The 144,179-nt window shown below is 41.5% G+C and overlaps 2 protein-coding genes and 1 non-coding gene across 3 annotated transcripts; 2 read left to right on the top strand and 1 right to left on the bottom strand.

The window, feature by feature from the left end:
• Window positions 1-3,377: 3,377 nt before the first annotated feature.
• On the top strand, window positions 3,378-4,187 carry LOC145412187 (uncharacterized). The gene has a single exon (XM_080282115.1). It carries the CDS (start codon window positions 3,378-3,380, stop codon window positions 4,185-4,187), a length of 810 nt encoding a protein of 269 aa, XP_080138241.1.
• Window positions 4,188-47,048: 42,861 nt separating this feature from the next.
• Window positions 47,049-47,167, top strand: LOC145412315 (5S ribosomal RNA). The gene has a single exon (XR_013899574.1). It is a non-coding gene; the product is annotated as a 5S ribosomal RNA (ribosomal RNA).
• A 2,132-nt stretch (window positions 47,168-49,299) lies between these two features.
• LOC145412186 (glutamate carboxypeptidase 2-like) lies at window positions 49,300-112,358 on the bottom strand. Its single transcript, XM_080282114.1, has 16 exons — window positions 112,230-112,358; window positions 111,126-111,256; window positions 103,537-103,693; window positions 89,982-90,104; window positions 87,819-87,988; window positions 83,542-83,684; window positions 83,188-83,368; window positions 79,906-80,111; window positions 78,699-78,913; window positions 65,701-65,874; window positions 63,413-63,415; window positions 62,419-62,568; window positions 57,659-57,764; window positions 55,922-56,003; window positions 51,903-51,995; window positions 49,300-49,498 (listed from the first exon to the last, which is right to left on the bottom strand). Exons 1-16 carry the CDS (start codon window positions 112,356-112,358, stop codon window positions 49,300-49,302), a joined length of 2,262 nt encoding a protein of 753 aa, XP_080138240.1.
• Between the last annotated feature and the right edge of the window lie 31,821 nt (window positions 112,359-144,179).

The raw sequence follows: 144,179 nt of genomic DNA, 5'->3' as shown, positions 1-144,179 counted from the left end.
TCTCCATGGTTGTTCAATCTGTACATGGATGGGGTAATAAAAGAGGTACAAGGTAGGGTAGTGGATGTTGGAGTGGCCATGGTGAGAGAGGATAGTGTTTGGAAACTCCCTGTACTGTTGTTTGCAGATGATACTATGTTGTTGAGTGAAGACGAAGGGGAGCTGCAAGGCGTGGTGGATGAGTTTGAGAGAGTGTGTAAGAAATGGAATCTAAAGGTGAATGTAGGGAAGGGTAAAGTGATGGTCTTTGAGAGAGGTGAAGTTAGTGAATGTACAGGGAGGTTGGATGGTGAGGAATTGGAAAATGTGAGTACGTTTAAGTACTTGGGTAGTGTGATGAGTAAGGATGGAGGTTTGGAGGGTGAAGTGCTTGAAAGGGTACAGCAGGGAAGAAAGGTTGCTGGTTCTTTGAAAGCAGTGATAAGAAACAGGGAAGTGAGCAAGAAAGTGAAAAAATTACTACATGACAGTATTGTGATACCAACTCTAACGTACGGAAGTGAAGCTTGGACATTGTTGGAAGGACACAAGTCAAGAGTGAGAGCAGTGGAAATGAGTTATTGAAGAGGAGCCTGTGGAGTCACGTGGAGAGACAGGCTGACGAATGAGGATATAAAGGAGCGTTATGGTGTGGATGTGGATGTGATAGGAAGCATTATGAGGAACACACTGAGGTGGTTTGGCCATGTGGAGAGGATGGAGGGTGAAAGACTGACGAAGAGAGTGTATGTGAGTGAGGTGGAGGGGGGAAGAGGGAGGGGGAGGCCGAGGATGAGATGGAGGGATGGGGTGGAGAGGTATATGAGAGAGGGGGGTGTGAGTTGGGAGCAGGGCAGTGAAATGGCGAGGGACAGGGCGACTTGGAGGCGATTTGTTTGTGGCCACCCCAAACGGGATTGAGGCATCTGGCAATAGATAGATAGATAGAAAACAATTAACTCTAAGCCCTTGGCTACCTCATTTGGGATACATGGCGTCTGGCAATGAATGAATGAATATTTGTCATCTTGGTTCCAGGAATGATTCCAGTATACTTTTGGCTTACTGTCAAACTGTGCCACCATTGATGTTATCCATGTCTCTAATGCACTATAATGAGGTGGCAAGGAATTCAGAGTACATTCCAAAAGTGACATAGTAGTTACTAGATGATTACTTATGGATGGAATGTCACATTTTAAGGGTTAAAGATGTATTGATTATGAATAACACAGTAAAGTGATATTAAATATCAAATATATTTTATTTTTTGTTCATAACATTTCATGTTTTATGCAGAGATTTGCAAACCAGTCCTTAATAAGACAAAGACACCATTTTTTCTTCAGCTTTTTTTTTTTTTTTTTTTTTTTTTTTTTTATTGCTGTGCAAATTGAATAACTATAAATGTGATTCTGATTATTTATTTATTTTTTTTATTTTTTTTTTTTTTTTCCCCGCACTGTAAATGAGCTCCATGCAAACTTAGAGTTCACTGGAGAGTGTTATTAAGTTGATGGAGATGCTGGTCTAATGGCAGCTGTTGTTCCAGGTTCATAGGTGGAGTCAGAGCAGTAAGGCAGTTGTAAACAATGTCATCATCAGGGTGCTGCCTGAGTAATGGATAATAAGTATAAAACAGGACTATAGGCACATCTTACGTTGTTAGCACATCCAACAAGGGGTACCTCAGCCAACAACTTATGGGTTATTATCCATGTAGTGTCCAGTGGAAGATTTGTTTTTTCCCACATAGAAGATGATACTGGATGATATACCTGGTGTGATATCCTTTGCAGTATCTGTTGCCACAGAGACAATAGGTAACAGCTGTTGAAATAAGGAAGATGGTGGTAATATCAGCTGAATTGACAGCTTGACTCAGTAGTGATGGCCTGTATGTTTAAAGTTACAGTTCAGAAGCATTTGCATGTGTTACCAATATTTAATCCTCTAGCTGTGTTAGGCGACTGTGGGTGCCCTACTAATTATTCTTTGTGACGCGTCAAGCAACCACAGTCCACAGCCGAAAAAAACACATTTCCTTCCACACATCTGTTATTTTTGTATAAATACAGTAACTTTTTATTTTGTTTATGTGCCAACAAACAGTGTACATGTGTCTAGTGTATATATACAAGTGAAAACCTTGCTTGAAGTAAATAATCTTGTCATTATAGCAAAATTAGAGAATAGCACAAATTATTTTTGCATTTTTTCTCAGAAAACTATGGTTTTCTTGTACAAATATGGTAAATCTTTATTTCTCTAATGTGCCAACAAACTGTACATGTGTCTAGTGTAGATAGACAAGTGAAAAACCTTGCTTGACGTAAATAGTCTCATCATTATTGCAAAATTACATGATTACAAAAATTAATTCATTGATTGCCAGACGCCACCTATCCCAAACGGGGTGGCCAACAAAAATTAATAATTTTCTTAATTTATTTCTCAGAGAATCACAATTTTCTCGTAGAGAAAGGTGCATTTTTGACCTTTGTCACACATAAAAAATGGAAATTTCATGGTCATTTCCTATTGGAAAAATAACAACAAATATTATAATTAGCACATTCATTTCTTAGGAATTTAGGCTGTGTAATTGTAGGTCGCAGCCAAAGGGTTAAAGGAATAATAGTCTTTGTTGAAATTTTATCCTTTTTATGTACTTACAATTAATATCCAGTAATAGTGATGAATTTTTGACAGTTATTGTTCAAAAGTAATGGGAGCATCTTATGACTGAGCATTGGTACAGTGAATGTAAGTCATCCTGTTGGTGGTAGACAGTAAGATTAACACCAAGGTAGAGTATCTGAAGTATAGTGGAAGTCGAGAGCAGTGGAAGGAATGATATAATGGAGGTGGTAAAGAAAGAACCAAATGTAAATTTTGAGTGTGAGGTGGGTGACAAAATACTGGAGGTGGTAAAGGAAGAACCAGATGTACAGGCAGAGTGTGAGATGGGTAACAGAATAATGGAAGTGGTAAAGGAAGAACCAGACATACAGTCAGAGTGTGAGGTGGATGACAGAATAATGGAGGTGGTAAAGGAAGAACCAGATGTACAGTCAGAGTGTGAGGTGGATGACAAAATAATGGAGGTGGTAAAGGAAGAACCAGATGTACAGTCAGAGTGTGAGATGGGTGACAAAATAATGGAGGTGGGAAATGAAGAACCAGATGTACAGTCAGAGTGTGAGGTGAGTGACAAAATGTTCCTCAGTGACAGTGAGACTGTCCTGGACACAGTGTCCTCAGCTGAAGTTAAGCAGTTCAGATGTTTAGAGTGTGGTAAAGCATTTTCTTGTGAGAAAAGTCTACTCCGACATGCACTTGTTCATTCGAGAGTGAAGAATTTCAAGTGTGATGAATGTGGTAAACGATTTGCACGTATGAGTCATCTCAATCAGCACCATTTGATTCATTCAGGAGTGAAGAATTTCAAGTGTGATGAATGTGGTAAACAATTTGCACAGAAGCATAATCTCACCAAACACATATTAACTCATTCAGGAGTGAAGAATTTCAAGTGTGATGAATGTGGTAAACAGTTTGCACAGAAGCATGGTCTCACCCAACACTCATTAATTCATTCAGAAGTGAAGAATTTCATGTGTGATGAATGTGGAAAACAATTTACAAGGAAAAGTGATCTCACCCAACACCTGTTTATTCATTCAGAAGTGAAGAATTTCAAGTGTGATGAATGTGGTAAACGATTTGCACAGAAGCATAATCTCACTCATCACCTAGTGATTCATTCAGAAGTGAAGAATTTCAAGTGTGATGTATGTGGTAAACAATTTGCACTGAAGCGGAAGCTCACCAGACACCTATTAAATCATTCAGGAGTGAAGAATTTCGAGTGTGATGAATGTGGTAAACGATTTGCACGGAAGAATGAACTCTCTGATCACTTATTAATTCATTTAGGAGTGAAGAATTTCAAGTGTGATGAATGTGGTAAACGATTTGCACGGAAGAATACACTCACCAATCACTTATTAATTCATTCAGGAGTGAAGAATTTCAAGTGTGATGAATGTGGTAAACAATTTGCACGGAAGGTGAATCTCACCAGACACATATTATCTCATTCAGGAGTGAAGAATTTCAAGTGTGATAACTGTGGTAAGTGGTTTGGTGTGAAAAGTCATCTCATCAGACACATATTAAATTACTGTAGAGGGAAGAGTTTCTAGTGTGCGGAATGTGGTAAATGGTTAACTTAGTCGATGTCATGCAACACTGTTGAATTCATTATGGAGTGAAGAAAGTTGTGATGAATTGGGTAAATGATTTTTTTAAAAGTCCTCTCCTGTATCAGTTGAAGAGTGAACAAATTTCAAATGTAATGACTGGAAAACTGTGTAGAAAAAATTCTTATTCACTTGCCAGCTGACAGTTCATTCAGGTGTGAAAACAATTAGCCTATATATTTATGATAAATGTGGCAAAGCTTGAAGAAGAAGCTAGGCTTTAAGCAGGCATGGTGCCATTCACTAATAAGTGAGGGAGAAGATATGTTTTATCTCTTATGCTGGATTGCCAAAGTAATGTAAAATTTGTAAAAAGTGGGTTGTAGAAATAAAAAAAAAAAAAAAAAAATGAGTTTTTTGGTCTGTAGTGTCCCTTTAGCCACTATTGGTACTTGGGGCAGGCCACCCCTCATACAGCGTGTCATATGATCTATTGAGCCAAAACTTTATTAACCATGGGTGATAAAATAGTGTGAAACTCTATATACACTAAACCCTCGATATACTGAACCCTCTTATAATGAATTTCAGTTTAAACAACCAGTTTGAGTTGACCGAACATTATGTTCAAATAACAAATTTTGTTCAGTAATAGAATGGACACACAGAAACACCCATCAGCGTGGTAATGTACATGCAGCTGTAATGTACTGTTTGCATTGATATCTGCTAATATGTTGCACAGTATTTACTGTAATGTAACAGTTAATGTACAGCGAGTTTACCCACACTTTCCCCGTAAATACCAAACAACAAAATGTGCAGTAGTGTATAGGCAGTAAATAGTTTAGTGCAGGATTATGGTGGTTATCAATGCCTATCTGTGCCAGTGGTGGAATGCATTTTTTTTTCTCTCTCTCTTTTTTAAATGTACATGCAGGTGTTCTGTACTGTTTGCTTTGCTGTTCTCTAATGTGTAGTATTTACTGTAATGTAACAGGCAATGTACAGTGTCAGTTTCCTTTACCCACTTTCTATAGCCGCTGTTGTAGACGGCCATCGTTCTTCTCCTAGATCTATCAACAGTGGTGTTCCTCAGGGCTCTGTCCTATCACCAACTCTCTTCATCTTATTCATCAATGACCTTCTAAGCTGTACAACTAACCCTATCCACTCATACGCTGATGACTCCATCCTTCATCTTTCCATTCGGTTCTCTCAACGCCCATCTCAGCAGTTACAACAAACAAGGGATGAGGCTATGGCACACCTAATGTCTGACTTAGCTCGTATCTATGACTGGGATAAAAATAATCTGGTTGTTTTTAATGCATCAAAGACTCAGTTTTTACACCTATCAACCCAGCAAAATCTTCCACAGGTATACCCACTAATGTTTAATAATATTCAGCTTAATCCTGCATCATCCTTGAACATGCTTGGGGTTTCATTTACTCAGGACTTATCTTGGAAAGATCATATTATATGTCTTGTAAAATCTGCTTCTAAGAGATTAGGTGTGCCAAGCCAACTCCGTTCTTCTTTACCCCTGCACAATTGTTGACTTTATACAGGGAGTACAACTCTTATGTGTGGGGAGGCTCTCCACATACAGCGCTTCTCAGTAGGGTGGAGTCAAAGGCTTCTCGTCTCATTAGCTCTCCTCCTCGTACTGACTCCCTTCAACCTCTGTCTCTTTGTCGCAGTGTTGCATCTTTATCTCTTTTCTATCGCTACTTCAATGGTCACTGCTCTTCTGAACTGTCTGCATGCATTCCTCCACCTCTATGACAGGCGCGTAGCACCCGTCTAGCAGCAAACTCTCATCTCTTTTCTGTCCAACTCTCTAATGCAAGAGTTAACTGTTACTCCCAGTCCTTCATTTATGCAACAGGTCAACTCTGGAACTGTCTCCCTCTGTCTGTGTTTCCTGCTTCCTATGATCTCCAGTCTTTCAAATGCAGTGTGTCCAGGCATCTCAAAATGATTGGATCTTGAATTTAGCTCTCATGTATTTTTTTTTTTTTTTTTTTCTTGGAAGGAACAATAATTGCAGGCTCGCAGCCTTTGGTTCCTTCTTTGCATAAAAAAAAAAAATTGAATGTCAAATGTATGTAGATTTATCTAAAGCCTACTTGCAGTCTTTATTCGCAGTGCAATTACTCCTAGAAAGGTAAGAATAACATACAGCATAATTTATCTAAAGTGTATTTACAGTCTTTTATTGTTGCTCTTTATTGGCAGCGACTTACCTTATTGTACGACATTTTATTATGGGATGATGATGTCTAAGCACATGGCAAGTGCTCCACCTTGTAGTGAGAGTAATCTTTGTTTTCACTTTACTGGGACAGGTCTAATGGAACACAATTTTTACAGTACTTTTGCCTCAAGTTTTATTTTTGTCATGGGGGGGGGTACTTTAATTGCAAGGTAGAGCACTAGCTGGATGCTTAGATCACTAATGTCAAGTATGCCATGAAAAATATAAGTAAAAAAATGGAGTAAGAGATGTCACCCTTAATAGCATTAGTACATTATTATGTTTACAATGCACGTTTCACTGGGCAAGGTGTATTTTTTCACTCAAATTACTGTGCACTAGGAGATGTGCAGTATAATACAAACAGCTTACATCGAAATAAATGCATCATATGAAGGCAAATAACCAGAGGGTATGATGGAACTTGGAAGGGCAAGATATGATAAAGTTTTAGTGGCTGTGAAAGAAAAAGAGCCGGGAATCTGTTGAAAGTATAACCCTGTTGTATTTGAGGTAGGATGTGATCATTTATGATGGTATGATGCCACCAATAGGTTTTCAGAGTGTGGTCTACTATGACACACAATGTGCTGTGCTCATATCATGGTGGGACAGTCATTCACAGTAGGATGGCATCACAAACAAGGATTCATTTGTGATTATAACCCGTTGATTGCGAGCCACAGCTCGGGCTGGGAAACATTGCATTGCAAGCCACAGCTTAGGCTGTGCTAACCTTCCAGTGGCCATGCATCACTGCAAACTACTCCACCTCTGTGCAAACTTACACATGGCACTACGCAAAGACAGAGAGAGAGAGACTTTTTTTTTTCACCAGATGATGTCCTGGATGTTTATCTTCAAGTTTATAATAAACAAAAACCATTTTTTTTTTTTATCACCCTTATGCAAACTTATGCATGGTGCTATGCAAAGATGGAGTGTTTTTTTTTTTTTTTTTTTCCCCCCACCAGATGATGCCCTGGATGTTTATCTTCAAGTTTATAATAAACAAAAACTAAAAAAAAAAAAAAAATCATTTTTTGCGCACCACGGGGTGAGATAAAAAAGGGTGATTGTGCAATCCATAGGATAAAGACAGTGCTTATACTGAGATAGGACAGTCCTTCACAATGGCTTGGAGTCAGCTAATTATGCCCAGTCAAGAGGGTACATGCAGGGGTGGATTAATCACTAGGCTGAATACCTCACAGCCAAAGCCCCCACCATTGATGGGGCCCACATTTATGAAAATAAATAAATTGACAAGTGGTGAATATTACAGTGACTGCCATCACACAAGACCTCATGATAGGGGCCCCGTCCCTGGGTAGGAGCCCCAGTATCTGGTTTAGCCTACAGCTGATGGTCTCGCTACAGCCCCCCAAAAAATTAGTTTGTCTTTTATTACTTGGGCTTCATCCAAGGAGAGGATGTCAGTCCTCAGGACTGGGATGATAATCCCAGGATGGGATGGGATGGATTGACCATCTGTGTCCTGGGATGGTACCAATATGTCTGCCCTCAACAGGGTAATAGAAATCCTGGTAAAAGGATGGGCTACTAATTTGAAGACTGGGATTGGTGGCAGAAGGTTAGGGTTGACCCAACAAAGGTGGGAAGGGTCACTGCTGTAAAGATATGTGAGGGATGTCAAAAGCTGTTAGCCAGTCACAGGGCTGAAGCAGTGTTCCTGCATCTATACCTGCCCAAGGACATCCCTGAGGTGTTCACAGACAAGGAGATGAAGGGAAGCCTAGAAAACCATTGGAGGGTAGCAGTGGCCAAGGATGGCAAAAATGAGATGGTGCCATATACCCTGTGGTTAACTTTCTATGCACCAGAGGTTTTCCGACTTTGCCCACTTCTCACTACAGGGGATTTCTGTAATTTTGGAAAAAATACCCCTATTTATACCCTAACATCTGCCATACTAAAATAGCTGGAGAAAAAATTAACAATACTTAAGAGTATCTTAATTTATGGACACGAGTCTTGGTACAGCACAGTGACTATGGAAAATAAATTCTTGGTGTTTGAAAATAAAGCACTTAGAAGAATATTAGGAGTTAAGTGGTGGGAAAGGATACCAAATAGTAGAATTAGAGAAATAACGGGAGTGCAGCCGATCGATGAATATGTTAAATTCTCACGATGGAAGTGGCTAGGACATGTGTTTAGGAGACAGGGAATAGTACGAGGTACACCAGGGTGGGTGGCACTTGGTAGGAGAGGTAGAGGAAGGCCAAAAGAGACGTGGGTGAGGACAATGAGACGGGAAGCTGGAGATGAGTGTTGGGGAGATCTTGAGGAGTTAGCACAAGATAGGATGTGGTGGTGTGAGTTCATCGAGGCCCTATGCATCCCCGAGGGTGCCACAGGAAATGATTGATTGATTGATTGAAGACTCATCAATGCTTCCTCTTTGAAATGAAAGTATCCCCAGGTCTCCAGGTGGTCCTGTTGATAAGGATAAGTTAAAGATGACTGGTTTTCTGTGTTTCCGAGTGCGCGCCACTGGCTGTGATCTTGGACTCGCTGGCCAGTGTTGGCAGCATTGACTGGAGTGGTGATTGTAACACTGCCTGGCCTTCCTTCAAGAAAACCTGGAATTTTCCACTCAGTCTTTGACATCTTGCCATCGTAAGGATGAGTCATTACCTTGTCCATGTGGCTCCCCAAAGGGTTTTCTGCCTGTTTCATAGTGCCACGATGCCCAATAGATGTGTGGGAAAAGAATAGCTCATTATTTTCTGTACTCACTTTTTGCATCAATTATAATAATTTCCTTCTACTATGACATATTTGCACTTGAAATCACGATTACGGGTAATTGCACTTTGAGAAATACTGTGGCTGTTTCACACAGTATGGTTGAGTATGAGGTAATTACTTGGACTAAAATTCAGACTGATTTGTATTAAACAGTGGCATCGTGAAAATATTCCTAATGTAATACTCAACTTACATTTTTTGTACTTCACATCACAAATACATTTATTCTCACGTATTCACCATTACTTTCTGAGTAACGAGAGAAAAAATTTACAGCCAACCAGGTCATTCTCTTTCTTGCCTGCTGACTCCTGGTTTTCTTTCATGTAGCAGATAGGGTTACTCAAGATATTTTCAATCATTGTTTCACAAATAACCATAAACAGTAACACTTATTGCATTGCACTTGTAAAACTTACTATAAAACACTTATGGCACTTACTAGATATAACTTACAATATCTAACATTTCACTTATGTATAAGAAACAACACACTTGTGTGTACCTGTATACTATTTACATTTTCCCTCACACCTTCTCATTACTTACGCTCAAAGTGATACTCGCTAAAACATTTAGGGCATAGAGGAACCTTGCACTCTGCACATTGGTAGGCTCTCTTTTCATGCTGGGAGATGACATTTGGTGGTGTTACATACGTGGCACCACCTGTACACCTGACGACCTGCTGTGGTGCAGCCAGTGTCTACCAGCCTGTGCAACTGGAAATATTCAGCACAGCTTAGCCTGTCAGGTTTAGGTGTTGTCTGCATTCCCCGCCTCGCACCTGGCACCTGTGTGGTTGAATATTGTTCATGGAGTTCACCTGCAAACTCTCTCTCAAACTCCTGTAGAGAGAGAAGTTTCTTGACGACCTCGTTGAACAGTGTGAAACTGTTCAGGACAGCGACATCAAGAAGGTGTAAAAATGCCATCTTGTACCACCGGCAGGACTTACGTAGGCAGTCAACCTCACCAATCTGCATGTCTGATTTATCAACAAGTCGCATGCTGATATTATAATCGTTGACAGCATCAGGCTTCAACAAGGGTTCCCTGGTCTTGTAGTCTGTCATTCCTGTTTCCTCAGACATACCCTTATGTACTGTTGACAATGTGTTAACCCTGCTCTTGTCATGCCAGAGAAGGGCTAACATGTTGTAACATTTCTTGGTAAGAAGGGCACCTTTCTCAGTATTTGCTGGGAATACAGGGAAGGTTCTTCTGTTTGCCCAGACAGTTCCACAGGTCCGAGTACCAAGTTCAAGCAAATACTTGGTCCATGCTGGGGCTGTGTAACAGTTATCCTTGTACAGAATGTGGTGCTTGTTGAAGTACCATTCCATCAGCACTTTCAGTGATACCAAGAAACTAAGCATGAGGTTCGTCACTAGTTATCAACATCCATAGCCAAATAAACTATCACATTAACCACGTATCCAGTTTTCAAGTAGCAAAGGACAAAGAACTTTAGTCCAAAGCAGTGACACTGGGATGACACATACTGATTAAATGCCAACCTGCCCCAGAATAACACCAGCGACTCGTCAGTTACCATTTTCTGAAACTGATGGAAAACCCTGGGAAAAGACTCCTTGAGGATGGTCAGGATAGGTCTGATTTTCCACAACCTGTCGTTCGATGTGGGCCCATAATTTCTGTTGAAATGAAGGACCTGTAAGATTGCCAGGTACCTGTCACGGGCCATATACTTACTGAAGACAGGTGTGCCCACGAGTTCATCAGCCGAGCAATAGTCATAGAGCACATGTTTTCTTAAGTGCACCATCAACATGGTCAGGGCAAGCCACATAAACATCTCCACCTCCACAGGTGTGCTTACTTTGGCTGGCAGCCATGTCCAGCCACTGCACACTCATAGCCTGGTGCAAGTTAATTTTCTCCAGCAGGTATTGCATGATGGCAGTGGTAAAAATAGACCTAAAATTACTGCTTATAGTCCAGGGCCTGGGGAGAAGCTGTTCCTTCTGAACACCTGCCCCTTCCTCATCAAAGAGAGGGCAGAGGGCACAAATCCTGCTCCTTCTTCCCACACAAAGGTATCAACTCTGCCGACACCTGATAGAACTGGCCGTTTTTCATGGCCAGCACATCTTTTCTGAGTGCATGAACCACGACATGCATGCCCACGTGCACCCTCATGGGCAGGGGGTGACGGGGAAGGAGAGAGAGAGGTGTGGAAGGTGGGGGAGTATGAAGGTGATGACTCACATGATGCAGGGCTTCACTGGGGAGATGCTACCTGCTGAATCATACCACGTGGTGCTCATGTGGAAAATTTCACTCCTGAAAGGCCCGGTTGTGGTGATCTGGCCCTTGAAGTAGTAGGCAAAGGTGACACTGGACATTCGAGGGCAAGACGGTGGCGAACTGGCTGCGAGAGTGGTGGTGAGGTGGCTCAACGGCGTTTATGTACGAGATGACCGCCAACTCCACGTTCACCTGCCTGGTATGCTGGGTCATGTACCTCTTCAACAGTGAAATTGTCACTGTTGAAGGCCCTGCCCTTCTCCTGCAGCAGTTTGAGAGCCTTTTCAGGCATCTCAGAGCAGGAAGGAGTTGGAGGGTGAGAGAGTTCAGTTTTAACATGATTACTTCTCTCTTCAGAAGAAGTACTTTCATTGGAAGCGCGTGAGAACACTCTCATCCAAGGCATGATTGATGGCACTGTCACTGAGCGCCAGAGAACTTAATTTGGATAGCCAGAAACCATGAGGCTGTGGATATGACTCAGTAAAACCAAACAGCTTGATCTGTTGTCTTGTTTCTTGTATTATTGACAAGTAGGATACCACAGTGGGGAAGTCTGTGTCTGTGAGTGAGCAGCAGGCTGGGATGTAAGCAAAAGCCGGTCAAAACAATATCGGTATTCCATGCATTTCTATTATTTCCAAATTTCGTCCATAATAATATCGTTAAATTATTACGTGATGATTCAGCACAATATTGAGCATTACAATTTGTGTCATGAATAGAACATTAGCAAATTAGCACATTTGACTCTAATTAATGCCTCTTCTGTTTGTATTCATTGATATAATTAAGGCCCCTTCAGTTTGTACTCAGTGATAGATCATAGGACATTTGACTAATTAAGGCCTCTTCTGTTTGTACTCACTGATAGATCATGGGGCATTAAAGTTTGTACTGATTGATAGATCATGGGGCATTTGACTCTAATTAAGGCCTCTTCTGTTTGTACTCATTGATAGGTCATGGGGCATTTGACTCTAATTAAGGCCTCTTCTGTTTGTACTTACTGATGGATCATGGGGCAGATCCTTATCTGGTTCGGATTTGAATCCAAGTTTTTCTCCTCTAGTCTGTGATAAAAGAACAATAGCTGGTTGTAAGGCTGATTTAACCTGTGATTGTTTTCCATAGCTCTGCATTGCCCTGCTTGCCATGGATAATGATGATGATGATGATGATGAATTAAACTGTATGATTAATATTTTTGCTGTGTATAATTTTATGGCAGTTATGAGGTAAATGCCATATATAGTATGTATGTCTTTGTGGAAGCTCAGAGGGGTAATCATCAAGGAGACACAAAATCACCTTAGTTTGCCCCCCACCCCTTCTGTCTATTATGTTGATTTTTTTTTTTTTTTTTCCTGAGTGCGATTTTAAGTTTCAACGGACGCCATCTTGTGCCTGAGACACATGGACACCATCTTGGAATACGACTTTTTCACAAATTTTCCCTTATCAGTAGCGATTTGTCCAAACCCAGGCCAGTGATTGTAACATAACCTCGTTAATTCTAGCCTGCCTATACCCTACCTAACCCAAATTTCTGTAACCTAACCTAAATTATCCAAACCTAACCTATTTTAACCTAACCTTCACCATACCTAACCAAATATTGTCAATCCTACCTAACCTAACCTATTTGAACCTAACCTTAACTGAACCTTACAACATTTATCCTAATCTAATAATTTCCCTTAATCTAACCTAAATAATCCTAACATGATGGTTTTGGCATGTATAAAATTGACACCATTGTAATGCAGCACAGGAAGCTGGTCCATTTATCCCCCTGTTGTGTCAGTGGGATTAGCTTAGTGGTTTATATATGCAGATGTGAGGAACCCTCTAGAAATCAAGCATTATTCTGTAGGATTAAATTGATGATTTATATCTGGAGATGAGGAACATTCTAGAAATGAAGTTTTATGCCATAGGAGTAAGTTAATGGTTTAAATCTGGAGACGAGGAACATTCTAGAAACCGTGTGTTGTGCCTTGGGATTAGTTGAATGGTTTATGTGTGGAGCTGTGAGGAACATTCTATAAATTGTTATGCCATGGGATTAGGTTAATGGTTTAAATCTGCAGGCGAGGAACATTCTGTAAATTGTTATTATACCATAGGATTAGGTTAATATCTTATATGTGGAGTTGTGAGGAACATTGTAGAAATGAAGTGTTATGCCATAGGATTAGGCTAATGTTTTATGTATGGTGATATGAAGAACATTCTAGAAACATGGACATTTCTTACCTTGGGAATTTGTTCTTGTCGTTATTTTTATTTGCGTACTGTTGATCTGAGTGCATTATTACATGGGAATATGTGAGTTCACTTCCAGGCTGTAGAATATCCTGTGTTGTTCTGGATATGGAGTCAGCTGGGAAGGGGGGGAGGGAAGGGGTAAAGGGACCATTGCACCTCCGACTTTAGTGTGTGCATGGCAGCAAACAGACAGCAGTACAGAGTGGAGAGTAGTCAGTCAGACAATGAGTGTTATTCAGTGAAAGACTGAGTAGTCAGTCAGTTAACGGACAATGAATGAGTATTACAGGCCCTCTGTTTTATGTAGGTAGATTGGGTGGGACCGCCTGAGACCTCACACCACTAGCTCGGTTGCCACATCAACACCGCCATACATGTGTAATTACTCCTGCTCACCTCTCTCTCTCTCTCTCTCTCTCTCCTTTTTTAAGCTGTAGATGTCATCATCATCCAGACCTCGTTTCCCACCCAAGGGCAGGGTGAGGAGTAGCAATGTCCAGACAGCACAAACTTGCCCAATCCAAATAGGCCACACTTCCATTCACTCAGTTTCAGAGTTGTAGGTGTAATTCAATAAAAAAAATAGCTATAGTATAGTATAAATTTCATAAGACTTGTTAGCGTTGCTTTTGTGACGTTGTCAAGTGGAGTGACTCAAGGGATAGGCTTCCGTTTGCTGGTCATAGTCAGTCTCCCGCCATGGAAGCTTGCCCATCAACCTGCTCTCGCATTCTCCACAGCCAAGCCAAGGAAATTATTTGCAATTAGAAGTAGCTAATATAAATATGAGAGAGAGAGGAGCATGTGTGTGGTGGCAATGTGGCAACTGAGCTAGCGGTGTGAGGTCTCAGGCAGCCCCACCCAAACTGCCTTCATAAAACAGCAGGCCTATTAGGAGTGATGATGAAGGTAATGTGAGAGAGAAAAGTCACCGAGTTTTGCAAGTGTACCTCAGCTGTGCCTGGAAGGAATAAAACCCTGAAATCTTCAGCGGCCCCTGATTAATGTCCTGGCTTGTGTGGTCATTGTTCTCAACGTATCAACAAACTCTGCAGTGCAATAAATTGGTGTTGGGAGTGGGGTACGTTTTGAGAGAGAGACATGGACAGGTTACCAAGCCAACGGACGTATCTCTGGTAGATATACTGTACTTGCAGTGTTAGGAGCAAAGCAAGAAGAGCATAAGAAAGATATACTTGCAGTGTTAGGAGCACAGCAAGAAGAACAAAAGAAAGATATACCTGCAGTGTTGAAAGAACATCATGAAGAACAAAGACCTTTGACCCTGTTACTTCTTGACTTTATCCTCCACTATACAGGAAACCTCTTCCCTCACCTCTCTTACCTGGTCACTTATTCTCTCTACCTTACTGTTTGCCACCTCTCGTTGCTTCAGTTTCCTCATCTCACACAGCTGGTGAAGGTCCTGTCTGCCCACTCATCTCCTATCACAGCTGGCAAAGGTCCTATCTGCCCACTCATCTCCTCACACAGCTGGTGAAGGTCCTGTCTGCCCAGTCATCTCCTCACACAGCTGGCAAGGGTCCTGTCTGCTCACTCATCTCCTCACACAGCTGGTGAAGGTCATGTCTGCCCACTCATCTCCTTACACAGCTGGCAAAGGTCCTGTCTGCCCACTCATCTCCTCACACAGCTGGTGAAGGTCCTGTCTGCCCACTCTTCTCCTAACACAGCTGGTGAAGGTGTTGTCTGCAGACTCACCGGTTCCTCTAGTTTTGCATAGTGGTGTGTTTGAGCTTCTTTTTGTTCTTGATAGTTCTTTTGTTCTTGATAATTTTCTTTGTTCTAGATATTTACTGTATTCTTCTTGCTGTGCTTTTAGATATTTATTTTGGTCTTAATTTCCTTTTTTTTTTCTTTTTGCTGTGCTTCTTGATATTTTTATTCTTATTTTTTTCCGTTCTTCATAATATTTCTTGGTGGTAGGTGGTGGTAACCATCATCCACTCACTTGATGTAGTGCTGCCTACTTCTTCCTTCACCTTTTTCATTCTTTTTCTGTGTCTGTCGTCCTCTCTTCCTATTTCTCCCATCTTTCCTGCCACTTTGTATTATTCTTTTGTCCTTTACAGGTGGCTTTACATTGAATGAGAAGCCTAATGGTTTCCTGCAAGCCAGGAAACGATTTACAACACTGAGTGGTCACTGTATGACCAATCCATATGTGCTCCCTACGTGTCAACAAGTGGGTTGGTGGAAGGTTAATGCCCCGTCCCTTAAAACAATAAAAGACAAATGGCCAACCCTTGCAGGATCATTGCATCTGGGTATAGATTGTTTTCTTTCATTTATAAAGGCTCCAACATACTTGCATGCTACTTGGTCATCTGATGGCGGCTGTCCTGCTTCTCAACAGGGTTGGCAGAAACCAGTTGTTAAAAAAAAAAAAGGAAAAAAAAAAACTTTCACTTTTATTTTTTGTTTCAGTTATATTTAATGTTACTATTTTTTATTCCAGCAATTCTACCCCTATGTATAGCAGCTTGACATGCAATTACTCATAGATATATTATAAAGAAGGATTTAGGAAGCTTTTATTTAATTTCCATACATTAAAAATGAAAATACTGTAGCTGATTTACAAAGCCAGCTTTTATCAGCCAGGTACACTTGTCTCACAGGCATTCTAATCACTAAGTTAAAGTGCAGCAAAACATGGAACACCTCTTTTACTTTTGCAGTGGAAAGTTTAAACATTTTTGTTGTAGGAGCTTCCCTGGCTACTTCCTGTATATTCTAAGTGATTGTTCTCAGTAAATATTTTGCATTCCATTATAATATATACCGGTATTTTTGTCTGTTAACAATGCTAGAAAAGAATAATTTAAAAATAGCTATAGTTTACTGAAAGGATTAATAAATTTGTCCATTTACATACTCCGATGTACAGTCGGCCACAGGAAAAAGTATACGCCTCTGGTCCCTTCTTGGAGGATTTTAATAAGTAACACTGCCCTGACCAGCATCAACAACTGGACGGAAAACGGATCATCCTGAACTGTTTCCCTTCATATCTGATATAAAAACATCAGCCGAGAAAATGCTATACTTTTTGTGCTTATATTTCTCCCTTTGTATACTTTTTCCTGTGGCCGACCGTACCATAAATATGTTTTTGGTTAGAACATTTCATTAACATTTTCAGTTCACCTTACTGTTTTTAATCCTGATATTAGGAATACAACTGTGCACAAAATCACAAGATTTGATAAAGATTACAAAAAATGCCGGTATATACAAACCAAGAAGAATTAAGTGGTTTATAAAAAACAAAACTTTTTTGCTTGGTTTAAACCATGGTTTAAAGCTTTTGGTTTAAAGTGGCCAACCATGCTGCTAGATCTCTGGCAGTCTTTCCATTCAGTCTCTTATCACTGAGGTCACACTTATGACATCGAAGGTGTTTTTTTGGTCTACTTTTCGCAACCTTATCCCCAATATTAACAGTTCTCACTTTCTGCATCCCATCCTCTACATATGCCCAACTATCTCAATCTACCTCTCCTCATTGCAACACCAATACACTCCAATCCCATTGTACATCCATTGAATCATTGCCATTTCTGGACATTTGGGCCTGCGAATATCCTCTTCCTTTACAGCTCAGGTCTCAGTACCATACAGCATTACATTCCTAACACATGCCACACACAAAGATCCCTTAGCACAGAGGGAGAGCCCTTTCAATGTCAGGAGAGGCAATAACTCTGATTTTCTTCCAACCACTCCTCCCTCAGGTTGCAGAGCTAGCTCCAGTCCCACCTCCAGCACATAACATGTGTCCCAAATAACATAACTCTTTCGTACACTCAAGAGACACCAACAGTCCTTTCACACCTGACAATCTGCATCTGCACCTCCTGACACACCAGACATACAAAATCGTTATTATTTCGCGGTCTTCCTCTGATACCACTACATCCCTTATGCACCCCTGATCACAAACACTGCACAAGATGGAATTACTTCCTACACCATTTTATCAAACCACACATGGCCACACTCCCTCTTCTTTGACAGTACCACCACCAACCCTAGATACCATCACTTTTGTTTTATCTGCATTTACTCTTAAGCCCTTGTGCCTCGTACCATCTCTCCACTTCCTAAATCTTTCCTCCGCCTCCCTTTCATTCTCCACCCTCAACACCAAATCATCAGCATACAGTATCTCCCACGGGAGTCCATTTCTGAAGTCACGTGAGAGGGCTTCATTTACCGTGATATACAACATGGGATTCAAACTGACCCCTGATGCACACCAACGTTCACGGAAAACTCATCACTTAAATCTCCATTCACTCTTACTTGGGTGTGAGCACCCACATACACAGCCATGACCACCCTAACCAGCCACTCTTCCAAGCCAAGCTTTCTCATTGCCCACTTCACCACCTCTCTAGGGACTCTGTCAAAGGCCTTTTCCAAATCAACAAAAACAAAATACAGATCCCTTTTCTTCCCAGTATATTTACCTGAAGCTGTCGAACAATGAATATGGCATCAGTGGTCCCCCTACCTGGCATAAACCCAAACTGCATTTCATCAATATTCACTATAATCATACCTTCTAAAACTCTCTCCAGTACCTTCATTATCTGATCTAAAAGCTTTATACCTCTATAATTTCCTCTTTCCAGGGCATCACCCTTCCCTTTATACACATTTACAATTACACTCTTCAGCCAATCGTCTGAGACAACACACTCATAAATAATCATATTTATCAGGTCAGTGACTAACCTCACCCCTATATCTCCTGAGGCCTTCAACATTTCGGCAGTCAACCCAGACACACCTGCGCCTTCCCCACCTTCCTCCTGCCTGTTGCCTCACTCACAGTAGCAGCATCAATCATGGGCCAAGGGCCAAACACTGGATCTGCTGGCTCCAAACCTTCCTTGTCCCAGTCAACTCCTCATTCAACAACCGGTTATAATGCTCTCTCCATGCATCTTTAATATCCTCACTGTTCACCACTACCCTTCCTTCATCATTCTTCACACACTGCTCACCTATAATATCCCGTTTATCCCTCTTCATCTGATTTGCCACCTTAAATATCATATTTTTCCTTTCCCTATGATTTAACTTATTAAGTAAAAGTCTCTGTGACTCAGACTTCACCCTGTATACCTCTCTTTTAACACTACACTTGGCAGCCAAGTATCCCTCCTTGCTACCACCCTTCTTCCATTCCTGGAAAAGCCTTCTTTTCTCCTTAACTGCAGCTTCTACACCCTCATCGCACCATCAAGTTACTTTATGTCTTGGTGGGCTTCTTGTCCAACCGCATGTTACATCAGTAACTCTCAAGAGATTGTTCTTGAGGGCTCTGTACTGTTCATTAACGTCTCTGTCTACGGCTCCATGTTCAGCCACCACTCTCCTCATCTCGCTATAGAAGGCATCCCTTACTGCTTGGTATTTCAGCTTCCGCAATTTCCTCCTAGGTATATAAGTCCTCTTTTTCATCTCTCGTCCTTTAAGCACCATGTCACAGATCAGTAGTTTGTGCTGCTGCACACACTCCTCACTTCTTAAAACTTTAACATCCCTCACTAACCTCCTATCAGCCCTCCTAACCAGAAAATAATCTATCTGACTGCTATTTCCCCCAGACTCATTATTATTATTATAATGGTTCCTTGAAAGCAGTGATAAGAAACAGGGAAGTGAGCATGGAAGTGAAAAAGTTACTACATGACAGTATTGTGATACCAACTCTAACGTACGGAAGTGAAGCTTGGATATTGTTGGAAGGACACAAGTCAAGAGTGAGAGCAGTGGAAATGAGTTATTTAAGAGGAGCCTGTGGAGTCACGTGGAGAGACAGGCTGACGAATGAGGATATAAAGGAGCGTTGTGGTGTGGATGTGGATGTGATAGGAAGCGTTATGAGGAACACACTGAGGTGGTTTGGCCATGTGGAGAGGATGGAGGGTGAAAGACTGACGAAGAGAGTGTATATGAGTGAGGTGGAGGGGGGAAGAGGGAGGGGGAGGCCGAGGATGAGATGGAGGGATGGGGTGGAGAGGTATATGAGAGAGGGGGGTTTGAGTTGGGAGCAGGGCAGTGAAATGGCGGGGGACAGGGCGACTTGGAGGCGATTTGTTTGTGGCCACCCCAAACGGGATTGAGGCGTCTGGCAATAGATAGATAGATAATCATTATTATTATTATTATTTTATTATTATTACTACTACTACTACTACTGCTACTACTACTACTACTGTAATGCTGGGTAGAATTAGGCTCGACTTCTCGTGTCTATTTCACCCAACGGGAAGCGGGGTCCTCTTTCGAGACCGGAGCTAGTGCAATAAAGAGAGGTAGGACATAAAAACCTTCGGCAACACCATACACGTATATTAACACAGTCAGACACAAGACACTTCAGCAGACATTACATCACAATATAGAGCAATACAAAAACCTTATCTAAAATATTGTGTATCTCGCAGGATACTAGCTTTCTAGATACTAATGACAAATACAACAAATCTTAGTGCTAGGAGTGCAGTAAACACAAGCGCACGTGAAGCGCGTAAAAAGGGGGGGTTGGTGATCCGTTAGGAAGAGGTAGGGGAGACACGGAGAGTGACTTGAGACGGCGAGGGGGTAGTTATGGTAGTATTGGAGAATGCCTGATGTTAGCAAGGGAGTTTAGGTGTTTTCTGTTGGTGAAGATTCTTTGACAAATAACTCTGATTCTTACTTTGACTCTAAGGGCAGGAGCGAGGAGTGGAAAGGGTTTTTAGAGGTAGCGGGCGGAGGAGGAATACTGTTAATACTCGCCTCCCTTGATATTTACTCAGAAGTACTATTTCACCATATGACTTAAAGACTAGCCAATAGAACTCCAGTAATATTTTAGTCTTTTCTCCAGTACCTGGAGATATGTCTTTCGTAGGATTCAGGGCGTCACTCGCACGTACTTTCACTTTAGGTCTTAACCCACATTCTCGTCCTTCACTGGATATTGTGTTTTGATTTACCCCAATGGAAATTACACAAAGTTACTGCACAATACTTATCCTAAGAGACAGGGAGTCACACTTAACCTATTTCACGGGCTCGACATGCGGCCCGTGGGACTGGGGCCGAAGAGGTCCAGATACCTCTGGGTCAGGTCCCGGCGTCGCAGGGGCGTGGTGAGGTCTCGCCCGGGTGTTCTAGGGCGGGCCGGAAGAGGCGACAGGCTGCGGTCTCCCACGACCACGGGCGCCGTCAGGGACGGGCTGCGGCAGCGGCTGTCACCGGGGCCCGACAGGTGCGTCTGTTCGAAGGCCACGCGTAGGGAACAGAGGCCGGGGGAAACAGGGAGGTCTCGCCGAGGTACTCGGGAGCAAGACCCCTGGAGTTCAACCTCCGGTAGTGGAGACGTCTCCCTATTCACTATGTCCGGGGAGCGACCGTCGATCGTCTCCACCGGAGTGCTGAGGGAGCGACCGTTGATCGTCTCTACCTGAGCTTTAGGAGAGCGACCATTGATCGTCTCTACCTGATTTTTATGGGAGCGACCATTGATCGTCTCTACCTGTGTTTTAGGGGAGCGACCATTGATCGTCTCTACCGGAGGGCCAAGGGAGCGACCGTAGATCGTCTCTACCTGGGCTTTAGGGGAGCGACCGTTGATCGTCTCTACCTGGATTTTTGGGGAGCGACCATTGATCGTCTCTACCGGAGGGCCAAGGGAGCGACCATTGATCGTCTCTACCGGAGGGCCAAGGGAGCGACCATTGATCGTCTCTACCTGGGCTTTGGGGGAGCGACCGTTGATCGTCTCTACCTGGGCTTTGGGGGAGCGACCATTGATCGTCTCTACCTGAGGGCCAAGGGAGCGACCATTGATCGTCTCTACCTGGGCTTTGGGGGAGCGACCATTGATCGTCTCTACCTGAGGGCCAAGGGAGCGACCATTGATCGTCTCTACTTGGGTTTTATGGGAGCGACCATAGATCGTCTCTACTTGGGTTTTATGGGAGCGACCATAGATCGTCTCTACCGGTGTTTTATGGGAGCGACCATAGATCGTCTCTACCGTTTCACTAAGGGAGTGACCATGGATCGTCTTTACCTGTTCACTTTGAGAGCGACCATAGATCGTCTCTACCTGAGGGGCGCTGTCTGGAGTGCTATTTCTGACTCCAGCCCTAGCTAACTCGGTGATTCCGCCACGCGAAGGTAGTGTCTTTCGCCTACGGTGGCGGCGGCGTTGTGGTTGAATGTCACAGGGGCGCACGGCCCGGGCTGACATGCGTCGTTGTTGCCCGGAATGGTGGTGGCTAGTGGCGGCTACCCCATGGAGTCCGAGTGGGGGTGTCGGCATTCTCGTGGGCGAACTCCGTTGTTTCTGGTTCGCCTCGTTGTCGGGGATACTATGGTATTCTCCGGAATATTCCGGAGTACTGTATGAGTGTCTGTTTAAGCCACGCATTTCACCACCGTGTTCTTGATAAAAGTCACGTCCCTGTGGCTGGAGGTGGAATGCTAGGGTTTGGGAGGTGGTGTAAACGGGCTGGAGGTGTCGGAGTGTGTTCTGCCAGGCGACAGTTTAAGAATTTTCCTCCTGTGCTTGGTCATAGGTGAGGAAGAGGGCGGAGAGGGTGGTGGTGTGCTGGAGGATATTTAACAGGTGGTGTGGCCCGCGGAGCCGGTGGTTCTTGGTAAAGGAAGGGGCCCATACGGCCCGCTTAATCCTCATGTTGCTTGGTGTGGCTGTCGGTGTGGTTGGAGGCCGAATGCTGGACAGTGTGGGTGAAGGCCGGGTCTTGTGTTGTGGTAATGCGGCGTTGAGCCTCTGGGGAGTAGAGGTAGAGGGGATTTGGGCCTGATGTAGCTTGACGGTGTGTGTGTATCGGGTGGGTGGGCATAAGAGTCGGCCGGAGGGGGTGGTGGTGGTGGTTCTGAGGGTGGGTGTGGGTGGGGAAGCAGGCATGGCGGGTGAGATGTCAGGTGTGGTGGAGGGGGTGGTGGAGGCTGAGGTGGTAGGGGAGGTGGAGGGGGATGGAGAGGAGGAACCATCACACTCGTATGTGGAAGTGTCAGGCGGTGCTGGAGCAGGGGGGAGTTGGGGTTGTGAGGTCGGTAGTGGCGGTGAGGTGGCAGGAGAGTTGGCTTGGAGGGTAGGTGGCGAGGGGGGAGTGCGATCTTGTGGTGCCATCCCGGTGTTTGGTGGTGGAGTGGTCTGGGCGGTAGCAGGGCTCTGTGCTAGTGGTGTGGGGTGGGCGGTGGGTATGAAACTAGGGGATGGTGCGGGTGTGGGGGCGATGGCGGACGGTGTGCGGCGCTGAACCCGTGGTGGCCTGGCAGGGGCTGTGGAGTGGGATGTGGCAGGTGGTGTGTGCCGTCGGGGCCGAGGAAAGGTGCGGTTTCGCGGGGTTGTTTGAATGCTTGGGGATGAGGAGGAGGGTGTGACAGGGAAGGTGAATGAGTTAACCTTGTGGGCGGGGAAAGCGAACGGTGGTGAAGTGATGGCGGTGGGTGGCGCGGGGTGGGAGGTGGAAGGCAGTAGACGGGGGGAGGTGGTTTTAGGAAGTAGGTCAGGGGAAGATGTGGAGAGGGTCCTAGGAGGCCTGTGAAGAGGGAGGCCGGTTTTGTGTTGCGGGAGTATAGTGGTGTATGGGGTGGGAAGGTTAGAACTAGGGGCAGGAATAGGGGAGGGTAGAACAGAAGAGATAGTGAGAGGGGGGGAAAAGGAAAGATAACGTTCTCCCCTGTCGTAGACTGGGGGAGAGGTGAGGTGGCCCCCGCCATTACGGTGGAATGCGGGGGCAGGGGGGCGCTTTTTGTTTTTCTCTTTTTGTTTTTTCTTCCCCTGGGGCTTAGGGGAATTTGCGTATGGTGGGGGGGTTTGTAAGTGCCCTCGTGTCATTTGGCTGCACTGGGCAGCTTCTAGCTGCTCACGGATGTCGTGGATCGGACATCCGTGGTAGCACGGAGAAAATTCCCACGGGTTGATGGTGATGAGGTCAACGGGGAATTGATTTATTTCGCCGATGCATTGAGGGGTGGCATGGACGGCTAAAAGGCGCCTCATTAAACTGATATCTCTATCCATGTCTCCTGTTGGATCATGGATAGTGAAGTGTTGTCTTACAACACTTGGGAGTACTCTGAGCAGAGTATTAAATGTATGTTGATCCCGGGTTTCTTCATCTGCCTCTGGGTAGGCATCAGTAACCAGGCGTCTTGCCTGTAACAGGATATTATCTAAATCCCCGTCATAAGTAAAACTATCCAATTTGGATAGAGCCACCACTTTCCCTAGTGATGGGGTGATGGCTTGGACAGCGAACTTGGTAAAGTTCTGCCAGGTGAGTTCTGGGACAATTTTCGGCGCAATATTCGCTGCGGCTTTACCCAGTAGTGGTAGTGTGACTGCAATTTTTTGTTGGTCATTTTCGACGCCAATATCTAGTAAGGGTTTAACTATTGCAAGATATGTGTGTATGTCATACTGGTCAGGGTCAAACTTGGGTAACTGAACGTGCGGTTTAGTTGCCATTTTTCCGAATATTTCCTGTTTACCTCTCTTCTACGCTCGGATCTAGAACCACCGCTGGCCACCAGTGTAATGCTGGGTAGAATTAGGCTTGACTTCTCGTGTCTATTTCACCCAACGGGAAGCGGGGTCCTCTTCCGAGACCGGAGCTAGTGCAATAAAGAGAGGTAGGACATAAAAACCTTCGGCAACACCATACACGTATATTAACACAGTCAGACACAAGACACTTCAGCAGACATTACATCACAATATAGAGCAATACAAAAACCTTATCTAAAATATTGTGTATCTCGCAGGATACTAGCTTTCTAGATACTAATGACAAATACAACAAATCTTAGTGCTAGGAGTGCAGTAAACACAAGCGCACGTGAAGCGCGTAAAAAGGGGGGGTTGGTGATCCGTTAGGAAGAGGTAGGGGAGACACAGAGAGTGACTTGAGACGGCGAGGGGGTAATTATGGTAGTATTGGAGAATGCCTGATGTTAGCAAGGGAGTTTAGGTGTTTTCTGTTGGTGAAGATTCTTTGACAAATAACTCTGATTCTTACTTTGACTCTAAGGGCAGGAGCGAGGAGTGGAAAGGGTTTTTAGAGGTAGCGGGCGGAGGAGGAATACTGTTAATACTCGCCTCCCTTGATATTTACTCAGAAGTACTATTTCACCATATGACTTAAAGACTAGCCAATAGAACTCCAGTAATATTTTAGTCTTTTCTCCAGTACCTGGAGATATGTCTTTCGTAGGATTCAGGGCGTCACTCGCACGTACTTTCACTATAGGTCTTAACCCACATTCTCGTCCTTCACTGGATATTGTGTTTTGATTTACCCCAATGGAAATTACACAAAGTTACTGCACAATACTTATCCTAAGAGACAGGGAGTCACACTTAACCTATTTCACGGGCTCGACATGCGGCCCGTGGGACTGGGGCCGAAGAGGTCCAGATACCTCTGGGTCAGGTCCCGGCGTCGCGGGGGCGTGGTGAGGTCTCGCCCGGGTGTTCTAGGGCGGGCCGGAAGAGGCGACAGGCTGCGGTCTCCCACGACCAGGGGCGCCGTCAGGGGAGGACTGCGGCAGCGGCTGTCACGGGGGCCCGACAGGTGGGTCTTCTCAAAGGCCACGCGTAGGGAACAGAGGCCGGGGGAAACAGGGAGGTCTCGCCGAGGTACTCGGGAGCGAGACCCCTGGAGTTCAACCTCCGGTAGTGGAGACGTCTCCCTATTCACTATGTCCGGGGAGCGACCGTCGATCGTCTCCACCGGAGTGCTGAGGGAGCGACCGTTGATCGTCTCTACCTGAGCTTTAGAAGAGCGACCATTGATCGTCTCTACCTGATTTTTATGGGAGCGACCATTGATCGTCTCTACCTGTGTTTTAGGGGAGCGACCATTGATCGTCTCTACCGGAGGGCCAAGGGAGCAACCGTAGATCGTCTCTACCTGGGCTTTAGGGGAGCGACCGTTGATCGTCTCTACCTGGATTTTTGGGGAGCGACCATTGATCGTCTCTACCGGAGGGCCAAGGGAGCGACCATTGATCGTCTCTACCTGGGCTTTGGGGGAGCGACCGTTGATCGTCTCTACCTGGGCTTTGGGGGAGCGACCATTGATCGTCTCTACCTGGATTTTTGGGGAGCGACCATTGATCGTTTCTACCGGAGGGCCAAGGGAGCGACCATTGATCGTCTCTACCTGGGCTTTGGGGGAGCGACCGTTGATCGTCTCTACCTGGGCTTTGGGGGAGCGACCATTGATCGTCCCTACCTGAGGGCCAAGGGAGCGACCATTGATCGTCTCTACCTGGGCTTTGGGGGAGCGACCATTGATCGTCTCTACCTGAGGGCCAAGGGAGCGACCATTGATCGTCTCTACTTGGGTTTTATGGGAGCGACCATAGATCGTCTCTACCGGTGTTTTATGGGAGCGACCATAGATCGTCTCTACCGGTGTTTTATGGGAGCGACCATAGATCGTCTCTACCGTTTCACTAAGGGAGCGACCATGGATCGTCTCTACCTGTTCACTTTGAGAGCGACCATAGATCGTCTCTACCTGAGGGGCGCTGTCTGGAGTGCTATTTCTGACTCCAGCCCTAGCTAACTCGGTGATTCCGCCACGCGAAGGTAGTGTCTTTCGCCTACGGTGGCGGCGGCGTGGTGGTTGAATGTCACAGGGGCGCACGGCCCGGGCTGACATGCGTCGTTGTTGCCCGGAATGGTGGTGGCTAGTGGCGGCTACCCCATGGGGTCCGAGTGGGGGTGTCGGCATTCTCGTGGGCGAACTCCGTTGTTTCTGGTTCGCCTCGTTGTCGGGGATACTATGGTATTCTCCGGAATATTCCGGAGTACCGTATGAGTGTCTGTTAAAGCCACGCATTTCAACTGCTACTACTGCTACTACTACTACTACTACTACTACTACTACTACTACTATTGCTACTACTGCTACTGCTACTACTGCTACTACTACTACTGCTACTACTACTACTACTACTACCATTATTACTATTATTATTATTTGCTGTTGTTGATGTTGTCGGTGTTGTTGGTGGTGGTGATGGCGTTGTGTCATCTTAGCATTTACACCTGTAATTTTACATTTTTTTACCTGTATATTTCATGTCTTTTAATGTACACTCGTGATCACTGATCTCTGACCAGAGAGTTAGCCAAAGTCGTGGCCAGGTGTATGCTATGCAGTCAGACACACTCCACCATCGTTTCAGAAAGGTTTAGTGCTTCAATGAACAATTTTCTAAGCATCACTGAAGCACTTTTGTTTCATATATTATATTACTTTCTCAAGTAATATATGTATGGTAAGAAATAGACAGATATGGCCACAGCTGTTATTTTTAGTCTATAATGAGTGTGATATCTGAATTTCATACACTGTTTTATTAATCTGTTTGTTATTTCACTGACCTATTTCTTAAGGCGAGCCGTTAACCGAGCTGTTGGCAGGTGATATCCACGACTGCAACAGCAACCGGTGTCATATGCACGGAGTGACTTTATGCTGGAAATTACCATCCCCTTTTCTATTAAGCCTATATTAACCTAACCTAACCAAACCAAACCTAACCTAACCTTAACCTAACCTTATCCTAGATCAGCCTAACCTAGATAAACCTAAACTGTACTAATCTTAATTCACGAAATGGCTAATTGCACAATCTGCTTGTAACATACATATATATCTTTATTTATATATATCCATATATCGACCTATAGTTACCTACAGGTCGATAAGACATCCAACTATCTTCCGGACACATGCATTACATACAATGTTGTTGATAAATGGCACAAAATTTGTGATAACGTGTGGATACTTTCAAAATTGAAGCTAAACGGCCACTCGGCGCATGCGCACTGAGCGAAACAGTAACTTCCAGCATAAGTCACTCCGTGCATACGACACCAGCATTCATGCGACATATTCCAAGTACGAATGCTTTATAATACTTATATCATTGGCAGAAATTTACTATTACTACTACTTTGGACTGAATGTTTTTTTCTAGTGATAACAGGCCCCGTTGCCCATAGATATAAATAAGCCTAGATGCCACATGACACTACTTTAGACGCGTCTGCGCGGCCGCCATCTTGGAACGGTAGAGGCAGACGATGTCGTGTTCCTGACGATAGTCAGAACTGACCACTATTTACCTAGAAATGCAACAGCACTGTGCTGCTTTTCGGTGTAGAAAGCGTCGGAATATATCTATGGTGACACCGATAGCATTAGCGACTCAACTGTCTGGTTATGCAAACGTCCCTCAGTTGCTTCTCTATCCTCCAAAAGGAGGATGGTGGGTTGCAGAAGGGAAATTTAAGCCTGCTGTCCACCGAGTTCACGTTTCAGATGACCCAGGAACCACAACCACTACCGCCACAACAACAACCACCACCACAACCACCATCACCACTACAACAACAGCAACAACAACAACAACCACTACCACCAGCACCACATTCACCACCACAACCACCACCACAACCACCACCACAACCACCACCAGCACACAACAGCAACAACATCCATATCCACCACCACAACAACAATCTCCACCACAACAACAACCACCACCATCACAAAAACAACCACCACCATCACCACAACCACCAGCACATAACCACCACCATCACAACAATAACTACCACCGCAACAACAACCACAAAAACCACCACTACAACAACAACCACCATCACTACAACAACCACCGCCACAACAACCACCATCACAGCAACAACAGTCACCACCACCACAATAACCACAACAATAACCACCACCACAACAACCACAACAATAACCACCACCACAACAACCACAAAAACAACCACCACCATCGCAGCAACCACCATCACTACAACACCCACCACCACAACAACCACCATCACAACAACAACCACAGCAAGTCACAACAATAACCACCACAGCAACAACCACAACAGTAACCACCACCACAACAGTAACCTCCACCACAACAGTAACCTCCACCACAACAGTAACCTCCACCACAACAGTAACCTCCACCACAACAACAACAACCATCACAACAACCACCACCACAATAACCACAACAATGACCACAACAACAATCACCACAACAATAACCATCATAACAACAACAACAACCAACAAAACAACCACCACCACCACAAGAACCACCACCACCACCACCACCACAACAGGAACAACGACAACAACCATAAGAAACATCACCACAACAATCACCACCACCACCACAACCATCACCACCACAACAACAGCAGCAACAACTATAACCACCATCACAAAATGACCACCACAACAACCACCACCACCACAACCACCACCACCACAATCACCACCACAACAGCCACCATTAAAACCACCATCACAACCACCACCACCACAACAACAACCACTAACACAACAACAACCACAATTAACACAACAACCACTACCACCACCAACACAATAACCACCACCACAATAACAACAAAAACCACCATCACCACCAACACAACAACAACAACAACAAAAACCACCATCACCACCAACACAACAACAACAACAACAAAAACCACCATCACCACCACCACCACAGCAACACCCACCACTACCACTACAATAACCACCATCACCACCACCAGAACAATAACCACCATCACCACCACCAGAACAATAACCACCATCACCACCACCAGAACAATAACAACCATCACCACCACCAGAACAATAACAACCATCACCACCACCAGAACAATAACCACCATCACCACCACCAGAACAATAACCACCATCACCACCACCAGAACAATAACAACCATCACCATCACCAGAACAATAACCACCATCACCACCACCAGAACAATAACAACCATCACCATCACCAGAACAATAACCACCATCACCACCACCAGAACAATAACCACCATCACCACCACCAGAACAATAACCACCATCACCACCACCAGAACAATAACAACCATCACCATCACCAGAACAATAACCACCATCACCACCACCACCACCACCAGAACAATAACCACCATCACCACCACCAGAACAATAACAACCATCACCACCACCAGAACAATAACAACCATCACCACCACCAGAACAATAACAACCATCACCAGAACAATAACCACCATCACCACCACCAGAACAATAACCACCATCACCACCACCAGAACAATAACCACCATCACCACCACCACCACCAGAACAATAACAACCATCACCACCACCACCACAACAACATTCATTTTCATAGTCTGAATTCGCTGTAAAAACAGCCCCACTATTACATGCATGACCTCTCCAAGATGGCGGCCGCACAGACGCATAGCCGCTGTACTGAAGAATGGGCGATGCGGCATCTAGTCTTATTTATATCTATGGCGTTGCCATCCAGTGGGAATGGTTGCCCTATTCCTAAGCGACGTCATAGCTGCATGCCCTTCTGGTCAAAATGTGTGCCAGTTAATGCCGTTAATTCAAAAATAATTATTTCGGTATATATGATGCCAGTACCCACAAATAGTGACACATGTTTTTTTTACTTCTTGGAAACTTCATTGTAGACTAATTGAAGAAATGTCGGCCCCTGTCAATAAACACAGATTATTGCATTATGGAGGAGAAACCACAAGAATATGGTAATATCAATGATACGAGAAGTAGTACGCTTCAGATCACTTGGTTACAGTTCTTTGCCCCGCCCACTAGTGCGAAGGCTGTATTCGAATGTGTGGCTCGTGTGTGGTCATAACACTGCCCGCCACGCGTCCCTGGTCAGAGATTATACCTCATACCAATTAATCTGGCCAGGCATGTATGGCAACACTGTTCCCGCCGAGATTCTGATTGGCTGGAGGTGTTTGTTCGATTTCGTTGTTGCTTTAAACCGATACTCTTTTTATTATCAGATGTGATGCTGAGTTTGTCGACAGTGCAGTCGTCAAAAGCAATAAGAAATCCGTTATATACTTAACAACAATGAAATTTTCGTAGGAAGATAGAGATATGAGCCAACAATGTATTACAACAGTCCAAGTCAAAGTCAGCATTCGAACAGTTCCTTTATATCTCCAACACTCCGTAATATAACAGAAAATTAAGGAAACCTGCGGTGGGTTAACACACATTTAATTTATAAGATCAGTCCGCACCCTTAAATCGAGCCACAACTCTGAATAATTAAAAATTCTAATGAAAAGATGACTTCTGTGGGGAGGGAGGATTGAAAAAATCGCGTAAATCAAAGTAGGCTAAAGGAAAACTATTTCATTATATCTCCTTTATTATCACAGCACGGACTGATCCTAAAATTTCAATGTGTTATACCAATGCTTAGATTATGCAGGTTTCCCTGATTTTCTGTTAAATTATGAAGTGTGGGAGATATAAAGGAATTGTTCGAATGCTGACCTTGACTTGGACGGTTATAATACTTTGTTGGCTCCTATCTCTATCTTCCTGTGAAAATTTCATTGTTGTTAAGTATATAACGGATTTCTTATTGCTTTTGACGATTGTACTGTCGACAAACTCAGCATCATATCTGATAATAAAGGGAGTATCGGTTTAAGCAACAACAAAATCGAACAAACACCTCCAGCCAATCAAAATCTCGGTGGGAACAGTGTTGCCATACATGCCTGGCCAGATTAATTGGTATGAGGTATAGTAATCATGAGTGTACATGTCATCTTGTTACATTTATATCTCATCATTACCTTTAATATAGCAAACTCCTTTATCGAAGAGTTATATTCTATTCACTTTAACAAGGCCTAAAATTGCTATCTTCCTCTTATGAATATTGAATTATGAAAGGAAATTCACTCAGTAATATTATGCTAGTCACGAAGAAGCGCTACTGAAAGGATATAGATCAGTGGCAACATCTTTTGTGCCACTGAGCTACATGAAATACCGCAAAAAGACGTAAATCTGAGCCAGGTAAAAAGGAATGAAGCATAGTGTCAGTTTGTGCTAATTTGTCAGAACTGGACCTTTTTAAATTCAGTGCTAAGTTGTGGTTCCATGGAATATGATAAGTCTTACTAATGACGTGGAAATGTGTGTTTGGTCATTAATCAAATAAGTACTACAATTCAATACATAGCCGTCAACTGAACTTAAAGGGTTTAGAAATATTTGTCAGGTATTAACAATGACGTAGTCTTCACTCGTATTTATAACTAACAAACTAGGGCAAATAAGGTCTATTAATATAAAATGGTCTCAGGTGGCCAGTAGTTCATACATGCTACAAAAAAAGTTTCATTTTGAGAAACTCAGGGATAAGGAGTATATTTACGAGTAGGCAGTAGTAGTCTAAAATCGGTTTGAAAGTGCTCAGTACTGTCGAGAACCCTGTTGAATGATGGCATACCTTTAAACGTGCTACCTTGGCAGTAGCTGATGAGTGCACTGGAGAGCACCTGAAACTGAGGAGAGGTTTTGTTTCGACTGGAACATTGGTCACGTTGAGGGGATTCGTGCAGCTAGACTGGATGGGGATCAGGAGCAGTACAGACTTCCGTCTCAGTGGGCACGGGCTTTGCAGAGAAGGAATAGAGTGGTGACTAGGAAACTGCTATGGAGATGGAAGGCCGTTTTCATACGAATGACTTTCGACCTGCCTACCGAGCCCTGATGAAACTCCACTCCAGACCCTTCTCTCAGGTTAACAATTTCTAGAGAGCAGATGGACGGGTCATATCGGGGGTGAGGAATATAGGACATACTGAGCTGAACACTTTGAGCAGCTGTATGTGGCTAAAACTCAGTGGAGAGCTTCCTTTGGCGGGTGTACAACCATGGACTGCTTTCCCAGAAATCAGTGATACAGTGTCTTATCTACAGGAAATCAAGAACTCAGTAAATGGTTGAAAAGTGGTAGAGCCGGTGTTTGTGGCATCTTGGCATATCTTATCAGAGCTGGGGATGAGATCATGATCAGGGGATTGCATGGAAACATAGATGCTATTTCGAAGACTGGTATCATTCCTCCCAACAGGACAAGGAGACTGGTTACCCCAGTCTAGAAAGGTAAAAAGACCAACTTGACTAGTAACTACCGTGGTATTTCAGTGCTCAGTATACCAGGCAAAGTTCTTGCCCACGTTCTCCTGATGCGCATCTGGCACCATTTGCGAATGTTTAAGAGGCTTTGGCTATCCGGATTCACACCCAGAAAGTCTACAATTGACTGCATCTCAACTCTTCGAGTTCTCATGGGACGCTGCCCTGAGTATCAATAAGGTCTGGTTCCTGCTTGTGTGGATCTTAAGAATGCGTTTGCCAGAGTGAATCGGGAAGTATGATGAAAACTCCTGCATCTTTGTGGGATCCCTGCAGGGATAATCCAACTGATTGCTGACCTGCATTCAAACACAGAAACTGCTGTCAAGGTGGAGAAGGAACATCTGACTTCTTCCCAGTAAGTACTGGAGTAAGACAGGGATGTGTCCTTGCTCCTACACTTTTCAACATATGCATGGGTTGGGTACATGGCCAGACTGTCAGTCGAAGTCCCTGTGAAGTATCAAATGGGTTATCTGGATTACTGACCTTGACTTTGCCGATAATGCAGTTGTCCTAGCAGAGTTGATGAAGATGCACTGACTGCCCTAGAGGATTTTCACGAGAATGTGAAGCCACTGGGATTGAAGGTCTCTTGGTACAAGACCAAGGTCCACACATATGGTGGTTTGTTGGATGAAGCAGTTCAATCACTCCAAGCATGTGTTGAAATTGTGGTAGTCTTTGCAAGATTTATTTACCTTGGTAATATGGTAAATAACAACGGTAAGATGATGAGATTTCACATCACATCAGTCTGGCCTACAGGGTTCTGAATTTACTCATTTCAGGTATTTGGCATTGCCGTTGTTTGTGTAGGAGGACAAAAATACAAATCTTTAAGGCGCTGGTGCTTAAATACTTACTCTATGGCTGTAAGACATAGATACTCAACAGTGATCTGAAGTGGTGAATTGACTGCATTGTTACTAAGCGTCTTCGCAGGATCACGGGAAGTTGCTGGACGACTGGGTACATGACGAGCGACCACTTTGTGAGACTTAATGGAGGCCTGTTACCCACATAATACATCAGCACCAGCTCCAATTGTATGGGCAAGTGGCCCGCCATCTTAAGGCTGACCCTTTCCAAATGGTGATCTCTAAGACAGTTAACCCAGAGTAGAGAAGTCCATGGGGTAAGCCATGGAACTTATGGCTGGAACAAGATGATTGCTGATGTTGAGAGATATTTGGAAGAGACGCTGCCTGGTGGGTTGCACAAAGGGACACCCTCGTGGGTACAGTCGCAGGGATAATGAGGCTATGCACTCCATGGCATTTGCCTCCCATGATTATGATGTGAGTAGTGTTGCTCTCTACCCATATGACAGCATTCCATAACTGATAGGAGCACAGTTATTATCCATTCTGGTGTATTTGATAGGAGACCATCAATACCAGTCCAGCACGATAGTACGTACCTACGTGAGTGGAATATTATGCCTACACGCAAGTTACTACAGTACACAACAGTACACATCATTAAGCTTCACCATGTATATAGTGGAGCTTATTGTTTTGATAATTTAATAGCTTTTCGTTGTACCCCCCCCCCTCTCTTTTTTTTAGATCTCGATGATATTGTACAGGAAGGTACCCTAGGGCAACCCAAGTACTTGTGCCAAAATTAATATAAATGATCTTGACCTATTTTTTTTAGGCTTCCTAATTGTGGCCACAGAATAAGTAAATACGAAACTAATTATTATTATTATTATTATTATTATTATTACTGTTGTTGTTCATGTTGCTGTTGTTATTGATATTACTATTATTACTGTCATTATCGTCATCATTATCCGGCCCTCTTTTCCACCCTACGGCAGGGTGAGGAGTAGCAATGTCCAGACAGCCCAAATTTGCCCAGTCCAATGAGCCACATTTCCATTCACTCATCATTCAAGCCCCAGGAATCCTGGCTCTACAGGATATGCCAAAAATATTCTTGCTACCTGCTGACAACATTATTTCAGTTTGAGGAAAAATCTCTCATAGCAAAGAGGTAAATGAAGGTATTATTACTATCATTACGAGTATTAGTATTATCGTTAAAACTACCCACATTCCAGTATGAGTAGGGCATTTTATTATTGTTGTCAGTACTATTATTTTTCTTACTTATATAAAAACTGCGATATTTCAAAGGCTACTTGACCTAGAACCTTCAATCTGGTCAACTTAGTTGGATAGCTGTACGCTTCTTTTGGCCAAATATGGTGGCAATCCGTCAACTGGATCACTGGCTATTATCCAAAACACAGAAAAGTGAGTCAGCCAGGTTATCTCAAGACTTGCTTAAGCTAGGAAGCTGAAATTTTGCCTCAGTATGGCCTTGAAGTGGACACAGTGGGGAAAGGAGTATGATTCCAATCGGTTGATTTTTCTCTTGGAGCGCCTGGGGTGGTATTTGGGACTTTTCCGGATATTTCGGATGTCACCTAATTTTCCATGAATGATTAAAGCTAGAACCATCAAACTTGGTAGACATATAGAGTGTGATGACCTAAAGTGAAATGCACCAGATTAGTGACCTTGACCTCAAGGCCCCTTTATAGCTTGGCCGTAGTAGGCAATGAACGTGGGAAATTTTTCTTAATCAAAATTGTCCTTGGTCAGTTTGACGGTGTTTTTGTTGTTGTTATTATTATTATTATTATAATTATCAATCCGGTAAAGTAGGAGGGTATCGTTTTTGGCAATGCGCAATATACCGATGTCCTGCATTCAGCCTGTGTGTGTGTGTGTGTGTGTGTGTGTGTGTATTCTTACCTAATTGTTCTTACCTAATTGTATCTTTACAGGAATGAGTCAAGCTCGTACTGTCCCGTGTCTTAAACCATATTTATCGTACATATCCTTAAATTTGTGAATTGTTTTGGCACACACTATTTCATTCGGTAGTGCATTCCATTGATCAATTGCTCTGTTTGGGAAACTGAATTTCCTTACGTCTTTATCACCTCTCTTCTTATGCAGTTTTTTTGCAGTGTCCTCTTGCTGATGCTTCTCCATATGTGAAGTAATCATTTATGTCTATTTTCTCCTTCCCTGATATGCACTTATATAGCATTATCATGTCACCTCTTTTCCTTCTCTCCTGTAGTGTTGGTAGATTCAGTTTATTTAGTCTTTCTTCGTAGCTTAGGTCCCTTAAGCTTGGTATCCATCTTGTAGCGGCCCTTTGAGCTTTTTCAATCTTGTCTATGTGTTTTTTGAGATGAGGACTCCAGACTACTGATGCATATTCCATGGTTGGTCTAATGAATGATGTTATTATCCTTCTTAGCATGTCTTCATTTATGTATGTGAATGCTATTCTCATATTTGCAAGCAGTGTATACATGTTCCGTACCTTCTCGCTGATGTGGTCAGCAGGATATAGTCTGTTATTGATAATCACACCTAGGTCCTTCTCTCTTTCTGATGTGTATAGGGTTTTATTTCCTAACTTATAATCCCAATCATGTCTTTTTCTACTTTTACCAAACTTGGTTACATGACACTTGTCCACATTGAATTCCTTTTCCCATGTATTACTCCATTCTTGAAGTTTATTTAATTCTTCTTGTAGCTCTTTACAAGAGTCTGTGTTAGTAATTCTCCTTTGTATTTTTGCATGATCTGCAAACATATTCAGATAGCTCTCATTTCCAGTGTTACTGTTTATATCATTTATATACACTAAAAACATGATTGGTGCCAGCACTGAACCCTGTTGTACTCCACTAGTCACTTCTTTCCATGAGTAGTAGTTTCCTCTTAGTACTGTTCTCATTTCTCTTTTTATGAGAAAATCTTGCATCCAACAAAACAGTCTGCCTCGAATTCTTCCTTGATGGTACAGTTTCCATAAAAGTCTTTGGTGTGGTACTGTGTCAAAAGCTTTCTTGAAATCTAAATAGATACTGTCCACCCATCCTTCTCTTTCCTGTATTGTGTTTGTTACTCTGTCATACTAGCTCAACAGATTAGTAACACATGATTTTCCTTTTCTGAAACCAAACTGTCTTTCTGTTATCATACTGTGTTCTTCTAGATGATTTACCCAAGCTTTTCTTATACCTTGCTTACAACACTGGTCAGTGATACTGGTCGGTAGTTGAGTGGATTTTGTCTATTTCCTTTCTTGAATAAGGGGACAATATTTGCTTTTTTCCAAATATCAGGTAGTTTACCTTGGCTCAAGGGTTTCTTGAAAATTAAAAATGATGGTTTACTTAACTCCTTTGCACATTCTCGTAGTACCCAACATGAAATTTCATCAGGACCACTTGCTTTTCCTCTGTCTAATTTACTTAACTCCTCCTGTATTACTTTTTCTGCTATTTGTATATCTGGTAGTATGTGTGGACATGCATGTTCCACATAGTCCCTCTCAAAAATTTTTTCTTCTGTAAAAACTGATTGGAAATTCTTATTTAGTGCTTCACAAATACCTTTCTCTTGTGTATAAGTGATTCCCCCATCCGTAATGGATTGTATTATATCTTTTACTTTGGTTTTGCTTCTGATGTAGCTGTAAAACCGCTTTGGTTGATCACTACTTTTATTTATTATATCCTCCTCAAACTGTTTTTGGGCTTCCCTCCTTATTCTTGTATAATCGTTTCTTGCCTGTTTGTAATTATTATACGCCTTTTCACTATTATGTCTTCCGTATCTATTCCACAACAAATCTCTTCTTTTGATTTTTTACATTCTGTATTGAGCCATTTCTGTATTTTCTTATCTGCTTCTTTGTACTGTGGGATGTACTTCTGGACTCCTATTTCATAAAATTCACAGAATTTTTTATATACAGCATTTAAATCTTGTCCTCTAAGCTCATTTTCCCAATCAACTTCTAAGAAATACTTCTTTAGGTCTTGATAATTTCCCTTTTTATAGTTTAGGCTCTTTTTGTAACTTTCATTGCTGTTAACTATGTCATATGCTATCCTGAAGTTGTAATTTAGTACTGCATGATCGCTTTTGCCGAGTGGAGGGTGATATATTAAACTGTCAATATCATTCTCTTGCCTAGTAAATATTAGATCTAGCACTGAAGGTACATCGAGTCCTCTTTTTCTGGTGGTTTCCCTCACATGTTGCGTTACGAAAAACTCTTGCAAGAGATCCAGGAGCTTTTGGTCCCAACAGCTTTCTTGGCTAATTATATCTAGAGTATTCCAATTTATATTTGTATTAAATTCTCCAGTTAGTATATTTCTTTCTGGTTTCTCTTCAATTTTATTTAGTAATGATCTTAAACTCTGAATTGTACTCTCTGCCAGGTCTTCATATTCGTCTCTTTCCCATGTATTTGATCTGGGTGGCATGTACAAATTGGCTACAATTACTTTCCCTTCAGATGTGTTGATCTCTACTGCAATCAGTTCTACTTGTGATGGTATATCTAGTTTTATTTCATTGACTTTTAGATTTTTCTTAGTTAATATTATAATTCCTCCTCCTTTTTAAAAATTTCTGTCTCTTCTCCATATATTGTATTCCTCTAAGTTTAGTATGTCATTGGATATCCTTGGTGTTAATTTTGTTTCAGTTAGGCATATTATTTGTGGTTCATTTTCTCTGACATAATCATTCATCTCTAGTAATTTAGATACCATTCCATCCACATTTGAGTACATCAACTTTATCATCTTGTTTATATACTTGTCATGATATGGTTTTACTACCTTCCTCCCTTTTATTCCATCCTGTTTGTGTACCACTTTCGTACCTGCAATCCTATTACTTTGTAAAAAAATTTCTTCTTCTCCTCTTCTGATCTTCCCTCATTTTTTGTTTTTGCTTCCTACCTTTTCTCTTTCAGTAATTCCAGTTCCTCTTGCGTTAGGCATCTTTTTATCCATACATTTTTGAACTCCTCTTTTTCCATAAGATTCTTTGCATTTTTTAGTATCTCTTCCACAGTGTTTACACTCTGGAAAGTCACCCCTAGAGGTCTGGTCCTGCTTTTCTCGTATTTCCCTAACCTTTTGTGTTCCTCTATGTCTTTACTACCGATTTTCTCTGATACTTCTTTCAGTAAGCTCATTACATTTGCCATCTCCTTTTTGTCTCTTGTGATCTTGTTTTTTACTTCTTCCTCTTCTATACCAGTGATTACTATAGATTTGTTTATATCTACTGAATCTCTGACTAACTTTGGATTGTTTTGGATTATTCTTTTCTGTGTGTGTGTGTGTGTGTGTGTGTGTGTGTGTGTGTGTGTGTGTTTCAACTCTTCCTGGGCTATTTGATGGATCTGAATGATGGCCGGAGAGCCTTCCTCTTTTTTATCGTCTTCTTTTACACATTGGTTAGATTTTACTAGCATTAGCTTCGCCATGGGGATCCACCTCAAAATATAATCAACTCTTCCAAGAACCTCTGCCCAGCTATCCACCAGATTTCATCAAAATCTGAGAGCTCCTACTGTGATGCATTGTACACAGACAAAAAAAAAAAAAAAAAAGTGAAAACATAAACTCCGTCCAGCTTTGTAGGTAGAGGTAAAACGAAAAACCTAACCAACTGTGCTAAGAAGCCTAAAGACCTTAACCTAGGATGATAATGATGCTCAGTCTAGCAGTAGGTTATTTGCTGATGCTGCCTGTCATTCCCTCTATTTACCCTGAATGACAAAGCTGTGTTGCTGTTGTCGAGAACCCACTCCCTGCCACGAGAACAAAGTATGGCACCATATTTTTATTTGAAATACCTGCCGCCGCCGGACAGGCCACCCCACCACCCCCCACCCTACCACCAAGCCGCCGCCTCACCACCACCCCAGGAAGACACCACGGAGGGCCGGGTCACCGAGAGGTCAACCCGGGGCAAGAAGGACATCATTGCCCCCCCTGTCCTGAGTCCCTCTACCCCTCAACCGCCCTGACGGAAACTACGCCAGCAGAAGACATGATCCTGCGGGTGGGACAGCACTCACCAGGTTCGGGGTGGGACTGATCCAGAGTCAGTCCCAAGCAACACCGCGGTACTGCCTCAGTGCACACCGGGGAGGGTTTGGCCACTGTACGCCTCTCAGTTGTTTTACCCTTGTAGCGCCACCACATCGGCCACTGTATGTGTAGGGGAAGGTTCAGCCACTGTAAGCCCTTCAGCTACAGCCATCTCTGGAGAAGGCCTCGGAGTGTCAGCTATTGAGCATACTCCGACTAGCAGAAAGAACCATGGAATGTAAGCTATTGAACGCACTCCGACTGGCAGAAAGAGCCGCGGAGTGTCAGCTATTGAGCGCACTCCAACTGGTAGAGAGAGCCACGGAGTGTCAGCTATTGAGCGCACTCCGACTGGCAGAGAGAGGAGGAGTGGAACCACGATATCGGCCACTGTACCTGTTGGGGAGGGTTTGGCCACTGTACTCCCCACATCCACTACCTCCTCCTCCTACAGGAGTACTACCTCCGGAGTGTCAGCTATTGAGCACACTCCGGTTGGAAAAGGAAGCAGGAGTGGAACCGCGATATCGGCCACTGTACGTATCGGGAGGGGTTCGGCCACTGTATGCCCCTCACCCACTACCTCTTACTACTATGGGAGTAACACCGCCACATCGGCCACTGTACGTGTGAGGGAAGGGTCGCCCACTGTACATCCTTCTGTTACTTTCTGTGGGGCGGGCAGAGCCATGGTATCGGCCACTGTACATGCCGGGGAGGGTGTAGCCATTGTGAGCCCCTCATCTGCCTCTTCCTCCTTCAGGAGCAGCACCACCACATCGGCCACTGTACGTGTGGGGGAAGGGTCGGCCACTGTACGCCCTTCACCTGTAAGCTCTGGAGATCACGGAACCGCCACATCGGCCACTGTACGTGTGGGGGAAGGATCGGCCACTGTACGTCCGTCAACTGTGATCCCCGAGGTCTTCCTGGAGAAGGAGATCCCTTGCGCGGCCGGCCTTTCACCTCTTGGCTGCGTGGGATGCCCCTCTCTTACTCTCTCCAGGTGTGGTTCCCCCCGAGGTACTACCGGAATGGTGGCGCGGCCCTGTGTCGGCCCTGCCGCCTACACCTGGTCAGTCCCGGTCTCTGATGGACGCCAAAAAGAAGAGGTGCCGCAGTCTGCCCCTGACGGCGCCCTTCACTAAAGGCGACCGCAGCACTCAGGCTCCCAGACCGGGCCAGCATGCCCCAGAGTCAAGCCACCTGAGCTCTACTGCCCCACGACTCTCTGCCTGGAAGAAGAGGCGACAGGCCCGCCTCCTGCAGCTGTTCGGCCCCAGTCCAGAGGGCCGCCCTACAGGTCAGGGCTCCCAGTCCAGAGGGCCTCCCTGCACCCCACCGAAGAGGCTCCAACATGAGGGCCTCTCAGGTCGAGGCCCCCAAATGGGAAAGCCTCCCTGCACCCCCCTGACGAAGGAACCCCAGGCAGTGACACCCCTACGGACAGTCCACTGCCTCCTGCAGGGGGGCTCCCCAGTAGGGCTCCCTCCCACGCCTGGGCACCTCTTGTATTGAGCCCAGGCAACAAGGGCCAGTAGTGACTTAAGTGTATCTCCTGTGTCAGAGAAAAACCACGGAGACGAAAGTGAACAGTGACAGTGTAAGAGGCCAGAATAATATTAGTAACACATAGTGAATTGAATACCCAGGCAAAACAGGGAGAGACCAGTGAACTCGGACATAGAACCTGAGCACAGAGAAAAGCCAAAAGACGGTGAACAGTGTCCCTGTGACTAGGTAACTTCCTCGAGTGTCGCGGCTCATGCTATAATCAGTTATAGTAATACTCACTCTCTCGACCCTTGGTCCACTCCACCCATGGTGCATCAGGTCGAGATTATTAAACACACATTTTGCCGACAGACACAATACGGGTTTATTAAACTCCCAGTCCGCCATCGAGATATAATTACAGAACTCTACCCTCTGCCTGTGCTGTGTGTGCTACATGTTATTGTGAAGTTAACTCTGTAGCCCTGTCCATATCATATCTTGTGACTCTTTGTTTGTATTGTCACAGTGTATTGAAATAAGCTAATAGATGTGTTAAGGTGTACTGCCTAGTATTTATGCCCTGTTCCTTTGTGAGTGTTTTATTTCCGGTCCGGAAAGAGGACCCCGCTCAGTTGCGAGTGTTTTTGGCGCGAGAAGTCGAGCTAAAAACACCTCGCATAACATTATTTATTTTTTCTGTCGTATTGGCTGGACAATGGGGTGCCTGTGGGAGTGGGGTTAGTGGGAGGTGAATCTCTTTCTTAAATGGCCTGCTATAATAGTAGGGAACTTAGGATCTATCTGGTAATATAGGCACAGTGTTCTCTTGTAGTCTTCCCTTGTATTTCAGTTTTCTTTTACTTAGATGAACCCTGATTTCTTTCGTTTTAGTGGAAACTTGTATATTATCCATAAACCGACGAGCTTCCTAGCTGTCATGTCCAAAGGAAATCTGGAAAAAGAATGGCAGTATCATGAGGTGTGTGTGCAGGAGGGCTTGGTGGCCGGAAAGGTGGGATGGAGGGCAGATGGTGGGGATAGTTTGATGCGTGAGTAGATAGGGTGAGAAGTGGATGGACACATGGGGTGGATAGAGTGGGTGATTGGAATGGAAGGGATGGCTGCTAATGATGATCAGAAAGAATGGAGTGGGGAAGGTGAATGGGATGGTGTGGGTGGAGGGGTATGTGGACAGGGTGGGATGGGTGGGTGTGGGCAGGGTGGGATGGGTGGGTATGTGGACAGAGTGGGATGTGGTGGGTGGGTGAACAGTGTGGGTGGGTGGGTGGGCGGAATGAGGTGATCTAATTTAGTGGTTCTCACCTCGGGGGGCGCATCCTCCTATTGGGGCATGAGCAAGTTCCAAGGGGGACGCGAGGGTTCAGAGGAAAAATACCTTCAGCAAATTTCTCTTCTTACCTAATTGTTCTTACCTAATTGTATCTTTACAGGAATGAGTCAAGCTCGTACTGTCCCGTGTCTTAAACCATATTTATTGTACATGTCCTTAAATTTGTGAATCGTTTTGGCACACACTATTTCATTCGGTAATGCATTCCACTGATCAATTGCTCTGTTTGGGAAACTGAATTTCTTTACATCTTTATCACCTCTCTTCTTATGCAGTTTTTTGCAGTGTCCTCTTGCTGATGCTTCCCCATAGGTTAAGTAATCATTTATGCCTATTTTCTTCCTGATATGCTTTTATATAGCATTATCATGTCACTATTTTCCTTCTCTCCTGTAGTGTTGGTAGATTCAGTTTATTTAGTCTTTCTTCATAGCTTAGATCCCTTAACCCGCCCCATCCCGACATTTTCTGGGCAGTGGTATGTCCCAGTCCCGACATTTTTGGACCTTTTTTTTTTTTGGCTCAAACATCCGCTTTTGGTGAGAAACATCGAAAATTCATAGAGAAATCGCTCACCTGAGGTTTAAAATACTCGATCTAGGTACGAGTACCTCCTTACCCGACTGGGTTTTCTAACAGGCTGGCACCAAAGAAAACGAGTTCTATGGGAGGGTAACTATTTTATCCACTCATAAACAGTATTTATTTATTTACTTGGTACGAATTTATATGTAGTACAAGAGTATATTGGTTTTCAAACAGTAATATAGGCATTATTAGCATTGTTTCACTCACTAACTCATCACCATTCATGATCTTTTTTTCCCACATTACCTGATCATCATTTCTGACTGTTTCTTCCTCTAATGCTATGTAAACTTTGTCCTCCACATTGTCATCGATTGGGGAATCACTCTGGCCCTGAATGTCTTTATTGGGCAGGTCACTGGTAACAGGTGAATTGCCGAGACAATGGCGTGCAGGGGGGGGGGAGGTCATGTGGTGTAAGGCATTGTCCCTGCTTGGCATCTTGTAGAGGAATAGAGGAAGGTGTCCCGTGTATACGTGCCAAAAATCACTCGCGAAAATTGAAAATTGCGCAAATTAGGGACCTTGCAATATTGCCGCGTTAATTCACATCTCTGGGATATGAGTGCACATCATGTGAGGACGTGAATTCACGTCTCCGGGACGTGGCGGGTTAAGCTTGGTACCCATCTTGTAGCGGCCCTTTGAACTTCTTCAATCTTGTCTATGTGTTTTTTGAGATAAGGACTCCAGACTACTGATGCATACTCCAGGGTTGGTCTGATGAATGATGTTATTATCCTTCTTAGCATGTCTTCATTTATGTATGTGAATGCTATTCTCATATTTGCAAGCAGTGTATACATGTTCCGTACCTTCTCACTGATGTGGTCAGCCGGATATAGTCTGTTATTGATAATCACACCTAGGTCCTTCTCTCTTTCTGATGTGTGTAGGGTTTTATTTCCTAACGTATAATCCCAATCCGGTCTTTTTCCACTTTTACCAAACTTGATTACATGACACTTGTCCACATTGAATTCCATTTGCCATGTATTACTCCATTCATGAAGTTTATTTAATTCTTCTGTAGCTCTTTACATGAGTCTGGGGTAGTAATTCTCCTTTGTATTTTTGCATCATCTGCAAACATAATTAGATATCTTTCATTTCCAGTGTTACTGTCAATATCATTTATATACACAAAAAACATGATTGGTGCCAGCACTGAGACCTGTGGTACTCCACTAGTCACTTCTTTCCATGATGAGTAATTTCCCCTTAGTACTGTTTTCATTTCTCTTTTTATGAGAAAATCTTGCATCCAACAATTCAGTTTGCCTCGAATTCCTCCTTGATGGTACAGTTTCCTTAGAAGTCTTTGGTGTGGTACTGTGTCAAATGCTTTCTTGAAATCTAAATAGATACTGTCCACCCATTCTTCTCTTTCCTGTATTGTGTGTGTGTGTGTGTGTGTGTGTGTGTGTGTGTGTTTTACGATGAATCAGCGATTTTTATTCAGTATTTGTATTCTGCCTCTGTTCCTGCTTTCAAAGCATATTTTTGTTTGTTTCTCTTATTTTTTTCCCCTTTTCCCTCTGTCGCCTAGTCATCTTCCTGTTTTTGTTTTTTTTTCCTTTTTGTCCTCTCTCTCTCTCTCTCTCTCTCTCTCTCTCTCTCTCTCTCATCTAGTCGTTTCAAGAGAAAACTGAATATACCAAGAGGTCTTAGTAACATTGAAAGATGGACTGAACCCCAGCTAATATTATGAACGTCCCTCAACTCCCCTTCCCAATCTCCCGCCAAGGGTATAGTGGACATGAGGAGAGCTAATTCATCTTTTATTCACCTGGATTAACGTCCTCTTGAACCTGTGGCAATGATAACAACACTAATTAGGGAATAAGTTGTTGGTCAGATGATGGCAGAAAGCGTTGAGATGGATATGTACGTACATCAAGGATATGGAGGGCGCCTGGGAGCGACCCGATAAAGGCTGAGAACCGTTTTATCTAGTGGGCTGGGCACGTGGGTGGGGTGGATAGCCTCAGTGTGCGAATGGGTGGGCATTCTGGGTTGATGTGTGGCTTTACAGAGGACATGCCAGGACACGGGCTTGCTGCACTAGGTGAATGGGTAGTGAGATGGGTGGGTTGGTGAGTGGATGGGGGAAAATGGACCCAATACGAATAACAGCTTCATGGTTGAAATAGGCCCATGTGAAAAATATGTCCTTGAGGGATATGGGCCCAGGTAGAACGACAGGCCCAGTGGGTACAAAAAGTTCCATGGAGAAAATAGGATCCTGTGATCGTGTGGGAGTTTTGTATGTCACCATGGATATGAAAGAGGTCCTTTAGGGAAAAAAGGTTCATGGGAAAAAAAATCCGCGATGAAAACTGAAGCACGGGAAAAATTGCTCAATGAGGGGGAAAAAAAAATAAAAGTGAAACGGCCCAATGGAGTGTGTAGGTTCAAGAGGAAAAATGGATCAAAGGGAAACATAAATTTTTGGAAGAAAGTGGGTCACAGGGATGAAAAATAAGGTCCATGGGCGAAAATAGTTGGGCGGGGAGTTGACCCAAGGAGGTGTAGCCGGAGACGAGCTGATGTGCTAGTCTGTACTTACCTAATTGTTCTTACCTAATTGTATTTTTACAGGAATGAGTCAAGCTCGTACTGTCCCGTGTCTTAAACCATATTTATCATACATATCCTTAAATTTGTGAATTGTTTTGGCACACACTATTTCATTCGGTAGTGCATTCCATTGGTCAATTGCTCTGTTTGGGAAACTGAATTTCCTTACGTCTTTATCACCTCTCTTCTTATCCAGTTTTTTGCAGTGTCCTCTTGCTGATGCTTCCCCATAGGTTAAGTAATCATTTAGGACTATGTCTATTTTCTCCTTTCCTGATATGCTTTTATATAGCATAATCATGTCACCTCTTTTCCTTCTCTCCTGTAGTGTTGGTAGATTCAGTTTATTTAGTCTTTCTTCGTAGCTTAGATCCCTTAAGCTTGTTACCCATCTTGTAGCGGCCCTTTGAACTTTTTCAATCTTGTCTATGTGTTTATTTAGATGAGGACTCCAGACTACTGATGCATACTCCAGGGTTGGTCTGATGAATGATGTTATTATCCTTCTTAGCATGTCTTCATTTATGTATGTGAATGCTATTCTCATATTTGCAAGCAGTGTATACATGTTCCGTACCTTCTCACTGATGTGGTCAGCCGGAGATAGTCTGTTATTGATAATCACACCTAGGTCCTTCTCTCTTTCTGATGTGTGTAAGGTTTTATTTCCTAATGTGTGTGTGTGTGTGTGTGTGTGTGTGTGTGTGTGTGTGTGCAAGAGAACATACATGACCACAACATTATCGCTTCGTAAATTAACGGAGCACAGTTACACAAATTGATTTTGTTTTATTGCATAAGAGAAGCAGAACATATTCTGAGCAATATATTTTGTTACTAATTTATCTCTGGCATAAAATACCAATACTTACAACCCTCTCATCCAGTCCTTAGGTGGGAATAAAGTGAATTAAGTAATGAGTCCGGATAAATGCCTGTCTTAGCATACTGCCATTTTGTAACTGGTCCACTGGAACAAGAAGGAGCACCCAGGGACTATAACACTGGCACTACCAACCACATTGTCCAAGACTGAACGTTTGACTTTTCTCGTCTTGAACTTTGACCAATTGATCTTAAAAATAGGAATTTGAAGAGCAGAGAACGATGCCACACTATTTTAAGAGCATCCAAAATATCATTGAGTATTACATGGGTTTCTCCATGTCGGTCAGCTGACTGATGGACAGGGTGAGTCAAGAACGGCCATGCCACGTTGAGTACACCGCTTCCCGTTCGATCAGCGAAGTTAAGCAACGTTGGGTCTGGTTAGTACTTGGATGGGTGACCGCCTGGGAACACCAGATGCTGTTGGCATCCCTACGTCAAGTGGGGTTGGTGAAGGATTAGTGCCCCTCCCTGTAAAACAATTAACTCTAAGCCCTTGGCCACCCTGTTTGGGATACATGGCGTCTGGCAATGATGATGAACAGTGGATCTTTCGTGGCGAAAATAATGCTGTCTGTCACTAGTTAAGTTGTTGGATTCAAGCTGTTTAACAATGTGCATATTAATAACAATCTCAATTATTTTACTTCAGAAGAAGGTGTAATAGCTATTGGTATGTAATCTGAGGGATCAGAGGAACTTTCTCCGGCACTGGGTGAACATTTGCTTCTTTCCAAAAAATGTTGTTGAACTTAAAGCCACATCACCTTGCTCTATGACTTTTACCTTTGATGGTTTAGACGTGCGGTCCCCAGAATCAAAACACATCATCAATGATCCCTGATCCATTGCACCATGTCTGATCTAAATTTGACAAAAACTGTTCAAGCTGACCTTCCCATTTGACCAAGAGCTTTGACTAGTTCTCAAAATTAATGGGCTACCACTTTGGCTAGGCCTTGAACCTTCCACCAAGGTTCTAATCATATCGAAATTGCTATTTTCTTCACGGGGAGACACACACGGGTAGAATTTAGTGCTATCTCTGTGACCTTAACCTGTGCCCGAGTATTCTGAACGTCAATTTCCTTTATCTTTGCCTATTACTCAGAATTTCCACCAAGTTCGGTCTAAATAGAAACAGAACTTTTTAAAAAGGACATTTCCATGTGACCTTCATTTCTGGCATTACCCTGTGATCTTAATCTCTAATTGGTTATTCTCAAAATCAAATGCCTTCATCTTTGCCGTACTCTGAACCTTTCCACGAACCTAGGCCTAAATCGGATAAATATTACTTAAGATTACTTTGCCAGGTGAGCTTGACCTTTGTCTTACTTTCTTAAAAAATAAATGGTCAGCCCTGTTCTTATTCCTAAACTTTTCCACCAGGTCTGGTCTACATCAGATGAAGAGCGTTTTATATGTTTATTTATAGACGTGCACATACCGAGCTTCAAGGACGTGTGGATGTAATAATTGCAAAAAGTCGTTAGCTCAGCAGCAACAAATTACCTAAATATGTAATCATGCTCCTAAAAAAGGGGTCAGAGTGCGTTGCCAAATAAATGCTACGTGACTGTTGTAATGGAGGAGGGATGCAAGAAGAAAGTTCACAAGGGGAGTGACCATTGAAACAGCGACAGTAGAGAGATAAAGACGTGATTCTAGTTCCTCTTTGGAGGTTCATTTTCAATGCGGAATTTTAATACTGTCTTGGACGATATCCTTGGAAGGTATGTTGAAATTTAAATATGTAAAGGCCAAAAGAGAAGGTTAAGGTAAAAGAGAGAAAATAAATAAGCAAGAACAGGTCCTGGAAGTCATCTTAGGTGTTAAATCACTACCAGGATCCATCTCTCTCTCTCTCTCTCTCTCTCTCTCTCTCTCTCTCTCTCTCTCTCTCTCTCTCTCTCTCTCTTTCTCTAACGAAAAGGTGTAATATGCATTATAAACGAAGTTTGTCATACTATCTAGATTTCCGGTGAGAAAACTATAAAAATATTACTGAGGCAAGATGATTTTGTGAGAAAGCCTGTACTCATCTTGAGTACTTCATACCTGGAGGCAATACAGGACCACTTGTTAGACCTACGGAATGACACGTTTGCCGTAGAGTAATCAGAGGGAAGAGCCTTGCAGAGTCTGAGGTCAGAAAAGGACGCCTCACCATACTGGCTGACTGTATGTTTCGTCTGCCTGCCTTTACAAAGAAGAGATCTAAAAGCAGTAAAGTACGAAAAAGAAAGAGTATAATCAGTTCCACGTGGATGCTGATATCTTCTGTGCCTCCTCTATTTCACAGCCAAAATATTCAAGCTGGTAGCAAAATGCAGCGTCAACGGTAACACTCATTTTTTTTGTTCACTTTGTGCGTTCTTTGACAGGGGTGCAGCGTATCTGAACGTTTCATTAAAAGAACTGTTTAAGTCTTACATCGACTATACTCATTCGAGCGAAGCTGCTATACTTCTTTAAATGAACATGCAGATGGAGACCACGGAGCTTATCATACTTTGTCCGGGGGGGTCAGAAAACGGAAAGGATTGGGAACCGCTGTTCTAAAGGCTCCTAATGTCCTTCATGATGAGCCCAGCGGAGTTGATGACGCACTGAAGGATTGAGAGTTGGTGTCTCACGAGTCTCCAGTGGCCATCGCAGGACTCGGGGCACTGTGTTGCCTCCCATAGCGCATCCCTCACCCCAGGAGCCAACACGCCCTGGTACTGGTTTAAGTTGCTCGTGCCCAGTATCATGTTTCTGTGGGGGGTCAAGGGGAATCGGGCTGTTACAATCTCACAGTACACTTTTGCAAAAACACACAGTGCCACACGTCACACACAGATCTCACAGCACCACACACCACACTATTACATCGCACACTACTGAACCACACATACACACACCTCTCATCCTGACACCCGTTACACTGCCACATCACATAGTGCGACATCACACCATAACACAACTGTATCAGATCATTTACTGGTTCGTATTCTCGTTGGATATAGAGGTTTCGTAAGACCTCTGCATCTGTAATTTTTTATCATTATACCTTAATAGTCTCCTCCGTGTTTCTGATGCAAACAAGAATGAGCACTTTCCCTACCAGTTGGTTTTAGGACCGAACACTAGTCTTTGCCCTGGGACTTTGACTTTCAATTGATTGTTCTCAAAAATACAATGACTTCATCCTGACCCTTATCGCTTCCTACGAGTTTGAATCATTTCGGGTTAGAGCTAATGGAGTTGAAGAGGGAAACCTGTTTGGTAATTTCTCAGAGAATGGAGTTGACTTTTCCCTGTGACCATGGCATATGACCTTGCCCTATGACTTTAATATTTGAGGGATCGTCGTCAAAACTGAATCTCATTAGCTTTCCTTTACCTTGAATCCTTCCTTAATGCTTGGGAGAACTCAAATACAAACTGCTTAAGTTGACCTTACCATGTGACCCTAACCTTTGACGTATTGCCCTAAAAAATAACAGTTCAGTTCCTTCACTGATCCTTGAACACTTCCACCAAAGTCTGATCCAATTCTAAGAAAAACTGTTTAGTAATTTTGTTCACACTCAAAGCTGTGTGTGTGTGTGTGTGTGTGTGTGTGTGTGTGTGTGTGTGTGTGTGTGTATGAAATAACTCACTTTTTTACCCTATTTCAACAGTCTCAAATTTTAATCCTTTTTCCCTTCCCTTACCTTTAACTCTTCCACCAAGTTTGGTCTACATTATGTAAAAAATGGTTAGTTGACCTTTTTCGAAAAAAACAAAACAAAAACATAGCCCTTTAACCTCTCTCAAAACTGTTAACCAACCCATGGCATACCCTCAGTATATCCATCAAGACCGTTATAATAGGGCAAAAAATACTGAGTTATTTTACACACACACACACACACACACACACACACACACACACACACACACACACACACACACACACACACATTTGCTGTTTGTGGTTTTTCTCTGCTGCAAACAATAGAAGGTGTATGAATGATAAGGATTATGGTGATATATGTATTGAACCTCCTGTCTGTGGCTCAAAGGTTCGAGACTAAAAGAAAGAGGAGGAAAGAAAAAAGAAAAGTAATTTAATACATGAATAAATCAAATTAACTATTGGCGAAGCAACATAGTAATTGAGTCAAATCTGCAAAAAATGCCACAGTGTGATTCTTACATAATATTCTGAAGAGTTTACTAAATTCCGTAGATTGCTTCCATGTCTTATTACTGATCATCGTGAGGTGAATCAGTTCTTGCGAATTTGTGCTCTTGCATATACGTGGATTACAAAGAGGTTCCCAGACTATATATTTCACTGAGTACTAACTTTCTTTTAGGTAAGTTCGCGAATGACTATTAACAGCAGTGAAAACTTTACAGAAGATAGATGATAATTTAGGTTAATATTGTCTGGGTTAGTTGGCCGCGTTAAGGTTAGGACGCGTTAAAGAAGATAGGTTAGGTAAGGTTTTGTTTACTTTTGTTTAGGTTTGGTAAGGTTAAGGTAAGCTTTGTTTTCTTTAATTTGGTTAGGTTAGTTTGGCTTTGGTTTAGTTTAGTTCGGTTATGTTTTATTTAGTTCAGTGTGGTAGGTTAGGTTTGGTAAGACTAGGCTACATTAGGTTTTGATTAGTTTGGTTAGGTTAGGTTAGATTAGACTTATTTACGTTAGTATGATTGATTTAGGATTGGATTCCTTAGGTTAGGTTATATAGTTTAGTATAGTTTCGTTAGGTTTGGTAAGATTAAGCTTGTTTTTCGGTTGTTTATTTTTGTTGGGTCAGGTTATGTTAGGTTTAGGAAAGTTTTGTTAAGTTTCACTTAGTTTTATGTGGTTAAATTAGGCTTGGTTCGGTAACGAAATAAAACTGAGTAAAACTTAGTGTTAGGTTAGGCTTTGCATAGTTCAATTTGGTTGGGTTAGGAACTGACAGTTTGCGATTGAAATGAGGATAAAAAGAAAACTAACCACAACTTAAAATAGGAGGAAAAATTAGTACCACACTGAGATAGCCCTAAACATTTCTGATGTCTTTGGTTTTGATTCATAATATGTCGTTCATATCTACAAAAACAGTTAGCAAAGTAAAACTGTACGAAAAGACACGGTCATCTCGATATTTATGCTAGAAACAGTACAACAGAACCGTACTTCATGTGAGGCCTGATGGGGCTGCCCTCGGAGAAGATGTAGCTCTTCTCCAGCGCCATCACCTGGTCGTTCAGCTGCCGTGCCAACAGCGACCTGCGAAAAGAATTTACAACGGATCGTTAATAATGTTAAAGATAAACATTTCTTCACAACTGTGATCTATGAACACAATTTGGTCGATGCATTTTATTGTATTAATACAGTACTGACTCTATTTTGTGGTGAAATATTTATTACCTGCATTAAAGAAGAAAATTATATAGACAGACAGATACGTGGACAGATAGACAAAACCTGAACTTCAGTAAGGTAGGGCTGGAGTAATGTTTGGGAGCTATATTTAATTTCGAAAGTTTGATTACTCTTCTACAACATTTATTTGGCTCGTAAGGTATGTCCATCATTCTCCTTCCCGACGCATCATACCAGAGAGAATCGTCAATGGGCAGACAATCACACTAACCCTCTATAGAATTAGAAATGTTTGCCAGCAGAGGAAAATGTGAAATAGAAGAGGTACAGCAATGAGATAAAATTCGCTCTCACTTCTCTACCGACTGTTGCATGAGAAAGTATTGCAGGAAATAATTATATGTGACAGCAATATGAACCATAAAATTTGTGAGAAGGATGATATTCTATGTCGTTTGGGGAGGAATAAGAAAAAAATTGGAACACAGGACACAATGCTGGCAGAGAACTGTCAGCAAACTTTTGCTCACAGTATTAAACTCGGGACAAATGTTCGCCAGATATTTCATTTCCTTTACTACTCACTCTGTTGGCCAGGCTAAGCCGAGAGAGGCTTGTGTTTCCTGTGCACATACATGATTCTGCCTGAATGATGCGTCAGGGAGGAACGTGACAGACATTTCGTAAGAGTAGGGCAAACGGAGCGGAATAGATGAAATTATAGTGAAATAAGATCTATATCACCAAAGTGAAGAGGGTAGCCAATCTAAGTATTACGAGCAAACTTACTTCAACAACTTTATGTTTTGATGGCGTACATTTGATTCTGTTATTTCAGCTTCTCTACAAACTTAGTCACCTTAGTGGGAGATTATTAATACTGATGGGGTCGATGAAATCTATACTGAACTCCTCTATTTCAAAAAGTCTCTCCAGCGTTGAATATAATCGTCATGAGGGAGCAAGAATAAATACAAAACAAGAAGGAGCACTCAGAGAATGCAACACTTGCGGCCTCCACCTGGTCCAAGGGAAGAATACAGTATTTGACTTTGCCGAACGACGTCGATCGACATATTACTCACAAAATCGATTTGCATCATTCCTGCCTAAGCCTTTATATTCCGGCCACACTGGTTTAAATCAGATCTTGTTTGGGTTGACTTAGCCCATTGATTTTGACCTGACCTGCCCCTGCGATTCTACTGAATATACTCAAAATCGAATATCTCTATCTTTCCTTTTCAGGAAACTTTTCCACAAAGTTTAGACAACATTAGATAAGAAAAGTTGAAGCTGAAGTGCCGCGTATCCTTGACCTTTGGCCTACTGTTCAAAACCAACAGGTCCATCTTTTGAGTGATCCTCAACTCATCCATCAAACTACATGGATTAAATTTTGATCTTGCCTTATAAATTTGACCTTTAAGTGATTGTTCTTAAAATTGAATCTTTGTGTTGTTGTCAGGCCCTTCCATCAGGTTTGGTTTAAGTCAGATAAAAAAATGTCTGAGTTGACCCTACTCTCTAATGCTGGCTTTGATCTTTACCTGTGAACTTGACTTTGAATTATATGATGTTCACATAGAATCCTTTTTTTCCTTGCCCTACCCTCAACCCTTCCACGAAATATGGTTTAAATCGTATAAAAAATGTTCAAGTTGTCCAAGCCCTGCCATTTTGACCTTTGACCAATTGTTCTTATAAACAAGAGGTTTACTTCTTTGCCGACTCTCAGTGCGTCTAACAAGACTGATGGAAAGAGGATCAAAACTGAGTTATTTTGTACACACACACACATACACACACACACACACACGGGACCAACCTTGAGTTTCTTCAGTAACCTTGACATCTGACTGATTGTTGTAAGAAGTGAATCAGTTAATTCTTGCCCGACAGTCAACATCTTCCCCAAATTTGGACAGAGCTTGAAAAAAAAACTGAGTAACTTGATTTCGGGAGATAAATTTTTGTCCTAGCCCTATGACCGTAACCTCTGACTTGGCGTTCTAGTAAAAACAACGGGTTTACTCTGTGTCTGACCCAAAAGCCTTCCACCAAGTTTCACAGCACTTCAGCTCTAAAGAAGCAGCAGCTTCAGAAGCCCAGCTCTAACTCTGCCTTCGGTCAATAGAACGCCGATTTAGGCAGATCAACAAATGACTGCCTCACCAGTCCAGTCAGCCATTACCCTTTTCATTCCAGATAGACATGAATCTCAGAAACATCCTAAGGGTTCCTCTTTAACCAACCACAGCCAGTGGAAAGACATCTCAAAATTCTTGGATTTACTTTGGACACACATTACTTTTCTCAACACACAAAAAAACGTCAATAAGATGCAAACTCGTATGTCTTGTAGATACAAGCTTTACTTATAATAGAAATAATCTCTGAAAACCGTCAACAAACACTCATTAGAATAATAGTGAATTGCGATAGCCTTAACTGGGACCCAACCTTAACTAACACAAACAAGCATAAAAAAAAAAACTACAAAGCTGGACCTGCAGCATAATAACACGAGGCATCAAGCCCTCACAAATAAATGTGTACATCAAGAAACAAAAATAATTCATATCAAGACCCATCCCATCCTTTTGGCCATATGCTGCATTCCCCCCCTCCCCGACGCAAAAATCGAACAACTCAACAGTACACAGTATGTCAGCAACAGCCCTCTCAATCCTTTCAATACCACACTTCAGAAACATACATAAACACATACTCACCAGTCATCCCAAACCTTCAACCAAACATGGCTCACTAACCACCACCAGGTATCAACATCTCAGAACCTTCCCTATCCAGACAGATACGAGCACACTTAGGCAGAATGCGTTGCGTTTACCACCCTTCCCAGATACAGTACCAGCATAAACTACAACTCACAAAGAATCCACTAAGCCCATACTGAAATGCTGCCACTCCACCAAAACACACTTCCCCACATCTTGCACCATACTATCACAAAACAGACAATTTTTCACGGAACCCCGGACCTGCCTTGGTGCCAACCAGTGCAGCCCCAGACCTGCCTTGGCACCACCCAGTGCAGCCCCAGACCTGCCTTGGCACCACCCAGTGCAGCCCTGGACCTGCCTTAGTGTAGGTCCTATAGGAACATAAAGTAGGTTACTCGCTCGCAGGCTACTGGCTCTGACCTACCTAAGTGACGACCAAGTTGACGGCATCCAACTTGGTAGTCAATGACGCCACTTATCTGGCGTCTGGGCCTTACGAGGACAGGAAACTCACTCTCCGACAAGCTGATGTTGTTACACCAAGGTGACGCAAGTTCCCTTGCCCTAAAATATCTCGCTAAAACGTGTTTTATGATGTGTCCATCGCCTTTCATTGCTTCTGTATTATAATTAAGAACGTCATGGGAAACCTACTCTGTTTTAGCCGCAATGCAGCCCTCCTCACCACAGCACACTCACCTCATGCACCGCAATTACATACCACAAATAATCCTCCATCATAATCAGAGGTGGAGATATCTGGAAGTATCCGCCTGAAGTGCCTGTTTTCCTTCAGTCCAATAGCTGCACGTTTACAAAATCCTGGGGCAGAAGCAACAGCAACAACAACGACAACATAATAACTAAAACTACAATAACAGCAAAAACAACGCTGTGATCTACAGCTAAGGAGAGACATTCAGATCTGAAGAGGTTAGGTTTGGCCTTCAGTAACCCCCTCTACTACCATGAGGCTGCTTTAGTTTAACTACCGTTTGTCAGCTTCATCGTAGTGAAAGCGTTATTACATAGTTATTACTCAGTACTATTACATGCTAATGTCAATAAACTTTTTCTTACGGTACGTGGGTCAGGTTGGCCACAAAACTGGTAAAGGAAAGTGCTGCCTCCTGGAAGCGACTGATGGCTGCCTCCACGTGGTCTGCGGAGAACAGGAGGACGTACAGTTACTAGTTTGTCTTGGTATCACAGTGTCGTGGAGCATAAGAATGAAAAAATATATACCTATCATTGGGAAAGCTCTTTATGGGTGAGATACAACAGATCTAATAAGCTCTTCATAGATCTAAAAAGCTCTTTATTGGGCAGACACAACAGTTTCAGCCCTTCATTGATCTAAAAAGCTTTTTATTGGGGAGATGCAGCAATTCCGGCCTTGCACGGAGCTAAAACGAACTCTACTGGGGAGATACAACAGTTCCGGCCTGACATGAACCCAACAAAAAAGCTAATTCAGATGTGGATGGCCTTTACTTATTTCCCCCAACAGACAGAGGCACAGTCGGGGAGATAAGTTCGCCTAATATTTCACCTCCTCTACCTCTCACTTTCCGCTGTTCGGTAATATTTCGAAGCTTAGAATGTCTTGGCATGTTTCTCGGCTCGTGAAGTTCTTTCTTATGTGAACGGAGTGATAGTTATACACGTGTCAAAAGGGTGATATTGACTATAAGGCCCGAATCTGTCTCTGAACGCATACACGATCTAAATGTACCTCGCAGAAGGGATTGAGCAATGCAAGTATATCTATATAGTTCGTGGTGTCCCAAGAAGAGTGATCTGTTAGCATATAAATGTGTATATGTCAAAAATACTAGCAAATGTCACGAGAAAGGGAGATAACAGGCTTTTTGTTACAGAATGTACAACAGCAACAGAACTGTCTTGTTTGACGGTAGGCTAATCAACAGTCGGCACCCATTATGTTTCCCGAATAATACTTGCTTGATTTCTGCATCGGCCTTCTTAAGTTGCATGGATTTTTTTTTTTTTTTTTTTTTTTCTGAGGGGGGGGCAGGTCGTGAGTGGGAGGCTCTGACTGACTCTTGGCATAAATCTGACAGGTCGTTATCTGATACCCAACAGTCCTCCTACTGTCGAGTGAATATTCATTGCTAGTGAACTAAATTCTGTTTCTGATAATCCTTGAGCTACCATGTCTGCAGGTCAGTTTTGTACTGAGGCTTACATCAGGCAGGTCAGTTTGGTTGTAATCTTATCAGGTCGCAAGTTAGAATCTGTCTTCAGTAACCAATTCATTGCTATGATCACACATGCGTATTTTATTTAGGTTCATACAAGTTTATTTTGATTAAGCGAGGAAAATTCTAGTAGGTAAATGTATGAAAATTTAAAGTTCACTTTTCATGATGAAGGTTATATTGTAGCTCAAATGTAATACAAATTAAATAAAATATTTATTGTGTTTCTCCCTTTGTCATAATTATTAAGGTATTTACGAGTATATACCGCCGACGTAAAACAAGCCTTATTGTACAAATGGTTGGCTGACAAGTCCCTCTTGAATTCATTTACATTTAGCCTTCTCATGGTCGGTACAACGCTAGTATCCTATTCCAGCTAACGTCAGACAGAATTTCAACCAAGACTGTGATACGAGCCTGAGGGTGTTAATACTGTCGCAATTAACCTTCATAGTTGGGTTCAAGTGTTCTGTTTTAATTAATGCAATATGATTTAATTCGGCTGAGAGTAAATCACATATTCCTGAGTGTTAAGAAAATGCAAACTACTTCCTAGATAACCTAACAGACGAGGGTAAGGTTGGCACAGTACCAAGAGTGATGCCGTGTTGGTCCAGTAAAGGTCCATAGTCCTGCCTCAGACCCGACACCATCCTCCTCAGCATCAGAGTCTCGTCCAAGGGATCCACTGGCAGTAGCTGGCCAATGTTATACGTGATGGATATTAATGCCTTATATCACAACATGTACTTTCTATTTAATCATTATAGCTGTCTCTCTCTCTCTCTCTCTCTCTCTCTCTCTCTCTCTCTCTCTCTCTCTCTCTCTCTCTCTCTCTATTTAGAACAGCTCAAGAGTAGACGAAGTATTATGGAAGGTTATATGGAATCACTCTAATTCGAAAGTCAATTTAACTGATCAGCAAGAATAAAAAGAAAATTCGTCAGCAGAGTCAAAGGGTTAACCCATGATCCTTGGCTTTTGGCCTTCGATGGACTCACATTATTAACCACTGAAGTAAGTTGATTCGTATATTATTCTGTTTTTGCTACTTCCGGACAAAGGAAAGGAAAGGGTTTTCGTAGTGAATTAGTTAATGAATGGTACAGTAACTTTATCCTTTTCAGTTTGACAAGCCTCTTCTGATCTAAACAAAAGTGTCTGAAAGTTCTATCTATCTATCTATTGTCAGACACCACAATCTCGCAAAGGGTGGCCATTTGACATTGAGTTAGTTGAAAGTTGCATGAATAAAATATAAAATGCATTATCGAAGTGAGTGGTTATCCTTTTCATTACAATAAGCATTTTTTAATGTTTTTACCTCGGGGAGATTTTGCAGAGGTTTGGAAAGATGGTCTGTAGTGGTCAAGTTAGAAATAGTCTCATCTGACCCCTTCAGTGCCTGACGTCTCTAAGATGGATGCAGTCTTCTGAAGGTAGCACGAATAAAAGGAAAATAATACCTCAGTGGGCTGAAAGGGTTAAGTTACTTTATTCTGGCACCCACAATACAAGGTCGCTTAGCTGAAGGGGAGTCTAGTGATCAAAGTGTTTAAAACTGCCTCGGAAAACCTTTGGAGTGTTCAGCTTTCCACACCTCTGTACGGTAGTCAGGTGTGGAAAGAAGATGGAAGAAAATTAAAGTGAGTAGCAGTTAGTTTATCCCTGACTAGTTTCGCCAATGGTTTCTTTATAAGGGAAACCAGTCAGAAATAAGCTCACTTCTCAGCACTTGTATTTTCTTCTTCCTCCTTCCCTTATCTGTCAGAATGCTTCCACACACAGCCAGGAATTTACCTAAATGAAATACCGGTACTCACGTGCGTCCATGGCAGAGAAAGCATTAACCATTTATTGTCTTCGATGGTCAGGTCTCAGTAAAAGTGTTTTATTGTTACAAATACTGTACTGTTTACTTTACTGTTAACCTATGTTCAGTTGTTGAAGTGTTCTGAAGCAGTATACCTGATTATGAGCTATGAGGAAACGATCATATGCACAATAATAATAAAAATAATAATCATCATCATCATCATCATCCGGACCTCCCTTTCCACCCAAGGGCAGGGTGAAGAGTAGCAATGTCCAGACAGCACAAACTTGCCCAATCCAAATAGGCCACGCTTCCATTCACTCATCATTCAAGCCCCCTGAAACCTGGCTCCACCGCATACGCCAAAAATATTCACCACATTCTGCAGCTTCACACAAACGTATCCGATTGAGTCAATCCGGACGCTGCCATGCTCACAAGAGGTGCCAAAATCCCTGATCATGCACTTCTCACAATATTCATCCAGCCAGCTCGATCTCTTGTCAGTTCCCTAGTCTCACCGACTTCCAAACCTCTCTTCCTCAAACACTCATCCACCATATCTCTCCACCTTCTTCTTGGCCTTCCTCGCCTCCTCCCTCCTTCAAATTCGCTCAGGTATACCTTTTTCACCTCTCTATTGTTATCCATTCTTTCCACATGACCATACCATCTCAGGACACTCTCTTCGATTCTGGTGTCCACCGACTTCCTCACTCCACACCTTTCACGAAAAACATTATTTCGTATCCTATCCATCCTCTGTACTCCACATAGAGTACATTCCTCAGCAGTCCCATCTCCATTGCTCTTACTCTTGACTTTTCATTTTCATGCCACACCATAGTCTCACACCCATATGTTAAAGTTGGCACCAACACTCCCTCACGTAAGCCTCGTGCAGCTGCAACACTCAAGCCTCTGTTTCTTATCAAGTCCTTCATTTCACCAGCTACTTTTCTTCCTTGTGTCACTCTACTGTCAACTTCTTTTGCACAATTTCCTCTCTTTTCTATCAGTGTACCCAAGTATTTGAACTCTCTCAGGAATTCCAGTCTCTCTTCATTCACTGTGACATCACACTGGGAGTCACCTTCGCTCTCAGTAACCATCACTTTACTCTTCTCTACATTTACTCTCAAGGCACGACGCCCACAGGCATCAGCAAAACTCTGCACTAGCCTACCAAGTTCTTTTCCGGAACCTGCAAGCAGTACTGCATCATCAGCATACAACAATTTTGAGATATTCCATGTATCACCATTCATTACCAACGCCATCCCTCTCTCCATTGCCCGTGTTTTTACTTCTTTCATCACCACATCCATATATATATTGAACAGCCATGGGGACATCACACAACCTTGTCGCTCGCCCACACCGATCGTAAACCATTCACTTAGATGCCCATTAACCCTTACATATGCTTCACTACCATCTTAAAAACTCTTGACAGCACCCAGCAGCTTACCATCTACACCATACAAGCGTAAAACTTTCCACAATCCCTCTCTGTCTACTTTGTCGTAAGTTTTTTCCAGATCCATGAATGTCATAAACACCTTATGGTCATTTTCACAAGCCTTCTCTGTTATCAGTCTCACTGCAAATACTTGATCTACACATCCTCTGCCACTCCTAAAGCCACCCTGTTCATCACGCACTAGGACTTCTGATATCTCTCATACTTTCTCTATAATAATTCTTCCATATACCTTCCCTACCACACTCAATAAACTTATGCCACGATAATTCTTGCACCCACTCCGCTCACCTTTATTTTTGCACAGGGGTACAATCACAGCCTTTTCCATAATAATAGTAATAATAATAAGGTTGTAAGACGATCCCTGTAGGATGGGGGAAGGAGGTGGGATGCAGAATTGGTTCTATAGCCACTAAATCTGCATAATTTAGCTGCACCTCAGTAATATAGCTGCACCTCAATAGTACAACTGCACTTCATTAGTATAAGTGCACCTCAATAGTACAGCTGCACCTCAGTAATACAGCTGCACCTCAATAGTACAGCTGCACCTCAATAGTACAGCTGCACCTCAATAATACAGCTGCACCTCAATAATACAGCTGCACCTCAATAGTATAGCTGCATCTCAGTAGTACAGCTGCGCCTCAATTGTATAGCTGCACCTCAATAGTACAGCTACACCTCAATGGTACAGCTGCATCTCAATAGTATAGCTGCACCTCAATAGTATAGCTGCATCTCAATAGTACAGCTGCACCTCAGTAATATAGCTGCAATGGTCACTAGAATACAATAGTTTCATGGCCACGTCATTGCAGTGAAAAGGCATATCCTGTTATTCTCAAGTTTCACGTGCTTTTTATAATGGAAAATACGACCGACAGTGTTTTAAATTCACACACACACACACACACACACACACACACACACACACACACACACACACACACACACAACAACAACAATTTTACAACAATCTCTTTAAGCTACAAGAAAAACAAAACGAAATATGATAACTATCGCATTCACAGCCAGATTTTACGATCGGGTATCTCTCTCTGTCCACGAACTCTGCCTATGTAAACAGAGATGCCATAATCCTGTATTGACTTGGAGGCGATTTGTTTGTGGCCACCCCAAACGGGATTGAGGCGTCTGGCAATAGATAGATAGATAGACAAATGAATTACATCCATGCCACACTGTTCCCTGCCATCAGACATCCCCCTCTCCAACTCACACTACCCACACACATACAGTATACCTTCCCATCCCGTCACATCATCCTAGGTTTTTAATCCCATTCAGTCTCTTGCAGTTTCCAAGCCAGTCTCTCATTCCCCGTTCTCTCTTTCTCGCTAAACCATCTCAAGGTGTTTCGCCTACCACATTCCAGTACATCCACGTCAATACTGCAACCCTCCTGAACTTCCACATTTGTCTCTCTCTCTCTCTCTCTCTCTCTCTCTCTCTCTCTCTCTCTCTCTCTCTCTCTCTCCGTGTATAATCTTTCAGAATAAGCTCAATAAAAGATCTCAGAGGAGGAGAACGTGTTTGAAGAAGTCGGTTTCCTGCAGCCTAGTGGGTTTACCTCCAGATGAATTTGGGTTTCGGACAACACCACCAATGCAACTCAGTCTCACTACACAGACATACTTTATCGTAAAAAAAAAAAAAAAAAAAAAAAGAGAGAGAGAGAGAAAGACCGGCTGAAGTAGCTGGCTTCCTATAGTCCTCCGAGTACGATTTTAGATGTGCCTGACGACAGTACAACAAGAACAATAACCTACGAGAACCTTGTCCTACATTCCCTATTGCAAAGTCGATACCCGTGACTGTCCAGTAAGTCCTCATCACAGATGTGTTCCAGAATATCACAGATTCTTCATATTGTAAATTGATGGAATTGATAAATCATTTTTATTCTTACGAATGAAGGTTTGATAAGATTTTTCCTAAGTCGCTGCTAAATTATTCGCAGAAACAGACATAAAAAATGCAGCGTATAAGGATTGGCTATAAATTACTCATGAGAACTTTAGCCTACCTTCGCGTCTGCCAGGCCGATACCCATGAGTGCCCAGAGGCGACCGAGAGCCAGATGGTAACTGAAAGTCGGGTCTAAGATGTTCTTCATAGCGTCAAAGTCCTCGTATGTGGTGTGATAGATGGGATAGTCGGACAGCTTCAGTTCAGGCTGTAGATGAGAAAAGAATATGAGGGGTTCAGGCTAGGAGAACAGTCAACATCAGCGAGCTTAAAGCCAGGCCAAGCAACAGGCATAACTATGGCTGCTTAAGAAAGGACTCTGCTATTGAGAAGGTAAATGAAAAATGTAGCTAACCATTCCTAATCGAAAAGTCTAACCCAAGCTGAATACAGTTGTTTGGAGACAGTATATATAAAAGAGATATACATCATAAGAGTGAAAAGATTAAGTCGTAGAGGACATTAGCGGAAAATTTTGTTGTAATTCAGACGGTTGCCTCACCAGAAAATTGTAAAATTATGTCAGTTTACTGTGAAGGACTCGTCACACTGAGGTCAGGACTGGACACATTCTGATATAAACAGTCCGATCACGTAGGTCTGGACTGAAACTGGAAGAAAAGCACTACGTTTCATAAATCAGTATTGCAGACATTCCTTCTCTCACTCTGGCACCTATATTATTGAGCTGGAGAGGGACACCTTCATGTGGTAGCCTCCATATGACCAGGCGGTAAAGCTGCCTCAGTCCCCTCGCTATCCCTCGAAAGGAGAACAGTGGACTGCGAAAGACGGTCAAATCCAGACTGCAGTTAACCAGGTTGATGTTCAGATGAGCTTGGGGATACTACTACTGCTTCTACTTCTCCTCCTCCTCCTCCTCCTCCTCCTATACTACTACTGCTACTACTACTACTACCACTACTATTACCACTACTACCACTACTATTACTACTGCTGCCTATATTATGTCTGGCGCTGAAAAACAATGCTCAGAGCGTGACCAAGTGCAACGCTGTCTTCTTTCAACATTTACCCCGACATACACAAACAAACTGTGTCAGAATATGTTCGATTCCAATCCCAGTGTGACGAGACTCTGTTAAGTGATATAACCTCCTTCCGTCTGAAGGCTGATTTATACATCCACAAAAATTCAAGTACTATATGAGATCAACCACCTAACTCCAAACTAAAGGATTTACCATAAGTGATAAGCGACATAACTGAAGCCTAACTTTACTGAAACCGTTGGGAAAGATTTGGGGATCTTTCGTATGTAAGGATGTAAGTAGCATGCCAGTAAATATCGTTTAATGAATTGGCTGTCAGTTATTTTAGTTAAGGGACGGTTGTAACTACATCATATTTACATTTATATTCTGTTGTTTTATGTATAGATAACTTATTTTGTCTTGGAGAGATTTTTCATAGTGGAGAAGTTTAAGGAAAACGTGTCTGACCCACTCACTAAAAGTAGTTTCCTTGTAATTTAGTACAGTCGCCAGCATTTTGAGGGAAAAAAAATAAGTCAACGAAATGAAGTATAAAGTAGGGTTGGGTCATAATTATCACTTCTGGGTTCACTTACTTGACTGCCTTAATTTCATGTTCCGGAGATTCACAGATGTTGTGTTAAGCTGGAGGTCATATGCTGTCAAAAACAAGATTATCAATCCAATTACACACTTTTTATTTCATTCTTCTTTTTACCTGATGATCCATTCAGCGTAAGATACTTTTAGAAAATTACCTGAAGCCTTCATTATTCTTAGTAACTAGAGAGATCCTTCCCACGCTGAATAAAATCGACTGACAGCAGCAGTAACTAGAAAGCAATCTGAGAGCGCATACTTCCGCCAATGCAGTTGCCATTAAAAAGGATCCAGATCCGTGGAGATATGGTGTGGAATACATAGGAGCGGCATCCGCCCACAAATTTATTCAATTGTTCCTTGACCCATGGCCCACTCTTCCACAAAATTTCATAGAGGAAATTCATAGAGGAAATTTGGAGATATTGTGCAGGAAATATATGATCCGGATCTGGATCCGCCCCCAAATTTAATCAGTATTTTCGTGGCCCGTGGCTCATCCTTCCACAAAATTTCACTGAAATTCATCGAGAACTTTTGGAGATATCGTGTGTACAAACAAACAAACATGAAACAGCCATAGGCAGAGCGCTTGCCGGATGGATCCGATTGTATCTGCTTAGTTTTCATCGGCGTGTTGGCGTTCATGTGTCTGCTTAGTTTTCACCGACGTGTAGGCAGCCACTTGGCAAAATTTTTCCCGTTTCATTGCGAAGCACAGTATGGGTTTACGGAACTAAAAACTGCGTTGTCAGGTGCGCCAGGCGTTTATATCCAATTTTGTAAAAAGGAAAAAAAAAATATGAAATTTGAAAAAAATGGTGCCTGGGCCGGCCACTGGGTCCCGAAGATCTTTTTCAGGACGATTGGTGCAAAACTGTCACCTGTAGAGTGCAGACAAACAAACAGACAGATAGACAAACATACGGACCTGACCAACATGCTTGCAGAACCTTTCGATTTCAGCAAGCAACAAACATGGTGAATACATAACCTCCTCCAGCTTCTTTGGCAGAGGTAACTAACTAAACCAAGAGCGCATCTTAGTGAAGTACTTAACTGCACTATGCTGAGTTTCTAAGAGTTGACTACAACCGTCCATCATAAGCTGGAATAATGTATGGCGTTCTTTATTCTGGGTCAAAGTCCAACTTATGACATCTTCAGCGGTAATGATGCCAACGGTTTCCCTTGACCAAAATACAATTAATATTCGTTGTTCCGCGTCCTACATGGCATAGAAGTTTTCAAAGCACTTCATCTCTATTAAGATATTTTGCCTTTTAAATCTCGAAATTCTCTTGCAAGTTATTTATGTTGTTTTGACATCGACATGGTTTGCCTCAACAGCATACGGGAGAATACTGAGGTCAAATGTGCCAGATGTGTGGCTGTGAAAGAGGGTTCGTGGACTCTCCAGTCATTTAAAGTACGACTCAGTTATCTAAAATATAATGCAAAGTAAGAATTCACATGTGCAGATTTTTGCAATGTGTATCATTGTGCAGGTTTTTCCAATGAGTAGAGATGTTACTGAAATCACCAAAGCCATGAATACGAAACCTTATTCGAAATGTGCAAGGCAGAGGTATGAAATTCTCAGCCAAAGACTACTGAAACTGTAATGTGCAGAGTTTTCCACTGAGGTTGTATTACAAAATCGTCAAAACCGCATAGAATACGACCAAGCATGTGAAATCAAATGCAAACAGATAATTCTCAAAGGGTTAATCTCAGTGACTTACATTGTTCTTCCACACTGTGTAGAAAATAGGAACGCCTGCTCTCTGGTAGACAGGGGCGTGGTCGCTGATAGAGGCCAGGTTATAATCTATGTGGTCCTGGCCCGAGTATCTCACCCGCTGAGTCCAGTGGTCCCAAAGAGTCACATAGCCTAGCTTTGGGTCTGGTGCTGGTACCTGTGCAGGGGTACAATATTCTCGTGAGATTTGGAGGCTACCTACCATATGGTTCTTTATGTATTATTTCCTTATTTTTTAACTGTTGGGGTGTTATTATTGCTGCATCAAAATAATTATTTTCAACTAAAAAAAAAAATCCCAGTAATTGAAGAACTCTGCCCAGGCTTTACTGTATCTTCACCGTTCCAGTTCGTATATCTAGCCTAAGAGGCTAAGTAATATTTACAAGAGACGACAGCAATGATAAAACTAAACAAGACGTCACACTGAAGTCGGAGTGAGACATAGGCCGTATAAAAGAAAATTAGAAAATAGTTCTACTAAAGATTCTTCTGCTACTTGTAGGAAAGCTCGTTTTCTGATGTAAGTTGTCCACCCCTGTGGATCGGGGAATAGTTGGAAGAAACATTCCATTTCATATGGCCACGTTCTAGGTACAGTATTTTGTTTCGCACTGTTACCTACCTTATATTATTCACTGAAAAGCTGAATGCCCAGGACCTGGCCTACAGAAAGGAAGTGTTCTTCTTACAGTGTACAAAACTAGACAATTTTGCGTCAGAATATGTCCGATTTCGACATCAGTGTGTCGAATTCTTTATTTGCTAATTGTATCATAACTCGAATTTGATGAGATGGTAGTCCAAAAGCTAGTTAAAATTTTCTGGCGGTAGCAAGAGTAAAATATTATTTTTAATGTTATCTTGGATGTTGTTTACATGTTCTTAGTACCAAGAGGGGAGGCGTGGCTCAATCGGTAGAGAGTTGGCCTGCAGTCCTAACGGACACGGGTTCAAATCCCGCTCGGGCAGGAAACAGTTTAAGGATTTGAATTTCATAATATCAGACTTTACTGATCTACCAGAAGACCCGCCGACACGTCGTAAAAATACCCCCGCTAATACCAATACACTAGTCCTGTATGAGACAGCCCTAGCATGTATTCAATATGGATAGTGGGTGTTAGTGCCGAAGTGGTGACATGTAGAGGTGTGCGGTACAAAGGAGGACTACTGGGCCCTGAAAGCAGGCTGTGAAGCCTATGCCCAGAAGTCGGTCACATTAAGAAAAAAAAAAAAAAAAAAAAGACAATCAGCAAATACAACATTACGGAAAATTATAATGCGACTTAGGATACAGAGTAAGTAGAGGTGGTAGATCCCGGCTGCAGCTGGAAAAAGCTTGAAGCTTTTAATTTTTAGCTAAGGCTGCAATCAATGCTTTTCCTCAAGACCCATCGCCTCAGTTGATTCTGTCAAGGAACGAGTTGCAGTTTGTTAGGTGTTGCGAAGTTGTTTACTTTATGTTGTGTGGTTGGGCTTCTACATCTCCAGACCAGTACAAGGACGGAAACTACATGTTAATGCCCATTTCAGTTGCTTTGTGTGGCCCCCCAGGCAAAGCACTAGCAGTATTCTTTCATATTCATCTATCTATCTATCTATCTATAGCCCGACGCCCTAATCCCGCAAAGGGTGGCCGCAGACAAAACGCCTCCAAGTCGCTCTGTCACCCACCATTTGACTACCCTCCCCCCAACTCACCCCCTCTTCCCTCATATACCTCTCAACTCCATCCCTCCACCTCATCCTCGGTCTACTCCTCCCTCTCCCTCCCTCCACCTCACCTATATACACCCTCTTAGTCTTTCATTCTCCATTCTCTCCACATGTCCAAACCACCTCAGTGTATTTCTCCTAATCTTCTCAACCACATCCACATCCACCCCACGAAGTTCCTTCACTTCTTCATTCGTCAACCTGTCCCTCCATGTCACTCCACATGTTCCTCTGAAGTAACTCATTTCCACTGCTCTCACTCTTGACTTGTTCCCCTCTTGCAAGGTCCACGCCTCGCTTCCATAGGTCAGGGTAGGGATCACAATACTATCATGCAGTGACTTCTTAACTACCATACTCACCTCCCTATTTCTCATCACTGCTTTCAGTGAACCAACAACCTTCCTTCCCTGCTGTACCCTTTCACGCACTTCATCCCCCAAAGTTCCATCCTTACTCATCACACTACCCAAGTACTTGAATGCACTCACACTCTCCATATCCACACCATCCAACCTCACTGTACATTCTGTGACTTCATTCCTCTCAAACACCATAACTCTGCTTTTGTTTACATTAACTTTCAGCTTCCTCCTCGTACACACTGTCCCAGATTCATTCACCAAACCTTGCAACTCCCATTCATCTTCACTCAACAATACTTTATCATCAGCAAACAGCAACACCGGAATCTTCCAAATCTCACCCTCATTCATTAGAGCCACCCCCACATCCACTGCCCTACCCTGCACCTCCTTTACAACCCCATCCATGTATACAGTATATTAAACAGCCATGGAGACATCACACAACCCTGTTTCAGTCCCACATTGAGATCAAAGAACTCACTCAGCTCACCATCCACTCGCACCGTATTCATATTCATTGCTTGTAATAATTGGTCCAAATACTCCGTTTGATCATTTCATTTCTGGAAACTGTATGCAGTTGATTTATAATATATCTCTCCAGACTACAGTTCAATATTATACTAGGGTGTTGAATGTGTTATGCAGAACAAAAAATCATACATTACCAAAAAATCCTTTCACAAGGAAAAACCAAGTAATATTCTCATTTTAGGTGTTCTCCTCAGGATTACAGCCAGCACTGTCTTTTATAACAAGTCTTTTAGCTTGAATGATCGTGTCAAATCACTTCATTTACATAATCGTGTCAAATCACTTCATTTACACGAGGGTATTGAGTTCGTTGACACCTGGAATTACTTCTATAAGCTGCAGGCTTTGTTTGCACATGATGGTCTGCATCTAAACACAGATGTTTCTGCTCTTCTTGTTCGTCTCTTGGATGATGCAGATTTTTTTTTTTCTGGCAAAAAACACTCACCTTACAAGGCTTACAGGAGAGTCATTGTAAATGTCATGAATCATAAACAGACTAATGTTGGCAAAGATATTAGGGATCTTTTTGTGAGTGCACATAGTTTGCAGAGTAAGTTTTCTGAGTCAGGCTTGTGTTCTTGCTGAAGATTACCATGTAATAGGCGTAACAGAATCATGGCTGAACATGGAACACGATTCTTTAGTTGAGTACAACGTACCAGGTTAAAATATTTTCAGCAGTGAGAGAAATAATAGTCTAGGGGCGGTGTACTCTCATACATTAAAGTAGGAGATCATCCAGTCACGATTCCTAAGCCCTCATTCGATAATGTTAACCGTATTTATCTCCAGCCTAGAGATACATCCCATTGCAAAACCGTCCTTGGGTTAATTCTCGTCTGCCATCACAGTCCACTTGCACAGATAGTGAAACTTACAACCAAATTGCTGAAATATTTAATACCCCTATTACTCTAAAATTTGGTGATTTAAATTAACTGGTTGCCAACTGGGGAGGTCCTATCATAACACACAGGGTTGGACCTGTTCACTAACTTGCAATAAAGTTCAATGCATCAGCTTATAGACTGCACAACATGAGGAGATAGAATATTAGATCATATGTTTTGCCACATCGGAAAACTTACTAAATAGTGTTGTTTTACTAGCGACCATCGCACAGTCACGATCAACATCAAATTTGGTAACATGAACGTCAGAGTTAGTTACGAGCAAGTGCCTGACAAATGGAAATAATTGCTTCAAGTGACTTGAATCCCATTGTTGAAACAGTAGATTTTAATGAAGCATGCAAATTACATACAGATACTGTAATCTCAGTAATGCTGCAACAGTATTCCAATGCACAACAGATGGCCTGCAAGAATATTAAACCCAAATAGGTGGAATACAGGATCAAAGTGATAAAAATAAATATGATGCACTTCATTGGAAAGCAAAAAAAAAATAAAAAATAAAATAAAATAAAATAAAGCAAATTAAGAAATACTTTGACACTAACATTGCATGAATCACGAAATCAAACCCTGAAGAGTTTTTCAGCCACATCAGAAACAAGAAGGTAATATCACCAACAGTTGGACCACTAGTCACGAATAATGGAAAACATACCAATAATGAGGGAGAGGTGGCTAAAATTTTCATCACTTTTGTTGCATCTGTACTTACAATTGCAATGCATATTCCATTCCTGCAGCTTTTCCTGTTGTCTTAGAAAAGGGTAACATAAATAGTGACATTACTGTTAGTGAGAATTATCACAACTTGCCACTGGTAAACTTCAAAATGAATAAAACACCTGGGGCAGATGAAATATCTCTACGCAGTCTAAAAGACGCAGTGAATGAAATATGTAAGGCATTAACTGAGCTATTCAATAAATCATTAAGAAATAGTAAAGTGCCTCATGAATGGAAACTAGTAAATGTAACCCCAATATTTAAGAAAAAAAAAAAATTGCAAATAGCAACCAGAAAATTATCAGCCAATGAGCTTAACTTCAGTGGTTTGCATATTGTTGGAAACTATTGTCAGTGGTAAGTTGTTAAGCACTTTGAAATAAATAATCTAATCAAAGATTCACAACACGGTTTTTGGAATAATTGTTCCTGTCTTATGAATCTCTTACATTTCTTCTGTAATACAGGCTATTCAATGTATTCGATGATACCAGATCCGCCGACATTGTATATCTCGATTTTTAAAAGCGTCTGATATAGTTTCCCAAAAAAGACTAACTCAGATATTGAATGTGCATGAGTTCAGAGGCATTGTGTTCTCAGGGATCGATAATTAGCTTACAGACTGTAAACTGAGGGTCGTATTGACCCGTCACGTCCCGACCAATTTTCCACCACTGACTCCCCCCAATCCCGACCAATTTTGAAAAAAAAAAAAATTTCTGGCTCAAACCTCCGCTTTTGGTGAGAAACATCGAAAATTCATAGAGAAATCGCTCACCTGAGGTTTAAAATACTCAATACAGATAGCAATACTCCTTACCTTACTGGGTTTTCTATCAAGCTGGCTCCAAAGAAAACGAGGTCTATGGGAGGGTAACTATTCCACACCACTCATAAACGGTATTTACTTATTTATTTGGTACGAATTTATATGTAGTACGAGAGTATATTGGTTTTCAAACAGTAATATAGGCAATATAAGCATTGTTTCACTCACTAACACATCAACATACCCAACCTTTTTTGGCGACATTACCTAATCATCATTTCTGACTGTTTCTTCCTCTAATGCTATGTAAACTTTGTCCTCCACATTGTCATCGATTGGGGAATCACTCTGGCCCTGAATGACTTTATTGGCCAGGTCACTGGTTACAGGTGAATTGCCGAGACAATGGTGTGCAGGGGGGGGAGGTCATGCAGTGTAAGGCATTGTCCCTGCCTGGCATCTTATAGAGGAATAGAGGAAGGTGTCCCGTGTATACGTACCAAAAATCAGGCATGAAAATTGAAAATTGTGCAAATTATGAACCTTGCAATTGCATGACGTACGAGTACGTCGATGGGTCTAGCTGTGACAAAATGTTGCAACGTACCCATACGTCGCTGGGATGCCTCGGGTTAATGATAAAAATTCTTACTGGAGAGATGTGACCAGTGGTGTCCAACAGTGCTCAGTATTTGGTCTTATATTGAATTTTAATAAATATACATTACATATAAATGAGAGTTTAATTTGTAAACTATCCAAATTTGCTGATGATACTAATGTTGGAAACAGAGAAGACACATCTTTACAGAAGCAGGCAATACACAATATCCTTGATTGGCTGTTTAACTGGGCTAAGACCTAATGGAGATAGAACTGTACTCAACTAGATAGTGTCAGTCATGAAAAAGACTTTCGTTTTTGTTTTCATTTCGTTTTCGTTTTTAAAGGCTCCAACATGCTTGCATGCGTCGGCCCCGGTCACCCAATGGCAGCTCTCCACACTGCACGATCCATTGCAGCCTCCCTGTTCAGTCCCCTAACCCTGAGGTCACGCCTAATGACCTCGTCCCATGTCTTTCTCGGTCTACCCCTCATAACCCCACCCCCAATATTAACACTTCTCACCTTCCTCACCCAATTATCATCCCCCATCCTCTCCACATGTCCAAACCATCTTAATCTACCTCTCCTCATCACAACACCAATACACTCCAGTCCCATCCTACCTCTCAACTCTTCCATCGTAAACCCAGCCCCTCCAGGCCTTGGACGCAGGGATGCACTGCACATCCACCTAATCATTGTCATTTCTGTACGTCTGAGCTGGCGAATATCTTCCTCCTTCGCTGCCCAGGTCTCACTACCATACAGCATTACATTCCTAACACATGCTGCATACAAAGACCCCTTAGCACGTAGGGAGAGTCCTCTCAATGTCAGGAGAGGCAAGAGCTCCCTGAACTTCTTCCAACCACTTCTCACCCTAGCCACAGAGCTAGCTCCAGCCCCACCTCCAGCACACAACATGTCTCCCAAATAACAAAACTCTTCCACACACTCAAGAGATTCACCAGCAAGTTCAATCCTTTCACGTCTGACAATCTCCACCTGCTCACCCTGACACGCCGTACACATAAAATCAGCATTATCTCGCAGTCTACCTCTGATACCACTACATCTCTTATGCACCCATTTATCACACACACCACACAAGATGGAATTACTTCCCACGCCCTTGTGGAAAACTGCACATGGCCACTCTCGCTTGTCTTTGACAGTACCGCCACCAACCCCAGATATCATCACTTTTGTTTTATCTGCATTTACCCTTAAACCCTTGTGCCCCATACCATCTCTCCACTTCCTAAACCTTTCCTCCGCCTCCCTTTCATTCTCTGCAATCAATACCAAATCATCAGCATACAACAACTCCCACGGGAGTCCGTTTCTAAAGTCACGTGAAAGGGCTTCAAGTACCATGATAAACATGGGATTCAAGACTGACCCCTGATGCACACCAGCATTCACGGAAAACTCATCACTCAAATCTCCATTCACTCTTACCTGGGTGTGAGCACCCACATATATAATGCCACAAATTTAGTATTCATGTATGTGTTTAGAGGTACTGTAATTTCTAAGTTAGATAGGATGTAATCTGAATACTAGTCTATAAATTCCTGTCCTAAGTAGTAATTCATATGTTAATAATTGATGTAGGGTTAACTTTATTTTTATATGTATACATCTCTGTATCTATGCATTGGGTGATGTAATTGTGAGTGTTGAGCTATGGGATTTCCTCTGTCTGGTTGAGTAATGAATAACATATGCGAGTAGTCTTTCTCCTTGTTGTGCGTCGTTGCTGGGTGCCAAGTTTAAACCTTAAACAGAGTAATGATGGGTATACAATTCTCTCCATATCCTAGTTGTGAAATGCTTACTAATGAAGCTGCTAGAACCCAAATATGTAAGATTAACAGTCAAAAAGGCCTAAACAGTGTCATTTGTGAGGATTTAATAGTCCCGCTTGCCTTAGCCGTCTCTAGATGGCATAAGCTGCCCCAAATTCAAGGCGGGATAGTGGTAAATTCAGTATTTAAATTAAGTGAGGATTGAATCCCAAATTTTCCCCAATCCAATCAAAAGTCCTAACGTTATGTGTACACTACTAAATAAATTGTGAAGAGAATTAAAACCCACCATATTTCAAAAACACCAACTCATTTAATCTAGCAGTGGCGTCTCTGGCGTGCCCGGGGAGGCTCACTCGCTGCTCAAACATCGTGTGTAATGGACGTTGGTTCAGTCCCCAGACACCGGCGACGTCGCAGTGTGCACGAGGCCATCTCATGGTATTGCCCATAGACTCTTACATACACACTTACACTACCCATGAATTATTTTATAAACCGAATGTAGTTGAAATGGTATTATTGATCTATCAAGTGAACTTCTTTTTTTGTAGATAAGGAATAGAAATTTGAAAAGTGATGTGATCTTGTAACGGAAAGGCGAAATTCAAATTCATTAACAGTTTTCTTTCTCTTATATTAATATGTTAGAAAATTAGGAGCGTGGAAGGGAACTTGGTGGTTGTGAGCAATAATGTGATTTTGAGTGTTCCTCGAGGCTAAACAAGCCCGAGTGATTATGTATTCTTGGTGATTATGTGATTCTGAGTTGTCCCTCGAGGCTAAACAAGCCCGAGTGATTATGTATTTTTAGAGATTATGCCTTAATGATGATTATGAACTATTAATGATTATGAATTAATAGTGTTTGTGAATTACAGTGAATTGCATGATGAGAGTATACTATACGGACGAAATAGAGCATGAGTGATTATTTTCGTTGGTTCGAGGCTATGCCAGCCCGAAAAGACAACCCAAGCTCGTAAAAATGTACCTGTCTTGAGGCTATTGTCAAGCCCAAGAATAACTGACAATAAAAAGTAAGGTACGATGACTTCAGAAATCGCTTGTATGTACCAAATTGTTTCGCCTGCTGACAGTGTTGTAGGAATGATCACCCAAACCATGGTTTTAATGTACAACCCTTTTTCATATGACTAAAGGTCATGTAATTAAAAATGTCTGTTGAAAACCAGTATAGAATTATTAAAGTAAAGTATATGTCATTTTTTTTCTTTTTTTGTTATACCCAATCAAGGGAATTATATCCTCTCATGCCTAACTCACTCCCCTTCCAATTCAAGATTCCTCCGCTTTGGGAACGACGACCACACGTGGTACTGACTTAATCTCGACTAGGCCAAAAACTACAAACGCTACCAAAACTATCTTAAACAATTATCCTTTACCATACCAAGTAAAAACACCACCCCCTCCCCCTTTTTGTTTTACTGAAGTGAATTTTCTATCAACCAAGGAGGGGAGACTAAGTCGAGTACAATTTGTATCATCAACGAGTAAGTTGACCAGTACCAACAACCGGTAAGATTATAAAACCTAACATTACACTGATGAACAATAACGGTGGGATTGAAAAATCCTACCGTTACACATACATAGCCATAACCACCCTAACCAGCCACTCCTCCAAGCCAAGCTTTCTCATTGCCCACGTCACCACCTGTCTAGGGACTCTGTCAAAGGCCTTTTCCAAATCAACAAAAACAAAATAAAGATCCCTTCTCCTACCAATATATTTTTCCTGAAGCTGACGAACAATGAATATAGCATCAGTGGTCCCCCTACCTGGCATACACCCAAACTGCATCTCATCAATATTCATTCTTTCTCTAATCATACCTTCTAAAACTCTCTCCATTACCTTCATTATCTGATCTAAAAGTTTTATACCTCTATAATTTCCTCTTTCCAGGGCATCACCCTTCCCTCTATACACATTTACTTTGGGGTTATAATAACAAATTATCTTAAACCAAGCAAACAGTGATCGGATGCCATTAAAAACGCCAACAAATTAATCAGATTCACTGATAGAGCATTTGAATATAAATCAAAAAATACCATCCTCACATTGTATAATTCTCTAATAAGCCCACACTTTGAGTATTGTCTCCAGTTATGGCCGCCTTATTACAAAAAGAAAAAAAAAACAGTGAAACTTGTGAGTGCAACAAAGGGTGACCAAAATGATACCTAGATTGAGAAATAAACTTTACAATGAGCGTTTAGAAACTCTAAATTTCTTTGCCGTAAGTAAACGCAGGTTATGAGGAAATTTAATTCAAGTATTAAAAGAATCTTCAAAGGACACGATGATATGGCTATCGATATATACTTCACAGATGATTGCTCGAATTATACTAGAGGCAATGGGCAAAAATAATCGGCCAATGTGCCCAGTCTTATGAAGCAAAGCATTTCTTCTTTAAGAGTTGTAAGATATGGAACAAACTGCCCTCCAATGTAGTAAACTCTAATACAATAATAACCTTTAAATGAATAACTCTGTCTTCTAACCCCCAGTTTAGTTTGTTTGCTCTTGAATAATACGTTTCTGTGTATATAAACTTTTTTTTTTTTTTTAAGAGCACGGATGATACAACCCGCAGAACAATAATGCTAAATACTGTTGACTTCATATTACCTTCCATTCCAGGTAGATTGTGTAAAATAAGATTTCCTTTCCCTCTTTCCTATGAAATTTCCATGACACCTTTTCTCTGCAGTATTGTGGCCCTTCTCACTATTTCCTGTCGGCTTAAGCTGGAGGGTTTGGTGGGTGCAAGCGGAGCCTCCCTGTTTTTCTGTCCTTGTCTTTAACTGATTCAATATTTTTGTAAAGGACCAACATGTCTGTTGTTCTTTGCATTCCTTTGTACTCCTTTTTACAGTATAACCGCCTTGTATTAACCCAATTATAAGGTTGATCACCTTAATAAGATGAAAATTGTCTGCTTTATAAAGGAATAAAATATAAAAGATAACTTTCGACTGAAACGATAGGCAAGTGAGCACGTCGTGTAATTAACTTTATATTTTTTGCTCTTCTAAGCCTAACTTAAAATAAACTTTTCTGATTAAAGATTATTTTTCTAATATTCTGTTTGCTAAGAAAAAAATCACTATGGTTGCCACAGACCTCACTATTTTCTATCCCCTTGTACAAGTGAGCCCTTATACCATATTTTCAGTCTTCATGCATCCTACCTTTTCCCATGCTTAGCCTACACATTTTCCAGATTAATTCAGTCATTCCCTGTCATCCATATTTTAGCATTTCACAACACACTCCATTAATCCCCGGGGTTTTTGCTGAGTTGACTTCTTCATTGATTCACAAGCTTCTACATTGATCTCTTCCTCGTTTTAGTCTCTCATAATCTCCCAGCTATTCCCCATCTATTTACAGGTATACTTGCACTACATTCGTTCTGTAGATTCAAAATTGAATATGATGCTCTTTCTGTGTGTTAAGTTCCTCTTTATTCTCCACTACTATTGTGCCATAATTGTCTTCAGCTCATGTACTTCCTCCCCTATTAGCCTCTCCTATATTTTCCAAAACAGCCTTTTTGTTCCCTCCACTTTACGTTAGAGCATTTTGGAAATTCCTCACATACTCTTTTATTTTTCTTTCTTTCTGTCCATTTTATTTCCTTCACTAATCTTATCTTTTTACTCTTCTAAATATACAACCCTTTATTTTATGCCTCCCTTGTTGAATTTCCTTTAGTTGTTTTGCAGTCGTTGTTGTCCCATACCTTTTCTTTTCCGTCCCATAGATCACTTCTCTTCCTCACTGGACCATGGTATTCCTTTCCCCATCTCCTAATCCCACACACCTTCCCTCCGCACATTACTCCTTCTGTGAATATCTTACTCATATCTTCCACTTCCTTCGTCTGCTCCTAGTTATATTTGCCCAATCATTTTTAGACTTACAACTTTTCTTCCTTCTTTTCTCCCTCATCCTGCAGCTTTTTACTCGCCTTCCAGTAACCGCTCTTATTTGTCCTCAATTTCGTTTGTTCGGTCTTTAAACTGCACTTTCACCCTCATTAAGACTAAATAATATTCAGACGAACCACTTCCCCAGTTCCCAACAGACTTTAGTACCAAGCATTAGCCTCATCATTCAATCATCAATATACACATAATCTGTGAGTTCCTTATGCAAACTCAACTCCTCATCCCTCCCATTTTATGTGCCATATATATCTGCAGAGCATTTTGTGTATACAGAACGTACGGGTGAATATTAAGTCACTCTGTCACAAGGGACTAACATTGAATTTTCGATATCCATCCTCTTCAGTGGGTACACCTCTCTGGTCATCTGTTCTCATATTCCCAGCTATAACCATTCATGTCTTCGAACACAAAGATACTCTCAATTCTATAAAAAATTCTCTGTGCATGCTTCAATATGCTAAAAAAAAATAAATAAATAAATAAAAAACACTCAAGTCACTCTACCCTCCGTTGGTGTCTATTTGCTTAGTCACCCAAGTTTTTATTCCTTCTTTCACTCTTACACATACAGTCATTGATCCAAATGATCCATCCTACTTTTACTCTTCCATCTCCCACATTCAGCAACGAAAACACCGTTCTTTGTTCTCATTCTCAAATATTCCAGCACATGCATGCAATGAAAAATACCATTCTCTCATTATCATAACCTATTATATGGTCTCAATGAGCTCACTTATCATCTTGAAACACCTACATGACCTCATTAAATTTTATATTATAATCTGTCAAAATTACATTTCACGTTACCGTCTGCAAATATATTTCTTCCCAGTCCGTGACCTTTAACCGTTGGTCCATATGAGTACGAGAGCTTTCTCTCTCTCTCTCTCTCTCTCTCTCTTAGTTGCGTTTTCTACTGAGTAGGCAATTCATCTCCTCGAATGGAAAATAGAATTACATCTACTAATCCAGTAAAGTGTGGTGTGTGAGCTCATCTCGAACGAGCGACCGCCATGTCATCGGATATAAAATTATAGGCGGAATCTCCAATATTTAATTACTAGAGTTGATGCCAAAAAGGAGTGTTACGACGGAAAATCATTTAAAATTTGATTTCGTAATGGAGGCGTTCACTAATTAGAGCTAAACACTCCCTTGGAAATCTCGAGACAACAGTGAGTTCCTACGCATTCATGGGTGAGTCTTTAGTTGATGACATGATTTACCGAATGAATGTATCACGTGTAAAAAGAATCTCAACTCTTCTTCATAGAGGAGTAAAGTTGCTAGCTGCTTAGCGTGACGGTCGGGTCGGTTCGAGCCGGGCCGCTCATTTCAAAACTTAACTGAGAGCAGACATCGCTCACTCGCACGTAACTGTCCCAGTAATACTCTTGAGACTTACCTCTTTAGAAACAGGTGCTTACTTACTTTAAATTAACAGCTGAGAGAGAGAGAGAGAGAGAGAGAGAGAGAGAGAGAGAATACCCTCAAACACTGTGCTGAGGTCCAACTGTTGACATGGCACTAACCCGTTTGGTGGCCTCTCTGGTAAGCTTGTGCAGGAGCGGCGTGGCGGACACCATGAGGTTATAGGGGTGTACGATGGCCTGGTCCACATTAAGGAATGCCACAGCCCTCGCCCCCAGCACCTGCAGGTACTCCTCCACCATCTCCGTCGACCCGAAGAACCCAAACTCCCCGGCACCCCAGGACGTGAACACCATAGATCGGCGGGGCCGCCACCCTGTGTAAATATTAGGGATAACACCCAGTCCTGTGTTATCTCCTCAGGGGTGGAAGCTTTGACAAAATACAGACAAAGTTTGGGATAAATTGGATCAAAACGATATCATTTCATCTTGCCATGTAACCTTGACCTTTCTTTCAACTGTTCAGAAAAACAATTGGTCAGTCCCTTGGCCAAAATTCAGCCCTTTGACCAAGTTTGGCTAAAATCGGATCAAAACTAACAATACTAATACACAAAAGGTCAGTACTTTACCTACTTAACCACTGAGATTCAGGATCTAAGTTTGAAAAATAATCCTCAGTCTGAAAGGGTTAATAAAAAATCTACTCATCCCTCAAAGATGTCAGTCAACCTTTTGTGTGTGTGTGTGTGTGTGTGTGTGTGTGTGTGTGTGTGTGTGTGTGTGTGTGTGTGTGTGTGTGTGTGTGTGTGACTGCAGTATTAACCGCAACCCCTCTCTCTCTCTCTCTCTCTCTCTCTCTCTCCACAGAGAGAGAGAGAGATTTGCTTGTTTTCTTATTTATTGTTATTTACTATATATGTACAGTACATATAGCTATTTACTTGTTTCTTTGTTTATTATGAAGGTGTTAAGGTTCTTCTCCTTATTTTTTTCCATCATATTAGTAAGGTTGCTATTGTGTCCATAAATTACTGAAAATAACAGTCCAGTGTTAGTAACACTCTTTCAGAAACTTGCAGTAGTCAACTCAGCTGAATGCCTTTCTTCTTATCGCTGAATGACCCTGGAATTATAGGGCATATTATATGGATACTGTCTCCCAAAACATTTTCCGCCTCATGATCATCATTATCACTGACTGAGTGATGAAGGCCAGGAAGACTGAGGAACACACACACACACACACACACACACACACACACACACACACACACACACACACACACACACACACACACACACACACACACACACACACGGCCAAATATATCAATAGTAATCTTATTGGCAGGGGCCGTCCAACCTGCAGCCAGCATAGTGCCGAACGCCCTTATCATCTCCATTTGCACGGCCGTGGCGGAGGACGGGTCACAGGAGCCGAATGTCCACGAGTCCCGGTGGTTGGCGTACATGACGTAGCGATCTGGCTCCTCGGCACCACGAATGTACCCTATTACGTTGTAGGTGGGCACGATGCGCTTCACGTTGTTCACCTCCAGCTTAATGCTCCTACAGTGGAAGGGAGAAACGTGTGGTTGCATCTCTCTCTCTCTCTCTCTCTCTCTCTCTCTCTCTCTCTCTCTCCTGTATATATATATATATATATATATATATATATATATATATATATATATATATATATTTCTTTCCTCAGTATTCTGCAGGAGGATAGAAATATATTATGCAGATAATAAATAGCTGAAGAGGTGGTACGAATCCTGTTTTGACACCAGTAAATACAAACCAGAAACATAAGTATGATGGTAGTGGTAAATATCACAGATACACGCAAGACACGTCTGTCAGTACAAGGAGGAACGTATAGTACATCATTTGGTAAATACAAAATTAATGATAAATTCAAGTGATGAATACAACCTAGTAATATAAGATGTTAGTGGTAATACCATAGAGTCACGCAGGGCACATCCATTAGTGCTGGAGCAAGAAGGAACGTATTGTACAGTGCAACAAGTGAAAAATACAAGTGATACATACAAATGATATATACAACCCAGTAACATATACCGGTAATGGTAACACGTAGGGCACATCTATCAGTACTGAAGCAAGGTGGAACGTACAGTAAAGCGAGTGATAAATGATAAAAAATGTTATTAATACTCTCATGTGTCCATGTATCGAACATCAATTCTCCCCAACCAGAGAGAGAGAGAGAGAGAGAGCTATTTGTTTGATACAATTATCATCGTAGTGGCATGTCTGTATTTCACTGAGGAAGAAAAAACAATACTCGTGCCGTTGAAAAGTACCGCATCCCCTGTCTCTGTAGCTGCCAGTATACTGTTATCAGCATCTCCACCACTAATGATATTTTAGGTGCTTAATAGTTAAACTTTTTGAGCCTGTATTGTATTTAACATCTTGAATCCAGTTACGTAGGTGCCAAAGAGGGACATCGTCTTGCGGAGGAGCTGATAAAACCTGTCGATTCCGCTGTTTGGTTTTGCAAACGTCTCCCAACTTCTATCCTGCTAAAGGGGAACGGTGGACAGCAGGGAGACAGTAACTTCAGCCTGGAGGTAATCTGGCCTATGTTGTGATAAGTTTGGGGTTTCAGTTACTAGTGGTATTCCTAATCAGAATACACCTTTGTAATCTCATTCTGACCAACACCAAGCAGTTATGTTCAGTTTAGAAGGGACCATTGTATCTAACTCTCAGGTTCCAAAAAGTCTTCCGTATGTTGATAATAAGCGTCCATTGTTAGTAAGAATTAACTTAATTCAAAGGCACCGGAACTGGGGTCAAGATCGTTACCTCCGCCCAAGAGTTTCGACGGAGGTTATGTAGTCACTCTTGTTTGTTGGCTGTTTGTGAAAAGGTATCTCAAAAGGCTGCTACCGAATCTCAGTAAAATCGAATGGACAGGTAGGCAATAAGTCCAGTAGGTCAAGGAAGAGTTTATTAGAATTTGAGGTGGGTCCTTATCCTGATGCAGGAATAAGCCAAGAATTTTATTGGTGTTGGCTAGTGTCTGCGGTCCCTAAGACTGTGTAACAGAGCAGACTAAGTCCATACAGTTAACTAAGTGAGACCATAAACTTATCCACCAGGTAAGAAGGAGGAATTACAGCAGTTAATCATAAATTTTATTGGCTTTGGCTGAGGTATGAGTTCGTGGAGTACTTTGTGGTTTGTTTATATTCTATTGTGACACACAGCTACCAAGCACTTTACACTGAAACAACAGTGAATACTAGATTTTAATATAAGAAAAACAAACTGACTCCTAATAAGAACTAACCTGTATGGAGACATGTTTTCACCCAAGTTTCTCTGTCTTCGGGTCAACCACATTACAGGATATTGCAACTGGGGATAAGGATGAAAATTTATGGGGAAGGTCCTAATAGCTGAAGCATGAACTGGAAGAATTTTGGTGAAAGTTCTTCAGTTTAAAAATGACGTAATACTGTACAGTAGTTTCAGTAAATCAGTAACTACAAAATGTTTCAAATTTACCTCTCAAGTTAGATATTTCTTTCCATAATGTTTCTTACTGGGCCAGCCTTAGATACCTATAACCAGATGTCTTAAACCGGAAACCGATCCCCACAAAAAATCGCTTCCATATCATCTCAAATTGTTTGTATAAACTGTTGAGGGTGGCAGAGGTGCTGCGCTCAACTGATTGCTTTTCTATTTGTTGCTGTGGGTCGAGTTATTTTTGGCTTGGGTGGAAGCCTCTTGTGATTTACGTAGCGCACTACACCGTACAGAGATTGGATAAGCAATGCACAACAGAATATTTAAGTGCCATATGAGGGAAACAAAAGGTGTCAGGAACTCTTTTGAACCGACGATTCTAAAGGCTTAGGTAGCATAAGAGAGTTCGCTGCATCTTTCTCTTGGCGATGAATTTTACATATTGCACTCGACTTTTGTACTTCTCGTCTCTTATATTCTTTTTTCTGGTCAGTAACATACCGGAGAATAAACCACCATAATATGCAAAATAATTAGATGAGGAGGAGGTGCTACGAAGCACACTGTGCCTTTTTATACCTTTTTACTCTAACTTGGCCAAAAACTACCATCTCTCCATCTTGAATGCCGAATCTAAGCAATAGGTCAACAGTAGAATATAATGCTAGTCACGAAGAAGTGATATGGAAAGGCTGCAAGGCCAAATTTATTTCTTATTCTGTCACTGAGCTACGTGAAATAAGCTGAGAAAAGACAATAATCTGGGCCAATTAAAGGTGAAAGGACTATTGTTGTTACCGTGTGTGATCTAATCGTGTGCCATACCAACCTTGTGTGGCCGTGGTATGTGGTCCACAGAGTGTCATTTTAGATGTTGCTGTGTGTGATTTGCCTTGTGCCTTAGCAGCAGAGCATCGTAGGGGTAACTGATCTACTTAATACTTTTCCACTTCCTACCGTGTGTTATCCTGTCCTTTGCCTTACCAACTGGGTGTAGTAGGGGCATGCCGTCTACTGAATGCCTCATTAGTTGCTATTGTGTATGAAAATGATGCTATGTGCTTTATCCATTGCAGGGGTTTGAGTGAATGTCTATGTAGTTGCTATTGTTTGGAATCCTTGCTTTGTGTCTTACCATCCAGGTTTGGCCAGCTGGGGACCCATCCTGTAGGTGATGTTAAGCGCCCCCCGCCAGGCCTCGGGCACCTCCTTCCCCCCCAGGTTCACCAACAGCTTGAGGGCGTCCCTGTAGCTGATGCAGTGTGCCGGGATGCTGGGGGTGTCTGTCTCCTCATCAGGCACCCGGTATACGCCTTCTGAGGTAGGAGAGGAGGAGGGGTTAGTGTGTGTGTGTGTGTGTGTGTGTGTGTGTGTGTGTGTGTGTGTGTGTGTGTGTGTGTGTGTGTGTGTGCATTACTTAAGGCGGGATAGAGAGGTGTGATGGGGCTATAATACTAAGGGCAGGGAAGTGTGTGTGTGTGTGTATTACCTAAGGTAGGGTAGAGGGGCGTGGTAGGGTCTCCATCGCGCCACAGGATGGTACCCCTCTGGATGCCTGTGTCCGGGAGCCATATGGAGGATGGGTAGGCTGCTGCACCACGCTCCCACTCAGGGTGATAGTCAGACGGGTCACTGCAACACAAGAAACAGGAAGAAGACCAACTGCTGTACTTTTATAAGTTTAGCAGAAATCTACCACATAAACATTAATCTAAACACACACACACACACACACACACACACACACACACACACACACACACACACACACACACACACACACACACACACACACACACACACACACACACACACACACACACACACACACACACACACTACTGGTTTCAAGGCAGTATTCCAGGGACCATATTCTCGCCAGCTCAGAAGGCTTCCTAATATATTACATTTGGTGATTTATTTTGACGAACACACCTTGTTTTCTCCTGTATCTTATTTATGCCATTGTTATCTCGTCACAGTCTGCATAGATAAAATACGTAAGTTTTTCAACGTGCCATAAGCAGGAGTAAGTTGCTAAGGGAGAGATACTAGAAAACTTTCTACGCCGTTGAGAATACAAGCCCAGGCAGCGTACCTATAGCTTTCGTAGCACCTTGCACTCAGCGATTTATGGTATCTGTTCGTTCATTCGTTCAATACCCAGTCCTCTTTTGCCTCATTAAGAGAGCAGGTGTCCATGGCTAGGCTACTATGTCCCGACACTTAAGCAGAAGGTGACCAGCCTCACTAGTTCATGAATGGCATTGTGATCACAGAACCCAAGTCACTCCTATGACGTAAATCCTAATTGGCCCTACCTAGCTGGAGTGCCTTGACCTACTAGTCCACCAGGTGTAATTTGGCTACATGGTTACTACCGAACGTAGTAAATAGTAAATACTCTTCTGGGTTACCGGAAAACATTTAGCTTGTCACTCATGTACTGTAGAGTCACCTGAAAGCAGCACTACATCGAGTTATGAGATGATGTGCACCCCCACCTACCACGTCATCAACCCCCTGATCTACAGTGAGGCTCTCCTAAACCCAGTCAAGTAGAAATAAAGAGCATATCCTAGGGCTGAGGTAGGAAGAGGTGTCAAAATTAATCGCTACCTTTGAAGTCCACCCAGGTCAGTTTAACGACATACACCCAAATGCAGGGCGACTTTGGCGTATATTTTTCATTTAAGGCTAATTTTGGTTCTTCTAGGTCGCTTCATGTGCATCAGGTCTGCTTAACTTCAGACCTAAGTAATCCAGGTCAAACCAATAAATCTGTTTGGGAAAGAAAAAAAAAAAAAAGCCGTGTCCAGGGAACGATCACTGACGACCGATGTTTTCTTTTTGTTGTTGTTGTTGTTATTATTATTATTATTATTATTATTATTATCATTATTATTATTTGCTTTTTGGGTGACAGAGTGACTTGGAGGCGTTTTGTCTGCGGCCACCCTTTGCGGGATTAGGGCGTCGGGCTATAGATAGATAGATAGATTATTATTATTATTATTTGCCCAGGGGGAATGGAGCAACAGTGGAAAGGACAATGTGACATCGGTGATGGTGGGATGTAGCAGAGTGACTATGTCCTAGAAAGAATGACAGTTGCATGCCAGTTGGTAAGGGTAAAGATTTTTCCTTAATCAATGACGGGTTGAAATCAAGTGAAAAAAATTATTGCTGTGGAGAGGGCGTATACAGGAAGGTGTGGGCAGGATGGGCTGGAGTGGTGGTGTGTGTTGGGGAAGAATGGAAGTAATGGGCATTACAGGTTGGACAGCAAATATTTCCTCTGTAGTGTAAAATGGATAAATACAAAAATGCTGTTGGTGGAAGGGGCAGAATTGAGTGGGAATAATCAGCTGCGTTCTTGTAAGTGGGGAAGCATAACTGGGTAAATTTACCCCGTATATATGAGTACCATACGGCCGAGGGTGAACTGCAAGTTAAGGATTTCTCCTACGAATATGCTGAGGATGTTCAAAAATGGGAAACAGGGAGGTGAAGGCGGGATTTGAGGAGTGAATGAGGTGGATAGGGATGGTAATGGACTGTTGGATAGAGTGTATGAAGTAAGCTTTTTAAGAAAAGACTATTATGCAGGCCATTGGTTGCGATGAGGAAATTCAGCTCCCACATTCTCCTATACAGTACATTTTATGTGTGGAGGGTAGGATATCAGTGACACCTGCAGGGGAAGTGGTGGGACTGGGCAAGGGCAGTACACTCCTTCATTTTGAGATTAGACAGTGCAAGCATTGTGCAAGCATAAAATGTACTTTTCTCAAGAAACAGAGGGAAAACAATGATAAAAAGAGTGACAGGAAACTACATGCATATATCTGGCGTCCTCGGGGCTGTTCGGCCAGACTGCCTAGGGAACAACTACTACTCCCTGGCGTCCTATGCCATAGTTGAAAAGAAATTTACCGTCAGGTCCTTATTAAATTTAACCCTTTCGAGATATAAGGATTAAAAAAAGAAAATACGCTACAACAGTTAGAAATTCTGCCTTTGTCCGTACTGGTAAAACATGATCGAAAATTCTCTCTCCCTCCCCCATAAATATGTGCCAATATGCACTGCACATGAGCACCAACGCTTGTGGCACCCTTGATCACTAGGGAGACCAGGCATCTCATTAACTTTGTCACTGAAGGAATAAAACTAAGGCCTTCATCACACTAAGGAGACCAGGCATCTCAATAACTTTGCCACTGAAAGAATAAAACTAAGGCCTTCGTCACACTGAGGCTCAAATTGGACACCTTTTGAAGAATGTGGTTTTGCTCATGCTGGATGGCAAAATACAGTAGCTGAAAGGATGACGCCTAGTTTCACTGGCATACTTCCTGGGCAAACTGTTCCTCGCAAAAAGACCTAAAGTTTAATGTCAGTACCAGAGTTCTCAGAATTTGACACTGTATAATGTGGTATTCTGTACCCAGTTTTAACCCGCTCGCCTCGGGTGTCAGATCAGTCCGACTCAACTGGGGTCCCAAGAGGGCACCGGGTGTCGGACCAATCCAACAGCATTTTCCTCTGCTGTTTGCTATTGTTTTATTTTCACAACCATTCTCATCTAGGCACTGAAGTGGCTGTGAGTTGCCAGTAGTAATCTGAGCGCAGTGTTTGAGTGTAGATGATGAGCTCCAATTCTATGTTGTCCAATTTCATTCCCCCGTCTCACACAATCTTCATGCCACACCTGCAGAGAGATCCCGACGACCCTGCAGCCTATCCTGCATCTCCCAACCTTGCTGATGGTTTAGGGTAGTTATCTGAGAAGTATGAAGATGTGGAGGAAGGTGGGGAAGGCGAAAGTCAAGAGAGAAATATTGTTGCGCAAGCCACGTGAAGCCAATGCTCTGCCCTCGATCATTGCTCCACCCTGCATCGCCTCTGACAGATGTGCTTTTTCGATTATCATCGGTTCATACCCCACTCATCACCGGTGTGTGGGACTTTATAAACAGTGTATATAATAGTGTGTGTAAATCGCGAGTGTAAATAGAAAAAGTGCCTTTGTAAAATTTCGTGAATTAATGATATGCGAAATAGAATAAGGCTATTGAAAAGTATAGACAAGAAAACAAAAACGTAAGGAAGCGATTTGTATAATTGTAGTAGTGTATAAAATCAAAGACGTAAGCTGCATGAAACGTGAAACTACTTCAAGGAATATTAGTTATAAGTGAAATTATGACAAGTGTTATTTGTGTTTTAGGTTGATAAGTGTATTTTGTTGTAAGTGCAGCTAATGTGAAGTTTAGTGCTCTTTATGCCTCTTCCCCCCACACTACTGTGTACAGTGCACCTGTGGAAGCGACAGCGACAGGGAAACGATTGACTTGCCAGCGTGCTTAAGGCCAAGATCTAAAGGCAGGGATGTGAGCATGTCTCAGGACACGGCCAGAGCGTGGGACAAAAAGTTAGCCCTATTCATCACCTCCTCATCCCTTAACACCAGTGCCTGGCCTTCAGGGTTTATTTGCAGAGGAAAGACTATGAATTGTTGAGTCTTTATGTTGTTTACTAAATGTTCTAGGTGTAATATTAGCTGAGAATGAGGCCTTGAAAACAGGCGATTTTGTGAATTTCACCTGAATGTGGGACTGCACAGAGTCAAAATATAGCCGAGGACTAAGGGTTAATCCTGTCTTCCTCGGTTGGGGCATTTCGCGTCAGAAGAAGGCTATTCCGGCATTAGTGTGAACAAACTGCAAGACAAACCATAAACATATAAAAAATGAAACTTACGTGTAGAGAATAATACCAGTTGCGTTGAACCTCTGAGCGTTGTGAACCTTGTCTCCTCTAAAACCTCGCCCCAGCCTGGCTATGACCAGCCTGCCGACCACCGACACCCCGGCACCCTCTACCACCAGGAAGTCCTCATACCGACCGTAATTCACATATACCATCTCGCTCTAAGGAAAACAGTACAGGCTGTACCTGGTGCAACCATGGAATATATCAAAAAGTTTTTGATCATCATTTCCACCACAGGCATCGTCAGCACCACTATCACCATCATGATCATCATCAATGGCGTCACCATCATAAATTTATTACTATTAGAAAAGGGTTGGGAAAGTTTATATAACAGGAATAAGAAAACCACGAAAGTAGAACAGTTATTAACAGTTTTTGCCCAGTGTGTTCATTCAGGCTTTCAGTGTTCTCATTTTCACTTCATGGGCAAAATCATCCTCACTAAGATGACTCACTAAATCTAGTATACTCATGTACTGAAATTTCTGTACACTTTCCATTAGTGACTGTCCAAAAGGAAGTGGCAGTCAGGGTTTTAGACCGAACTAAGACCTGTTGTTGGTAGTTTGGAGATTTTCTTGACTGCATCATTAAGTTGCATTTCAAAATGTTCTTTGTACAAATAGTCAAAAATTCTACTTTTACACGGGATAAAAACGTTGCCGTTCGATGTGAAACCTTGTTACGACTTCTCACCAGCGATTAATATTGGAGGGCGAGCAGAAACTATGACTCACGTACAGTACCTCTTGCAATTCCTGTCTGGTAGAAATATTTCCACAACTGTCACATTAATTAAGGGAATCAGGATTTTCCATGTTTATGTGCATCTTTGCAGATGCATGAATCATTTAGTTCTGTGCGTTTATACCTAACGTTCACACGCATTCACTTTCCGTAACAAATCATCATCTTCCACATCACCTAACTTACTGCTTATTTGCATTTAGCCATTTAACGACCCTGTACTAATTAATTCACTACATTGTATGTGACCTTGCCTGTGTGATTACATTTGTCTGCCTTTTCGCCAATAAACTTACCTACATCACATCTTCACCAGTCTCACTCAATAATTTATGTCTTATACCAAGCAGTCTGCGCATAGGCTACCACAAACGAGTACTGTATATTCAAGAGTCCTGTTTTGCTATTCTCACTCATCATTTTTCACATGCATGTCAAAACAGTTCCTCATATCCAGGCTTTAATTTCTAAATTTCGCAGTGATTTTCTTTGTTGGCCTCGGATGTCACACTGAATAAGATCACAAAAATTGCTTGAATAAACGGTCTCGACTGTAGCAATAAATATTCAATTGTGTTTAGCGGAAAGGGTTTAGCGGATCATCAAAGTAGACTGAATAATTACTCAGGAAAAAACTGCACTAGAGGCATAAAGTGAGTGGTAACTTAACTGCATCGTCTCAGCAGTATTTTCAACATGTGAACGAAAAATTAATCAGCTGTTCATATAGAGTAAACTGCAGCTGATATCTCAAGTGGATCAATGGTACTGTTAAAGGCTTTTGGGTGGAATGGGGTGTTCAGGATGACAGAGGTAGAAGAAGTGTAAATCAGTCAGAACAACACTGAAGGTGGAAGGGACGAGAAGGCAGGCAGGCACCATGGTAGCAGTACTCTCTTCTTTCTAAGATGTACAAAAGAGCGGAGTATAAAAGAGCACAGAGGAATGTAAACACAAACAAAGACAGACCAATTTTTTTTTTTTTTTCGAGGCTGCTTGTTTTAGTGTTGGCGAAAACTAAGGTAGCTTTTGCCTATGAGCCGATGACAAGAACAGAAATGCAAGAAGGCTGCCCCCACCCCCTTCCCGAACCCTCCAGCCTAAGCCAACAGGAGAGGGTGAGATAAATTGTTGTGGAACCTTCATAAGGAAGGGTGAATTTAAAAAAATCTCATTCAACTTCATCCTTCAGAGATAATGGTTATTAAATGCTTGGCGATGTTGCTCTCTTGTTGTATTTTCCATGATTTAATGAAATGAAGTAGTGATTCATCAGATACCTTTACATATTGTTTAGCAATGAACATGGTTAGCTGGGGGTTTGCCAGCCGGATGTAAACAAGCAGGAATGAGGTGTTGATGGAAGACATTATACATCATGAGAGGGAGAAGAATACTCACAGTTTGTATAGTGGCGGCTGGCGAGAAGGCCAAGAAGGCGGGAGGAATGGTCTCATCGTAAGTACCCTCTTCCATGATGCTAGAGCGGAACTTAATGTGGCCTGCCTCATCCAGTAAGTACACCTGGAGACGACATGGGAGATGAGAAAGGAGCTGAATTTAGGAGAAAGAATTGGTATGAATGGAGACAACCTCGCCTAACCTAACCTTACCTATGCAGATCAAACCAGTCTTTACTCACTCAAGCCTTACCTAACCCAACCTAGCCCAACGTAAGTGACGTCCCTGGAGAAAATGATTAGACACAGTTGGCGGGCAAGATTCAGAAAGAGGAAATTAGCCTGTAAAAACCACGGCTACTAGCACTGGATTATCTAGTGAAACGAGCCGTATATTCACTTACTCATTATTCTAGCTATCGGAATTTCCTCGACTCTCGCTACATATACTGTACAATCTCTTGTCCTATGTACAGCATTCTTGTTGGCATTCGTGGCGCCTCTCCCTTTGTGATTTACGTTGCAGACAACACCATTTAAATCTGTTTGTGGGTATGCAATTTACGTCTAGTTCGTATCCATACAGTGTGCAACAGTAACACAGACGAGAATTATAAACCCTCCTGTGACTGAGAAAAATTCTAGTACTGTATTCCATCTAATGCCAGACGACTTTACCCAACTATGAGTGAGCCACAGTAGCCTATGGATGTTAATGGTCTCGTCATTAACCTGTGGGCATTAATATGTTATGACACAATACTGTGTGTAATATGTAACTGCGTAACTACAGTATATAGCTATAGGTAACAATATGTAAACAGGTAGTTATGTCTGAAGTTCTCCAGGAAGAGACAACTACACATCCTCGAGCCTAGACTAATCAAGAATGCCAAACCCCTTCTGATCAGGTGCTAGAAAAGTGCCCCCCACACACACAGATACTCATATAAGCATACGCCCACACATTTTAGCCGGAAGTCAGAGGGGGATGTAAATCCAAATTCAAATGTTGGTGATTCAGAGAGGGCCCGAGAGTACGGTCGAGGGCACAAGGCGAGAGATAGGGTCAGCTAGGAGGTTCGTCGTCACGTTACGTTACGCTGTAAATCACATCTCGATATAACTTGGTGCAATAAAACTCCGTAACCCAAGAAGTGACTATAACTCGCCTCCCTTACGATACAAGAATACACAGAGAGGGAAAGTGAGATTGAGAGAGAGCTGCCTATTCACTCTACTCGACGTCTCACCATTTTACCGGCAGCCGCCCATGTTAATCTCCACTGGTGGTAGAGGGGCAGCCGTAAATCTGTGATACATCTACAGTACCTCTCTCTGTCTAATTAAATCCCTCGGCTATGTCTATCGAAAAACCGTCTCATAATCAGAACAGTTCTAGTATTTTATTCAGGCTCAATGCCAGACGGTTTTATTTAGATGATAGTGAGTTACAGGAAGTGAGTTTTATTGAGAGCGATGATGAGAAATAGGGAGGTGAGTATCGACGATAAGCAGTTACTGCACGATAGTATTGTGATCCCTACCCTGACGTATGGAAGCGAGGCGTGGACCTTGCTAGAGGGGAACAAGTCAAGAGTGAGAGCAGTGGAATGAGTTGCCTGAGAGGAGTATGTGGAGTGACACGGAGGGACAGATTGCCGAATGAAGAAGTGAAAGAACGTTGTGGAGTGGATGTGGATGTGATTGAGAAAATTAGGAGAAATACACCTAGGTGGTTTGGACATGTGGAGAGAATGGAGAAAGAAAGACTGACTAAAAGGGTGTATGTAGGTGACGTGGAGGGAGGAAGAGGGAGGGGGAGACCGAGGATGAGGTGGAGGAATGGAGTTGAGAGGTATATGAGGGAGGGGAGAGTGAGTTGGGCGGAGGGCAGTCAAATGGTGAGTGACAGAGTGACTCGGAGGCGTTTTGTCTGCGGCCACCCTGTGCGGGATTAGGGCGTCGGGCTATGGATAGACAGAGTTACAAAAGCCAAAGAGAGTTAAGTTGTGATGTATAAAAGAAATTACCAAGGGAGAAGCGTCAAGAAATATGTTAAGCCAACTAAAAATGCCATTCTGTAATGCTTCAAAGCATCCAGCCTACACCTTAAACACACACACACACACACACACACACACACACACACACACAATTTCCACCAACGATTTCCTCACTCATTGACTGAGAGTTTTGTTTTTATCAATGTTATTACTACTTCCAAATGATTTTATTCAGCTTAGAAAATATCTCTCAGGAGCTAAATGAAGGTTGTACCTCCAGTTCGAAAAGACTAATCCCACTGTGACTGTAATCAGCTGGGAACAGGAAGATTAAATCAATGAAATTAGCGATTTGATCCCAGGGGTCAACCCTCTTCCTTTGGGGGGGTTGGCTGTGCGCTGCCTCTGCTTACAGGTAAAAATGCTGAAATCGGTCATTTTCACACACTCATATCTCGGCAACGGTATCGCTTAGAACAAAAAGTTAACTACCAAATACTCACTGATCCTTCCTCTTTCCAGAGCAAGTTTCCCCAAGCCGTTAGGTGGAGTCGTTAAAGAGCTAGGCGTTGAAGAAGATTGGCAAATACTGTGCACACGGTGGCTGCTGCCTAAGCTTGCTGTCACGCACCTCTCCCTGTCCCCGCCACACTGCCTCCCAAGCATTCCCCCAGCCATGGAGCATGTTTCAGTTACCTTGTGCGTGTTGTGCTTACCAATTCGCTTGTTTTCCAGACATTCTAGAGTGACACCGTGCCTAATGGTGTGCAAGACATAAAAATCCTACGAATATCCTTTAACGAAATCATCATAGGCTTTTTCTAAAACAACATTTCATTTCTTCACCTCACATTACTCTTATAACTCTGTGCGTTTCCCTTTCTCTGCTGAACACTTATTTTTCTATAAAACTCTCATTCTTATTAATTACTCTATAAAAAAAACATATGAACAGGCATTTATCATCTAACCACTCTACTGAAGAAACCACTTACCAACTGATATGTGAGGCTTATTTTTCTAGAAATAAGTATACTCCACATACACACGTCACTGTCGATAAATATATACACGTCACTGTTGCAAATATATACAAGACATTGTCACTCTGATTATTTGCATGTCACTTTCCTGAATTACAGGCCACTGTCGATCACATTCTTCTCACATCATCTGTTACTTATACGTCCCATACGCACAACATTTTTAAACGTCAGTGCTGTATACTGTTTACAAACGTCACTGCTGTGCACTATTTGCACTGTGGGAGCGAAATACTTTTCTACACAAATCCTCACTCCAGTGTGTGTCTTGATGCTGTGAAACTTCTAATGAACGGTGGGCGCAGTGGCACCTGACACCCACTGCTCTAATTCATTGCTTCTCCACATGCAAATGGTCGTGTCTGCAAACTGCGGCATACATGGCACTGACTACACATCATCCCATCAGGATTTTCACCGATAAACACTGGCAGTGACGGGATATCTATTCCCTGTAGTGCAACGGATCAGGCTGCTGGCCAGCACTGTCTCCAATGTCCTGTTGTCTGAACTTCTCCAAATTCTCTATGCATTTGCCTATTCAACTGTCTATCGAACTGCTGTAGAGATGGTCGTAAATCTGGTAACATTCTTGTAGAATATGAAGGAGTTCAGTGTAGTGATGTCAAGAAGATGTAAAAAAAGCCTTTTGTACCACTTACAGCACTTGCGGAGACAGTCAATTGCACCAAATTGTATGTCAGATTTATCACCGAGTCACATGTTTACGTTATAATCACTGACAGCATTTGACATGCAGACTGGCTCGTTGGTCCTGCTGTCTCGCTTCCCGATAGGCTGCATTTCCCACACATGAACTGTGGTAAGTAAGCTGACCTTCCGTTTAGCATGACATATCTTACCACATTTTCCTCTCAGAAGCGACCCCTTTAAAGGTATTGGCAAAGAAAATAAGAAAATGTTTCCTTTGTGATCTCACAGTCCCATAGGTGTAAGTTTTCTACTCAATGAGATACTTCATTAGAGCAGGGGACGTGTAGTAATTGTTCAGGTACAGAATGTAGCCATCTCCGAAACAGCAGTCCATTAGAACCTTTATGACTGCTGTAGAGAAGCTATGAGGGTCATTACTGGAGATATCCACATTCATGGCTGAGTAGACGACAATATCTAGCACAAATCTACTCTTGCTGTCACAGATTACAAAATAAACTTGATACCGAAACTGTGATGGTTTGAAGGCACATACTATAGTAGGACTCGCCTACGTTTGCGGCTGTGGTGTGGCCCGCACCTGTGTACAATGGTGCCACGTTTCCCCAACTTGCGATGTGAAACGGAAGCTATTCATGTACAAGGCAACACAAATACGATAAATTCAGATGAATAAAACTTACACTTGTGTATTTTGATGGATGAATCAACAGTAATCTTATTATGCATAAAATATTTATACCGTAACACAGAAACATGGCATACATATTGTACAGTGTTGCTAAAAGAAATTGTAGTCACTTTTAATGTTTTTTAGTGTAGTTTTAGGGTGGGTAATAATATTACAGTTATGGATAAAAGAGAATGAGCCTGAAAAAAGAAGAAATATGCTAATATCCAAAGTAAAAGAAATAATTCATATAATTCTTGTGAGTGGCAATACTGACACACCCAGTCTGGCCTAAGGTAATTTACGTACTCCTCCGTAGACCCAAGGATAGCTTGTACAGGTGTTGCTAGGGAAAAATGCTCACATTTACTGGCTTTTACCGTAATTTTAAGGGCGAGGAATAATCACATTTACAATCATAAGCTAATATGTAGGACAAAAGAGTAGGCATATGCCAGTACTGAAGTAAAAAAAAAAAAAACATTATTCACACGCGAGCGGCAACACTTCCACACCCAGTCGGTGGCCTTGATCTCAGGGGTGGTGTGGAAATGATGTCAGATTTACAATATATACAATATTATGTAAAAGAAAATATCCAAAATGTCTCTTGCAATAAAAGAGAGAGAGAGAGAGAGAGAGAGAGACGGGGGGTGGTGGTGGTGGAGGCATTGTCAGGCTGAGAGAGAGATGGACGAAGGGGAAAGAGAATGAATTAATGAAAATCAATCATGGTACTGCAATAACGGCTCATCTGTCGCCTTATTCAAAAAATGATAAATATCACTAAATATAACAAAACCAAAATAACAAATGAAAGCACAATTGTAAACAACTTATAAAAGAATCAAAAGTACTCAGGGTGGCTCACATCTCCCGCCAGGAGAGAGAGAGAGAGAGAGAGAGAGAGAGAGAGAGATAACGGTATAGAAAACGTGGCAACACTGTACACAGGTGCGGGCCACACCACAGCCGCAAACGTAGACGAGTCCTACTATAGACGTCCCACGCGCAAAGAACAAGCGACTCGTCACTTAGCCTACCACTTTCTGAAATGGCCGGAAAAACTTCGCGAATCAGTTCTTTACGATATCAAAAATCAGGCGAACTTTCCACAGCCTGTCGTTGGATGAGGCCCAGTGTTGGGGTCAAAGTGCAGGAGTATTCGACACCTGTCACGAGAAATCTATTTACCAAACTCAGGTGTGTTGGTAAGATCGTTCACCGTCCAGTATTCATTTTACCACATGCTTTTTCACATACGGCTTGAGAGTCGTCGGCAACCAGCCATTCATCATAGTATGTTCACTAACATGTAATGTTATCAATACAACTAAAGCAAAATTAGGGAAAACTGTTCACTTCATCTGCCAAAAACCGAACCACGGTTAGGATGTTCCATATTTATCAAGTCATGCATTTCAGTACACTTCCCTCCTTCCTGCACTCCTTACAATCTCTGAAGCCTCTATATCAAATTTGAAACAATTTGAATACAGTACAGACGTTGCGCAATTTTGTCATTTCTGACACAGCCCCATCGTAACCAACTTTGAAAACGTACCAATATACATACATACATACATATATAAATATAGATAGATAAATAGATATAGATACATACATACATACGTACATACATACATAAATATATACATACACATATTATATATATATATATATATATATATATATATATATATGTGTGTGTGTGTGTGTGTGTGTGTACATACATATAGATAGATAGATAGATAGATGATAGATATGTATATATATATACATATATATACCGGTAATTAATGACAGATAACTTATGAAAATCATGGTCTTGTTTACATGATTTCGCTGTTTCTGTTTATGTTTCTTATCAGATAACATGCCAGAAGGTCATGCGAATTCCCTGCGTATCATCTGTGACCGTGGGCCTGATAAATGGACTGTGGGAGGCCGGCAATACTGTTCATGCTATTTCGCAATAACTCGGTCTACATCGGACTGCAGTGTATAAGTGGATCAACCGCTGGCAAGATGTGCGATCAGTGAACAATAAGCCTCGTGGTGAATGACCAAAAGCACTAACTAGCGAACAGAACGAGGCCATCGTGGGGAGCGCGCAGGAAAGACTGTTGACACTAGTCATAAAGTTAACACAGGATTTGCACCTGACCTGCAGTGTCTGCACTGTATGCCGACGCCTCCATGTAGTTAGTATTAAAATTATGTGTCGGGTGTAAAGGAAATGTTATTCTCCGACAAAAAGATGTTTGACTGGGCTTTGCTCTCCAGTACTCGAAGGAGAACGAGGTATTTTGGAACAATGTAGTATTTACAGATGAAAAATGTTTCTTGTCTGTGAAAACAGGGCCTGGTGTGTGCTGGAGGATCAAGAACAAGAGGTATTTAGACAGACATATCTTTGGCAAAGCAAAAAGGGTGCGTGTATCTACACCAATTTGGGGTTGGACATGGGTACAAGGACCCGGAGAACTAACTGATATTGAGGGTAAATTAACAAGTGAACAATATATTATAATCCTCGAGGAAGTTCTGTTGCCCTCAGTAAGTGTGATCTCAATACCAGCCCCTCACACTGTCCACGTTGTGCATGATCGCAGTCCCATCCAAATGAGCAACATGGCAAGAGATTGGATTCATACTAATACTGAGGTTCATTTCATCGATTGGCCAGCGAAAGGGTGTCATATGAGTCTCGTTGAAAACTAATGGGCTATTTTGGTTTAGGAGTGGGTTATCGGACAAGAGCGTCACGCACAGGACGCGTGGGAATGTATACGTTGGCGCCAAGATATTTGAGCCAACCCTGTAAAATCGATGCCAATCAGAATTCAGGAAGTAACAGATGCAAGAGAAGGCTGGTCATCCTACTGAATCACCAAAAGGAAATACTGATACTATAAGGAATACCAGTGTTGAACTTTAAAAACAGTGAGTTAAACATGATTTAGTTGACATTATTCATCATGTTTTGCCCTTGGTTAACAAGCTATAATTTTGGATCATTAAGCAGGAATCCCATTACATGATATATACACAGTTTGCGTGCATATATATCGTGTGTGTGTGTGTGTGTGTGTGTGTGTGTGTGTGTGTGTTCATAGCCTGCTCCTAGAAAGTTTGCACGAGTATTGTTACTGCCGCAGCCGCGGTTTTCCCGAGAAAAAACAAAAATTAATGTACACTTTTGCTCAAACAAATCAGTCATAATGGTCTGAAAACGATAATCAAGGAAGTTACGTGTAAGAACAAAGGAAAAAATTCCAAAAATACGGACTCGACCCTCACAGTGGGATACCACGTGGCAGAATGATTAACAAGACTGTCACTGCATGCAAGACGTGCCTACCGTAAAAACTGTTTCTTTTTCCCGCGCTATAGATCCATCCCTTGAATATTTTGGTCCCCACTCATAACTGAGAAATGATAGAAGAAGCAGTTCTAAGTAAAAAATGCAACATGAGTCCCAATCACAACCGTTAAGGAGCCATGGTAACTGATGACAGTGTGGTCGAAAATGATGTTTCTCATAACTAATCCGTATGGTCATCAACACGTATAGGTCCGTAATGGTTGAGATTTAGACCCATGTTCGTGCAGAATAGCATATTTTGCCAAAAAGTGCCTCATCTGTCAGAGCCCCACGTTATGGGCTTTCCTCCGGATATATATATATATATATATATATATATATATATATATATATATATATATATATATATATATATATATATATATACTGTATATATCGATAGCTAGATATATCATCAGCCACTGCAAGTTCACTACTGAACAATGGCCTCGCCCAACCTTCACCACCAATTCCATGACGAAGCTAATTTGCACAATGTTTTTCCTGCAAACTTTTCTATCTCATCTCTCCACCTCCCGTCTGGCCATTTTCTGCTATGCTTGCTATGTTTTGGAGTCCATTTAGTCAGCCCCTTGCTCCACTGATTATCCCTTATTCTTGCTACATGGCCTGCCCACCTCCATTTCTGTTATTTTAGAACTTCTATTATGTCTTTGACTTTAGTCTGCTCTCTCACCCAAGATTATCTTTTCCTGTCTCCTAAAGATATACCAAACACTGACCTATCCGTTGCCCTTTGAGAACGGATTAGTTGATTTTCCATCGATTTTGTCAGTTTCCAGGTCTCACAACCGTACGTCATTGCTGGAATTAAACATTCGTTATATAGTTTTCGTTTCATACAAACTGACAAGCTACTTTTCATGATGTCTCAATGTTTACTGAAACCTTTTCATCAAATTGTAATACGTCTTTTTATTTCGCTGTCATGGTCTTTCGTTAATTTTAGTATTAGTCCCAGATAGCTGTACTCCTCGACTTCAACGATTTCTTCGCCCATTCTGATGACGCTCTTGGGTGTATTTATAACTTTAGTCTTACTCTGGTTCACTTCAGACCTACTTTGAAACTTTCTTTGTTGAGGTCATCCAACATTTATGGCAATGTCTCTATTGTTTCTAAGATTAGGACAATCATCTGCAAATCCGAAATGGTTTAGCTTTTCTTCATCCGTGTTTACTCCTTTGTTTTCCCAGTCTAGCTTTATGAAAAATACTTTCTTGGCATGCTGTAAATAATTTCGGTTAAATTGTATCTCCCTAACGGACACCCTTTTCAACATCAATTTTTTCCGAGTCTTTATGTAATTTAACTATGATGGTGTACCATTCTTAACTGGCGGTTTGGGTGGGGCACTAACCTCTGTACAGTGTGCCACGTTTTCCATACCCGCGAGGCCTCTCTCTCTCTCTCTCTCTCTCTCTCTCTTGGGGGGGAGATGTGCGTCACCCTAGGGAATTTTGTTTCTTTTATGTCTTATAAACTTGTGCTTTCATTTCTTTATTCTGTTTTTTATTATATTATTGTTTTACATATGGCGCCAAATGACCTCGATGTTTTGGCGCCTTGATTTGTTTTCATTGAATCATTCTCGCTCTCCTTCCTTCCCTCCCTTCATCTTTCCCTCCGCTTGACAATGCACTCAACACTGCCCCTGGCCTGCCTTCTCTCTCTCTCTCTCTCTCTCTCTCTCTCTCTCCTAGGGGATGTGCGTCACCCTTGGGAATTTTGTTTCTTTTATGAGTGACAAACTTGTGCTTTCATTTCTTTATTTTGTTTTTATGATAATTATATTTAAAAATATTATTGTTTTACATATGGCGCCACATGACCTCACTATTGTGGCGCCATGATTTGTTTTCATTCAATCACTCTCTCCCTCCTTCGTTCCCTCCCTTCCTTCATCTCTCACTCAGCTGGACTCAACACTGCCCCTGGTTTGCCTTCCCCTCTCTCTCTCTCTCTCTCTCTCTGTATTTTAGGATACATTTTAGTTATTTTCTTTTACGTTATAATGTACATATTGTAAATTTGACTTTATTTCCACACCACCCAGGAGGTAAAAGTCTTGGCGCGTCTTTTTTTAAGAAGTGTCCCCAAACAGGCCTAGGATAGACGAAGCCCTGGCCAGGTGGGACTGGGTATGTGTGAGTGTTGCCGCTCACGAGGGTTTTATGTATTTTTTTTTTTTACTAATAAATTTACATTTTTACTTATATTCCTGCACATTATCTTATAATCATAATTATGACATTATTACCAACCCCAGAAATACGGTAACAGCCAATAATAGTGACTACATTTTTTTTAAGAAAACTGTAAAATAATTATGCCACGTTTCTGTATTGCCGTATAAATATTTTACGCATAATAGGTTTACTGTTCTTTCATATATTTTAATACACACGTTACCATTATATTCTTATGTGTTTATCTTATTGTGATGCCTATTACATATATCAGAGCCGTTCATATAGCCGGTATGGAACACGTGACACCACTGTACAGAGGTTCGTGCCCCACCCAAACCGCCACTTAAGAATGGTACCACCATAGCAGTTCCCTCGTCATATTATGTTTTCGAGCAGTTTTACAATGTTCTCGTTGATTCCTAGTTCTGGCAATGAATTTATAATTGCTATGTGCTCCACTGAGTCGCAAGCCTTTTCGTAATCAACCAAACCCAAGTACATTACTTTATTTTATTATGTAGTTTCTCAATAAGCTGGGTCATTGTGTGTAGATGATCAGTAGTTGAATACCCGATTCGGAATCCTGCCTGTTCATTAGGCTGGTTTTCTTTCCAAATTTGTTGTTATTCTGTTCGTAAGGACTTTAGTGATGAATTTGTAAGTAACTGATAGTAAGATAATGGGTCGTTAGTTACTAAGATCCTTTGATTCGCCTTTTTTATAAAGTAAAATAACAACTGCATTGCACCATGTTTTGGGAATATTCTTCTTTGTAAAATTTTGAGTAGACAAGTGGGTGAGACTGCTTTGTACTTCTATTCCTGCACCCAACAGTAAATACACTACTGTTCCATCTTCTCCTGGGGCTTTCCCTCTTTTCATATATATATATATATATATATATATATATATATATATATATATATATATATATAATATAGATAGATAGATAGATAGATTTAACAGAACAGAGGAAGGAAAAACAAATGAATAGAAAAAAATAATCCATACACCAGATTACTGGTGTCCTTTGTTCATAAAATATCTGTAACAGTTAGACTTAAACAGCTGTAGGTTGAAGTTTCGAGGGAAACAACTCTGAGGAAGCGAGTTCCAAAGATGCAGTTTGGGGAATGAAAGAATTCTGATAGGCAGAAGTTCTGCAATATGGCTGAGTGACATTCCAGTCATGAGCGCTACCAGATGCCCTTGTAGCACGAGGGAAGGCATGGAGAGGTGGCACCATGGACGCAACTTCGTCTGAGCATTTGCCATGAAAATATCTGTAAAATAATGCAAGAGGGGCAACATTCCTTCTTACTTGCAGGGGAGGTAGTTTATTTGTAATGGCAGGGTTGTTAATGATTCTAACAGTTTTGTTCTGAATTTTGTCTAGTTGTTTTAATGCAAACTCTCCACATCCATTCCACAAGGGTGAGCAATATTCAAGCTGAGAGCGCACATGATTCTTATATATTATAGCTAACTGCTCATCAGTGAAGAAGTTACGGACTTTGTACAATAATCCATTTTTTTTTTTTTTAGGCGGTTTTAGCAAGTGATCTAACGTGAGAGGTCCAGCTGAGGGCATTCTTAAGTGAGACGCCGAGAATTTCAAAACTTTTGGAGATGGGAATATTAGTAGCACTGAAGGTAATATACGAATCTGGCAATATCTGTCTATTAGTAAATTGTACTGTGTATATTTAGTTTTACTAGTATTAAATGAGACAAGGTTGTTTTGTCCCCATTCACTGATTGTAGATAGGTCTTGACTTATGGAGATGGCTGTACTGAGTTGAGAGGTAGAGATATTAGACTTTGTAAATAGGTGTCTGAGTGTGAATGAACTATGTAGTTTTGAGTCATCTGCATATGAGTGAATGGGATTGTGGGTGACAGATAAGAGATCATTAATATGAACCAGGAACAGGGTTGGCGCCAGAACCGATCCCTGCGGCACGCCGGCGTTAACTGAGTGGAAATTGGAATATACTTCATCTACTTTTATTTTTCTGTCACTGAGGTATGAGGAGATCAAAGGAACAAAAGACGTTAGTCCACAGCAAGAGAGTTTGGACAGCAGGGAACGGTGCCATACTCTGTCAAAAACTTTAGATATATCAAGGGCTGCTGCATGAGTTTCTCCATGTAGGTCAATTGACTGATGGATGGTATGAGTTAGGAGATTAAGTATGTCAATGGTGGATCATTCGTGGCGAAAACCGTATTGTCTATCACTAATTAAGTTTTTGGATTCAAGATGTTTAACAGTATGCTTATTAATTAAAGTTTCAAATACCTTACCAAGACAAGATGTGACAGCTATTGGTCTGTAATCAGAGGGGTGAGGGGAACTTCCTTTCTTTGGAATTGGGTATATATATATATATATATATATATATATATATATATATATATATATATATATATATATATATATATATATATATATATATATATATATATATATATATATATATATATATATATATATATATTTACCTCGTCTGTTGTTGTCTCAGGTATTTCACTTTTGTCAACAGAAAACCTAGCTGTTAGTACTACTGTCTTTGATACATACAGTTCTTTGTAAAATTCTTCAACTCTCTTCAACATCTTATCTCTGCATTTAATGACATCACCGATTTTGTCTTTAAGTGATATTGTTTGTTGCTTTACTAGTGTCATTTGACTTCAGACCTGTTTCAGACTTTTTCCTTTATAACATACATCTTTAGTCTGATCCATCTCTGTCTGTCTGTCTGTCTACGGTATATATATATATATATATATCTATATATATATATATATATATATATATATATATATATATATATATATACCGGGTATGTCTATGTATATATTTATCATCATCATCATAATCAGGACCTTCTTTCCCACCTTATGGCAGTATGAGGAGTAACACTGTCCAGGCAGCCCAGATTTGCCCAATCCAATGTGCCACGCTTCCATTCACTCATCATTCAAGCCCCCGGAATCCTGGCTCTATTGGATATGCCAAAAACATTCACCACGTTCTGTAGATTCACATAATCATATCCGACAGAGTCGGATATATATATATATATATATATATATATATATATATATATATATATATATATATATATATATATCCGACAGTCGGATATATATATATATATATATATATATATATATATATATACCACGTTTTGTAATCATATCCGACAGAGTCGGATATATATATATATATATATATATATATATATATATATATATATATATATATATATATATACATATATATATATATATACACGGTGAGTCAAAAGTAGCGCCCGATATCTGTTTTTACGGCTGTCAGTTCATTGTTTGTGTACCATTTGTATTACAGTGTACAAGAAAGTATATGAAAGTCATGTTTATCTAACCATTTATTCGAGGGAAAATTATTAAGGAACTGTGCTAAGCTGTTTTACTTGCAATGTTCAAACAACATGACCTCCTATAATCTGGGCGCTACTTTTGACTCACCCTGTATATATTGCTAAGCAAATTAACTAGAAACGGATAGTACAAAGTCTCCTTGTTGCTGACCTTATTGGGCTTGTTGATATCGGGATGTGAAAGCTGTACGTGGTAAGGCTGCAGAAAGGCCTGGTCCAGCCCAGCCTGCTGCCACGCCTCCCTCAGATACTCTGCCTGCTCCAGGTCCTGCTGCGAGCCAGCCATGTGACCTTTACTCGTCAGGTATCTACACGGAGGGCCGGTAAGGAGGATATTATTATTATTATTATTATTATTATTATTATTATTTTTTTGTTAGCAATATAGAAGAGACATTCATAATCTTGTACATCAACAACATCATCATCATCATCATCGTTACCCTACAAAAATTTTAATATAACAAAAATTAGGAGTCTCGTCATTCAACGTTAGCTACTTCATCATGATCATCATCACCTTGAAACTATTAGAATATAGTAACATTTGACCCCTGTGAGGGTATGGAGTCCGAGGCTAGGCTATAGCGCTCAAGAACACTGAAGGTTAAATGACTGGACTATACCCTTGGTGTCCTTCAGTTGCTTCTACGGTAGACTGTAGCACAAGTTGTACAGGGCTGTACTCCCGAGGAGGATGGCAAGCTGGTGACAAGGAGAACTGGAGCTCCCATTTCATCGGCCCTCAGGGCCTGTTCCTGGCCATCTCCCTTTGGTGAACATTTTCAGTGTTATCATTAATTCATAGAGTAGGCCAGCATACTCTCATAATACCTATACCTTCAACTGTCTACACCAAACTACACGCACACTAGATAACACACCTTCTCTTTCCCGTCCCCCCTTAGCAATGGCTGCTGCATTATTATTAGCAATTTCGGTAGTATCTCGGATTGCCACCACAGGCAGGGTACGGCTGGCAGCACAGGGTCCTACTGGTCGCGATCAAGCGACTGTGCTGTCAGCAGTTGTTGCAAACGCTGTTCATACTAGTCAGCGAAGAAGAGCGGGTTCCGCCTTATATTTCACTATAGTCACGGTGCACGAGTCTGAAGGTTTCATTATCGTGCCCTGGCAACCTACGGTCAACAGTGTGTTTGATTTCGTGTATAATATGATCCGCATAAGAAACAGTTGTCAGTATTAATTGAATGGCCAAATATGCAGGTAGTAATGAAGAATATGGTTAATTAACTCGGTTTTAAGTTTCAGAGAATAAATACCGGAGCAAACAACTATTTTTTAAAATCTAAAATGTAGCTCTAACACTCCAGAGAGAGAGAGAGAGAGAGAGAGAGAGGTAGTGCACCCAGCAATATCCAACAATACTGCAAGGTCACATATTTTATGGATAATAATCCAGTTAATAAGGGTATAAGGTAACCTATGTATGATGGTATGTCAGAATGCAACGTACATAGTAATGAACATATAGTGAATCAGCTGGGTGCACAACTTTAGTCGGCGGAGGGCAATGTTCAAGCCCTTTATAAATTGTAATCAACAATCTTATAAATTAACAAAACATCTGTCTGTGACAGTATTTACGCTGAAACTCAAAAGCGACTATAATTGACGGTATTCTTCATTACTGCCTGCATAAATTGCCATTCAGATAATACTGACATTTCTTTCCTATGAGTATCATACACGAAATCGGACACACTGTTGACTGGTAGATTGCCAGGGCACGGTAACGAAACCTTCAGACTTGTGCACCAAAACTATAATATCTGTGGTCTTAGTACCATTCAGAATTCCGTTCACTTTTTCTTCCAGTCTATATCCCTTCTAGCTCTGTTCTTCAAAGAAACTCAAATCTCTACCTCTACGAACATATCCCCATTTTGTTTTCCTGGTTACCATCTCACAAACTTCCATAACAAAGGTGGCACCTGTTGTTATATCATATCTGAAATTCCAGTTGACACGATTTTGAACTCCACTTCAGCTAACTTTGATTATTCATTATATTAACTAAAATATCAAAGCATTACATAATATATCTGTTTAGTTTATCGCTCCCCCAGTGCTCCTTTGGAGCCCAGATTATTTGATTCCATATCCACACAGCTGACCAACCTTAACCTCACCCTTAACACTGATATTACCGTTTTGGGTGATTTTAACTTTCGTGATATAGAATGGTTATTGTGTTCTGCCAGGACTGACGACACTGGTCTAGAAGGCAAGCTGTATGCAGAATCGTTCTCACACAATTGGTAAAACAACCAACCAGAATACCAGACAATCCTGACCAAAACACCGACCTCTTGGACCTATTCCTGACAAATAACCCTATCAATACAGGATAGAAGAAATACTGTCACCACATGGATCCTCAGGCCACAGTTTCATCAAAGCCTCATTCGTCAGTTGCCCCAAACCTCCCTGTTCTGAACTTGTCAGGGTGACCAGATTGCACTTCAATATGGCAGACTGGGATGGATTTAGAAATCATCTTGCTGATGTTCCATGGCAGTCTTTCTTCTCCAGTGACATCAAATCTACCCAGTCCCAAATTAATGACTTAATATAAGCAGGTGTGGATTATTCATACTTACTGTAGTCATCAGTTTACTAAAAGATCGGACTTCCCAAAATGGTTTGACAGCAATTATGCTAGAGCAACGACCCAAAAGTCTTTAGCATATAAGTTTTACTTGAAGTAATAAACATCTGTATCCTTCAGTCAATTTAAAATTGCCAGAAACTATTTGACAGCAATAATAAATCTAGCTCAGTCAGACTTTCTTAACAATCAACCATGTAACTATTAAATAAATCTATTGACATCAGAATATTCTGGTCAACTCTAAATTCTTTCAATTATAACTTTAACATGTCCTCACCCATTCCCCCACTAAAATCTGCAGATAGTAACACTATAAATGATTTGCGTGGAAAAGTAAACATCTTTGCCAATACATTTGCCAGAAATTCTACCATAGAGGAAGTCAGCCAGAACGTCCCTGTACTAGAACTTGACTCTCCAGAAATTGCTCCACTTAAGATAGAGATTACATATGTAATCTCATCCTAGACAATTTACCAACCAACAAAGCTCCAGGGCAAGATGGAGTTCCCCCAACTGTTCTGAAAGTGTTTCCCAGAACTTGCTCCTGTTCTAACTAAATTACTCAGACTATGCATACGTATTTCTTTCTTCCCTAATTCTTGGAAAGAAGCTAATATTCACCCAAATCCGAACAAAGGAAGTACCTCTGACCCCTCTGATTACGGACCAATGGCTATCACACCTTCTCTTGGTAAAGTATTCGAGATTGTAATTAATAAGCACATTGTTCAACATCTTAACTCCAACAACATAATATTAGTGAGAGACAGTACAGTTTTTGCCACGAAAGATCCTCTGTTGATGTACTCAATCTCCTGCCTCATACCATCCACCAGTCAGCTGACCAACGTGGAGAAATCTATGCAATAGCTCTTGATATTTCTAAAGCTTTTGACAGAGTGTAGCACTGTTCCCTACTATCCAAACTCGCTTGCTATGGCCTTTCATTTTTTTTCCTTTGATTTCCTCATATCTCAGCGACAGAAAGATAAAAGTAGATGATGTATATTCCAATTTCCACTCGATTAATGCCGGTGTGCTGCAAGGATTAGTTCTGGCTCCAACCCTATTCCTAATTCATATTAAACTCTTCTGTCACGCATAATCCCATTCATTCATATGCAGACGACTCAACACTTCACCGTTCCTTCACACCTAACCCCTAAGTGCCAGATGATGGTTGGTGGATTGGGGGTGCCCGGTGATGGCAATAACTGCAAGTGTTTTCACACCTCAGTTTGAAGTGGCCGCCACTCGATCTCGTCACCAAAGGATGGGGATAGCCTCCCAGCACCCGAGGCAAGCATAACTCTGTTGTCTTTGTGTAGGACGATGTTTTCTTACATCTCTCATCCGGTTCTGTTCCCGCCTTACGTGGACCCTTGCATCATCCTCCCCTGCCAAGCCTCTTTCCAAGAATACTAGAAAAGGGCTCAGTGATGAGGCCATAAGGCACACCTTGGAGGATGCATCAGTGTCTAGTTTATCTGGTAGTGAAATAAGTTATCACGTTGAAAGCAAAGCCACAGTTGACACCGTGGACAGACGCACGAACACGTCCTGCTCCCAAGTCGCTCCCGCGGCGAAAATGAGTTATCTTCCTCAGGTAATTACTCATTAACACAACGACTTAGAGGCCTGGGGATATTTTCATTCACAAGAGGAAGAATTGATGAGTAAAATGGTTATTAATTCGTTTCCCTAAGTGTTATACTTTCTGATATATTAAAGTTTGAAAACTAGCGATTTTCAGCGGTTTCCGAAAAATTGCCTCTAGTGAGGTGACGAATGCTTGACATGTGAGGGTTAAATACCCATTCACATAGTTTGATATCTCTAACTCACAACTCAAAACCGAAATCTCTACAAATCAAGACTTATAATCAGTGAATGGGGACAAAATGACATTGTCTCATTAAACGCTAGGAAAACCAAATATATACAGTATACTAATATTTTTTTTTATGCGAGGAAGAAGGAACCAAAGGCCGCGAGCCCGCAATTGTTGTTCCTTCCAAGAGAAAAATAAAATACAAGAGAGAACCAAATTCAAGACATATATTGCCTGATTCCTATATTACTTGCGGTGATAACTCTAAAAGTATTGAAATTCTCGGTGTTTCATTTAACAGTGCCCTCAGTTGGGCCACTCATGTTAAATCACTTGCTAAAACCGCTTCAAAGAAACTTGATTATTGTACAGAGTCCACAACTTCTTCACTGACGAGCAGTTAGTTATAATTTACAAGAGTTATGTGCGTTTTTAGATGGAATATTGCTCATACTTGTGGAGTGGATATGCAAAGGTTACACTAAAAGAACTGCAAAAAATTCAGAACAAAGCTGTTAGAATTATTATTAACCCTGCTATTACAAATGAACTACCTACCCTACAAGTAAGAAGAAATGTTGCCTCCCTTGCATTTTTTTACAAATACTTTCACGGCAAATGGTCAGACGAAACTGCATCCATTGTGCCACCTCTCCACGCCTTCCCCAGTGCTATATGGGTATCTGGTAGCGCTCATGACTGGACTGTCACAGTGCCATATTACAGAACTTCTGCCTACCAAAATTCTTTTACTCCCCAAACTGCATCTCTTTGGAACTCGCTTCCCCAGAATGGTTTCTCCCAAAATTCAGCCCATAGCAGTTAAAGTCCAACTGTTACAGATGTTTTATGAATGGAGGACACCTGGAATTGCTGTATGGATTTTTCTGTATTCATTGGTTTTTCCATCCTCTGTTCGTCTTCTTAAAAAAAAAAAAAAAAAAAATCTGAATCCATATAGCTACAGATCACCTGCTCTCCATCCTGACTGCCGTCTTACTTCATTATATTTTGTTCACTTAATTTGGTATAACATTGCTTGCTCAGTGTCTTGGATGCTGAACTGTAACAAGATATTAACACCAGAATATTATGCTAGTCTAGAAAAAAATGCTTCGATAACTATGTAGAGCTGTACCAACTTTATTATAACACTAAGGTATGGAAAAGGGACAGAAAAGAAAAGAAAAATCCTCCAATTTAAATAAATTATTGATATCTCTTATTATAAAAGAATTATGAAGGCTAGAATGGGTAATTAACAGACATACCGCACATTTTTCTGGGCAGTCTCCTAATAATTCTACTGCTCGTTAACTTTCTCCTTCCTGGCTTGGGATCCTATTCACCCCATTCATCACGGGGAAGGAGAATGATAATGTCAGTGAGGACCATGATCAAGGCGATGATAATTCTGATGAAACTGAAGGTAAAATCTGTGATCCTCCGTAATTTATTAATATGGTTTGAAACTTACTGGACAAGAAACTAGTTCAGGATAATACAAAAACTGAATCACAAACGCAATGCCCAGCGAAATGACCTATACATCCATTCACATATCAGTCAAGAATTTAAAATTTATTAGTGCCACCTTACAAGCCTAACTCTCACACACACACACACACACACACACACACACACACACACACACACACACATTTTTAGATCTGTAGCATAATTACTTCTTTCACTTTTCATCTTAAGTATTTACCTCTGGGAACAGACTACTCATCCCATTCCCTGAGTCTCAGTAGTTCTCATTTTCATGGGGAGCCAGTCGACTAAGTTACTGGATCACCATTCCACTCATTTATAATGCCATCAGTTTTAGTGCTGACTGTCGCGCTATTATATCTGAAAGAATCAAGGTGTATTGAACTGTCACGCTTTAGAGAATCATTTACTGAATAGTCAAAAGCATCAGAGTTAGTCTATATACCACTTTACAGAGACTGTTCAACAGCGAGACTGAGAAAAAAATACACCCTGCTATCAACATGGGTATAACAGACGAAAGTCGTAAATATTAGCCCTGCCCCGTTCCTCTTTCACTCTTAATGAAAGAAAAGTATTCGGGAGCCGAATGCTAATCTCCCACCAGAATATGCTGTCGGCCAAGTCCAAGATTTTGGCCATATCTTCATACCCTGAAGGTTTCATGCTGATAGCTCAAGCCTCTCATGAGATATAATGGTGCTAAAGGCGGGCGATCCAAACCGGTTGACCTTTGGCAGTCATTTTGGTGACGTTGACCTGAGTGCCCATTTTCGAAATCTACCAAAATTTTGGTCATTTCCTGATAACTTGATGGTTTCATGTTGATAGGTAAAGCCATTCTTGAGATGTAATGGGAACACACACACACACACACACACACACACACACACACACACACACACACACACACACACGGAGGCGGACAAAAACAATATAGCTGAGCCTTGTAAAGGCATAAAGTCTGGGGAAGCTCATACAGAATGGTGGATTGGCAACAGTAAGGAGCACATCGTTGGGGTTTTGGCAGAGTAATGAAGCTAGCAATAAAATATTAGCCACCTTGCCCTCCTGAGTCTGTATATCTCCATGCCTATGTCCTTCATGCCTATGTCCTTCAGTCTTCTGGATGCAATTTACCCAGGCATCTCGGAAGTACAGTATGATAATTTCTCTCTCTCTCTCTCTCTCTCTCTCTCTCTCCCTTCTAGAGGGAAACTCTTTGCCGGATTTCGGCCATTGGTTCGTTCTTCATACCATTAAAATGAAAGAAAAGCATTCGGGAGCCGAATGCTAATCAACCACAAGAATATGTTGTTGGCCAGGTCCAAGATTTAGGTCATATCTTGATACCCTGAAGGTTTCATGTTGATAGCTCAAGCCATTCGTGAGATATAATGGTGCTAAAGGCAGGCGATAAAAACAAGTTGAGCTTTGGCAGCCATGTTGGTGACCTTGACCCTGACCCCGAGTGTCCATTTTCGAACACAGCCAAGATTTTGGCCATATCTTGATACCCTCAAGGTTTCAGGTTGATAGGTCAAGCCGTTCATGAGATATAATGAAACACACACACACACACACACACACACACACACACACACACACACACACACACACACACACACACACACACAGAAACAGGCAAAAAAATTATCACTTGGCGGGCGATAAAAAGAACTTGTATTTCAGCCAGCATTACTGTGATTTCGAGGTCTGTACCGTGATCTTTGGCCACACGTTCCCTTCCATTCATTCTGTCTGCTCAGCCCACCTCAGATTCTTCTCTATGTTCTCCGCCTTCATCTCTGTGAGGATCTGTTCTCCCGCCAGCCCGAAGTAGTCCTCTCCTGAAGGCTTCACCCGACCCTCCTCCTCACTTTTCTCATCATGTAGGCTGGGATCCTGGTAATGCAGGAAAAGAAAGAATTACTATACTGGTTTAATTTACAGTGAAAGATATTGTGAGTTACAAAAAATGAGAGAGAGAGAGAGAGAGAGAGAGAGAGAGAGAGAGTCTGTTAGCATCTGCGGGAAATAAGCCATGTTTACTCGTACATGAATTTCCATATGAACTTTACTTATTTGGTAATAATGCTTCTACAGGGTCACTAGCTAAATTTTCTCCCACATGACTGCACTTGACCATCAACTGAGCTCAAAGGGATTTGGGATCACTTGCGGGTGAAAACAAACAGACTCTAACATTGGTTCCCAAACTGGGTGCCATAGCCTCTTAGGGCCGGGGCATGATGCACTTCCGGCGGGGCCTTGGGGTATCTGAAGTTAATGTTGATAGAGTTTTATAAGTGTTTTCTAGTGGCAGTACCTATTATTTATGTATTTATTTATTTACTTATTTGTCGACCCTCTTGCACAAACATTTGCCGTAAACATTTAAGTGAAGAGTTTGACGTAGCTCGGTGTTAGAATGGGTCTCTACTCTGCTACCAGCAGTATGGCTTCCTGGATGTTTCTTTCAGTCTCGGCTATTTTTCTCTAAGATCTTTTCTGTTTCTTTCTTTCTTTCTTTCCTTCCTTACCTCTTCCTTTGTTCCTATTCAGTAGCAAATTCAAGAAAGCATGATCGTTCTCGCATGGAGACTGACAGCTTTTGCACCCCATTATCTGTCTCAACAACTGATACCCCACCTGGCAACATAACTGCAGTTGCAACCGTACCATTGTATTTTTTAATGTCCTTGCATCGCATCTTTATTTTCAATCACTCGTTATAATGTCATATACATCAACACCATAACAGCGATGTTTTTATTTGTTTCTTCTAATGAAGATGCAACCTGGGGGAGAAGAAAACGGAAAAGTTTAAGAACCTCTGGACTATATATATACATAATGATATGAAGACGTAACTAACCTTAACATCAGCGGTAAGTGTGTGAGTGTGCAGGATGTTGTGTAATGAGGGTAGTGAGACGAGGAAGAGGCAGGACAGAGCCGCCACCAACATGGACCTTACAGCACCCTGGCTCCTTCCATCCATCATCTGCGTTGGGAGAAACAATAGTTAGTCTTAGGAATGGCTCCACCCACCCGTACCTCTTCTGCTATTGTATTCTTGTTATCCCCTGATGTGACTGAAAGTTATAGGAGAAACATTTAGAGATGGTTTAGCCATGTGGAGAGGATGCAGAATGAGAGGCTGTATGTGACGGAGGTGGAGGGGAAGAGGAGCAGGGCGAGATTAAGGATGAGGTGGAGGGATGTAATGGAGAGAGAGATATGAAAGAGGAGTCAGTGGCCTGGAGAGAGGAGAGCGATATGTCAAAGGGCAGGGATACATGGAGGCGAAGTTTGGGCCACTCCCTAATGGATTAAATCGTCTGGCAGCAGATAGATAGATTTACAGGTAATGGATATACAGTATATTTAAAGTACTTGATTGAGGGTACCTTACTTTTTAATTTATTTTTGCTGATTCCTGGAGATTTCAGTCAACTTAGGACAGCAGGTCTTAGAGTTTTTTTTTTTTTTTTTTTTTAAGTCTATATCCAACCCATCCAGTCTGAAACTTTTATCCAAAACTGGCTAAAGTCGTCTAAAGATGGCAAAGCTAACAACCAAAAACCAGTTGGTTAAGCAGTTCAGTAAACATTTTTGGAAGGGAGGGTTTGATTTTAGCTTTCATTAGCCGCTTCGTTATATGGGTGTTCGCATAAGCTGCGCAAAATCGCCTGGTCGTAGCTAGGATAAACTAATCAAGCTATAGGCAATACAGAACGTGTCGAATAAGTAAGCTTATTAATGTTAAATAAACTTTCTGTCAACGTTAGAATGTCAACTAAAGCTTTAATAATTTCTGATATAACCCATGTTTGAGGCTTGGTTTGGCACTTTTGACTTTCTCATCAGTACTGTACAGTGACGAACGTTGAGACAAGCAACTTAACTACCACAGACTCCTTTTCTGTAACAAACTTCTCAACGATATAATTATGTTGGTCCGCTGCAGGTTAGTGTCCGAGATAACTCAGTAATGTTGCTCAGTTTGGCTGTTTGTGCCTTTTTCAGCAGTATGGTGGCGAATTTTGAGGAATGCCAATTATGTACCATCCATTAGTTTTCTGTAACCTTTACGACGATATGTGTAATCGCGCTGTACCATGGATAGCTCCCGCGATAACCCAAGTCTGATGTTCAATTTGGAGCTTATTTCCAACAATTTTGTGGCAGTTTTCTTATGTCACTTATCAACACAATCAACTTTATTTATAAGCTTATGATGAACGTAGATCCACTTTTGCTTTAATGATCTGCGTTATACGTATTTTGTAAGGTGTTCAATCACGCAGTTACACATCAGAAAATGTTCTCGTTTGCTTGTTTCACTTGCTTGTTCTGACTGGCATACGAGACTTCCTATGGTAATTTCACCTTAATTTGCCCTAGATTTTCGTCTTGTTCTGGCTTATTCCACGTAGGTTAGTGGAAGAATGAGACAATACTGTGGCTCTGCTTCCTTTCCACCGCACCTCTTCGTGACTAATAGCACATTTTAAAGCTAACCTATTGTTACAACTTGGCACTATATGGAGAGATGGCAATTTTAGGCCAAATATTAGTAAAAAGGTTGGAGCACTTCTAAACGGATTTAATTTCCATCCCACAGCCTATCTTCTCTGGCAAATGAGGTATATAGGTTTTGTATCGACATAGTTAACACTAGTTAAAACAAATACTTAGTTGTGATAGAATAAATCGCTAAGAGAAAAGTGTAAAGAGATCCCCGGAGATACAAGTACAGCCCCAATGCCTGCCGCCTGCACGAACGTTATCTGCAAAATCTTAATGTTCCCTCAGATACAACCCACAATTATTCTTCGTGTTATATCCAGGATCCCAATACTGTACTGAGTGAAGAGGGACAAGGGGAAGACAACCTTTGCCAAAGAGTATGATCGGCCCTGCAATCGAACGTGGGCTACAGGGAGCCGAAATGTGTCGTCACGTAACCATGACAACCGTGTTTTGGTTCTAAAGAAACGTAGAAGACGATGTAGCATCTACCATGGCAAGAACGTAAATGTATTTTAATACTCAATAAAAATGGTTCTTTGTTTGGTTCTGAAAATGTAATCACCAGTCTGAAACTTTACAGTGTACGGTAGTTTCTTTCTAGTGAACGGAAATGAAAATAAAGGTTGGAGAAGCTATTAAGCTGAACAGACATAATTCCTGATTCATGTCACTTAGATGCATCTGTCATTTCAGAGGTATTTCGAAAGTAAACTGAAAAGGTTGATGAAAGTAAGAAAACAAAAAGGCATTAGCAAACCTGAAGAAGGGTAAAGAACCAAATGCATGTTCTCGTGAACTTGAAGCAAGTGGTAATATTGTCCAACCTGTCAATAAGGGTTTAAAAAAAGTATTCTCCTGTCAGAGTCACAAAATGCTAAGAGGGAACCTGGGTCTTATAAACTGAAATGAAATGTCAGGGAAAACATTATTCAGCCAAGAATGCATGATGGTAGAGTGTTATGGGGATGGCTTTCATTTTTAGCACAGTTGTCGGATATGTTCATAGGTTTTCTGCTACAGTACACTGCTTTGCAGACTGCAGGTTGAATCAGTCACTTTAGAGGACGATGTTTTGGATGTGAAAGTCCTCCAGGATTGCATAAATATTCATTTGCCTAACAATTTGACTGTAGCAAGGCAACTGTGTGAAATGTCATTACATGATTATGTATTCACCCTCAGCTTTTTGAAGAGAAGTAAATATTAAGTAACACATTTCTCTTGGAGGTTTTTCTATGTGTTGGCCTTTGTACTATTCCGAATGGTTATACAGCAGACCGCAGAGAAAACCCGCTACTCTATCCTCGATGTCTGATCAGAAGCTGACATTCCATCATATCGAGGAATGCTATGAACTCTTTCAAATCGCTGAGTTGCACCTAATGTTTTGTTCAGTTGCTGGTCCCTTATACCCTGAGTCAATATCCTGTAAAGCAGATATGGAAAGATCAAGAATACTGTTACATTCTATTGAAAGGGACTTCGTTTTAGCAGATTTTACTTTTTCTAGACTACCTGTGACTCTCTAAAACTGTTCTTCCATTCCTCAATAAAAGATGATTCAATGTCAATGAAACAAAAATGTCAAAAACAGTTGCAGAACCCAGAAAACACACCGAGAGGCCAAATTTATGATTGAACCAGTAAGGCAGAATTACAGTATACACCAGCCGTATCTCAGGTGCTATACAGGACTGGTAAAAGTGTATGTACGAGTTTTAGATCTTATAAAGTTTAAAATATAAATAACACTGACTAAAATAATCATTCATGTAATTTAGCCCACCACTAAACCTAGCCTAACCAAACCAAATCGTGACATAGCTAACCTACACTACCGTGAAACTTAACCTCATCAAATCAAATTTTTACCTGCTTGTCACCTCCACTACACCGAACCATATCAAGTTTTGACCTGACCTTACTGTAGTCTGGAAAAAAAAAATGGAACCAATACAATCTGAGGTAATAATGCATGAACCTTAAACTGTCTGCTAAGTGTAGTGTATACTATATTCCGTACTGAAGTGTAACCCAGTGAACATACTGTACTCACATACTGTAATCATATTAGGAAGCTGAAATGGCAACTATAGTATTACAGTTTCTGCTAGACTGATAGAGTTATTGCAGAACTTCAACTTTACTTTCATATTTATCTTGTACTATACTATATTGTGCTGTGACACAGAACCAAAGTACGGTACTTGCCGTCATATGCAATAGAATATTGACTGACAAGTTTTACATATCATGGAAATAACAACCAGCTGATGGCTGTACAGGGATACTTCGTTTCTCCCTACAATGAAACACTAAATAATATCATAACACAACAAAAAGGCGCTAAGAAAAAGATTGTACCCCAACATGGCAAATTTGAGACACCCTGGTTTTGTTGAATTCTTTGATGTTAGCCTTAACTTTACTGGGTTTTACAATACTAAAGTAAGAAACGGTTAATATATGAACGCGTTTACAATGGTTTTTGCCTTGATTTATTTGTGTTCTTCCTCAGAGAAGAAACAAATAAGGGAATATATTGTTAAAGCCGCAGTGTCGGATGTTTGTTTGGAACCAGCAGATCGTTGTCACAGTAACGTGACGTCATCACTTCGGTTGTATTCCTTTGTGTCGATAATGGAGACAGAACATATTTACGTCGTCAGTGATGCCGGCACACACACACACACACACACACACACACACACACACACACACACACACACACACACACACACACACACACACACACACACACACACACACACACACACACACAGGTTAAAGGATGACTATGTGAGTTGGAGGGGTTATGTGTTGCCCTCTTTGACGCCTTCACCATTCGGAGTCACTCTTGAGGTGGGTAAAATGGCCACTTAGCATTACGAAGTATCATTAATGAAAATAATTATGATAACAGTGACAATAATAATGACAATAATAATACTAATAGTAATAGTAATAATAATAATAATAATAATAATAATAATAATAGTAATAATAATAATAATAATAATACCGGTAATAATAATTAAAATAACAGAAATAATAATATGACCAATAACAATACGGTAATAACAATAATGATAATAATAATAATAATAATAATAATAATGGTGATAATAAAGATAATGATGATGATGATGATTATGAAATTAATGAAAATGATGATAATGGTAATAATGATAATAATAATGATGATAATACTGCTGTAATAATAGCGATATTAATGGTATTATTGATAATAATGATAATGATCATAATGATTGTGATAATGACAATGCTTATGATGTTAGTGATAATAATGATATTGATGATGATGATGTTGATAATAATAATGATGATGATAATGATTATAGTAATAATGATGACAATAATGATAATGATAATAACGATGATAATAATGATGATAATGATGATGATAATGATAATGATGATAATGATAATGATAATTATAAGGATGATAATGGTGATGATAATCATGATGATGATGACGATAATGATAATGATGATGATAATGATAATGATGATGCTGATGGTGATCGTGATGATGATGATAATGATGATGGCGATGGTGGGGGTGATGATGATAATGATAATGATGATGGTGATGGTGACGGTGATGGTGATAATAATGATAATGATGATGGTTACAGTAATGGTGATGATAATTATACTGATGATGGTGATGGTGGTGATGATGGTGGTGATGGTGATGGCGATGGTGGTGATGGTGATGGTGATGATGGTGGTGATGGTGATGTAGGTGATGGTGATGATGGTGATAATGATGGTGATGAAGGTGATATGATGATATGATGATATGATGATATGTTGATGATATGATGATGATATGATGACGATGAGATGATAAAATGATGACAACGACGACGACGAAGACGAAGAAGAAAAACAACGGTGATGATAATGAAAATGATGATGACGGCAGCAACAGCAACAACAACAACAAAACAATGATAATAATAATAATAATAATAAATTAATAAAATTATATCCTCTAGTAGAAATGGTTAAGTGTACTTCAGCAATGCACAGTATTTCGTCTACGTTCATCATCAGCAGCAGCATCATGAGCAGCCGCCGCCAGGGAGGATACACTGCATGAGGAAGGTTTCTGCCAACTTTCTCCCCTCATATCTTATGTTTTGTTCTCCAGTTCAAGTTGGTCATTGTTGTTTTATTCAAAGCCTCGGCAATAGATAACGTATTTTCTATATTTTTCTTCCTGGCTCCACATGATCTGGGGGAGGCGGTGGCCGAGTAGGGAGAGATGCGGTCTACTGTTCCAGGGTTCGCAGGTTCGAATTCAAGCTGGGGTAGGGAATACTCTAAAGGATATGAAGTTTGTTAATGCAGACTTTACTAACCTACCAAAGATCCACCATCTTGTCGGAAAAAAATATTCCCTCTTATAATTGTAGCCTACACCAGTCCTTTATGAGAGCCCTTGCATCTATTCAGTATTGACGGTGGGTGTTAGCGCAGAAGAGATGACATATGGAGGTGTATGGCACGTTGGAGAACTGCTGGGTCTAGGGAACGGAATGTTAGACCCATGCCCAGAGTCGGACACAAAAAAATACAAAGATAAAAAGACACTTACCGAACTAAAGGGGTAGGATACAGTCCCTCTAACTTGGCCCAAAATTACCATCTCTCTTTCTTGACTGTTGAGTTGTAACAATACATTAACACTGGAATATGGTACTAGTCGCGAAGAAGTGATATGGGAAGGACGTAGGGCCGTAACAGTGTCTTTTCCTGCCAATGAGCTTCGCGAAATGAGCTAAAGAAAAAAAAAAAAAAGGATGAATATCTGGGTCAAGTTAAGGTAAAAAGAGTATATGTTGCTTTCCCATTCTTTGAAATCGTCCACTGGCAGGGAGAACACAAAACACGTCACAGCAATGAGGAGGTAAAAACTTAAATCGCAAAGATAAGCAGGATAGTGAGTTTTGACGGCCACTTGTAGAATGACTATGGTTGTCATTATGATGATGATGATGATGATGATGATGATGATATTATTATTATTATTATTCCTGCCCGTGAAGTGCTGCCTCTACGAAGTGGTGTCGGACTAGATAGGTGCAATCATGCTAGAGGGGCCTACTAACAACATTCAAACTAAGAGCACTCCTCCATGTCTCCCCAGACCCTCTTGAGTCACAGACTCAGCAGGGGGAGATGGTGGCCCTTTGGAGTGTAGGAATGAGGAATTTATGGAGGAGGATGGCGAGGCCACATCATCCCCCACCTGTCCTGAGACACTCTCAAGCCAGAACCCCCAGCCAGAAAGGCTGGTGATGGCTCTTAGGGGATGGAGACGAGCCTGCTCGTGGAGTGTACCCTTACAGTGGTGAGCGTGCTTGAATACTGCTTCACCTAGGTGGGCCACAACAGAAGGATTTATTAGCGGCAATCAGACTAATAGCACTCACCTCAGCCACTGAGGGGGCAAGACAGCTCACCTTGGTACCAGTTCCAAGCCCGGATAAATGGGGAAGATTGGCATCAGGAACAGCATATGGCCGTAAAAAACAGCCAAAACTAAATACATCGACCACGTATAAAAGTAGGAAAAGATGAAAGAAAAAGATTATTATTATTATTATTATTATTATTATTATTATTATTATTATTTTACTACTACTGCTATTAAAACGCGAGGTACGAGCGAGGCCATATAAATTCGGGAGCACTGAAATGTCGCCTTTCACCCCGAGGATGCCTATTGTATATTGATGGCTATCTACCCACCAAGTTTCACTCCTTTAAGACTGTCTGGCCTGTGGCCGTGTTTGAAAAATTTCGAAATGCTGCACTTGTCACGTGTCACATGCCACGTGCACAGCCTGGATGTGATGAAACCGGTCAAAAACAAATCTTAAAGAATTGTGCAATCATATGGTGCAAACCACGCAGTGATCGGCCCTGTGGTTGCTGAGATATAAGCTTCTCAAAAGTGTTACGGTCGGGCCGGGTCGGGCTGGGCTGGGTTGGGCCACTCTTATGTAAGAAAATGCTACTACTTGATGAGGGACTAGCGAGGGCTTCGCCTTCGCTCGTAATTACTACTGTCAAAATTATTTATTTATATTGTTACATTATTTTCACATTAAGCTGTAGGTTGTGGCCGAGTGGTTGGATGTGTTGTCTACTGTCTAATGTGAACCAAGTTGGATCCAAGATTGGGGAAGGAAAAAGTTTAATGCATTCAGTTATAGGTCTTCCACAAGATCCACTGATATGCCTCAATAACACTCCCGTTAATATCAGTGTTTCAATCTTAAGAACGAGACAGCCATTGCATATATTCAAGATTGACGGCATGTAACAGGAGTGGATAGATGAGACAGGTGCAGGCGCTGAAACTAATATAGTAGGCGGTGCTTTCATGATTTACTGAGCTGAACGATACAGGTGTGTGTGTCGTATTAAGTTGTGTCTGCAACTGTTTGAGTGAGGGACAGCAGCTCAGAGCCGGTCAGATTTTGCTGACCTTGCAACAACTCTGATCCAGCCACAACAGAATTCCTAATAGCAACATTGTGCATTCCTACAACTACATCAGACAATCATTAAGGCATATACACTACAGATGGCTATTAATGTGACAATGATGATGTGTAGGTGTGTGGCAGGTGGAAGTATTGCTGAACCTAAGAGAACTTGCGTTAACCCCTTCAGTCCAATAACGTATATTTTCTTTTATTATAGGTAAGTCCAGATTGTTTCCTTGTTTGGCAGAGATTTTTCAAACTGGTCAGGTTAGATATAGCCTTTATTAACCTTCAAGCTACCAGAGATCGTTTCAAAATTGTTTAATCGTCTGAAAACAGTAGGAAAATACAAACAATCGTCGCCGGATTGAAGGGTTGAAATCTATGCCTAAAGTTGTACTCTTTAAACAAGAAAGAGGCCAGGCATGTTCTGTCTTCGTCACGGGGCTCAGAATTCGTCAAAGATGTCTTCGCGAATTAACTGTAAGTGTACGGCAGTTATTCTTTCAGCCTTTTTATTTATTTATTTACTTAGTCTGTTGTTTTTGTTTAGCTCTTCTTCTCACTCCATTTTTTCATTATCGTAAAGTTGAATCAATGGTCAGTTCTACGAAAGACATGAACTACTGACGTCAAATTTTGTTTTTCATTTGTGATGTTATACTCTTCCGTCTTTTCCACTCCCCAGGAAGCTCGCTTACTGTCTCTCAATGAGATTTGTAGCTGTAACCTTTTCATTCCACTTTGATCATTACAGAGATAGGGAAGTACAGTATTTGGCCTAGTTCCCTGTCCAACACAATTATCACTGACTTATACTACTCATACGTATCTCCTACACATAACTCGCCCTGTTGGGGGCTGTGACTCTTCCACTTTACCTGCACCATGCCATGTGAAAGGACACTGCTCCGACCCTACCGAGGTGCTGTCTGTCACATGAAGGCGGCTGCTTGCTTGTGGTCGATGGGCCTTCTGGGCAAGACTGACCAGGACAGAGCAACAACAACAATAACCCTTGATTTACCACATACACCAAGCAATACAGTGACCCCAGAATCACCAAATACACTTTGAGTCGCCAAAAACAACCACCATCACCAAAAACGCTCACCTCGGGATGCCTGGCACTGTGTCAACTGTGTAATGGAAGCTGTTACATCTCAGCTGCCTACATCATCTTCACCCCATTGATAACGAGGTCGATAAGGCAAGAAGATAACAACATACATCATCACTGTATCAGATGAGTTTCTCTCTCTCTCTCTCTCTCTCTCACACACACACACACACACACACACACACACACACACACACACACACACACGCTTCATTAATAGTTCCTTCCTCTTTATCCTGTGGCTTGAAAACGACGCCTTCATGTGGTGGCACTGATTTGCTCGGGCGATGGAGCTGCCCTGTTATACAAATGTCCTTCATCGCCTCCTTGCTCCCCGAAAACATAATGATAAACTGCGAAATAAGGGCAGTTGTTTAACGGGTTCAAGTTCAGATCAGCCTGGGGTAGCAACCACCACCACCATTTCTACTCCACCTACTCCATATCCTCCTCCTCCTCCTCCTCCTCCTCCTCCTCCTACTACTACTACTATCTCCCCAGCTATACGTATGGGGGTGTATGAACTCACAGTGGTACAGGCAGAGCTGTATAGATAAGAACGAGACTTAGGCCGTTAGTGCTAGCAACCGATATGGGCGAAATAAATGGATATAAATTTCAAAATGATGTATTTCAAGACTGTGATGGTTTGAAGGAGAAATAAATGGTACGGTAATGAAGAGTTATGGATGTGGGCGTATAATCCTTTTGCCATAATCTGGTCGACACTTTCTTCCTTTTACACCTTTTTAATTTACATCGTTCGTATTCCTGCAGCTTTTTTTCACATAGTTCAGTGACAGAAACAGATAATACTATGGCACTATATCCTTTCCGTAGCAATTCTCCTGCCTAGCACCATACTGCAGTGTTAATCTGTTGTTACAAATCGACAGTCAAGATGGAGTAATGGCAATTTTAGGCCAAGTTAGAATTAAAAAAAAAAAAAGCATCATAGTGCGGATAAGACAGAGTAGCATATGTTAAAAAGGTATGGCCATAAGGAGGGAACAGGTGGTGAAACAGTAAAATTGTGCAAATTAAAAGTGATTGAAGTTTTTTTTTTTCAAATAACAGAACGGAGGAAGGAAAAACAAATGGAGAAAAAAAATAATCCATACACCAGATTACTGGTGTCCTCTGTTCATAAAATATCTGTAACAGTTAGACTTGAACAGTTGTAGGTTGAAATTTGGAGGAAAACAACTCTGGGGAAGCGAGTTCCAGAGAGATGCAGTTCGGGGAATGAAAGAATTCTGATAGGCAGAAGTTCTGCAATATGGTTGAGTGACATTCCAGTCATGAGCGCTACCAGATGCCCGTGTAGCACGAGGGAAGGCATGGAGAGGTGGCACCATGGACGCAACTTCGTCTGAGCATTTGCCAAAAAAATATCTGTAAAATAATGCAAGGGAGGCAACATTCCTTCTTACTTGGAGGGGAGGTAGTTTATATGTAATGGCAGGGTTGTTAATGATTCTAACAGCTTTATTCTGAATTTTGTCTAGTTGTCTTAATGCAACCTCTCCACAACCATTCCACAAGGGTGAGCAATATACAAGCTGAGAGCGCACATGACTCTTATAAATTATAGCTAACTGCTCATCGGCGAAGAAGTTACGGACTCTGTACAATAATCCAAGTTTCTTTGAGGCGGTTTTAGCAAGTGATCTGACATGAGAGGTCCAGCTGAGGGCACTGTTAAGTGAGACACCAAGAATTTCAATACATTTGGAGATGGGAATATTAGTAGCACTGAAGGTAATGTACGAATCAGGCAATATCTGTCTATTAGTAAACGGAATATATTTAGTTTTACTAGCATTAAAAGAGACAATGTTGTTTTGTCCCCATTCACTGATTGTAGATAGATCTTGATTTATGGAGATGGCTGTACTGAGTTGAGAGGTAGAGATATTGGACTTTGTAAATGGATGTCTGAGTGTGAATGAACTATGTAGTGTTGAGTCATCTGCATATGAGTGAATGGGATTGTGAGTAACAGATAAGAGATCATTAATATGAACCAGAAATAGGGTTGGCGCCAGAACTGATCCCTGCGGCACGCCGTTGTTAATTGAGTGGAAATTCGAATATACATCAACTACTTTTACTCTTATTTTCCTGTCACTAAGATAAGAAGAAATCAAAGGAACAAAAGACGTTAGTCCATAGCAAGGGAGTTTGGACAGCAGAGAACGGTGCCATACTCTGTCGAAAGCTTTAGAGATATCAAGAGCTACTGCATGAGTTTCTCCAAAAATATCAATTGATTGATGGATGGTATGAGTTAAGAGATTGAGTATGTCAATGGTGGATCTTTCGTGGCGAAAACCGTATTGTCTATCATTAATTAAGTTGTTGGATTCAAGATGTTTAACAATATGCTTATTAATTAAAGTTTCAAATACCTTACCAAGAGAAGATGTGATAGCTATTGGTCTGTAATTGGAGGGGTCAGACGAACTTCCTTTCTTCGGAACTGGGTGGATATTGGCTTCTTTCCATGAATTTGGGAATAAAGAAGTACGTATGCATAGTCTGAATAATTTAGCTAGGACAGAGGCAAGTTCAGGGGAACAATTTTTCAAAACAATTGGCGGAATTCCATCTGGACCTGGAGCTTTGTTGGTAGGTAAATTGTCTAGGATGGATTTTACAAATCTTGTCTGTATTTTAAGTGGGGCAATTTCGGGAGAATCAAGTTCCAGTACTGAAACATTCTGCTTGGTATCATCTGTGGTAGAGTTTCTTGCAAAGGTACTAGCAAAGATATCCGCTTTCCCACGTGGGTCATTTGTAATATTGCCATCTGAAGATTTTAGTGGGGGAATGGAAGATGACTTGTTAAAGTTATTATTGAAAGAATTAAGAGTTGACCAGAATATTCTATTGTCATTAGGGTTGTTAAGTAGTTTTGATGCTTGCTTTTGAAGAAAGTTTGATTTAGATAGATTTAATACAGCTTTTGCATGATTTCTAGCAATTCTAAATTGGGAGAGTGATTCAGGTGTTTTTGATTTTAAGTAAGAGTTATATGCTAATGACTTTTGGGCTGTTGCTCTGGCACAATTGCCATCAAACCATTTTGGAGAGTTTGATCTTTTAGTGAATTGTTGACTTGGTATGAATAAATCCATACCAGCTAGTATTAAGTCACAAATGTGGGACTGGGTAAAACTGGGATCACTAGTGAAGAAAGACTGCCATGGAACATCAGCAAGATAATTTCTAAATCCATCCCAGTCTGCCCTGTCAAAGTGCCACCGGGTCACCCTGACAGGTTCGGAATGGGGAGGTGTAGGAGGGTTAACTAATGAGGCTTTGATGAGATTGTGGTCAGATGATCCAAGTGGTGACAGTACCTCTATCCTGTATTGATCTGGATTATTTGTCAAGAATAAATCCAAGAGATGGGCATTATGGTCAGGATTATCGGGTATTCTGGTTGGTTGCTTTACCAACTGGGTGAGATTAAACGATTCCGCAAACAGCTCGCATTCTAGACCAGCATCGTCAGTCCGGGCAGAATGCAATAACCATTCAACATTGTGTATGTTAAAATCACCCAAAATGGTAATTTCATTGCCAAGGGCAAGGTCAAGGTTACTCAACTGAGTGGATATGGAATCAAATACACTGGGTTCCGAAGAAGCATTGGGGGAACGATAAACTACACAGATATATTTGGTAATGTTTTGGCAATTTAATTTATATAATGAGTAATCAAAACTGGATGAAGTGAAGTTTAAAATAGTATCAACTGCATATTGGGATTTGATATAACAACAGGTGCCGCCCTTGTTTCGAAAGTTTGTAAGGAGATGGTAACCGGGAAAACAAAATGGAGATATATCGGTAGAGGGTGAGATTTGTGGTTCTGTGAGGAAAAGGGCCAAAGGGGATATGGACTGAAGGAAAAAATGAACTGAGTTTAAATTTGTGGTAAGGCCACGGATGTTGGTAAAGAATAAGGCCGCATCGTCACCTCTTCGCCGACGAGCATTCCCGGAAATAGCAACGGTCGCTGCCGGCACAGTCGCTTGATAGCCACCGGGAGGACCCTGTGCCTCCAGCCCTACCCTGCCGGTGGTGGCAATCCGAGATACCACCTCATTTGATTGTGAGATTGCAGCGGCCATTACTAAAGATGTGAACAGAAGGTGTGATATGTAATGCGCATGTAGTGTGGTGTAGACAGTTTAAGGTAGAGGTATCATGAGAGCATGCTGGCCTACTCTCTGTGTAAATGAATGCACTGAAAATGTTCAGAAAAGGGAGATGGTCAGGATCAAGTCCTGAGGGCTGGTGAAACGGGAGCTCCAGCTCTCCCTGTCACCAGCTTGCCATCAACCTCGGGAGACGAATGAGGAGGCTATGGAAAAGTTAGATGTAAGGTAGGAAAGAGCTGATTCATAGATATCCTGTTTTATGCAAGGAGGAAGGAACCAAAGGTCAGGAGCCCGCAAACTGTTCCGTCAAAGAAAAAAACAAAAACAAGATTACAGAGAGCAAAATTCAAGATCCATTCATTTCACTTCGAAGTGCTTGGTCACACTGCATTTGAAGGGCTGGAGATCATAGGCAGTAGGAAATACAGACAGCTGAAGACAGGTCCAGAGTTGACCTGTTGCATACATGAAGGACTGGGAGTAACGGTTAACGTTACTCATGTATTAGAGAGTTGGACAGAAAGGGGATGACGATTTGTTGCCAGACGAGCGTCCGCCGCAGTGGTGTAGGGATGCAAACAGACTGTTCAGAGGAGCAGTGACCATTAAAGAAGCGATAGAAAAGAGATAAAGATGCAACAGCGCGGCGTTGAGACGGAGGGAGCCAGTAAGAGGAGGAGAGTTAATGAGACGGAAAGCTTTTGACTCCATCTTGTTGAGAAGAGCTGTATGTGGAGCCTCCCCACACGTCAGAATAGACGAGTAGTCGGTTCTAGGTTAACATGGCCTGTGCACTCTGCCATGTACTTAAAAACTTACGGTATATGTATCTTTTAATTTAATTTATCATTTGCACTGAACAAGACGTGATAACTTTAATTCTTTGGGACTGGAGGGAAGGAGCCGCCATGTTGGCGATGACGTCAGCATTCACACTGCAGATGACGCTCCAATCCATCACACAATACTTTACCAGTAACAGAGATGATAGTTGTACCTACATGGCCATCGTAGATCCAAACTACCCCCTCCAGGTATGTTGTGAAGGAATATTTTTCATGGTGCAAGTGGATGGTACCTGTTAGGTAAGTAAATTGTGGTGAAATCGACCAGAACTAGTTTACAGCTACACCATTCCCGAGCGGTGCTCGTACCTCATGAGGTGGGAAGTGTTAAATGTATGCTGTTCAGTATCTGTTGTATGAGTTTATGATGGTATTATGCTCATATTTAGTATTTGACCTCTTCATTATTAGTTTTCTGAAGAAAAAAAAAGTTTCAGTGACTCAACTACAGTACTTCAGGGGAATGTGACGAAATACCAAATCGGCGGTAATTTACCGAATCAGCACCGAATTGGCACTTTTTAATTGGTAAGTGTTATAGATTTTATCACCATAGAGGTTCATACTCACTTAATTATTCGAAATCCGGTCAAATTTTTGTATTTAATTTTACCTTTTAAAAAATCCGGATTCACAGCGAAAACGGGCTAAAATTAGCGGAAGTGTTTCTCCTTTAGCTGAACAGCTTGCCTTGGCAGACTTCTGCTATTTATAATTATTAATTTAACAAACAAATGCACTTATTTGCACTTTAAATCAGTAACTGTGCAAAACAGAAATCTGTCAAGGCATGTTGGCGATCTAAAGTAGAAATACCCGCTAACCTTAGCACGTTTTCGCTCTGACTCCTAATATTCTATTAATAATTAAATAAAGCATAGTTTTTTTTACTGAATTTCAGATAATTAGGTGTGTATGAACCTATATGGTGAAGAATATAATATTTTCCCAACAGTAAAGACTGCATTCCAGCACTGGGAACTTCCGACGAGCAGCCAGCCACCACTGTTTTCGTTTATTGTTAATGGCTAGTATATAGAGGAATAATTTCCCTACTGTGCTTTTGTCAGTGCACTTACACATTGGAACGGAACTTTAGCAATTATTCCTCTTGTCACTGGACATTCTTAGAGGTCAGAAATAAGCACAGTGTATCCTGGCTAAACGTTAACAAAGCAGATTATGCTGCCTCAGTGTGAATAGTGACGTCACGACCAATCACAGGCCGTTTCAGTGTCACGTGATTTTTCGGCTACTTTATCTATTATTTTTTCATGTTTCTGCACATTTTTATTGGAAATAATGGTTGACATTGTTATTTTCTGAGTATCTTTTACCCATACAAGTATCTAACTTCAAAAAAATTTTGACCGGAAACTAGTCTATTGTACTCTACACAGGGGCGAATATAACCTATGTATGAAGTCAACAACTGAGGAGGGGTAAAGAAGGCACTAAGTCGGCTTAGCACACCTAATCTCTTGGTAGCTGATTCTACAAGAGAGGTAAAGTGATCTCTCCAAGACAAATCCCGAGAGAATGAAACCCCAAGTATATTTAAAGGTGATGCAGGATTAAGTTAGATGTTGTTAAAAATTAGAGGGTACTTCTGCGGAAGATTTTGTTGGGTTCATAGATGTAAGGACTGAGTTTTTAACGCATTAAAAACAAAAAGATTACTTTTACCCCAATCAGAGATATGAGCCAAGTCAGGCCATAGCCTCAACCCTTGTTTGTTAAAATAACTGCTGAGATGGACGCTGCGGGAAACGAATGCAAAGGTGAAAGGTGGAGTCATCAGCGAATGAGTGGATAAGGGAAGATGTACAGCTTAGAAGGCCACTGATGAATAAAAGGAAGAGAGATGGTGATAGGATAGAGCCGTAAGGAACACCACTATTGTTAGATCTAGGAAAATAACTGTGGCCGTCTACAACAGCATCTCTAGAACTAGAAAAAACTAGAGATGAAGGCACAGATAGAAGGATAGAAACCGTAAGAGGGCAGTTTGGACATTAATGATTTATGCCAGAGTCGATCGAAAACCTTTGAGATGTCAAGTGCAATGGCAAAGCTTTCGCCAAAGCCCAGAAAGGAGGATGACCAGGAGTCAGGAAGGTAGTTGAGAAGATCGCCAGTGAAGCGTCCCTGACAAAACCCATACTGAAGACCAGAAAGAAGGTTGTGATAGGAAAGAAGCTTTCAACTTTCTTTTGTTAAGAATAGACTCGAAAACTGTTGAAACACAGGATGTTATAGCATTTGGGCGATAGTTAAGAAGATGAGAATGGTCACTCTTCTTTGGGAAAGGCTGGGTGCTACCAAACTTTCAGCAGAAAGGAAGGGTATGGGTTGACAGACAAAGACGAAAGAGTTTACCGAGGCAGTGTGTAAGCACAGAGGCACAGTTCTTGAGGACAACAGGAGGGACCCCATCAGGCCCATATACTTTGTTTGTACTGAGGCCTGTGATGGCAGAAAATACAGCAAATAAAGACATTTTAATGTCAGCCATGAGGAAGTCAGAGGGGAGAAGTGATGGAGAAACAGCACCAGAACAGTCTAAGGTGGAACTAGAGGAGAAAGTTTGATCGAAGAGTCCTGTTTTATCAGTTGAAAAAACAGCTGCAGAGCCATCAGAGTGGAGGAGAGTAGGGAAGTTGTTAGAAAGGTATTGGCAAGGTGCCAGAAGGAGCAGGAAGAATCTCAGTTGGAGAGTTCAGAGCATTTAGTACGAATGAAACTATTCTTATCAGAGTGAAGAACAGACTTGACATGATTCTGGGCAGAAACATAAGAAAGATGAGACTCAGGGGTGTGTTGTCTCCTGTACCTTTTGTACGTCTTCTACTTGTTGTGGACAAGATTAGAACAAGCATGGTTAAGCCAAGCATTTTTTTTTTTTTTTCTGCATAAGTCATAGGATAATGAGAAAGGAATGTATGCTTCCATGTCCGAGAGAATAACTTCCGTAATGCGCAAGGCGCACTCAGAGGCGGTAGCTCAGTCGGTGAAGAGGTGGCCTGCAGTCCTACCGGACCCAGGTTCAAATCCCCGCTGGGGCTGGGAACACTTTCAGGATTTGAATATAATAAAAGCAGACTTTGCTGATCTACCAGAAGACCCGCCGACATGTCGTAAAAAGACCCCGCTAATACCAATACACAGTCCTGTATGAGACAGCACTAGATGTATTCAATATGGACGGTGGGTGTTAGCGCCCAAGTGGTGACATGCAGAGGTGTACGGAATGTAGGAGGACTACTGGGCCTTGGAAGCAGGCTGTGAAGCCTATGCCCAGAGTCGGACACAAAAAAAAAAGAAAAAGAAAGAAATAGCTCTCGGCCATGGAAGCAATGATCATTTCAGGGAAAATCAAAGAAGTATTGCCTGAGGGCTTCCCAATCCGCAGCTCCAAAGTGCTACAACCGACGTTTCTTTGGAGGGTCCACAGGCCGTACTGTAGCGACAGGACAGGTTAAGGTGGTAAGGTTGTGATCCGAGGAGGCCAACGGAGAGGAAAGATTAACAGCATCGGCAGAAGGATTAGTTGATAGGGAGAGGTCATGTATGCTGGAACTCTCTCCAATGCGGTCAGAGAAGGGAAGGTTAAAACGATGAGAATGTAATTACTGATTATGTAGTGAAAGATGAAAGGCTTAGAAGAAGAGTGGTAGATGAAAAGGTAGTTAGAGGATTGTTAACAGGCTCAGATCACGTTCCAATACTGGCAAAGATGAGAATAAGAAATAAATGGAAACATGAAAGCAACGAGGAACCAGTTATGGAAGACAGAATAATGCAAAAGAACCTGGAGAAAAATGAAGGTGATGAGAGATTAGGATCAAACTGAGACAAGTAGTAGAGAATTTGGTGATGGACTAAAGGAGATGAAAGAAACAGAGAAAATTTGAAACGTTGTGAGAAGGGGTATGATAGGGGCAGCAGAATCAGTATATGGTAAGATAATTATGAAAAGAGGTAAGAAGAGGATTGATGTTTCGTTTACTAGTAATATAGGTGTAGCTTTGAAGATGATGTAGCTAGGAGATAAAGAGAGTATTTTAGGTCGTTGGCATTGGCAGATAAGAAAGTAGTTATTATTGCTTCGGCATGGATAGGGATGATATTAGACCTGTGGATCAGAAACCAATGAGCAAAGTGGAAAAAATTACGGCAGTTAATAAACTGAAGCTATAATGGGCACCAGCAATGGATGGCATTAATAGAAATATGTTAAAGTAAGCTGATGGTGAGACTGACAGTATAATGTACAGTGTATGCCGACTGGAGAGAAAGACTGGAAAAGTCCTATGAGACTGCAGGAAAGCGATAATAGTTGCAATTAACAAAGGTAACGGAAGTAAGGATGAGTTTATGAATCACAGACGGACTGGTCTTATTGAGTATACCAGGAAAGGTGTGAGGTAGGGTGCTTATAGAGAAGGTGCGTAACATTACAGAATTTAACATAGATGAGGAACAAGGCGGATTAAGAATGGGTAGCGGATGTGTAAGCCAGATATTTACAATGAGGTCATTAGTGAAGAAGTACAATGCAAAGAAAAATAGGCTATATTTTGCATTTACAGACTCGGAACGGCTTATGATAGGATGGATTAGGAAGGATTATGCAGTGTTAGGCTTATGTAGTGTAAGAGGGAGTATGTCAAGGGCAACAAAGTCATGTTATGAAAATAGTACCACATGTGTCAAGGTGGGGGAAGAAGCTCAGCGTTATGATATTTGGTTTTCAGTGTATATATGGATGAAGAAGTGAATGATATCAAAATGCAGACAGTACATATTGGAACAAAACTGAAGCATCGATGAATGGTACTGTACAATTTTATTAATATGATTTACAACGATATACTGATTTCAAAGTGCTTTTTGTATCTCTTTACAAGTGTTACCCACGTCGGCTGAGATGTTTAGCCAGACATAAAGAGCAGACGACGTACTGCCTCCGACATTCATCCAGTCTTATATGATCTGGCACTGACAAATGTTATATATTATGGCCAGGGTCACACGAGGATTTTTTCAAGAAACATTTTGCTTGTTAATTTGCCCGGAAATTGAAAATCTGCCACCAAGGTCACACAAGTGTGATTGTGTTTCTATCTCTGTCTGTCTGTCTGTCCGTCTGTCTACATCATATATATATATATATATATATATATATATATATATATATATATATATATATAGATATATATATATATATGAGGGAGATTAAATTATTCACTTATAAATGCTAAAAAAAAATTATGTGATATAAACGTTGCATGAATAAAAAATGCTTAGTTTTTAAAGGTGCATGCCATCGTCAAAATATTATTTAAAATGAAAAACTTGAATGTGGATTGTCTTGTTGAATGACAACGATAAAATCGGGATGAAATAAAGATCTGGGCCTGTATTAATAAAAACTTCTAGGAGTACTCCCAAAATTGCTACTAAAAGTGGTTGTAGCTGAGAGTTGCTTCTAAAAGTTCCTCCTAGGAGGACTGGTAGTAGTAATTTCGCTCCTACCATGAAGTGTTACCAACACAAAGAATCTCTGCTTAATATATTTAAAAAATTACCATTACAAAGCCTTAGAGTATCAGTATGTAGTTAAAAAATGAAAAACTAGTTTTTATATATAGAAACATCTATTTGATCATATATTATGATTCTTTACGAATGTTGATAAAATGGATAAAATGTAAACACATCGTGTGGTCAGCTGATCGTACCTGCTACCATCGGGGCATCGTGTGTACATGGTACAATGACCGTCAACAATGGCACAATTTAAAGATTCCAAGGCTGCAGATAAATTCAGGAGAAAGAGAAACTGGACTGAGAGAGTGTACGAGGGACCTTCACAAACCTCTTAACAATGTGTGGAGCAGTTAGAGCATAGAGTGTTTCCGTTATCACATTGCTCACTGGTGGCTGCGATGGTCCAAAGTCATCACAATTACACTGCTGCATTTTTCCAGTTGCAAGGTACCTTAATAGTATCAACACTTTCATCTCGGGTGTGAGAGGATGGTTTCGATGTGTGGGCCTTTCCAGTACATCTCTTACTAAATCAGTAATAAACAGAATGCCCTCACGATCGAAACGGTACCTTCTTACAAGTTCTTGATCATCATATTCCATGAATGCATCCTTCCGAGCTCGAAAATTTCTGCATGGTGGGTGGTGTCGGTCAGCCATGGTCTATGGTGTCTTATCTCTTGGTGTTTGAGGGACGCAGCTACTGTGATTGCTGTCACTAAAAGCCCTACTAACTCCTTAAAAGTCCTTGTGGAGGACTTTTATTTTTTAGCGATTTTACGAGTAAACTTAGGAGTTGAAAGTAACTTTTAGGAGTACTTCTAGAAGTTAGGAGAGAAATTTCACTTTGAGAGGAACTTTTACTTCTAGGAGTTTTTATTAATACGGGCACTGGTGTATGAATCAGAATACTCTATTTTTCGTTTTATTTTTTGTCTTATTTTTTGAAGTGGTGCTGAAATATGAGTCAGGCTGAGGACCCGTGTTTCAGTTTTGCCAGGTAAACAGAGAGATGAGGCCATGACCACTGTCTGTCAACTGTCACAGGTCGCATACAGGTGTGGTCCAGTAGAGGAGTTTGGTTAGCTGCCTGTCGTATTGGCTATTATTATTATTATTATTATTGTTATTATTATTGTTATTATTATTATTATTATTGGTTATGATTATTCTTTGTATTATTATTATTATTATTATTTTTATTATTATTATTACTATTATTATTATTATTATTATTATTATTATTATTACTATTATTATTCTATCTATATACCTAGACTGCTTCCTCCAAGGAAAGGGAGGTAGCCGAGACAGGACGACACACTCCCTATTTACTCATTCATTCAAACACATTCATTCGCATCTTAGCCCCAAAGGGGAGAAGGGACAGATCCTCACCGCACCACACCGCACAAGCGTCAACTGCGCAGTGCAATCAGTGACATCCGCAGCAGGGCCCAACAGCAGAGCTGGTTTACCCCTGCCACATCATAACAGTCCCATCCCCTTACCCGCACCTGACCTGACTAGCTGATCAGACCAGATGCAGGAGAATATTCCCTCAGGGCCGCGTCATTATTTATTCATTCACAATTTCTTTCTGTCACGCACAGCCACTCTTCCTTGCTTATTATTATTATTATTATTATTATTATTATTATTATTATTTTTGCTATTATTATTATTGTTATTATTATTATTGTTATTATTATTATTATTATTATTATTATTTCCCACTGTTCATGATCTCCAGTCTTTCAAAAGCTTTGTGTCCAGGCATCTCGAAGTGAACGGATCTTGATTTTGGCTCTCTGTCATCATGATTTTGTTTTTTCTTGGAGGGAACAGTCTTGCGAGCTCCTGGCCTTTGATTCCTTCTTTCTCACATAAAAAGGTGGTTTATTACGCTTGGCACTATTGTTTCACGATTAGCTCAACCATACACTGGGAATTGGCCTTTTAAGCAGTTAGTCCTCTGGCTAAATTCGACTTGGAAGAGAGAGAGAGAGAGAGAGAGAGAGAGAGAGAGAGAGAGAGAGAGAGAGATTTAAGCAAAACTGGTCCAAAATGGTGACAGAGCTGGCCCTTAGTATATATTTACACAAAATATCCCTCACCCCAGTAGATTCACAGCTGATTAGATACGATGTGATAGGTGAATAACGTAATAGAGAAGGAAAGTGTGTTTAACCAGCGTAAACTACATCACGTCATAGTCTCTCAAAGCTTCGCACGGTTTTTATATGTCAGATTTCGTATTCTGTAATATTTAATGCTTTCATGTGCACTGTGCGGGAATTTGTATTGTAATAGAGGAAATATTGTTCTCTGCTAATAGTATTTTATATCATTTTATTACTGTGCTACGTGATTTACATTTATTAATCTGTAATCTACTTCAACGGGATTTTGTTTCATAGGGTCACACACCACATAACCAAACTATACTACGTGTCAGCAAGTGGGTTGGTGGAGGGTTAGTGCCCCTACCCGTAAAACTAATAACTCAAAATCAAATGGCCACCCCTTACGGGATTATGGCGTCTGGCTATAGATAGATAGATAGATAGATAGGGTCACACAGCATAAATTATTGCCAGTGTCGGAAAGTTGACTGTTAATTCAGTTTACCATTTTACTTACTGGATCACACACAATGAATAATATCCATCAATACCGGGAACTTTACCTTAAATACAGTTGTCTTTGTGGGGTTTTATAACGATTTGATGGATGGGTAGATAGATAGATAGATAGGCAGATAGATAGATAGATAGGTCAGACCACATACGTAATCTTCACAAATATTGGCTAAAGTAATACAAGGCCATTATAAAACTGATATGCCTTCCTCTCCACGTGATTACTGAATAAGGTAACATCGTGATCTCCTCGTATACCGGCAGTGGTAATGCAAGGCTTGTATAAATCTGATGTTCTTTCCTAATCTCTAGTCCTGCGGTGTAATACGATAATAGTGTTGTTGTGTGTTAGTTACTGGGTGTCTTGGTGTTAATGAGGGGGTAGGAAGACGGGGTACTGAGCTGGGCGTCACTGTCGAGAAGTAAGTTAAAAGTTATTGCGATATCTATTGGGAATGGTGTGGTAGTGTAATAGGAAGGTAAGGGGTATCACACACACACACACACACACACACACACACACACACACACACACACACACACACACAGATTAGTAACAGTGCCTATGGTTAAAGAGCTGGGATAGCTGATCCTTTAACACCGTCACCGTGGGAGTCCAGAGCTACCGGCAGACTCGTTAAGAGAAATTTATTGAACGCAGAAATATGACCCGAAGTTCAGTTTTCCAGATACTGTGTTTGTGTGTTTCTATCTATCTCTAACTATCTATCTATCTATCTATCTATCTATCTATCTGTCTATCTATCTATTTATAATATATATATATATATATATATATATATATATATATATATATATATATATATATATATATATATGCTTTATATGTTTTAAACCAGAATATTCCTCAGACTGGGAAGATTAATTACTCTGAAAGTGGGAAATATACGCGTATTACTGGTACTGTATATCACTGACATAGACACGTTATGGCCAGTCGGCGGTGATACTGTAACCTACTGTAGGTCCCCAGCAGTGATGGCGATATAAAAGAGAGGAAACTGCTCCACTGTACTGACTCATACACCATCATAAATATCACTGGCAAAGACAACGCAGAAAACAGAAAAAAAGAAACATTGAAAAAGGCTGAACCGAGTTGGAGCGATAACATCCTCTGTGCTTTCTTTTTAGTATCATGCAACGAATAATTGATGCACCGCGAGGGACTTCTGCGTTATAGTAATTACTTACAACCTTCAACAACCTTTTCACCATAGAGGCCTTCTTAACTGAAATCCCCCGAAAGAAACAGTAATAAAAATGGCGGCAGGAGATTCATGGGGTTAAATCAGAATATTTTGCAAAAGCCGTTGCTGGTGTGTTTAATAAAATGGGGGTTTGGGAATTTTAATGCTTAGGCCAGATAGCGAAGGTCTTGTCTACGCCATCATTGGAAAAACCTGGTGGTTGTTTTAGATACAATAACTACACTAGAAAAAGGCGCAATCTCTCCCAGGCCTCTCCACACCACCATCAGTTCAAACCATCATGTTTAATGCCGTGACACCTGACAGCGTTAATTGTTGCCTCAGGTCAGGGTTTCAGCCGACCATTTACCTGTCATACCTCATTGTCAGTGTACAGTGAAAGGTAATGCCATGTAGATTACTGCCATTAGGACCAATGGAAGAAAGGGAACCACTTATTAGTGAGGGCAGGGTGGGATGAGAGAAAAGTTTCAGATTGCCCGTTAATTATTCATTATTGTTGGAGGCAGCGAAGCGAGTGAGAACACTATACTACATGTACATGGGTGGTGGAGGGTTAGTAACCGGTTAGGGAGGCTACCCTCTATAAAGCACGTAGCAGAGAACACCACCTAAACTGTGTTATCTCGGAAACTACTAATGAAGTGGCAGACCTATTTACAGGGATGGAAAGCGTATGAAAAATAATTGGTGTAGCTTAAGTGATGGCGAGCATCGTCCACTCCCTTGATGTTGTGCTACATACTTCTTTCCAAGGTGACCCTACACTGAGTGACAAGCCTACTGGTTTCTTGTAACCCAGGAAATCAAATGCAACCATTTAAAAAAAAAAAAAAAAAAAAAAAAAAAAAAAGCGGTGATGTGGAGCCTACTATGGTACCCTCGTTAACTGGGTGAAGACGCCAAGATGCCCATATCTGTCCATCCATTTCAGTGTGGATAAGCATGTGTATTGTTGTTGTCGTTGTTGTTGTTGTTGTTGTTGTCCCAGACTCTCTGAACGTGATAACGGTGGATTGCCAGCTAAAGTTGCCCGCCTACTGCAGTCGACCATTTTCCTGTCGGGAGACAGGGACGGAGCTGGGGAAAGCATGTGCAACCAGGTGCCCGGTTATATCGGTGCCACCACGTGAAGGCGTTCCATTCCGTCATCTGATAAGCATGATCAAGCACACACACACACACACACACACACACACACACACACACACACACACACACACACACACACACATCGTTGTCTCAGCATTTAAACCCAGTTATTGTTGCTGTCATAAGACGATTTCATTCTGTTTAGGAGAGACAGAACTAGAGGAGTTTGGTAGAGCATTTATAAATGATTATGATTTTACCATTTGTGGATTTAGTTCTGTTAAGAACCAAACTTTGCGAGTTCACAATATTCACTATAAAATGTCTCCTCTCAGCTAATGCAAATAGTCTGGATGTAACAAACAAACAAAATAAATCTTTTTACTTAAAGTGTTAAGCGTGATCTAAGCTCAGGTCAAAGGCCAGAGGATGTTGTCTTTAGACTTGCTGTGAGTGCAGATATTGTACTTTACCCGTGACGAACTAGATTGAAAATAGATAAATAGACAGACAGGCAGATAGACAGATAGATAGATAGATAAATAGAAAGAAAGAAGGGGGGGTAGGGAGTTGGAAGTGGGTTGAGAGTGAAGCCATGAAAGAGAGAAAAGGCCTGAGAGAAAATGCAGTGCAGGGCTGAAGGAGAATGAGGTAAGTCAGAGGATGGTAATCCCTGGCGAGCATTAGGCCAACACATCAGCCACATCTGCATGCTGGAGTGCCATTCTCTATCCCTAATATCCCGCACCTCTCTCCCTCCTTCGCACATCCGCCTCTGTGTCTCTCTCACCACTCTTCACCTACCCCTTCTCCCTCTCCCCCTTCCTCCAACTCCTCCATCCGCTCCCTTCATCACTGCCTTTGTCTCCCCTCCACCTTCCCCTCCTCTCCCAGCCTCTAGTCCTTGTCTCTACTCTTTTCCCTCGTTCCTCAGTCTTTTTCTCTCCTTTCTCCCTCTCTTCCCCTTCCCCTTCGTCCACTGTCACCTTTCTCCAACTCTCATCCTCTTATTTCTTCCTCTTCACCTCCTCCAACTATTACCTCTACCCCCTCCCCCTTCATCGTCCTTACTTTTTCGTCATCTCTCCCTCTCCCTCTCATCATCATGTGTCTCCCTCTCTCCCTCACCCTCATGATCTTGCCTTCACTCATACCTATATGCCTCATCTATGATCTTGCCTTCACTCATACCTATATGCCTCATCTATGATCTTGCCTTCACTCATACCTATATGCCTCATCTTCTTCCCCCGATCCTCCCTCACCTATAACCCCCTCACCTCCTCCTTTCTTCGAGCACCCTATCCATTCCTACCCCTTTCCTCTTCCTCTCCTATTTCTCCCTTAACATCATACCTCTCCCTCTCGCCTCCTGCACCTCACATCCTCCATCTCTCACCCTCTTTATCTCTCCCCATTCACGCACACACACACACACACACACACACACACACACACACACACACACACACACACACACACACACACACACACACACAAAACCTTCCTCTCTCGCCTTTTCATTCTTTCTCACCTTAATGTTTCTCACCTGATCTCCCCTTCTCCACTTCCTCCTCCTCCACCTCAGTGTCTCCCTACCTGTCTGCCCCTCTCCTTTTCTTTCCTCTTCCTACTCTCCTTCTTCCTTTTTTCTTGTTAGTTCAATATTCACTTTCCCTCTCCCTCCCCCCTTTCATATCCAGTAATCGTGTGTGTGTGTGTGTGTGTGTGTGTGTGTGTGTGTACGGTTCAGTTTTTTTTATATAGTCTGTGATGGATATGCTGGTTGTAATAATGTACAGGTTAACTTTATCACGTTAGAGTTGGATAATACGGTTAGTGTACAGGAAGAGACGAATATCCCAAACTTCCCATTAACCCTTTCACAATGGCGTATTGTTATCATAGTCCTGATTTGTCTATTGTATTCAACTTGCTTTTTTTTAATTGGAGGGCTGAGATAATAGCCGTCACTAACCCCTTTACGACGAGAAGTGATTCCTAGATTGAATAAACGTGTCTGGTAATATTAAGATGCATACCACGTCATCGTATTGAAGGAGTTTAATGCCTCAAGCCACACCTGTCATCAAAGTGCAGTCAGCTTTGGTATAATTAGCCAGGCCTCATATTAAGCTGGGGAATTAATACTATGGTGCCATTAAGTCTGAATTACTCACCAGCTTTCCAATTTCACCGACATGGACGCAGTAAATCGGTGTACCAGGCAGACACGTTTCAGAAATCGTCGGTCAAGGTCAGTGTATATTTAGGCCAGAAAAGGTCACATGATTTTATCTTCATATTTTTTGTTTGACACCTCCAAAGCGATGACATTTTTATAATTTCAATCAAACTATAGTAGGATTCGCCTAAGTTTGCGACTGTGGTGTGGCCCGCACCTGTGTACAGTGTGCCACGTTTTCTATACCGTTATCTCTCTCTCTCTCCCTCTCTCTCTCTCTCTCTCTCTCTCTCTCTCTCTCTCTCTCCTGGCGGGAGATGTGAGCCACCCTGAGTACTTTTGATTCTTTAATAAGTTGTTTATAATTGTGCTTTCATTTGTTAATTTGGTTTTGTTATATTTAGTGATATTTATCATTTTTTGTATACCGCGACAGATGACCCGGTATTGCAGTACCATGATTGATTTTCATTCATTCATTCTCTTTCCCCTTCCTCCATTTTTCTCTCAGCCTGACAATGCCTCCACCACCACCACCCCGTCATGCCGACAATACATTCAACCTTGCCCCTCTCCTGCCTGCCTCTCTCTCTCTCTCTCTCTTTTATTGCAAGAGACATTTTGGATATTTTCTTTTACATAATATTGTATATATTGTAAATTTGACATCATTTCCACACCACCCCTGAGATCAAGGCCACCGACTGGGTGTGGAAGTGTTGCCGCTCGCGAGTGAATAATGTTTTTTTTTTTACTTCAGTACTGGCATATGCCTACTATTTTGTCCTACATATTAGCTTATGATTATAAATGTGATTATTCCTCGCCCTTAAAATTACGGTAAAAGCCAGTAAATGTGAGCATTTTTTCCTTGCAACACCTGTACAAGCTATGCTTGGGTCTACGGAGGGGTACGCACTTTACCTTAGGCCAGACTGGGTGTGTCAGTGTTGCCACTCACAAGAATTATATGAATTATTTCTTTTACTTTGGATATTGGCATATTTCTTCTTTTTTCAGGCTCATTCTCTTATATCCATAACTGTAATATTATTACCCACCCTAAAACTACGCTAAAAAACATTAAAAGTGACTACAATTTCTTTTAGCAACACTGTCCAATATGTATGCCATGTTTCTGTGTTACTGTATAAATATTTTATGCATAATAAGATTGCTGTTGATTCATCCATCCAAATACACAAGTATAAGTTTTATTCATCTGAATTTATCGTATTTGTGTTGCCTTGTACATAAATAGCTTCCGTTTCACAACGCAAGTTGGGGAAACGTGGCACCATTGTACACAGGTGCGGGCCACACCACAGCCGCAAACTTAGGCGAGTCCTACTATACCACTAGACATTTTTTTTTTTTTTTTTTAGGAGGGATCTTAGTGGTTCATGAAGGATATATTTAATTTCCTCCATCCGAAAAGTCTTTCTACCACTAAAAATTGTGTGAGAAGTAGTAACTGAATACTAAATTGTGTCCTCGGATTGAAGGCGTTAATGCATCCTACTCGGGACAAGGTAGAGAGGTGTGCCAACCCCGCCAGCCGCCTTAACCCTCCCTCCGCCATCGTCCAACGCCTGTAATTTATTGTGACTACCGCCAAACGATTTTACGTGGAAGGGATTTCGATTAATATTTTTCCGTTATTGGCGAACTCAGAGATTTTGTGTGAACAGACTCAAGATTATTTTATCACCTGAAAGAAATCAGTCGCTGTCAAAAGGTTCTTTACGCTGTTACACCTGCTGTCTTTGCTGACCCGTGTCGTCGGATAGTTAGCGTCATTTGGGATTTGGTTAATTTATCTAAGGAAGAATGTACCTTAGTTGTTTCTCCCTTACACCTTGCCTGAATAATCCTCCTGATCCTCATGTACTCGTAATGTGCTAGATTGGCTCAGACCAGACTAGTAAAATCTATCGTAAAATAAGGTACAGTCCCAGCCAGTTATTGTTTTACACTTTGAAGATACTGAACTAATGAAGTGAATGTCCATCCTTTTTAATTGTTGCTTATGAGTTAGAAATGTGACACGGTTGACAGGGGTGTAGATGAAATATTGACCGAAAGGTACCTTACTATGTTTATGGAGTATCTTTATTACTTTGTGTGAAGAATAGAAAGGCTGCTTGGGAACTGCACGAGGGTTATTAAGACAGTAAGGCAGAAATTTAATTTATACCATGTCACAGTCCTTCCCCAGAACACCATGTGCAACAATCGAAATTACATCCAGGTCCCCAGATGTACAGCTGGGTAAACAGGGACAGAGGAAATAAGGTAGAAAAAGAAAATGTTGTCCATGAGTCAGACGGGCCGGAAACCGAACTCAGGTTGCAAGTTGGATGTGCTAACCATCACACCACCAGCTGGCCCTTTGCCTGTGTTGTTAAATTTATCGGTTTGTTTTTAGTGTTCATCTACAGGATTTATGTTTTTATCCTGTATCAAAACTTATTTTAGAATCATAAATTATTCTCGGTTAGTACGAAGCTATCAAAGGTAATTATCTGATAAATGGCCAGTGCACAACTCCATTCCATTATGTGTGAGTGGCTGTAGAGTCGTTTATCCCCTCATAGAATGTGGCATCAGGCTATTTAAACAGTAAAATGATAGATTGATTGCATGATAGGTTGTTGGTCGTTTTTATAAACTGCGGGTACGACATTTGTTGTGCTGATACGGCATTTTATTCATCAATAGTAAGAGATACCATTTGTAGTCACATGATTAATACGCGGGATTATTGAAAAGTTCGCGGCCTCTCCAGGAAGGACCTAAGGTCGAAGGATTTTTTTTTCCTATTAAAAACAAGTTTTCAGAGGATCACAGTCCAATTTTCAATTTAATATACAAATTTCTGTGTTTTTCTGGTATCCAAAGTAAATAGGTAGCTCAATTATACTAGAAAGGATGACACTGGCAAGCGTGCTGTTATCAGATACCTCGAGATATGGTGGACACATTAAGGGGTAGCACACGTTCTTATTCCACTGCTAAAAAACTGGGCTGCTAAGTTCAAGCAGAGAAGTGACATTCTTGAGGATGACCCACGGCCAGAGAGATCCTCGACAGCAACCAGTCAGAAAACATTGATCTGCTTCTTGACATGGTATAAAAAATCGTCGACTGACTATTCTGACCAGCGATCCTGCCATAACGAAGGTGTGAACTCGCTGGGTGCCTCGTCTTTTGACAGCCGATCAGAGGTGCACCAGGGTCATCATGTCTTGCGATAATCTGACATTCTTCGAGACGAATGCTGCCAGTTTCATTGATCGACCTGTGATAGGATGAATCTGGAGTTCATCCCTTAGATTCAGAGAAAAAAACAAGTCTGAGCAGTGGAAATAGCCAACTTCTCCCCCTCCACGGACGGCCAAATGCGCTTCATCGACTGGGGTGATGGCATCAATTGTCTGGGATACAAAAGGGATACTTCTGATTGACTATAGGAAGGCCAGACACTAACTGGAGCACTTTATGCAACCATTAAAGCAATTGTGCGAGGTAATCAAGGTTTAACGTCCTTGATAGCTCACAAAAGGATTGTTGTTTCATTACGACAGTACCCCAACTCACACGTCGAGAGTTTTCATGACTTCTGTGCGTGACTGTCACTTTGAACTTGTCGATCACTCTCCTTCTTCACTAGATATTGCCCGCCTGGCTTCCACCTTTTCCCTAAGTTGAAAAAGAACTTGGCTGACATTCACTTCACTGATGACCATGAAATCTCCACAGCAGTCGCCTTTTTTTGTTTTCTTATCTTTTCTTCTTAGGAAACGTTCTTTTCCACCGGGATCGAAGCTCTGCAGCACCACTGAAAGAAGTGTGTGGAACTCAGGGGAGACTACGTTAAAAAGTGAAAAGCAGTGGGTCAATGTGTGTGTGTATGTGTGTGTGTAGATTCTCCACCTGACCAGAGTGGAGCGGGCCTAGGGTGGAAGGCCCGCCAGTGAAGAGCAGATGAATCAAGTGTTGCTGTAGCTGGGCAATGTGATGTGGAATGGGACAGTGTTTCATATCATATAAATCTTGGTGAAACTGTGAACTTTTCAGTCGTCCATTGTAACTACAGTACTTCCTTAATCCCTTCACTAAGATGACTTTTTTTCTAGCTGCCTTTGGACGATATGGTTTAGCTCAAGACGTTTATGACTGAAGGGATGGAAGATTACCTCCACTCCCATTCCAGCCAGAATTTTACCATCTTACCACTACCAGACGATTTTATTCAGCTCAAAATGAACCTCTTGGTAAAATCGTGGAAAACGCTACAGGTAAGTCTTTCACTGTGACTTACAACCTATACAGTCTTATGCAGGTAACTGTTATCGTTGAGTCAGCGGGGTAATGTATAGGGTGGTAATTAGAGAAAGAGAAGGAGGGGAAAATAACAGCATCTTTAAGGACGTGTTTTGTTTCGGATGCCAACAGTTTTATGCAGCTGAGGGAAATCGTCGAGTCAGAAGGCTAATGTATAAAGCTTAGTGACAGAAAAAAAAAAAAAAAAAGGCGAGGTGGAGATATAAGGAGGAATGACTAAGATTAAACCACTTGAATCAGATACATATTTTATAGATTATTCTTCCTACTTCTAGATTTTTTTTTTTCGTATCAGAAGAGTGTTATAGTAGTGATGGAAATAGTAAAGGCTGTATCTGTCCCTGACTTCCGAAAAACTAAGGAGAATATGATAATCTAGGTTAGCAAACATTGAATATAATACAGTAGACGTGCTTGGGATGAACGAGGTCATAGAAATAGAAAATGATAATAGTAACTAATAACAAATGATGATGGTAATACTGATGGTAAAATATTTCATCATAATCACAATATAAACTGTAGCGTGTTTATTACTTAATAGAGTTTTTTCGGCCTTTAATTACCTGGATAA

This window comes from Coenobita brevimanus, chromosome 92, assembly GCF_032717465.1.
Source record: "Coenobita brevimanus isolate Jiangsu-jjx chromosome 92, ASM3271746v2, whole genome shotgun sequence".
NCBI lineage: Eukaryota > Metazoa > Arthropoda > Malacostraca > Decapoda > Coenobitidae > Coenobita > Coenobita brevimanus.
Note: the sequence above shows the minus strand (reverse complement) of the source record. Positions and strands in the feature narration are given on the sequence as shown.

Coding starts and splice junctions, on each gene's coding strand:
- LOC145412187 (XM_080282115.1), top strand. CDS start 3,378: ATGAGTCATCTCAATCAGCACCATTTGATTCATTCAGGAGTGAAGAAT.
- LOC145412186 (XM_080282114.1), bottom strand. CDS start 112,358: ATGATGGATGGAAGGAGCCAGGGTGCTGTAAGGTCCATGTTGGTGGCG. Junction 87,989..89,981: donor CAGCCGCCACTATACAAACT/GTGAGTATTCTT, acceptor TGTTTTCCTTAG/AGCGAGATGGTATATGTGAA. Junction 78,914..79,905: donor CGGCACTATGCTGGCTGCAG/GTTGGACGGCCC, acceptor ATATTTACACAG/GGTGGCGGCCCCGCCGATCT.